The sequence below is a fragment of the Ovis aries genome, chromosome 14 (assembly GCF_016772045.2).
Source record: "Ovis aries strain OAR_USU_Benz2616 breed Rambouillet chromosome 14, ARS-UI_Ramb_v3.0, whole genome shotgun sequence".
Lineage (NCBI taxonomy): Eukaryota > Metazoa > Chordata > Mammalia > Artiodactyla > Bovidae > Ovis > Ovis aries.
The window spans coordinates 46,207,295-46,342,335 of record NC_056067.1 but is presented as its reverse complement, the minus strand read 5'-3'; the positions used below and the strand labels follow the sequence as shown (position 1 = coordinate 46,342,335).

At 37.8% G+C, this 135,041-nt stretch overlaps 4 protein-coding genes across 35 annotated transcripts; 2 read left to right on the top strand and 2 right to left on the bottom strand.

The window, feature by feature from the left end:
* Window positions 1–17,498: 17,498 nt before the first annotated feature.
* ZNF529 (zinc finger protein 529) lies at window positions 17,499–48,870 on the bottom strand. 5 transcript variants are annotated; one of them, XM_027977423.3, is made up of 6 exons: window positions 31,452–48,870; window positions 30,210–30,263; window positions 29,133–29,370; window positions 25,602–25,695; window positions 24,523–24,649; window positions 17,499–20,694 (listed from the first exon to the last, which is right to left on the bottom strand). In XM_027977423.3, the coding sequence occupies exons 4-6, from the start codon at window positions 25,608–25,610 to the stop codon at window positions 19,286–19,288; spliced, it is 1,545 nt and encodes a 514-aa protein (XP_027833224.1). In that variant the 5' UTR covers window positions 25,611–25,695; window positions 29,133–29,370; window positions 30,210–30,263; window positions 31,452–48,870; the 3' UTR covers window positions 17,499–19,285. The 5 variants fall into 5 exon arrangements, with proteins under 5 accessions (XP_027833224.1, XP_060254542.1, XP_060254540.1 ...); XM_060398559.1 differs by having other exon boundaries at window positions 30,210–48,870; XM_060398557.1 differs by having other exon boundaries at window positions 26,708–48,870.
* Window positions 48,871–48,911: 41 nt separating this feature from the next.
* ZNF382 (zinc finger protein 382) lies at window positions 48,912–80,947 on the top strand. Of its 19 annotated transcripts, none has more exons than XM_042230881.2 (5): window positions 48,912–48,949; window positions 51,922–51,994; window positions 54,287–54,413; window positions 54,692–54,787; window positions 78,895–80,947. In XM_042230881.2, exons 2-5 carry the CDS (start codon window positions 51,986–51,988, stop codon window positions 80,232–80,234), a joined length of 1,572 nt encoding a protein of 523 aa, XP_042086815.1. In that variant the 5' UTR covers window positions 48,912–48,949; window positions 51,922–51,985; the 3' UTR covers window positions 80,235–80,947. The 19 variants fall into 19 exon arrangements, with proteins under 19 accessions (XP_042086815.1, XP_042086809.1, XP_042086816.1 ...); XM_042230875.2 differs by having other exon boundaries at window positions 54,262–54,413; XM_042230882.2 differs by having other exon boundaries at window positions 54,247–54,413.
* Window positions 80,948–86,185: 5,238 nt separating this feature from the next.
* Window positions 86,186–108,521, bottom strand: ZNF461 (zinc finger protein 461). Of its 6 annotated transcripts, none has more exons than XM_060398535.1 (6): window positions 108,263–108,521; window positions 107,522–107,619; window positions 107,269–107,362; window positions 103,644–103,770; window positions 102,762–102,857; window positions 86,186–88,200 (listed from the first exon to the last, which is right to left on the bottom strand). In XM_060398535.1, the coding sequence occupies exons 3-6, from the start codon at window positions 107,275–107,277 to the stop codon at window positions 86,501–86,503; spliced, it is 1,932 nt and encodes a 643-aa protein (XP_060254518.1). In that variant the 5' UTR covers window positions 107,278–107,362; window positions 107,522–107,619; window positions 108,263–108,521; the 3' UTR covers window positions 86,186–86,500. The 6 variants fall into 6 exon arrangements, with proteins under 6 accessions (XP_060254518.1, XP_042086794.1, XP_060254517.1 ...); XM_042230860.1 differs by lacking the exon at window positions 107,522–107,619 and adding an exon at window positions 104,400–104,493; XM_060398534.1 differs by having other exon boundaries at window positions 107,522–108,521.
* Window positions 108,522–108,637: 116 nt separating this feature from the next.
* ZNF567 (zinc finger protein 567) lies at window positions 108,638–134,323 on the top strand. Of its 5 annotated transcripts, none has more exons than XM_027977398.3 (6): window positions 108,638–108,689; window positions 109,887–109,986; window positions 112,109–112,182; window positions 128,065–128,191; window positions 128,446–128,532; window positions 131,951–134,323. In XM_027977398.3, exons 3-6 carry the CDS (start codon window positions 112,174–112,176, stop codon window positions 133,669–133,671), a joined length of 1,944 nt encoding a protein of 647 aa, XP_027833199.1. In that variant the 5' UTR covers window positions 108,638–108,689; window positions 109,887–109,986; window positions 112,109–112,173; the 3' UTR covers window positions 133,672–134,323. The 5 variants fall into 5 exon arrangements, with proteins under 5 accessions (XP_027833199.1, XP_060254516.1, XP_060254515.1 ...); XM_060398533.1 differs by having other exon boundaries at window positions 109,887–110,925; XM_060398532.1 differs by having other exon boundaries at window positions 108,638–108,884.
* The last annotated feature ends 718 nt before the right edge of the window (window positions 134,324–135,041 follow it).

Here is a 135,041-nt window from a genome sequence, read left to right as displayed (position 1 = left end):
AGGAGTGTATATTGCCCGAGACTCATGACTTAGGTAATACTCTACCTGTGCCAGCTACCTCTGGGAGAAGGCAGTGGTAATAAGCTCGGTTCAAGCTCACCCCTAGTTGGGGCTGACTCCAACTAGGAACCACGGTGCAAGCCAGCGCCAGAAAATTCCAGGCCACGATCTGAGGCTAGGGGGTGGGGAGAAGCGGTGAGGAGGGGAGTGATTGTGGGGATCTCTGGTTAGGATCCGGCCCGAGGCCATATTGTCCCTCGTGAATGCAGTGCTGAACTACCTTTCCCAGAGGTCGCCGCGTATTCAGGCCCGCGGCTCTGCGCGGAGCGGTAAGGGAGCTGGGTGTTAGTCTCTGAGCTGTTCCTGACGACTGACGCCTTGCAAGGGAGATTGGAGGTGAAACATCGAGAGGTCTGGGCGGGGATGAAGACTGAGTATTGTCTGTTCAGGCTGAACGGGCGAGGTTGGAGAGGAAAGTGTCGGTTATTATGTATGACAGTATGTCCTTGTGATGGGTGTGTTCTTATGACTGTGGTACCGTGTGTGTAGCTTTATGCGGGTGAGTCTGCGAGGTATGATTGTTAATGTGCGATCTTGTGTAATACTGTGTGCTAGTGTGGGTTGTCCTGTGACTCTGTGCCCCTGTGGTGGGTGTGTGGATTGTTTCTGTGTGACTGTATATATTCCTGTTTGTGTGCATGCATAGGGAGCTTTGTTATTGTGCTTCTGTGACTGCGCCCTGGTGAGGATTGTGGCTGTGCAGCACTGTGTGCGGAAGGGAGGGGGAGTCTGTGACTGAGACTGTTACACCTTTGTGTCTTCTAATTGGTGAATCTGGAGAGACTCTGTCGGTGTGTCACATATAGTCATATATGAGACACAGGATAGTTCTGCCCTTTGCTAGTTAAGACCCTGACTCTTCTGTGTGTATGGCATTGTAGTTGAGATGGAAGCCTGGGATCTCCTCTGAGAAGCCCTGATCAGGGAGGGGCAAGTGAGCTAGATATCCTTGTCATCTGGACCTCAGGAAAGGTTTGTTATCTCCTTGGCTCATCTTCTATGTCTGTTAACCAGGCTTAATGAGCCTGTCCCTTGTGGTTCATAGCTAGTGAACACACCAAGTACTTAAAAAAATAATAATTTTATTTATTGGCTGTGCTGCATCTTCCATGTTGCTTGAGCTTTTCTCTAGTTGCAGGGAGCGGGGTTACTATCTAGTTGCAGAGCAGTTTTCTCACTGCGGTGGCTTCTTTTATTGCAGAGCACCGGGCTCTAGGGCCCGCTGACTTCAGCAGCTACGATCGGAATGCTCAGTGGTTAGTGCCAGGGCTCTAGGGCACAGGCTCGGTAGTTGTTGGGCACAGGCTTAGTTACTTGGAGATATGTGAGAATCTTCCCAGATCAGGGAGTGAACCCCTGTCTCCTGCATTGGCAGGCGGATTCTTTTACCATTGAGCCACCAGGGAAGTCCCACATAAAGTACTTTTGATTAAAGCAGAAGCATTTATTAGTTGTGACAGTAAGAAGACAGGGAGCCAGCCCTCAAAGCACTGTCTGTGCAAAGCTGGATGGGGAAGTTTTAAACCTGGAGCATATGCATAGTACTAAAAGGGTAGGCATGGTAAAAAGACAAAAGCTGCTCTAGGTTGCAAAAAACTGCAAGCAAAGTGTTTTGGTTGTTTGTGTGCACTGTAACCTTTTTGAAACATCTAGTGTTTGGAACTTTCTGTAATTTAACAATTTCTGCAAAACAATCATACTTTGGTTTAACCCCATCCTTTCCCTACTGCTGCCTAGCTAATATATCCTTCAACAAGAGAGATCTCCAAGGAGGAGAAAATAATGGTTATGATATCCATAAGTTATATATAAGATGGCATGGTATTTTCCTTTTATTTCTAAAATGCTTTATTTTTTCTGGAGTTGTTTTTTTTTTTCCTTTCTTGGCAGACTTCTAACAGAGACCCATGAAGTAAACTAAAGCCTAGTATTTTTCTTTGCACTTCCTAATTTTTAAAATGAATATGTATGTTGAGTATTTTGGTTTTACATATGTATACATATACAATCATGTAGATGCATATACACGTATATATACATGCATTGTAAATATTTTCATTTAAGTGATGTAACTTTCCACATAATTGAAAGTTATTTGAGAATATTTTTAATATTGCACAGTGTTCTTTTGTCATATGTGATTAATGCAATAGTCATTGTCTCCTTTATTGCTATAAAAATTCTGATTTTTTTTGAGGGGGCACTGTGCCAAACAACAAATAGAAAAAAAAACACACCACTTTACATGTTTCAGATGTAAACAAAAGCTGTTAGATTGAATTTCTTATACAGTTCATTAAAGGGGGGAATGTGGGGAAGGCTCAGGGGACATATATTCTTTTACCCTTCTTCCTTTTCTCCTTCCTGCCTGGAAAGTGGATATAGTGCTGTACATAGAGCAGCCATCATATAACCATGCATCCACTAGGAAAGGAAGGGTAAGAGATTTAAAGTATTATACCAAATAAATGGTGGCTCAGAGGTTAAAGTGTCTGCCTGCAATGCGGGAGACCTGGGTTCGATCCCTGGGTCGGGAAGATCCCCTGGAGAAGGAAATGGCAACCCACTCCAGTATTCTTGCCTGGAGAATCCCATGGACGGAGGATCCTGGTGGGCTACAGTCCAGGGGGTCGCAAAGAGTCGGACATGACTGAGTGACTTCACTATACCAAATAAAAGTAGAGGATTTTAAATAGTGTATATTGTATGAAAGTTATTTGGTAAACAAAACAGAGTTTACCTCTAGGTGCATGAAATAAATAGTAGTATTTCAATTCTCTTCATGGTAATGTTGACTGAAAAACGCACAATGTGATAGCCATAAGTTTCAGTTTTATTTGAGTACTTACTGAGCACTATAGCCGGGAGACAGCCTCTCAGATAGCTCTGAGAAATTACTCTGAAGGTGTACATGGGATTAAAGATACTTCTTGGTAGACGGTTATTGCCAGTCATGAAGAATAGATATCTTGGTTAATGACTTTAGTACTTTCCTAAGTATGGGAAGATGCAAAAATCCAAGTTCATTAAAAAATTCTCCTGAAATAGTTCTAAATAAAGGCTCATTTTCACAGAGCACAGAATGACTGATCCTGAATTTCTGTTTAGTTCAGTTCAGTCGCTCAGTTGTGTCTGACTCTTGGCAACGCCATGGACCACAGCACACCAGGCCTCCTGGTCCATCACCAACTCCTGGAGTTTACCCAAACACATGTCCATCGAGTCAGTGATGCCATCCAATCATCTCATCCTCTGTTGTCCTCTTCTCCTCCTGCCTTCAATCTTTCCCAGCATCAGAGTCTTTTCCAACAAGTCAGCTCTTTGCATCAGGTGGCCAAAGTACTGGGGTTTCAGCTTCAACATCAGCCCTTCCAATGAACACTCAGGACTGATCTCCTTTAGAATGGACTAGTTGGCTCTCCTTGCAGTCCAAGAGACTCTCAAGAGTCTTCTCCAACACCACAGTTCAAAAGCATCAATTCTTCTGTGCACAGCTTTCTTTATAGTCCAACTCTCACATCCATACATGACTACTGGAAAAACCATAGCCTTGACTAGATGGACCTTCATTGGCAATGTAATGTTTCTGCTTTTTAATATGCTGTCTAGGTTGGTGATAACTTTCCTTCCAAGGAGTAAGCGTATTTTAATTTCATGGCTGCAGTCACCATCTGCAGTGATTTTGGAGCCCCAAAAAATAAAGTCTGCCACTGTTTCCACTATTTCCCCATCTATTTCCCATGAAGTGATGGGACCAGATGCCACGATCTCAGTTTTCTGAATGTTCAGCTTTAAGCCAACTTTTTCACTCTCCTCTTTCACTTTCATCAAGAGGCTCTGTAGTTCTTCACTTTCTGCCATAAGGGTGGTGTCATCTGCATATCTGAGGTTATTGATATTTCTCTCAGCGTTTCTCATGATGTACTCTGCATATGAGATAAATAAGCAGGGTGACAATATACAGCCTTGACATACTCCTTTTCCTATTTGGAACCAGTCTGTTGTTCCATGTCCAGTTCTAACTGTTGCTTCCTGATCTGCATACAGATTTCTCAAGAGGCAAGTCAGGTGGTCTGGTATTCCCATCTCTTTCAGAATTTTCCACACTTTATTGTGATCCACACAGTCAAAGGCTTTGGCATAGTCAATAAAGCAGAAATAGATGTTTTTCTGGAACTCTCTTGCTTTTTTGATGATCCAGCAGATACTGGCAATTTGATCTCTGGTTCCCCTGCCTTTTCTAAAACCAGCTTGAACATCTGGAAGTTCTCAGTTCACGTATTGCAGAAGCCTGGCTTGGAGAATTTTCAGCATTACTTTGCTAGTGTGTGAGATGAGTACAATTGTGCGGTAGTTTGAGCATTCTTTGGCATTGCCTTTCTTTGGGATTGGAATGAAAACTGACCTTTTCCAGTCCTGTGGCCACTGCTGAGTTTTCCAAATTTGCTGGCATATTGAGTGCAGCACTTTCCCGGCATCATCTTTCAGGATTTGAAATAGCTCTGCTGGAATTCCATCACCTCTACTAGCTTTGTTCCTAGTGATGCTTCCTAAGGCCCACTTGACTTCATATTCCAAGATGTCTGACTCTAGGTGAGTAATTACACCACTGTGATTATCTGGGTCATGAAGATCTTTTTTGTACAGTTTTTCTGTGTATTCTTGCCACCTCTTCTTAATATCTTCTGCTTCTGTTAGGTCTGTACCATTTCTGTCCTTTATCGAACCCATCTTTGCATGAAATGTTCCCTTGGTATCTAATTTTATTGAAGAGATCCCTAGTCTTTCCCAATCTGTTGTTTTCCTCTATTTCTTTGCACTGATCACTGAGGAAGATTTTCTTCTCTCTCCTTGCTATTCTTTGGAACTCTGCATTCAAATTGGTGTATCTTTCCTTTTCTCCTTTGCTTTTCAGTTCTCTTCTTTTCACAGCTATTTGTAAGGGCTCCTCAGACAGCCGTTTTGCTTTTTTGCATTTCTTTTTCTTGGGGATGGTCTTGATCCCTGAATCCTGTACAGTGTCACAACCCTCTGTCCATAGTTCATCAGGCACCCTGTCTATCAGATCTAGTCCCCTAAATCTATTTCTCACTTCCGCCGTATAATCGTAAGGGATTTGACTTAGGTCATACCTGAATGGTCTAGTGGTTTTCCCTACTTTCTTCAATTTAATTCTGAATTTGGCAATAAGGACTTTATGATTAGGATGTTTTATTGTAGTCAACAACAACTAAAGAGGCTAATGACTTGATTCTTGTAGAACTGGATGGTGATTTGCAATTCTCCCTTTTTGGTAATAAATTCAACCAATGTTTGGGAGACGTTTGTGACCAATTTGTCCCACAATGCTAGGAAGACTCATTCCTAGATCAGGTCGTTGTTCAGTTCAGTCGCTTAGTCGTGTCTGACATTTGAGACCCCATGGACTGCAGCACACCAGGCTTCCCTGTCCATCACCAACTCCTGGAGCTTACTCAAACTCATGTCCATAGAGTCAGTGATGCCATCCAACTATCTCAACCTCTGTCATCCCCTTTTCCTCCCGCCTTCAATCTTTCCCCAAGATGGAATTACTGGACTAGGCAATGTTAATGATAATCATAAAACTATTGTACCCTCATCTGTTGTACTAGTCAGTTATCATCTAGGAATTGATTCCCTCTTGCTGCTTCTTTCCATATCTAGAGTTATACTACTACAATCATTTTGATCATATATATATATATATATATATATATATATATATATATATATATATAAAACCTATCAGGCTCCTCCATCCATGGGATTCTCCAGGCAAAAATAATGGAGTGGGTTGCCATTTCCTTCTCCAATATATAAAACTATATTTGGTTAATTGTTCAAGTTGCATAGTCATCATCTTTATTGGAGGCTCAGTCAGACATTTGGTAATGCAAAAAACGATAATTTTGTAAAATAGGCAGAGTATAAGTAGAACAACCAGTAGCATAAAGTCATAACTAAGAATTTAAATCAAGAACTTCCATTCAGCATGGCCCAGTATATTCTTAGTCATCTGACCCAGTCTATTCCTTACCAGTTGCTGTCTTTAAAGGTAATGATATATAAGCATTGTTCATAAGGCACTCAGCCTAATTTCCTAGTGTTATTAAGCTGATTATCTTTAGTATGATTTAATTGTTCCCAACAAACATATTGATCTGTTAAACTTAAATGACCATAGCCTGTTAGCTATATAAAGCCATCCTGTAACAGGAGGGTCCCTCCTAATAATTGGGAATTTATATTCTTTCACTGAAATTTAGCTCGTGGCTCTGAGCTTGAGTAACTTTGAAAGAAAATTCATATTTATGGCTAGGGTCAGAGCAAGTATGATTGACTGGCCAACTGAGGGGGTCCCATCTAGTAATGTCAGTAGTGGCCCAAACAGAACTATAACTTCTTTCTTCTACAATAAATGTCCTGAGGGCTATCAACTCATTGCCTTGGAGAGGAGAAATCCACTAAGGTAACTCAGAAGTTCTGGACATAGGTAATTGACTATAAGCCCAACAGTTGGATTAATTTTTAAATTCTGCATAGGATTTTGCCTGTGATAGAAAACATTTGATTCATATGCAAAAGTCCAGTATGTCAAGAGAACACTATAAATAATCATATAGGTTAGGTTCTGAATCTTGGGATAGCCTTTTATTTCTGATGTCTTCTTGTCCTGGTGTGAGTGTCATTTCCTCTCTGAGCACTGTTTCAAAGTGAGTTTGAGTTCAATAGTCTGCTATATAGATCAGTATAGTGCAGGGGCCCATTTTAAGTGGGAAATATTCCAAGAGTCAGTTCCTTCATTTTTGCTGCACATCAAGTAGTTTGAGTTCTTTTTCTTTTTAAATTATATATTTTAAAATTTTATTTTTGACTGCACTGGGTCTTACCTGCTTCACATGGGCTTTCTCTAGCTGTGGCAAGTGGGGGGCTACTCTCTAGTTACGGTGCATGAGCTTCTCATTGCAATGCATGTGGCTTCTCTTGTTGCAGAGTGCAGGCTTCATTTAGTAGTTAGGGCTCATGGGCTCTAGAGTCCTAGATATCATTTTGAGATAGTGATTTTGTTTCCTTCAAGCATTACCCAGAAATGAAATTACTCAATTCTCTGATAATTGTATTTTTAAACTTTTGAGAAACTTCTGTTTTCCTTAGTGGCTGTGCCAATTCACATCCTTACCAACAGTGCACAAGGGTTCCCTTTTCTCCACCTCTTCACCAACACTTGTTATTTCTTGTCGTTTTCATAATAGCTATTTTCACAGATGTAAGATAGTATCTCATTCTGGTTTTGAGTTGTATTTCCCTGATGATTAGTGAGGTTGAACATCTTTTCATGTACTTGTGGGTCATTTGTTAGAATTCTTTGGAAAATGTCCATTAAGATCATCTATACATTTTTTATTTGGACTATTGTTTTGCTATTGAGTTGTATGAACTTTATATATTTTCCATTTAACCCCCATATGATAGGTAATCTGCAAATATGTTCTTCTATTCCATAGGTTGCCTTTTCATTTTGTTGTTTCCATTGCTGTACAGAAACTTTTTAGTTTGAGGTAGTCCCACTTGTTTATTGCCGGGGGCCAGTGTGAGGAATTCCGCCCATGGCAAAGGTCATGAGGAAGGAGGCCTGGCATATGCAAAGGCGTGATCAAGCCTCAGGAAACCCCCTGTTCCCGAGCATCTAACCCCAAAGCCAGAGTCTGTTTTATGCTCTCACCTACACCTCTGACTTTACGGGGGCTCTCCCCCATAACCGTTTCTCTCGGAGAAGGAGTAAACGTGCAGCTCCAAGGCAATAAAAATTCTTGGGCGTGACAAGAGTGTTTCAGCTTATGGACTCCTCTGAAGGTTATCTAGCCCACCTGTATAGGTTTGTCCGGCCACATGTGATTGTTTATAGCCTCCCAACCTGAGAGGCATGAGATGTTTTAGACTTACTAAAGGCAAATTATTTTGGGGAGTTAGAAATTATTAGTATAGTTGGTTAGGAATTATATTGGTGAAGGGTTTTTTCATTTGTTGTGTCAATAATTGTTGCTAATTCCCTGCTCTGGGTGGGACAAGGATGTCTCAGGCCAAACCTCTCTGCTGACAGACTAGCTTGTGTGACAGGATTATCTATACTGCTGCCGCTAGGCACATGATTGTTTACTACCTCTCAACTGTAAACAGCGCAGAGAGTTTTGGAGTATTTTGAGAGTCTTAATTAGCATAGGACTTTTTCTTCTTGTTGAGTCAATGATTGCCGCCAGGCCTCCATATCCTTAGGCACCTGGGAATATATTAATCAATGTATTTGGAATATAGCAAAGGAAATATAGTAGTTTTTGATGTTAGCAATACTAGACTTTTTGAGTTAATGGATTTTCTCTTTTGTAATAGATCACTGTACTTTGTTATAAATCACTGTGTCCTTGCTGTGTAAGAATGTAACTTTATCATATCTTAAGACTAAATAGATCTTAAGGGGAGCATTGGTGAAAGGATTTTCATTTATTGGGCTGATGTTTGCTGCTAAATCTCCATGTTCCCTACCCTTATAATGCATATAACTAACATATAGGAGAAATAAGTATTAACCTTTAAGCATATAGGAGAAATAAGTATTAACCTTTAAGATTAATCATGTTAACCTTGGGTTAAATAAATTCCTTTCTTGATTGTAACTCACTACACCCTCACCCTATAGGAGTGTAACTTTATTTGGAGGGTGGTGCCTGGTTTAAGAAAAAACACCCTTGGAAAAAATAAGTTTTTTGGTTATCAGAAAGAAAGGATCATAAAATGTCAGCAGGTCTCACTCATGGCCAGAAGATGATGTAATATCCCTAAGACCTTTTTTATACATTTATGTGAAGCACCTGATTTTGATAAAGGTCAGGACTGCTGACCCCCACGTGACTCTGTATTCATCCCTATGTGTAACAAAAGGTATATAAGCAAACCCAAAAATAAAGACATCGGATCAGTTTCCGGAAAGACTGATTCCCCCATGTCGCTTCTTTCTTGCTCCCGTTTTTCTGGCTGAATTCCCATCTGGAGCATGGATGCTATTCCATGTAATCCAAATTATTCAGCCTCCTTTTCTCCACTAATCTTCCTACTACACTATCCATTTCTAATCTCACTATATCTGTGATTAAATAAGTATTTTTCCAAAGACGCCGACTCCGTCCCCCCACCTTCGAATCACCCTGGATCCACCGGGGCTGGACCCCAGCAGTTTATTTTTGCTTTTGTTGTCAAATCCAAAAAATCATTGCTAAGACTGAAGTTTGAAAGCTTACGCCCTTTTCATTAAGGAATTTTGTGATTTCAGGTCTTATGTTCAATTCCTTGATCCATTTGAGTTGATTTTGTGTACAATGTAAGACAGTGGCTCAGTTTCATTCATTTACATGTGGTGTCCAATTTTCTGAGCACCATTTATGGAAGAGAATATCCTTGTGTCCAGTTTTCCCAGCACCACTTAGGGAAGAGCATATCCTTTTCCCCTTGTATATTCCTGTTTTCGTTCTCATTAATTATAACAATGTGTGGGTTTGTTTCTGGGCTCTCTAGTCTGTTCCATGGATTTACATGTCAGTTTTTATGCCAACACCATACTGTTTTGATTCCTAAGGTTTTGTAATACCGTTTAAAATCAGGATTATTTTATATTTCTGTGAAAAATTACATTGAAATTTTATATAATTGTGTTGAATCTGAAAAACCTTTGGGGATAATATGGATATTGAAAACTATTAATTCTTACAACCCATAAGCACAGAATATTTTTCCATTTATTTATGTCTCCTTCAGTTTGTCAAAGTCATAGTTTTCAGTGTACAGGTCTTTAACCTCCTTGGTGAAATTTATTCCTAGGTATTTCATTTTTAAAAAATACTGTTTTGCCAGTGACATCCCAACACTGGAGGGAAGCTTTCTGATAGAAAAATTAGTGAAGTGTGTCATTTTGTTTGTGTGTTTTTTTTAAAGATAGCACTTGAATAGAAGGGAAACTGCATGGCAGGTATGTGACTGCCGTAATATGCATTGAAGACAAGCTTCTTATTATAAAGACGTTATGGGTATGCAGCAGGAGTCTCAATAATCAAGCCAATGGCTTTTGTTAGGAAGGGAAGGGACTCATCACAGCAATGGATTGATCCAGATGGCTCCAGTAGATGAATGTGGGTGGGTGGCTTCTGTCAGTGTGAGTTCTTACAGAATATCCTTTCCTTAAATGAAAGGTAACTTTTATCATTAGAGTGCATAGGGCATGATATGGATTTATTAGTCTGGTAGATAAAATGAAAAACTACTCAGGTAAGAACACTCACTCATGGCAGATTTTTCCAGTATGAAAATTGTTTTCTGAAAGTATCATCACTTTTCTCTTTATAGAAGGCTGCTTATTGGATTTTGGTAGTCCTTACCTCAAGAGAACTTGAATTATTTGGGGGAAAGTGGGTTCAAAGAGAATATATCATTCACATTCAGAACCTAGCAACCTGGAGTCCAATTTTCAGTATTTTAACTACCTCAATAATACTATGAATGTAAGATATTGGGATAAAGATCCCAACTTGAAACAACAACTGGTGCCTATGGTAATTTAAATGTCTTGTCAAATGCTTTTACTGATTGGTTTAAATGTCATTCTTGTTATAGAAGAATATGCCTTTTTAAAAAGCCTGTAACACTTTCCCAGTTTATATTTTAAAAAACTAAAGAACACTGGACTAATTTGGGGGGGGGGCAGAGAGTAAAATAAATAATTGGTTACTATTGCTGCATACCCAGGGTAGGGTGGGATGGGGTGGTTGGAGAAACCAGTACTATTTTTAAAACATTAGGTTTCAGTATAAATACAGCTCACAACTGCTAGCTTTGGGGGGCTGTGGGTGGGGGGAGTTGTGTGGGTTTTGTTTTGTTTAATTTATTGATTAGTCTTTAAAGCAGGTTTTTTTGGTTTTTGAGATTACCGGACCACCATTAAATGTGTACTGTGAAGAAATTAATGATATGTATAAAGGGCTTTACCAAAGTCCACTAAACACTACTCAAATATAGACTGCAAACCAAAATGTATCTGTTATGATATTAATTGCAAATAGCAAGTATGGTGCTAAAGTCCACACCAATGGAATTAGATGAGTGCTATGCACTTAATTTTAAAATAAAACTAGTTTTCGTTAAAAAAAAAAAAAATACTGTTTTATTGATCTATAGTGTTCTTGCCTGGAGAATCCCAGGGATGGAGGAGCCTGGTGGGCTGTTGTCTCTGGGACTGCACAGAGTCAGATACGACTGAAGCGACTTAGCAGCAGCAGCAGCAGCAGTGATTTACAATATTGTATTAGTTATAGGTATATTGTATAGAGATTCAACATTTTTAAAAATTATATTCCATTTAAAGTTACTATAAAATATTGGTTATATTCCCTGTGCTGCACAATATATCCTTCAGTCAGTTCAGTTCAGTCGCTCAGTCGTGTCCGACTCTTTGCAACCCCATGAATCGCAGCACACCAGGCCTCCCTGTCCATCACCAACTCCCGAGTTCACTCAGACTCACGTCCACTGAGCCAGTGATGCCATCCAGCCATCTCATCCTCGGTCGTCCCCTTTTCCTCCTGCCCCCAATCCCTCCCAGCATCAGAGTCTTTTCCAATGAGTCAGCTCTTCGCATGAAGTGGCCAAAGTACTGGAGTTTCAGCTTTAGCATCATTCCTTCCAAAGAAATCCCAGGGCTGATCTCCTTCAGAATGGACTGGTTGGATCTCCTTGCAGTCCAAGGGACTCTCCAGAGTCTTCTCCAACACCACAGTTCAAAAGCATCAATTCTTCGGCGCTCAGCCTCCTCCACAGTCCAACTCTCACATCCATACATGACCACAGGAAAAACCATAGCCTTGACTAGACGGACCTTAGTCAGCAAAGTAATGTCTTTGCTTTTGAATATACTATCTAGGTTGGTCATAACTTTTCATCCAAGGAGTAAGCGTCTTTTAATTTCATGGCTGCAGTCACCATCTGCAGTGATTTTGGAGCCCCAAAAAATAAAGTCTGACTCTGTTTCCACTGTTTCCCCATCTATTTCCCATGAAGTGATGGGACTGGATGCCATGATCTTCATTTTCTGAATGTTGAGCTTTAGGCCAACTTTTTCACTCTCCTCTTTCACTTTCATCGAGAGGCTTTTAGCTCCTCTTCACTTTCTGCCATAAGGATTGTGTCATCTGCATATCTGAGGTTATTGATATTTCTCCTGGCAATCTTGATTCCAGCTTGTGTTTCTTCCAGTCCAGCGTTTCTCATGATGTACTCTGCATAGAAGTTAAATAAGCAGGGTGATAATATACAGCCTTGACGTACTCCTTTCCTATTTGGAACCAGTCTGTTGTTCCATGTCCAGTTCTAACTGCTGCTTCCTGACCTGCATACAGATTTCTCAAGAGGCAGGTCAGGTGGTCTGTATTCCCATCTCTTTCAGAATTGTCCACAGTTTATTGTGATCCACACAGTCAAAGGCTTTGGTATAGTCAATAAAACAGAAATGGATGTTTTTCTGGAACTCTCTTGCTTTTTCCATGATCCAGCGGATATTGGCAATTTGATCTCTGGTTCCTCTGCCTTTTCTAAAACCAGCTTGAACATCAGGGAGTTCACGGTTCACGTATTGCTGAAGCCTGGCTTGGAGAATTTTGAGGATTACTTTACTAGCATGTGAGATGAGTACAATTGTGTGGTAGTTTGAGCATTCTTTGGCATTGCCTTTCTTTGGAATTGGAATGAAAACTGACCTTTTCCAGTCCTGTGGCCACTGCTGAGTTTTCCAAGTTTGCTGGCATACTGAGTGCAGTACTTTCACAGCATCATCTTTCAGGATTTGAAACAGCTCAACTGGAATTCCATCACCTCCACTAGCTTTGTTCGTAGTGATGCTTTCCAAGGCCCACTTGACTTCACATTCCAGGATGTCTGGCTCTAGATGAGTGATCACACCATCATGATTATCTGGGTCATGAAGATCTTTTTTGTACAGTTCTTCTGTGTATTCTTGCTAGCTCTTCTTAGTATCTTCTGCTTCTGTTAGGTCCAGACCATTTCTGTCCTCTATCGAGCCCATCTTTGCATGAAATGTTCCCTTGGTAGCTCTAATTTTCTTGAAGAGGTCTCTAGTCTTTCCCATTCTATTGTTTTCCTCTATTTCTTTGCATTGATCGCTGAGGAAGGCTTTCTTATCTCTTCTTGCTATTCTCTGGAACTCTGCATTCAGATGCTTATGTCTTTCCTTTTCTCCTTTGCTTTTTGCCTCTCTTTTCACAGCTATTTGTAAGGCCTCCCCAGACAGCCATTTTGCTTTTTTGCATTTCTTTTCCATGGGGATGGTCTTGATCCCTGTCTCCTGCACAGTGTCACAAACCTCATTCCAGAGTTCATCAGGCACTCTATCAGATCTAGGCCCTTAAATCTATTTCTCACTTCCACTGTATAATCATAAGGAATTTGATTTCGGTCATACCTGAATGGTCTAGCGGTTTTCCCTACTTTCTTCAGTTTGAGTCTGAATTTGGTAATAACGAGTTCATGATCTGAGCCACAGTCAGCTCCTGGTCTTGTTTTTGTTGACTGTATAGAGCTTCTCCATCTTTGGCTGCAAAGAATATAATCAATCTGATTTCATAATTTATTTTATACTTAGTAATTTGTATCTTTATCCCCTACCTTTGCCTTTCTCCTCCCCCTTCCCTCTTCTCATTGGTAACCACTACTCCTCTGTATCTGTTTGTTATATTTATTCATCTGTTTTATTTAATAAGTGGTATCCTACAGTACTTATCTTTCTCTGTCTGACTTATTTCACTAAGTGTAATCCCCTCTAGGTCCATCCATATTGGTCCAAATGGCAAAATTTCATTCTTTTCTATGGCTGAGTAGTGTTCCATTGTGTATATGTATGTGTGTGTCTTATTGATTTATAGTTGATTTACAATATTATATATGTGTGTGTGTGTGTCTGTATACCCCACATCTCCTTTATCCATTCTTTATCCATTCATCTGGACACTTACTTAGGTTGCTTCTGTATCTTAGTTGTTATAAATACTGTAGTGCTGCTATGAACATTGGGGGCATGTTACTGCTGCATTTGGAGTGGTAGTTTATATATTGCGTCTGTAAATGCCTACCAGATAATAAGGGGGGGAATACCACCTAATAAGTGCTGTGTCACAAGTCAATGCCCTAGTCATACTTACACCCTCTCAGTGGACCTGCCAGCCAGGAAATGAGGTGTGCTTCACGATCCATGGGCTAGGATGGCAGTCAGTGTTCCACTCACATATACAGTCTTTATAGATGCCCATTATTAATGGGCAGGGATGGCTGTCGGGTCTCTGTTCACACACATAGAATCTGCATGTGCCTCTGCGGATACTTACTGGCAAAAAGGGAGGATGGTGCTGCTAGGTGTCATGCATAATAGTGTGAAAGATTGGCATTTTTTAAGTGTTTAGCCAGTGTAGAGTTGGCATTGTCAATAGGGTTTTGTTCTGCAGGTCAGGAACCTTCTCAGCCCTTTGGATAGAAAAAGCAAGTATACTTTGGACGTTTTATTTTTTTGTTATTGTTTAGGGTTTTGGTAGTTATTTGCACTTGGTGGTATTTCTAATTTCAAGCTTCTCAGGTGCTCAGGTTGGAATATATGGGAAGACAAAACAACAAAACATCCAATTCTCCCCCAGGGAACTCCCCACTGGGCTGGGTTTTTCCTCAAATCCCAAGGTCAATCCAGTTGACCTTCATTTTTCCAACTTGCAGTTTCTTTCTTATCTTTGCTCTTTGCACATACGAGATTTTTTTTCCCTGCTTCTAAGATTCTCTCTTTATCATGGATTTTAATCAATGTAGTTATGAGTCCTTGGGAATAGTTGTGCCCCCGACCCCATCCCCATCCCCCTCTGCCTTGTTTCTTGTGCTTGGAATGGGTTGAACTTAGATCTGTGGGTTTACAGTTTTCATCACATTTGGAAAGTTTTCAGCAATTATTTCTCCAATTATTTTTTTTGTCCCCTGCCCATTCTTCTTCCTGTCTTTCGGGATCTCTACTATACATAATTAGGCAAGATGAAGTTGTCCCACAGCTCTCTTCTCATTCTGTTTTTGTTTCAATTATACAGTTTTTATTGCTGTGTCTTCAAGTTTGCTAATGCTTGCTTTAGGAGTGTTTAATCGATTAATCCTATTAAATGTATTCTCAGACACTATTGTTTTTAACGTCTAGATTTGAGTCTTAAATATTTTCCACATCAGTACTTACCAAGATCAATCTCTCTTGTTCCTTTTTGGACATGCAGGATATAGTTTTGTACTGCTAGTATCTATTAACAAATACAAAATCTTGTAAATCAAATACAAAATCTATGTTTGTCACTTCTGGATGTGTTTCTATTGATTTTTCTACTTAGTCATGTGTGTCTGCTTATAAAACTGATTTATTACCAGGGAGTATGAAAGTTACCCTCAATATCCTTGGTATTTTTACATTTCTATAAATATACCCAAGTTTTGTTCTGGAATATACTTATGATACTTGAGAACAGTTCGTTCAAGATTTGCTTTAAGCTCTGCTGGGTGGGACCAGGAAAGCCTTAGTCTAGTGCTAACTTGACTCTCTGAGGCAATAGCTTTTTGACAAATCTAACCAGTGCCCTGTGAATTATGAAGTTTACCATTCTTGCTCATGGGGACACAAACAATTCCTGACCCTGTGTGAGCTCCAAGGATTGCCTTTACTCTTAAGCATTTCTTTTGCTGGTCATAGGTGGTCTCCTTGATCCCCTGCAGTGATTAGAACTTGACTAAAAACTCTGCCCTGCAAACTTTAGCCATCACTGCCTCACTGGACTCTCAGGTCCATGTTTTCTACTTAAGGGGGTTACAAAGTTTGTTTATATTACCCCTCCCAGTGCTGAGATGTGGAAATGCTCTCTAAGCAGTACACTGGGTCAAATGTATGGACCACATTTGTTTGTTTATACTTTGTTAGGCATGACCATTATGTTGTCTGGTGTCCAATGTCTGAATCATGTATATCTCATATTTTATCTGGTGTTTTGTTATTTTAGGCCAGAAGGTAAATCCAGCCTGTATTATTCCCATTTTTGGCTGCAAACAATGTTAAAAAAAATTCTGTGCTTAAAAATTGCAAGAAAGCAGAGCTTCCATATACCATTGTCCCAATTTGCCTAATACTAACATTTTACATTACCATAGTATAATGATGGAAACCAGGATATTAACATTGGGCACAATACTATCAAACAAATGACAGGCCTTGACTGGCTTCCATCAAGTGTTCTCCACTAATGTTCCAAAAATTGAATTCACAATCTTATGTTGTATTTTGTTCCCTTGCCTTTTATAACCTGGAAAAGTTATGAACTTTGGAGAACTGGGCAAATTATTTTACAAAAGGTTCTGCATTTTGGATCTGGCTGCAGTTCTCTCATTATTAGGACATAGTTATACATGTTTTGGTCTTCCCAGATGGCACTAGTGGTAAAGAACCTGCCTGCCAATGCAGGAAACGTACGAGACACAGTTCAATCCCTGGGTTGGGAAGATCCCTTGGAGGAGGGCATGGCAACCCACTCCAGTATTCTTGCTTGGAGAATCCCATGAACAAAGGAGCCTGGGTGGCTATGGTCCACTGGGTCACAAAGAGTCGGACATGACTGAAGCAACTTAGCGCACAGCACATGCATGTTTTGCTGAGAATACTACCCAAGCATTTGCCTTTCTTAGTGAATCACCTTGATGTCAGTGTCACTATTGGTGATTATTTGGGTAAAGGGGCTGTATGCAATGTTTTGTCTTTGTAATTAAATACTTGAGAGAGATATTATGAGATAAAATTCTAATATCCCATTTTCCCCTTATACTTTCACCTTCATATTTACCATCCATCAGTGGATTTTTTTATATAATTATAAAATTATGGTGATTTTCTATTTTCCTCATTCCCTTTATAAAGTAGAATTCTTCATCATTAAACTGAACCAGAATTCCTTCTTTGGGGTAGTGAATTTCATGGTTCATGGCAGCAATAAACAGGATAGGTCAGGAACATCTCTTTGTATTTGAAGGGAAAAAAAACAAAGCTTCCAAGTAGTGTAGGGAACATGTGGAAAGGATAAAGGAGGGAATGAAAAAAAAAAAGAAAATGGAAACAAGTAAAGTTTTGTCAATTTGAGCACCATGAACAAGAATCAAAAACAACAGTTTACAACAATAATTATATTCTGGTTTATCAGATTAGCAGACTGTGAAGTGACAGAGCTCATAACCAAAGTTCAAAGAAAAATATTAATGATATATGACCAAAATGTAGCTATAATTACAAATAAGGGAGACAATAAGAATGTTGTATTTTAATTTATTCATTAGCATTTCAAAAAATAAGTATCAAGACACATGTTTATTTTACTTGTCATTAATTTTAAGTCTGTATATAAGGTTTAGATAGCTCACTGTTTTAATTTGTTCAAGCAAGCAAAAAATATTAAACCACATGAAGAATTGTGGGGTAAGTAGTTCTGGAGTACTACCCAAGAAGAGGGAAATTAATCAGCACTGATGGTAACTTAGAATAACCAGGTAGAGTAGGATAGAAGAGTAACTCACCAATGTGGTAACATGATAGCTCAGTAAGTAGAGTGAGGTATTAATAACAATATTAATAATTATAATACAATTGAACTATTTCAAAGATATGAAATAGCAAGTATCCTAATAAGGGTAGTAACAGAGACTCATTCTTTTATTCTGTAGGACATAAACTACCTATCAGTTATATACTTTTATTAACTGCTAGCTTAAATAAAATACTAATAAGGAATATATAAGGGAAGCATAGCTCAATAATACCCAATTGAAAACAGCTTACTTACTACATCATGCAAAACTGGGCAGGACATCAATCTCAAAAATTAGAATCTAATGAATGATAGTGATATAAATATATGTAAATATAACAGGTAAATATTCTTATAAAACATCTATTAACCAGTTTGGCTTTTGATCACTTTGATTAACAACCAGGTCCACTTTCCTAAGAAAGAGATGATGGGTGGTTAAGATTTGCAACCTTATTAGCTGTCTTATTTTCTTTTTCATCTTTTTTTTCTGAGTCAGCTGAGACTACTAAAATCAAAGGTCTACTGACAGTCCAACTGCCAACCACAGTAAGATAACACTGAGTGGGAATAACAGGGAAAATTATAATTATAAAACCCAGTAAAAGCCATGCAATAGTAGTGTTTATAAACCCTCTTTATTTAAGTTTAGTGATCAATTTATAATCCTTGCAATAGCTATAAAGTTTCCCCTCCATTTAAAGCTACTAAGAGACTGTTAAGATTGGGTTAGAATATTTTATGAAATATTTAAAATGCCATTTCATTTGGATCCTGACTGGTACTGCCTAGAGGTGAAAAGGTTCCTTAAAGGAATTGTGTTGCAGGAGGTATTTAGGGAAATCTGTTGTGTCAAAACAACATAGAAACTCAAAAAGAACTCAAACATTTGATGATAATGGAAAGTTTAAACATCTACCATTAAAACAAAATCAATAGAAAAGAAATCTACACAAACACCTTGCAGGACCACAATAGTTTAAAACCACATAGTATCTGAGAGTTCTGGCTCTTTGGAGAAGATAAGTATACCATATATAACAAGCAAAAAATTAGAATGCAAAAGATATATCTGAGCAATATTACAGAACAGTAAGCCAAAAACAATAAATAGCCAAAAAAACCAAAAACACAAGCACCAAAAGTAACTGTAAGCAAAACATCCATGGATAAACTCATATGAAAATAACTCAAATAATTGATAATTAGGAGAATACATTTCTCACACATTTAAAAAATGGATGAACAGGGACCATCCTATGTGAATGGATATTCAGAATGTTGATTGATATAAAAAGGAGAAATATTTGGCAATATTGAACAAAGCTGAAAGTATTTATCACTTATGAATGAACAATTCTGCTTCTAGAATGGCCATAAATTCTGAAAACAGTTGTAAAAGAGTGAATCTTGTCAATAAATACATAGGTTTTTTTCAGTGAAACTCAGAAACAAACAGGCTTTATACATGTCTTTCATTCAAAAGACTCCTCCCTAGTATAACTTGTTCAGTATCAAGTAAGGTGCCTGCTCATACTAAAAGCATTACCACATTCCTTACATTCATAGGGTTTCTTACCATTGTGAGTTCTCTGATGTTTTGTAAAGGATGAACTATGTCTAAAGGCCTTCCCACATGCTTTACATTCATAAGGTTTCTCTCCAGTATGAATTCTCTGATGTTCAGTAAGGGCTGAACTGTGTCTAAAAGCCTTCTCACACACCTTACATTCATATGGTTTCTCACCACTATGAATTCTTTGATGTTGAATAAGAGCTGAAGTAAGTCTAAAGAACTTTCCACACTCTTTACATTCATAAGGTTTCTGACCACTGTGAATTCTCTGATGTCGAGTAAGTTCACTGCCTACTCCAAAAGCTTTCCCACATTCCTTACATTTATATGGTTTCTCGCCAGTATGAATTCTCTGATGTCTGGTCAGGGATGAACTATTTCTAAAGACCTTTCCACATGCCTTGCATTCATAGGGTTTCTTACCAGTATGAATTCTTTGATGTCGAGCAAGTTCTCTACAGACTCCAAAAGTCTTCCCACATTGTTTACATGCATAAGGTTTGTCACCAGTATGAATTCTCTGATGTTCAATAAGCTGGGAACTAATTCTAAAGACCTTCTCACATTGAATACATTTGTATGGTTTCTCACCAGTATGAATTCTCTGATGTTCGGTTAGCTGTGAATGAAATCGAAAATCCTTGCCACATTCCATAAATTTGTAAGGTTTCTCATCAGTATGGATTTTCTGATGTCTAGTAAGTTGTGCATGCACTCTAAAAGATTTCCCACAGAAAGTGCATTCATAGGGTTTCTTACAATCCTGAATTCTTTGAAATGAAGTGATTTCTTCAATTCTTCTAAAAGTCCTTCCATTTTCCTTACATTTATAGCACTTCTGATTATCACGGTGTACACTAAGGGCTTCATAAAAACTAAATATGTTTCCACATTCCATACATTTACAAGGTTTCACACCAGTATGAATATTCAGTTGTAGGGTATGGGGTTCATCTACTCCAAAGGTTTCCCAATATTTACTACATTCAGAGGTTTTTTTACCACTGTGTATTTTCTCATATTCATCAATGCTTAATGCACAACTAAGGACTTTCCCATACTGCTTATATTTCAAGGGATTCTTGCTATCATGAAATCTCTGATGTAATGTAAGAAATTTGTGATTTCTGTAACTGGGTACCTTTTCAGAGATGATTTCTATTTGACTGAAACATCCCACTTCAGGTCTTTGTACTTCAATCTTCCTTTGGCTTTGCCAATCATTTCTAAAAATGGAGTTCTGAAGGCCAACTAATTTACTGTTTTCTATTACTTCCCACTGAGAATTATTTTTTTCAAGAATGTCCTCTACAGATAAAGTCTTTGTGTCGTACTTGGATTCCAAGTCTGAAAGAAAGGGAAAAAAAATTTCTTTTTTCATGTGTCACAAAAATAAAAGTTATAAAATGCACAGTAGAAAAACAAAATATTTCACAGCATAAATGAATGATTAAAATAGTTATAAAGTTGGAAGAAAGGTAAAGAGAGCTCAGAGAAGGATAAGAGCATAACATAAGGATGTGAAGTCTGTGATAAGAGATATGGATTGGCAGTGGGTCTGAAATTTTGGTGTTGGATTATCACCTAGTAAGCTTGTCAAACACTGATGTGCATGAACTAATCCATAATCCAGATAAACTGAATCAACATTTACAAACGTGGAATTTAGTTATCGGCTATCTTGTAGAGATACTGGGAATACAGATGAAAATTTGATAATCTATACATTCTAACAGTTTTCTGAGATTTTTCTTTTTTCTTTTATAATACCATCCCAATACTTTACCATGGATAACAAGGTTCTGCCTATAAGACAGTACTTTAATCCATTATCCCCTTTCACCTAATCTTTCTTCACCTCCTACTTCAAACCACATTTCCTATCATTTAGAGATACCCACAAGATGTTTCATTTCTCAGAAATAGACTCCTTATATACCATCTCCTTTTCATTGTCCAGGTCTAAAAGTTAGTACCCTCAGAAATGATGTACTACTAGCTGACTCTAAGCTCATATATCCATCTCTATTCCAATATCTAGTTCCTTGCCCTCATACCCATTTTTTTTTTCAATTTTGTATTCTGAAATTTTCTCTGTTGTCATACTATTTATTTCCTTATTCCTTAAACTTCAGAAAGACAAAATCATTATTTTCTGTGCCACTGAATATCAAGGCTCAAGGTCATAGTAGTTGACAGTTACAAGAAAAGTAAATCACTGGTTGAAAGGAATCTAAGAATAAAAGCAAATATTACAAATATGTCACTGGAGAATACAGCTATCAAAGTAACTATAAGAATAATGCAATAGTTACAGAATGCCTCCATGCTTTTAAAAATATCACACAACACTATAGTGATTTTATATACACAAATTTATATACATATGAAATTTCTAATAATAGTAAGATATATGTATATATATAATAGTGTTTATAAATGATTGTTTTCTAATTGTCTCTCTACTTACACATATTGTCTCCATCATTGCTATTAATTTTCTCCTATGCATACTCATGAGTTTCTTTATCCCATATATCAATAAAGATGATATTTTATTTACTTCTCTTCAGTAGTATTATCACTATTATTCATCTATCTTATTGAAATCCTAGTTTATATTTACATGTTTTCCTTCATGCTCTTTCCCAAATACTCCATTTTCTTATACTCAAAGCTAACCATTGCTATATTTCCCCCCAAATATCAGTGTTTTGTATATTATAATAGGTATATACCATATTTTAAGGCTTATGCAGTTCTGAGTAAAGCTGTGGCTGAAATGCTATGTAAAAGTGGAGGTAGGAGGTGGGAAAAAAGGGAGGTGGAGGTGGGAAATAGTGTAAGGCACTTTGTAACAAACAATCTGTTGGACCCAGCTAGAGAATGGCAATCAATGAGGGAACAACCTGAGGAAAATCCAAAGTGACTGATACACATTGTATGATAAAGAACAAAAATAATTTCCTGTGACTGAATTATGTTATGTATAATTAAGGTGAAATAATGCAAACATCTTATTTGACTGCAACAATAAAATCATAAATGAATGCCTTATCAGTAAATTAAAAGTACTTCCTTTTAGAAATGAAGAAGCTTTCTATCAAACAACTGTTCAGTTGTTGTGGAAATGTATTGAAATTTCTGAGAATAGTGGCACTGAAAATATTACATATTGAAAATCCATGAAACAACATTAGTCACAAAGAAAGGATTTAAATGTTTATATTAATAAAAATGAAAGATTGAAAATAACCAATGCATACATCCCATTCAAGAAGGTAGAGAGAACAAAGTGACCTAAAGAAAAGGTGAGGGGAGAATTGAATAAATACAGAATCAGAAAGTGATGAGTTAGAAACATGTAAAGAGTATAATTAACAAATATAAAATATAAATGACAAAGAAGGGAAAGAACCATCACAGAGGGTATTTTTTTAAATGATATAAGATTCCTCTGCTAATCAATTTGAAAATGTTGACATAAATTATTTTGTAGGTAAATAAATAGTGAAAACCCTAGATGCCATAAAAGTTGGGGGGAAAAAAAGAACAATTTGCTAGAAAGAGATAAAATTGTCAAAGACTTACCTCCCATGAAACAAAAAATCATAAGCATGCCTATTGCCTAAATTGTGGCAGTAAGCCAGGTAATGAGCCAGGGCTCCTAAAATAAAGATCTGAGCCATAACCTGAAGCAGGGAAGGTAGAAGATATGCCCTTGACTGTTGTGACAGAAGCAAGAATGTTATAATATTAATGAGTCATGACAAAAGACACAAAAATTATCTGAAGGAGACCACCATTTTGACAATATAAGAATCGAAAAAGGGGGGAAAATACTTTGTGTACTAAAATATGTTAAGTAAACAACTACATAAAATTTATAGCTAGTATTTTTAAAGAAGAAGCAAAACACATAAAACATGGAAGACCAGAAGAACTCACTTTTAACCAATTGAGGTGTATGGTTTAGGATAGGGAAGATATAGAGTGAGCCTAGGAAAACTTCAGAAAGCAATAATATATTCAAGAAATAAAGAATCAAGTCAATGGTACACAAAAATCCATGAGGAATTCCTCACTATTTATATAGCTAGGTATCAACAATCAAAGGCTGTGATGGGCTAAAGTATACTAAACTAATAAAAATCAACAAATCCATAATGACGCATAAAGAAGAGGTCAGTCAAATGGAGTTTCCCCAAAACATTACAGGGGCTTGCCTCCTCTTGGACAGGCTAGGCTTTTTATTCTGGCGATGACTTTCCTTGTTTCATCAAGTCTTTACTTTCCTGGCCCATTTTACATGTCACATCCCACACAACCCTCCAGAGCAACTTTCTTTCCATCAATAAGGTAGTTACAACTGGCTTAGAAATGGAACACCCTGCTTACAAGACAGAAATGCAACATAATAAAACCTGCTTCTGACACTAATTAGCCATGTAACCTTGGAGAGGTAGCCTAAATATTCGTTTTAGCAATCTCTTCAAAGAAAAATAATGCAAAGTAGTATTTATGTCATAGGGTTGCAGAATTAGGTAACTCAGTATATTAAAAGGGCTTAAAACAGGGCCTGGTACAAGGCAAGAACTACATGAGCTGAGAGGAAAACAAGTAGCTTTCTAAAACATTAAGAGGTCCTTGCTAGAATTCTGACTTAATGTTAAATGCAAAGTTCTTTAACCTCATAGAAGGTGTAAGACGATACTTGTATCAGGCAATGAATATGAATTCTGTTTGCCAGTCTAACAACATAAATTACACATATTCTTTTGATAATCATATCAAATCAAGACAGTATGTTAGCTGTTCTCCCAGAGGTGGGTAAGGAAATAATATAAAGAATTTAAAGCAATTCTGGGCTCAAACAAAATACAATAGATACCTTAAAGGATATACTCTATGTATCCTGTAATCAGATCTAGCTCTCTGGGTATCAAGGAAGGCAGAAATTATATGAAGAAACTAAAAAGGGAATTCATACAAATTATATGAAGAATGATGAAGGTTCTAAAAGGAGGTGTCATCTCCAAAACCATGCTCAATCCATACATTTGGAAACTTGGAGAAGAAATGCATCTAGTGTCTTAAAAAACAGCATTGAGTTAACTGAATGTCAACTAATAGTCTATAGAACATATTCTAAATTATGTGAACAGCCAAATTTACCCAGTGAGACCAAGTTACTGTAATTTTCCATCATCACATCCCAGTACAAGTCCCTCTGAACAGAATCCAGATATTCCCACTCCTCCTGAGAGAAGCTGATGACCACATCCCTGAATGTCACCAATTCCTAAAATAAGAAACCACATGTTACACATAAAATTGAAGGAAACATTTTTGACTAAAAGATAAAAAAGAATTAACCTATTATAATATAGAATGGATAAACAACAAGGGCCTACTGTATAGCACAGGGAACTATTAATATCCTGTAATAAACCATAATGAAAATATGAAAAAGAATATATATTTGTATAACTGAATCACGTTGCTGTATAGCAGAAATTAACACAACATTGTAAAGGAACATTGTATGTCACATGCCTGTGGCATGAATTATCAATGATAATGAATTTTCTACATCCTTGTTCCTCAGTACAGGAAAAATATATAGCTTAGAAAATAGGGTATGAACAATATTTTAAAATTTCTTACAACCCCAAGTTCATCACTGTTAATCACCATTTCACATTATATAAGAATTATAACTTCTAATGAAAAATTATTTATTAAGTGCTTTTTAGTGGCTGCAGAGTAGTATGCTTCGTGAAAATATATCTGCTTTAATTATATTTAGATTTAGACATAGGTTGGATAAGCTCTTTTCCAATTCTGAAATCAATAATATCTACTGTTTATGTCTGAGACTAGTTAACATCAAATCCAATCTACCTGGAAAATCAGGTCTGTTCAGAAGTGGAGTTTGCTCATATGTTAGTTATTAAATGGATCCATTTGCTTTTTTTCTCAAGAGTACGTAAAAGGATGGTAAATGCCTCCCTCTGGGGATTCCATTTCTACCCCATAACTGCTCTCAACAAAAAATCTACACATAGGAATACTGAACATTATTTGGAAAAGAGATAGGCACATAGAAGGTACAGTGTGCTGTTTGACTCCAACTTTCACTAGAAAGTGAAAATGGGGATTTTCATGAGGATGTGGGGGTAGGCTCTTAAAGCTGTTTTCTTGGAAGATTCAGATAAATGAAATGTTCACAAAGGAGAGAAAGAGCAACTTACATGGTCCATGCTTAGAACTGTAAAGAATTGATCGAGGAATTCCACTTCTGGTATGACAGCATGAGGAGTTCTATGGAGATTGTCCCCATTAAAACTGGTGAAAATTATATATAAAAACAAAGCAAATGAAGAAACATTTGTTCAAGAAAATCTAGTAAAACTTACTAAGAACTGTAAAAGTCTGAAGTATCTGAACCTAATCTGTACCCTTCCTTATCCCTCCATCCTAGTGAGAAAAAGATTCTGTTCCAAACTAGTACAACTAAGGACACAAACTTCCTCACTCCTCCTCAATCCCTTCTCCCAGTCAGATAACTCTCTTCCTGGGAGGAGTAGAACATCGGCATTTCTCATTTGCCCCCAGCTACCTTTGCTCAGGCAAATGCAACTAAGCAATGCAACTGCCTAGCAGCCAGATAAGAACTGTAGGCTGTACCCTGGGTGTGGCACTGCTGAGAATACTGGGGTTCCAATCATCTTTGCCTTGGCTCATCGGGTAGGAATTCCATGCCAAGAGAGGGAAGCTGAGACCTAAGACTACTGAGCAAACCCCTCCATATCCCTCTCCATTTGCAATGGAGTGTGGAGAAGTTCAAGGGTAAGGACATTCTCAAAAACAGTGGAAATTTTAGTAAAAAGCTATTGGGGTTAGTGAAAGGCTATAAAGATTGAAAAATTCATTGGAAAAAAATTCATTGGACATAAATGCTAAACTGTAAGCAGGCTAGTTTGTCAGAAGGGATCAGAGAAAGATATTTAGGGAGCCCTTCTTATTGTCAGAACAAATCTCAAATACTGACTTGATTTCCTTAGTCTGTGAAGCAGTATATCTCCAGGGCATTACTGAAAATAATAGTGCCATCAGTCACAATTAGGGAATCCTAACAGCTTGGTGTGGTCAGGTAAAGAGACATTCAAAGAGCCTTGTCAAAACCACTGTCATCCAAGGGTGCCTGTGTAATAATCAAGTCTATACCCCAAGGAGCAATATTAGAGATTTACACTATAGGGGAGATAGATTTCACTTAATTAGTTTCAGTTCAGTTCAGTCACTCAGTCACGTCCGACTCTTTGCGACCCCATGAATCGCAGCACGCCGGGCCTACCTGTCCATCACCAACTCCCGGAGTTCACTCAGACTCATGTCCATTGAGTCAGCGATGCCATCCAACCATCTCATCCTCTGTCATCCCCTTCTCCTTCTGCCCCCAATCCCTTCCAGCATCAGAGTCTTTTCCAATGAGTCAACTCTTTGCATGAGGTGGCCAAAGTACTGGAGTTTCAGCTTTAGCATCATTCCTTCCAAAGAAATCCCAGGGCTGATCTTCAGAATGGACTGGTTGGATCTCCTTGCAGTCCAAGGGACTCTCCAGAGTCTTCTCCAACACCACAGTTCAAAAGCATCAATTCCTCAGCGCTCAGCTTTCTGCGCAGTCGAACTCACATCTATACATGACCACTGGACAAACCATAGCCTTGACTAGATGGACCTTTGTCGGCAAAGTAATGTCTCTGCTTTTGAATATGCTATCTAGGTTGGTCATAACTTTCCTTCCAAGGAGTAAGCGTCTTTTAATTTCATGGCTGCAGTCACCATCTGCAGTGATTTTGGAGCCCAGAAAAATAAAGTCTGACATTGTTTCCATTGTTTCCCCATCTATAAAAAAGCTATTTCTACATAAAAGATTTAACAGAGTTGGAGATAAGCTTTCCTTTTGTTTAGGAACATAATGAGCACAAAAGATCTTCAAAATGGGTGGGAACATGAAAGAAATTTGTGACTGAAATAAATTACTTCTACAAACTTGTGAACATCCTTTTATCACACCAATGCAATAGGATACATTGACTATACACATACTTGAATTAACAAAATTAAAGATGGTAGTAGCGTTTTCAGACTAAATAAGAAAATGTATGTAAAAGAGGCAGAAATGTATTTGGTACAGCATATGTGCTTATTGTGCTGTGTGCTCAGCGTGTCTGACTCTGTGACCCCAAGGACTGTAGCCTGCTAGGGTTCTCTGTCCATGGAATTCTCCAGGCAAGAATACTGGCATGGGTTGCCATTCCCTTCTGCAGGGATATATTTATTATATATGGCTTAATTTTTTAACTTTATTATTAAAAAACTAATATCATTTTAGCTATTTAAGATTGATTATAAATGCAATCTTAGTAAAACAGATTCATATACAGTATTAACAATTAGGAGTGTTCTTTTTCCTATGTAAAAAGTTTGTCTTGTCTGCATGGTATTATATCTCATTTATGTAATGTGATTAACTTAGTTTTTAAGATTATATACGGTTATATAAAATCCATGAAGTTACAGATATTCTGCAAACAAAACCAAACATACAAAAAAAAAGTTAGGAATTATATAGAATAATTTTGAACATAATTTCAACAGATTTGTGGTCCTTTATGAATACCTCAGCTTTCTTCACAGTCCAACTCTCACATCCATACATGACCACTGGAAAAACCACTGGAGAAAATGGAATTAAATTGTCTTAAGAATTTCTATTATGGATATTTGTACAAATCTGGCTATTAAAAATTCCTTCTAAGTCCTCTTAAAATTAACTTTATATTTTCATCACTCTTTAGTTAAGAAATTTATGAGGAATATTTAGAATCTCCGCATAAGAGCAACTTTTTTTTCTTGAGAATTTAATTAAGTACAAGGTATTTAGTAAGTGCTCTAGAGCTATGCCCAGATTAATGTATTCAATCTTCATAAAATCCATAAGGCACTGATGTGATTATTATGAACATTTTATAACAAGAAATTACAAAATAGAGAGCCTAATAACAATTTCCTTGGAAAGAAAGTTATGACCAACCTAGACAGCATATTAAAAAGCAGAGACATTACTTTGTCAACAAAGGTCCATCTAGTCAAGGCTATGGTTTTTCCAGTGGTCATGTATGGATGTGAGAGTTGAACTGTGAAGAAAGCTGAGGGCTGAAGAATTGATGGTTTTGAACTGTGGTGTTTGAGAAGATTCTTGAGAGTCCCTTCGACTGCAAGGAAGTCCAACCAGTCCATCCTAAAGGAGATCAGTCCCGGGTGTTCATTGGAAGGACTGATGTTGAAGCTGAAACTCCAATACTTTGGCCACCTCATGCGAAGAGCTGACATTGGAAAAGACCCTGATGCTGGGAAAGATTGAGGGCAAGAGGAGAAGGGGACGACAGAGGATGAGATGGTTGGATGGCATCACCAACTCAATGGACGTAGGTTTGGGTAGACTCCAGGAATTGGTGATGGACAGGGAGGCCTGGTGAGCTGCGGTTCATGGGGTCGCAAAGAGTCGACACAACTGAGAGACTGAACTGAACTGAATAACTATTGACCTCCTTGAAATATGGTGAATTTGAACAAGCAACAGAATTTTAAATTTAGTTTTAATTAAAATAGAAAAGCAATATAAAATGTTTTTCAGTTAAACACAATTTTATTGTTTTGATGTGAGTATATTTCACCTTGAGCTTCCCAGGTGGCATTTCTGGTGAAGAACTCACCTGCCAGTACAGGAGACCTAGGAGACGTGGGCTTGATCCCTGGGTTGGGAAAATCCTCTGGAGGAAGGCATGGCAACCCACTCCAGTATTCTTGCCTGGAGAATCCCATGGACAGAGGAGCCTGGCGGGCTATGGTCCATATGGTCCCAAAGAGTCAGACACGACTGAAGCAACTTAACATGCATGCACGCATACTTCACCTTAACCACTGAAAATTTAGTATCCAAATTGAGACGTGCTGTAACAATAAAATATGCGCCAGATTTTGAAAACTTAGTAGGAAGCTATGAATGTAAAAAACTTCAATTTATTTATGTCATTTTATGTTGAAATAATATTTTAGATATATTGGTTCAAATGAGATGCATTATCAAAATTAATTTCAACTGTTTCCTCCTACTTTTTAAAATGTGTTCAATAGAAATTATACAATTACATAAGCGGCTTTTGTTATATTTCCACTAGTGTTGCTTTAGACTCAAATACCACTATACCACACTGCCTATCACAATCTACACCGAGAGATGGTCTGAAACTAAGTCTACTGCCAAATCTCAAACAAGACTTGGTTATCACCACTCAACACTCCCCATGGATTTTCTGGAAAAACTCCCTGCCCTTGTACACACATACTTCTCTTCACAAAACTCCAATCATATACCCACTTCTAAATGTCAAAGTCAACTTTTTCACTTACTGATTGAAGTCAACCACGTCCTACTTGCTGTATTTGGAAATCAAAGGTATCTGCTATGTTATTATACCTAGCCACAGATCTCTTCTAAAATAAGCCCTTCATTTATCCTCCATGAGTTCTATTTTTGTGCCTTCCTTTCCAAAGAACAGCACACGGGATTACTGAATGATTTACCCAATGGATATGGGAATATTAACTGGAAAGGTAAAGGGTGCTTGGAAAAAGATAAGGCATCCATCTCTCTGGCCCTGTTACTAATTGGGAAGGGGAGGCCTAGAACCAGGAAAGTGGATAAGTCACAATTAGGGAAACTTAGGAGAAGGAAAGCAATACTCTGTAAAACAAAAGTGTATGATAACAGAAAGCAAACACAAACTGACCTTGTATGGGCTATTAAATAAGTAGCAACACTCTCCACCTCAGAAAATGCAGAACTACAAGATCAAGAAAAAGGTCTTGTGAAACTCTAGACGGGCTAAAAGTTGTGATGAACACATAGTCCACCAACAGACATGACCCATTACCCACCACAAGTACAACCAGATGGAAATGGGAAATTAGAATACTGCTGACTTTTGTCAGTATCAGAGAAAAAGGTAAGCGCCACCTATGCCCAAAGCTGGAATCTAAGTTCACAGCAGTTTCTGGAGGGCACAGGACAGGGAATGTTGTGGTTCTGAAATGTGCAAATGGCATAATACATCCAAGAGAGTTTAACCCAGGAAGGGATGATACACCTGTGTCCCTCTCCCCCTTCAAGTCTTCTCCGAAACCTGTGTTGAAAACAGATACGAGCCTAAATTCTAATCCCATGATTTCAGACATAATTTTCTATTGGGAACTTTCATTATAAGAATAAAATTCATGACTTTCACTCTAGTGAGCTTTTCTTCACAAGGGCTTCCCTGGTGGTGCAGAGGTTAAAGCATCTGCATGCAATGTGGGAGACCTGGCTTGACTCCTGGTTCGGGAAGATCCCCTGGAGAAGGAAATGGCAACCCACTCCAGTATTCTTGACTGGAGAATCCCATGGATTTTCTATTGGGAACTTTCATTATAAGAATGAAATTCATGACTTTCACTCTAGTGAGCTTTTCTTTACAGCTAGATCCAATTAGCTATATGGTGTGCGGACAGAAGAGAATCCAGGGAAACAGTCCAAGAAATCATGGAACCTACAATTATACCCTGGGTGGGCAACATTCACTTCACCGATGTCCTCTCTGTGTTAAGCATTAGTCTGGGTACTCGGACGTGCTGATACAGCTTACACACACACACAGGTGTTAAAAAAAAATTCACACATTCCTAGTGCACTGGAAAAAACCCTCAAAATTTCAACAAGCTAATGGAAAAAACAAACTCCGTTTTCTTGACAGTCACAACAGAGATGGTATCGGACCACGTGGTCACAATGTCTGTCACACACCCTCGTTGCCTTGGTGATGTGAACCACGGTCACACAGTAGGCTCTGCCCCCCACGGACAGTGCCACGAACCGAATCAGATACCAGTCATGCCACCCCAGGACCCCAACAAACACTCTAGCTCTCATTGGCTCGCTGGCTCTCACACACGCACAAGCGAGAACACCACAAAGACGCAGTCACGAGCAATATCACCCGCAAGCATGGTCGTCCTCCGCTCACGCAGACACAGGCTCCTGGCTCCACAGGCCCCATCCGTCCTCCTCGAGCTTGACCCCAGCCTCCCTGATCACCGCCAGCCTCTCCTGCAGCCTGACCAGGTTCACCTGAACTCACCAGGCATAACCCAATAACCATCACGACACAAGAAGGGGAGCCAAAGGTCGAAGTTCATTCGAGGCTCTGGGACCTGTGGGAAACGTAGTCCAACACAGAAAACGCCCAGACCTCCGAGCAGAGCGTGAAGCCCACGAGCAGCTGAGACCCCTCCGAGCCTCACGACTCCAGGGAATTCCAGGATGTGCTGATCGCTCGCCGATGGCCAGGAGTTGCAGCTGGCGGTCCTTTCAGACGCCAAAGAGCCAGGTGATGATGCTCTTCTGTTAGCTAGGCGAGGTCGTAGAAGGAAGGAAAGCCCAAGCCGAGGAAATAATTGCAAACCTGGGCCGGGGAGAACAGTAAAGGGAACCGGAAACTCGGGGCTGGCAGAGGAAGCAAACGAAAAAAGCCTGGCTCTGGTAGGGCCCGGTAAGAATCAGAAGCCCCGGGCACAGGGACTCAGGATCCCGGCTGAAAAGGGCCGGGGAGGGAATCGTGAATCCATGCCAGGGAGGCCAGGCTAAGAAGGGCTGAAGCCGTGCGGAGGGAGTTCGGGCAGGAGAGGGCACGGGCGAGAACTTCACTTAGACCGGCGTGACCCCAGGTCGTGAACCAGAGGACCAAGGATTTTGTTGTTTTTGTCAGGTTTGCCCCTTGAGAACGCCTCAACACCCAGATCAGCACTTAGCAAACACTCAGTGTACTGAGTGTACGCCCGCCCTCGTGAGTGTTTTATATCATCACTGCTTCAACTTCCATTCCCTGGTGTCCTTTTCCAGTCAGTCTCACAGGGAGACAGCCATGGTTCTGATATGTGTCGTCTTAATTTAGTTCTGTCAGTTCTCCAATTCTAATTGTCTCCTTTAGCTCATCCTTGTTCTTTAAGATTTATGAATGTTGTGTTCATCTTTTTTTTTTTCCTTCTGGACAGCATTCCAATGCGCACATGTGGCACAATTTCATTTTCTCTTTATGAGCGGTAGGTGTATTTCCAGGGTTTATATATTATGATAACAATGGCATGTTTCCATTTCTCCTTGGGAAATACCTAGAGGGAAAAAGTGCTGATAAGAGATTAAGTTTATATTTAACTTTCTAACAAGCTGACAGACCTTGTAGGATGATTAAGATTTGTATGGGGAACTATGTGACTATGTAGTAAGTGGTTTCTTAGTTTGATTTGGAATTCTGTGGAATTATGCGAAGGGCTCAGTGGAGTTAGGAATATCAGGTAGGATCCATGTTGTGGTTTTGTGCAGTGGGTGAGATCATAGGAAACAATGTGCTGTACCAACTCATACTTATCATGATTTTTATGTGTTCATTATATGTTAACAGTGAAACTGGATCATAAGTGATATTAATGAATGAGAGACTCTGTGTGTCTAGTTAGGTACGTGTCATTTTGATTCTGCTTGCAGAATTATGACTGTTACTGATCAAGTAAAATAGCAGTATAAGATATATCCAAAGGAAATGAAAACAGGATATTAAAGAGATACCTGACTTCTTTCTTCACCACAGCAGTATTCACAATAGCCAAGATATGGAAACAACCTAAGTTCCTCTCACTTTCTGCCATTAGAGTAGTATCCTCCGCATATCTGAGGTTGTTGATATTTCTCCCAGCAAGCTTGATTCCAGCTTGTGATTCATCCAGCCTGGCATTTGGCATGATGTACTCCACATATAAGTTAAATAAGCAGAGTGACAGTATACAGCCTTGTGGTACTCCTTTCCCAATTTCGAACCAGTCTGTTGTTCCCTGTCAGTTTTAATTGTTGCTTCTTGACCTGCATACAGTTTCCCAGGAGAAAGGTATTCCCATGTCTTTTAAGAATTTTCCACAATTTGTTGTGATGCATACAGTCAAAGGCTTTAGAGTAGTCAATGGAGCAGAAGTAGATGTTTTTCTAGAATTACGTTGCTTTCTCCACGATCCAGTGAATATTAGCCATTTGATCTCTGGTTCCTCTACCTTTTTAAAATCCAGCTTATACGTCTGGAAGTTCTTGGTTCACGTATCGCTGAAGTCTAGCTTGAAGGATTTTGAGTATAACCTTGCTAGCATGTGAAATGAGCTCAGTTGTATGGCAGTTTGAACATTCTTTTCATTGCTATTCTTTGGGATTGAAATGAAAACTGACCTTTTCCAGTCCTGTGACCACTGCTGAGTTTTCCAAATTTTCTGACATATCGATTGCAGTACTTTCACAGCATCATCTTTTAGGATTTTAAATAGCTCAGCTGGAATTCCATCACCTCCACTAGCTTTGTTCATAGTAATGCTTCCTAAGGCCCATGTTGTCTGGCTTTAGGTGAGTGACCACACCATCATGGTTATCCGGGTCATTAAGACCCCTTTTGTATAGTTCTTCTGTGTATTCTTGCCACCTCTTCTTAATCTCTTCTGATTGTTAGGTCCTTACCATTTCTGTCCATTGTCGTGCCCATGCTTGCATGAAATGTTCCCTTGATATCTCCAGTTTTCTTGAAGAGATCTCTAGTCTTTCCCATTCTACTGTTTTCCTCTGTTTCTTTACTGTTCATTTAAGAAGGCCTTCTGATTTCTCCTTGCTATTCTCTAGAACTCTGCATACAGTTGGGTATATCCTTCCCTTTTGCTTCTTTTCTTTCCTCAGCTATTTGTAAGGTCTCCTCAGACAACCACTTTGTTTTCTTCTTGGTTTTAATTAATTAATTAATTTGGTGTGGCAGGTTTTAGTGGCAGCACACAGGATCTTTCAGTTGTGGAATATGGGATCTAAATTCCCTGACCAGGGATCAAACCTGGGCCCCCAACACTGGAAGCATGAAGTCTTAGCCACTGGATTACCGGGAAAGTCCCCCATTTTACCTTCTTCCATTTCTTTTTCTTTGGCATGGTTTTGATCACTGCCTCCTGTACAGTGTTATGAACAATGAGTGGATTTATCGATTCATCCTTTGTTAATCTTTGGTTTGTATTAATAGATCCTGAAGCTGTGATTAGGTACAAATTAATGACTACTGTATCTTCTTTTTAGGTTTAAACTTTTATCATTATAAAACATCCCCCCATATAAAATATCCCCCTTTATATCATTTATAAAACACTATAAAACAGTTATTTCTCGTAAGATTTTTTTTTTTTTGGTGTGATCTTAATATAGAGACACCAACTTTCCACAAGTTAGTCTTTACATTATACCTCTTTCATATTTCAAGTTTTCTGTATCATTATACTTAATATATGTAAGCTGCTATAAGCAGACAGTTGATTTTGTACTTTTCATCCAGGCTGATAACAATTTTCTTTTTATTGGAATGTTTAATCCACTTCCATTACATTTAATTACTAATAATGTTGGGTATACTAACATGTGCTTTTATGTGTCCCCTCTTTGTTGAGGTACATGGGATCTACAGCTGCAGCATGTGAACTCTTAGTTGTGGGATGTTCCCTGACCACAGTACGAATCTGGGACCCCTGCTCTGGAAGCATGGAGTCTTAGCCACTAGACCAGCAGAGAAGCACCCCCTTTAAAAAAAAAATTTATTTTGGGTGTTAGTGGCAGCAACAATAGTTGTGGCACTCTGGCTTAGTTCCCTGCAGCATGTGGGATCTTAGTTCCCCGACCAGGGATCAAACCCACGTCCCCCACATTTTGAGGTGGATGCTTAACCACTGGACCACCAGGGAAGTCCCTATTTCTTTATACTTTTATTCTACCATTCTTACCTCCTGTTGTATTACTCAAATAGTTTCTCCATTAGTTTATACTGTTATACATTATTCTCTTAGTGGTTGTCATAAAGATTACAATATTATGCTTAACTTATTACAGTTGGAACTCTCATGCAGTGGGTATGAGAGCATAACACACTAGAAATACGTTCATCAGTGTCTATAAAACTAAACATAGATTTATTACATAACCCAGCAATCCTTTCCCAGGACATTTTCCCACAGCAAAAAAGAAAGCTTATGTTGACAAAACATAAGCATACAATACAGTAATGTTCATAGCAGTAACATCTCTTAAAGAAAAATTTGAAACAACTCAGATTTCCAACATCAGGAGAGAAAAGTAATCTGTGCAACATCCTATGGAATATAAAGCAAAAAAAAGGTGCCTGCTACATGCATAACATGGGTGAACCCCAAAAAGATGTCAGAAAAAAAGATTTAAATTAAAATCGAGTAGATTTTGAATAGGGAGGTACATAGATATTTTTATTCAGTGGCACCCAGATAATAATGTGAACTATCCAGTTCCTACATTATTCCCCTGAATATTAATAAATACATCTGAGCAGATGCATTTCCACCCAGCAGAAGCCATTGCCACATTCCTGAACGTGTCTGCATGTGAAATGACACGGACACATGTTCCCAGAAGGTCCTGGAGGGGAGGAAAATTTGGGCAAGACATGCGAGCCGCTTAGCAAGTGGAAGGAATTAGCCAGGTAAGATTCAGCTTTAACAACAACTGATTGGTTTAAAATATAGACTATCCTTTCATGACTACTAGTCATTAAATGCAAGGTTATAAAAAAATTTTTACTTAAAATTATGTTCAATTATACCTCAAAACTTAAAAAAAGTATGAAAACATTCAAAACACTTAAGTTTTTAAAAAGTGAATGCATAAATATAATGTGATTACAAGACCAAGATTTTAATCTAGATACTCTAGATTAAGGAAGGAAGGAAGAAGTCAAGTCACTGAGTCATGTTCGGCTCTTTGCGACCCCACGGACTATACAGTCCTTGGAATTCTCCAGGCCAGAATACTGGAGTGGGTAGCCTTTCCCTTCTCCAGGGGGTTTTCCCAACCCAGGGGTCAAGCCCAGTTCTCCTGCACTGTGGCCCAATTCTTTACCAGCTGAGCCACCAGGGAAGCTCAAGAATACTGGAGTGGGTATTTTAGGGGAAGCACACTGATTGAAACCACCCACCCTGGCCAGGCATCATAGTAACCATTTGCATGAGTTTTACCACAGGAGGTCCTGGTAAGGAACACAGAATAAGCCACCACCAACCAGAAGAGTTCAGAAAAGGTCAACAGGAGGCACCACATGTCCAGCCACCTCCCAGAATCCTTCTCTCTGGCGTCCATCTTGGCTGAACAAGGTGTATACCACCAGGAAGGACTGTGAGTCAGAATGATTGGCTAAAGACAACCCAGAAACTAATCCCATCACCATAAAACTGCAAGCCACCTGGCAGAGCTGTTTTCCTGGGTTCCCTTACCTTACCCTCCTGCTCTCTGCCTGGGTGCCCTTTCCCAATAAACTCTCTTGCTTTGTCAGCACATGTGTCTCCTCGGACAATTCATTTCTGAGTGTTAGACAAGAGCCCGGTTTCGGGCCCTGGAAGGGGTCCTCCTTCCTGCAACAAATGGCAACTCTGGTGGGACTCTTCTTCCCTGTGACTGACATCCTGACCACTCGGGGTACTCAGGGGCCAGTTTGCCTGCCAATGGACCAGACCCAGCAGCCACAGCTGGGACTGGTTTTGTCCCTAGTCTCCTGATGCAGACAACTGGCCAGAGTGCCCCAACTGGTAAGGAACAAGAGACTTTATTGACCTCTCTCCCCTTTGCTCTCTCTTTCGTCTCCTTAACTCTTCCTGTCCTTCCCCTTTTTTCTAATCCCCCGGTCCTGGATGCAGAAATCTGGTTGAAGGGCCTCAGCCTAAGCTGAGGATTGGCAACTGATCACCACCTCTTGGCAGAGAAGTCGAATTCTGGTTCTGTTCTGATTTGGTTTCTGGTAGGGCCGAGTTCTAGTCCTGCCTTCTCGGGAGGTCCAGGGTAAAGTCCCATAACACCTGGGTATCTGCAGGTGGCAGGAGATGTCTCTAAGACCACCCATTTCGCTTCCCTCTCTCGCCTCCTCCCCCTTCTTCATTCAACCTGGCTTACTTTCCTCCCTTTGAAATGTTTGAAGACCTGAGATATTTTCATTTACTCTGTTAGTACTTGGATCTGAAGTTTTATGTATCTATAGGACGCTTTCTGAAAGACTGTATCCTTGTATTTAAGGGAACGTCTGATGAAGACTGCTAGGTCTATATGTGTGTTTTAACTCTGTGTTCTGTGTTATGATTTTTGATGGCCATTTTGCTTTGTCTGTCTACCATTAGGTTTAGACCTGCCGCCATTTCATTAGAACTTGATTTTCTTTCCCTGGGCCTTGAGACCAGGGCTCTCAGGAACATTTATCTAGACCATCTCGAACTCCTGACACTGAGGAAAAATGGGGAAAAAAACTTTAAAAATTTTATTTGCTCCAACTGTTTTTCATAAACTAGTAAATTTTATATTATAATATCTAATTCATGACTAAGCTTAAAAAATGAAGCTAGATCTTGCGTTGTATCTGTCTAAATACGTATCGGTATGTCTTTGTCTCTAGATAATATTTTGAGATTAACTTATAAATAAGCTGTATTTAATTGTCTTTAAAAAAGGTAAGTGCATTACAGAAATGCAAATCAAGACCACAATGAGGTACCACTTCACACCAGTCAGAATGGCTGCGATCCAAAAATCTGCAAGCAATAAATGCTGGAGAGGGTGTGGAGGAAAGGGAACCCTCTTACACTGTTGGTGGGAATGCAAACTAGTACAGCCACTATGGAGAACAGTGTGGAGATTCCTTAAAAAATTGCAAATAGAACTACCTTATGACCCAGCAATCCCACTGCTGGGCAGACACACTGAGGAAACCAGAATTGAAAGAGACACTTGTACTCCAATGTTCATCGCAGCACTGTTTATAATAGCCAGGACATGGAAACAACCTAGATGTCTATCAGCAGATGAATGGATAAGAAAGCTGTGGTACATATACACAATGGAGTATTACTCAGCCGTTAAAAAGAATTCATTTGAATCAGTTCTGATGAGATGGATGAAACTGGAGCCGATTATACAGAGTGAAGTAAGCCAGAAAGAAAAACACCAATACAGTATACTAACACATATATATGGAATTTAGAAAGATAGCAATGACGACCCTGTATGCAAGACAGGAAAAAAGACACAGATGTGTATAACGGACTTTTGGACTCAGAGGGAGAGGGAGAGGGTGGGATGATTTGGGAGAATGGCATTCTAACATGTATACTATCATGTAAGAATTGAATCGCCAGTCTATGTCTGACACAGGATACAGCATGCTTGGGGCTGGTACATGGGGATGACCCAGAGAGATGTTATGGGGAGGGAGGTGGGAGGGGGGTTCATGTTTGGGAATGCATTTAAGAATTAAAGAGTTTAAAATTAAAAAAAATAAAAAACTAATAACATGTAAAAAAAAATTTTTTTAATTGTACATTTATATTTCCAGTTAAAAAAAATAATAAAAAATAAATTTTAAAAAAAGACATTATAAAAAAGGTAAGTGCTTACAAATCAAATAATTATAAATTAAACAATAAATTCCAGGTTCATGTGAACTGGTAAATATTAAGTACTAAATACCTGATATTAATGTTTGTTAACCTCTCTAATATAGACATGTCTTAATGAACATTAAGTAAAATATTTCATTGTACCTAGGTTTAATATAAATTAAATATTATCATATCAGTTACAAGTTTGTCAACAAGAAAATTACCTCAAGTAAAAAAACTTCTAAAAAATGTAAATGAGATATGAGCTTTTAGATAAGCTCTATTAAGAATAGCTATGCTTTAGAAATAATCTGTCTAAAATAGTCTCTCCAGATTGGGGTGATTTGAATTTCTAAGGGTTGTGCTAAACTAAGTGTTGGAAGTTTGTTAAATAGGTCATTTCCAAATAAAATAAGATTTTGAAACATTTACTACTAAACACTGATTTCCTTTTACAGAAAAACTAAAGAGATTTGAGATTATAAATAAATAATGTTTGGTGCCATCCTAAAATGTTTTAAGAAAGCAAAGGTTTTAGAAATTATCACTGGTATTTATGCTCACCAATCTATAAAATGCTAATATAAAAGTTCTTGGTTGCTAAAAAAAGAGTGTTTTCAGTAAATAAAAAAAGATATGAAAAAATACTAAAAAGAGTTATACATGATCAGGATTTTCTAAAACTGGATTACAATTAGTTAGATAAATGGACTTTGTTAGGAATGACACAGCCATAGGAAAACTGGTTAGAGCCAAATAGGTCCAATATGGTGGAGTCAACTTTCATTAGACTTTGAGCCTCGGTATATATGCCCATTGTGACATATCAACAAGCTAAATGATACACCCATCGACATTGACTAAATCTGACCAAATGTTCTAAACCCTTTTAATTGAGTTTTTTGACAACACTTCCTAAATCAAATTATTTTAAAGTTCCTTTGACCTCTAGCTAACTTTGGGGTGTTTCAGAGGGCCCCTGAAACATCCCAAAGAGAGATATTAAACTAACTGTGTTTATTTGATTGGTTAAATTACATGAAAAAGATTATATCAAATGAGTAATAATCTGCTCATTATAATATATGGTAAAATTACTAATACAGCTATCCTAAAAATTATATGAAGTTCTTAACATTCTGATATGTCCTGGTATTCTAATGGAAAACCTGATGACTTCACAAAAGTTAACAAAAGACTGTATGAACCAGCAAAAATGCTTATGACTTTTATGGTTTCTATCTGTAAAATTATGGGTTTAAATCTTATGTTTTCTGGGAGTAGAGAAAACCTTACTTTCAAACTAATTATGACAATACTTTAGTAAAATTATATGTTACAGACAAAACAATTATATTTTCTCTCTATCTGACTCCTCCAGAAATTGGAAACTCTTAGGTTTCCAGTAAGTTTATCAAATGAGTTAAAAAGGTTATCTCACTAACAGATACAAAAATCTCAAGGAATTTTTGAGACCTTCAGTTCAGTTCAGTCTCTCAGTCGTGTCCAACTCTTTGCTACCCCATGAGTCGCAGCACACCAGGCCTCCCTATTCATCACCATCTCCCGGAGTTCACTCAGACTCACGTCCATCAAGTCCGTGATGCCATCCAGCCATCTCATCCTCTGTCATCCCCTTCTCCTCCTGCCCCCAATCCCTCCCAGCATCAGAGTTTTTTCCAATGAGTCAACTCTTTGCATGAGGTGGCCAAAGTACTGGAGTTTCAGCTTTAGCATCATTCCTTCCAAAGAAATCCCAGGGCTGATCTCCTTCAGAATGGACTGGTTGGATCTCCTTGCAGTCCAAGGGACTCTCAAGAGTCTTCTCCAACACCACAGTTCAAAAGCATCAATTCTTCGGCGCTCAGCCTTCTTCACAGTCCAACCCTCACATCCATACATGACCACAGGAAAAACCATAGCCTTGACTAGACGGGCCTTAGTCAGCAAAGTAATGTCTCTGCTTTTGAATATGCTATCTAGGTTGGTCATAACTTTTCTTCCAAGGAGTAAGCGTCTTTTAATTTCATGGCTGCAGTCACCATCTGCAGTGATTCTGGAGCCCCCCCCCAAAAAAGTCTGACATTGTTTCCACTGTTTCCCCATCTATTTCCCATGAAGTGACGGGACCAGATGCCATGATCTTCGTTTTCTGAATGTTGAGCTTTAGGCCAACTTTTTCACTCTCCTCTTTCAGTTTCTTCAAGAGGCTTTTTAGCTCCTCTTCACTTTCTGCCATAAGCGTGGTGTCATCTGCATATCTGAGGTTATTGATATTTCTTCCGGCAATCTTGATTCCAGCTTGTGTTTCATCCAGTCCAGCGTTTCTCATGATGTGCTCTGCATATAAGTTAAATAAGCAGGGTGACAATATACAGCCTTGACGTACTCCTTTTCCTATTTGGAGACCTTAAAAAGGGAAAAATTCACCTAGATTTGTTAGGCAAAATCTCTGATAAGCCTTTGGTGTGAGTTTCCCAGCCCTGTTTTAAAAGTTCAGTCTGAGACTCTATAAATGTTTCAGCAAAATAAAAAGTCTATGATCAATTATGGTTATATTAATCATCAGACCAAACTTAGTGGGAACAGACCTATTTTACAAACAAACTAGCCTTAATTTGGTTATATTTGATAAAAATGAGGGTAATTTTAGGAAAAAAGAAAGATGATTCTATAAGTGTTAAATTCCAGTTTGTTAATAGAGGTCCGCATCTAGTAAGACTAATTTTTAGATAGTTATTTGCTGTTATGTGATATTACTGTAAAATTTCATTAAATTATTGAAGAACACCCTAAGTTTGTTCCTAAAGCTTATCTCAGTAATCTATCTTTGGATGGAGATCAGATGCCTCATGACTTGTAACCAGGACTGGGAAAAGACATAATTTAAGGGATTGTCTTCAATCTGGATGGAAGGACTTTTTTTTATCAGGTACTCTTAACTAGCTCATGCACAATGAAATTGAAGGGAAATTAACTCTTAGATTAATTCCCACTTCCAAAGGCCTCTACACTGGATTGGTCTATAGAGAAGACAGCTGACTTGATTTCACCTTAAAATGATGCTCAAACAGAGGGAAAACTACACTACACCAAGATGAGAAAATGTCTACATCAGAGGTAGACAGCTTGCCCAAGATGCTGGACCTGATTCATATGATCATTTATAATGTTTTCTTGACTACTTAGACCTTTACATATAAATCAAATGCTTTTCTATTATAGGCCTGATCCTATACTAGTTTTAGAAATCAATCCAGTTGTTGGGTTTGTGGCCAATTACCTGTGTCTAGTTCTTGGTGAATTTCTCTACTACAAGAGTCTAACTGGTTGGCCCTGAAAAAATTTACTTAAAAAAAAAAATTATAGTCTTATTCAAGTCATGATATTACTAAATGGAATCTCCTCACCAGGCACATTAATAATGCCTGCTCTGACTCTGGCCATAAATTTGAGCTTTCTTCTATTACTTAAACTCAATCAGAGCAACAAACAATGTTTCAACAAAGGAGGGAAAACTCTCCCACAATTATGAGATGGATTTATATAGATAACACCAGGCTATGGTGATTTACATCTCAAGTCTCCTTCTAAGGCCCACTTGACTTCACATTCCGGGATGTCTGGCTCTAGATGAGGGATCACACCATCGTCATTATCTGGGTAGTGAAGATTTTTTTGTACAGTTCTTCTGTGTATTCTCGCCACCTCTTCTTAATATCTTCTGCTTCTGTTAGGTCCACACCATTTCTGTCCTTTATCGAGCCCATCTTTGCATGAAATGTTCCCTTGGTATCTCTAATTTTCTTGAAAAGATCTCTAGTCTTTCTCATTCTGTTGTTTTCCTCTATTTCTTTGCATTGATCACTGAGGAAGTCTTTCTTATCTCTCCTTGCTATTCTTTGGAGCTCTGCATTCAGATGCTTATATCTTTCCTTTTCTCCTTTGCCTTTTGCTTCTCTTCTTTTCATAGCTAATTGTAAGGCCTCCTCAGACAGCCATTTTGCTTTTTGCATTTCTCTCCAAGGGGATTGTCTTGATCCCTGTCCCCTGTACAATGTCAGGAACCTCTGTCTGTAGTTCATTAGGCACTCTATCAGATCTAGGCCCTTAAATCTATTTCTCACTTCCACTGTATAATCGTAAGGGATTTGATTTAGGTCATATCTGAATGATCTAGTGGTTTTCCCTACTTTCTTGAATTTAAGTCTGAATTTGGCAATAAGGAGTTCAGGATCTGAGCCACAGCCAGCTCCCGGTCTTGTTTTTGCTGACTGTATAGAGCTTCTCCATCTTTGGCTGCAAAGAATATAATCAATCTGATTTCAGTGTTGACCATCTGGTGATGTCCATGTGTAGAGTCTCTCTTGTGTTGTTGGAAGAGGGTGTTTGCTATGACCAGTGTGTTCTCTTGGCAAAACTCTATTAGCCTTTGCCCTGCTTCATTCCATATTCCAAGGCCAAATTATGGGTATACTTTCAGATTAGACCTTGTATTGCTAAACACTTGAGGTTTCTGAGTCATGTCAGGCTTGGATGCCACTATTCTCAAAACAATGTCTTCTAGAAACTAGTAACTGCAACCTTACTTTTTATAAAACTAGACAACTGGCTACCTGGCTACAAGTCTCCCCAAAATGCCAGGTCTAGACTGGGTTTCAGGCCTATTCTTCTAAAAAGAAATGAGATTTATTTTCATTATTAAAATTGTAGTTATCACTCCTCCAAGCACTTCTAATTGGGTCTGCTACACCAAAATGGCAGACCAAGAAATTGAGATTGAATCATACAAGATCTAGAACTTGGAACTCAGAAATACTTCCAATTCAGTGTCTATTCTCCAAGCTGAGACTGTCCTATGCCCCATTTTGAAAGGAAGTTATCACAGTCATAGTTGCCTAGTTCTCTAAATTAAAACTGAGCAAAACTCTGTGATGCTCCGCAGTACAAATCTGTTCTGTGTTCTCCATTTCTTATCTGTAAGATATAGGCTTCATTCAGCCTCCTTGACCTTCCCTGAGTTCCAAAGGGTAGATTCAAACAATTGCTAATAAGGGAAGGGAGGGGAAACAGAGGAGAAACAATCAAAGGGTGGTACAGCCTCCAGACAGAGTCCTGGTTCCTACTCAAAGACATAGGCATAACAATGTCTTTGAGTTCTATGAAACTGGAGCCCCCACCAAGGTGGAGGATGATAACTTCATTCTAAACACAAGATTCTTGAAACAGCTCTTTTGCCTCACCAGCAACCAATCCAAAAAAAAAAAAAAAAAAAAGTCACAAACCCTGCAGCGCTCACCCAAAATGTTGCCTGCTGTTTCTGGGCATGAGTGATGACCATCCTGTTAGGTCTCCTTTTTGGCCCCTGTCTATTTCGTCTCTGAGACGACCCAAAAGTTTCAAACTAAGTTGCTGTTATTACAAGGATGAATGCTGGTTTCAGACAAAAAATACGTTGACTTAGATCTGGTAGAGAGAGACTTTTGCTCTGCTAGGCAGCCCTACACCCATGCACAACAGAAAGAAGTTACAAAAGAAAGAGACCTCTGCCCCAATTCCCAAAAAGTATCTTGAGTATGAAGTTTCTCGGGGGAGTTGTTAGGGGAAGCACACTGAAACCACCCACCCTGGCCAGGCATCATAGTAACCATTTGCATGAGTTGTTTTACAACAGGAGGTCCTGGTAAGGAACACGGAACTAATAAGCCACCAGCAACCGGAAGAGTTCAGGAAAGGTCAACAGGAGACACCACATGTCCAACCACCTCCCAGAATCCTTCTCTCTGGCGTCCATCTTGGCTGAACAAGGCGTACACTACCAGGAAGGACTCTGAGTCAGAATGATTGGCTAAAGACAACCCAGAAACTAATCCCATCACCATAAAATCGGAGACTGCAGCCACCTGGCAGAGCTGTTCTCCTGGGTTCCTTTAGCATCCTGCTCTCCACCTGGGTGCGCTTTCCCAGTAAAATCTCTTGCTTTGTCAGCCCATGTATCTCCTCGGACAATTCATTTCCGAGTGTTAGACAAGAGCCCAGTTCCGGGCCCTGGAAGGCTACCCCTTCTCTAGCAGATCTTCCTGATCCAGGAATCGAACTGGGGTCTCCTGCATTGCAGGCAAATTCTTTACCAGCTGAGCTACCAGGCAAGCCCTAAATGACCAGAAAGATTCTGAGGACACAAGGCATACATGATGTGCCACATGTGCCTGCTAACTCGCTCAGTTGTGTCCTGACTTTGCAGCCCCATACACTGTATCCCGCCAGGCTGCTCTATCAGATTCTCCAGGTATGAATACTGGAGTGGGTTGCCATGCCCTCGTCCAAGGGATTTTCCCGAACCCAGGGATCAGACCCACACTTCTTACGTCTCCTGCATTGGCAGGCAGGTTCCTTACCACTAGCACCATATGGACTCCACAATTAAAGGTTAGTAAATTTTTCTGTAAAGAACTGAAAAGTTGTTGCTGGACCACGAAAAGACACTGGGATTCTTGGCCTGCAGGAAAAGAAACTCGCTCAGTCGTGTCTGACCCTTTGCAACCCCATGGACTGTAGCCTACCAGGCTTCTCCATCCATGGGACTTTCCAGGCAAGAACACTGGAGTGGGTTACCATTTTTGGCCTGCAGAGAAGAATTCAATCCAAGGCCAGAGATGAGGCTTGATCGCTCAGAGCTCTTGTGTAATAAAGCTTTATTAAAGTGTAAAGGAGACAGAAAGCTTCTGACATAGGCTTCAGAAGGGGGCAGAAAGAATACCCACCTGCTTGTCTTTAGCTGGATGTTATATAGTTACTAGTGGTCTCTTAATGAAAGAAAGGAATGTCTTAAAACTCAGAGACTGGCCATAAAATGATTGACTTGAATCTTGTGGAAAGGCAGATTACCATACAAATAGTTTCGTTTACATAGATTAGGGGAACATTGTCTAAGTATAACGTACGGTTTTGTCTAGTCAGTTCTGAGCCATTAGGCGGAAGTGACTTGAAGACAGAGTCTGGGATAAATGCATAGTATAAGTATATTAACATAGCTTAAGACAAACATTTCCATAAGAAAAGTGCATTGGTTAACTCAAGATTTCAGAAAAGTTCACTTCAGGTGGAACCAGGTGTCATTATGGCAACCTCGTATTTTAAGAGAAACCTCTTTTTAAATTTGTATAGAGAAGGGAAAAAAAAATATATCACTAGTTTGTTTCCTCCTGCCACTTAAGAGAGGGATAAAAAATGTCTGACACTTGCAGCCTATTTTCTCCATTTGGAGACCCCTGCCCTTCCTGCCTGTTACCCTTTCAGAACCAGATAGTAAATATGTTAGATTTTGTGAGCCAAAAGACAAAATCAAGGATATTATGTAGATGCTAATATAAAAAGAGAGATAACAAATTTCCCCAGAATGTTTTCACAGAATTCTAAACTTTATTTATGAACATTGAAATCTGAATTTTATGTAATTTTCATGTCATGAAATACTGTCCTCCTTTTGATATGCTTTCAGTGACAGAAAAATGTTAAAACCAGTCTTAGGTCACAGGCCATACAAAAAATAGGCTACAAGCTGGATTTGGCTTACAGGGTCATGGTTTGCTGACCTCTGTTCAAGACTCAGACCATTATATAGTACTGACTCTCAGTTTACACAATTATGTGACTCACAAAAAAATGATGGCAAATCTTATACAAGAACTTGTTGGTACCACATAAATCTCCTAAACCTTTGGTAAAGGTCTGCCCTTCAAAGAGATGTCTCTGTACATATCCCCAATAGTATTCTTGGTGGTGGTTTAGTCACTAAGTGGGGTCCAACTGTTTGTAGCCTGCCAGGCTCCTCTGTCCATGGGATTCTCCAGGCAAGAACACTGGAGTGGGTTGCCATTTCCTTCTCCAGGGGATGATAATATTCTTAAAGGCCTTCAAAACAGAAGACTGTTTTTACTGAAGACTGTTACTGAAACCAAACCTTCCTTGCCATTTCCCCATTTGAATAAAATCTAAAGTATCTAATGTGTAATTCTGCCTAAGCATTGGTCTCTTCCTTAACAAATCACCATGTAATGGAGGACTTTCTGTGTCATAAATCTACTCAGGCAAAAAGAGCACATTGGCAAGGTGCTGGTGAGTAGTTATACAAAAATTAACTGTAGGAAGGGCATTTGATGAGGAACTGGGAAAGAAGGGGATCCATCTTCATGCTACTAATAACTATCATTAAGAAGAGAAGGCCCGGAGACCAGGTAAATGGATTGGTCACTATTTGGCAGGGCATTTAATTCATTCCATGAAACAAAAAGCTCAAAAAATGGCCTCTAGCTTGGATTTGAGATGTGTGACTGCAACACTTTTTTTCCTTTCATGGCTCTTCTTTTATAATACAGCAAAACTTGGAGGAGAAAGGGAATCATGGCATACCAGGCCTTTCATACCAAGACGGGTTAAATAAGAACACAATCTTCATTGCTAGCAAGCCTTCATCATCAGTGTTCAATATACCCAATGGAAGGATGAGAAAGACTGGAATACTGCTGACCCTTCCCTGTATCATAAAGAAAAATCAGTTGACTGTAGCCTAGGACCAGAATCTGTTTCTACGTTCACCAAAGTTTCCTGTTGACAAGGCTATGAAAATACTGTATGTCTGCAGTATGCAGCTTGCCACCACAGAGCTTCCAAGAGGAATCTTTGGAAGCAGAAATCTTACTCTTGATGCCTTAATATCATGATTTCCCAGAACCCTGCTTTAGGGGTAATTCCAGCTCTAAAATCATCCTAACAAACACAGAAATGTGTTTTTTGTTTTTTTTTTAGTTTCAACCTTCATTCTACCTTTCAATATACTGAAGACCCAGAATGCTATTTTCTGTACAGCTAGCATTCCGGTGTAATGTGGCTCTAAAAAATGAAAACACAGAGACAAATGAAAGAAAACCCAGAATTCCAACAAATTCCAAGAAAACCATGGAATTGACAATTAGTGCCAAAACAGGCTACACTTAATGTGCCGAATGCCTGTGTATCAAGCTCTTAAGCTAGACAACAGAGTCAGGGTACATTGATGAAGGCAACAAGGGCCATGCTTTAAAACTGAGGGTCTCTGTGGTTAACAAGGGCCTCAGAGTCTTAACAGGAACAGTCACACAGGGATCTTGTCTACGGATTCCTCAACGCTAGAACTACAAAGATGAAGCTCTACCCTACTAAAACTGAAAAAGCCACATTAGGCTAGTTTTTGTTTTTTAAATAAAGGTCATGGTAGCTTGATGTTTGTTTATGTGGCTGCGCAGGTTCTTATTTGTAGCATGTGGGAACTACTTTTCTGACCGGGGATCAAGCCCCGCCCCCTGCATTGGGAGCCTGAAAATCTTAGCAACTGGGCCACCTGGGAAGTCCTTAGGCCGGGAGAGATCAGACTCTAGCCTGTTACAATAGTGCTGTTAAATGGTTACTTAGTCACAGTATATAACACCTCACAGTCGCCACCGACCAAGGTCATTAATAAGGCCCCTCCCACATTCTTAGGCGCTTAACCTGGACCAGTCAGAGGCTTCGCACCCTCACACGCTCGCTCTTGCTCTTTCTCTTAGCACTTATAACCGCATCTTACGCTGACGCAGTCACACCCACAACCACCTTCCTCAGCGGGTGACTTGCAAAGCCTAAGACTCCCGCCTCTACCTGCCGCATCCGTGCCTGGGAAACTTCAGGACTCCAGCAGTGAGGTCTTCCTGCATCCAGACCCAAGTCACCGCCACTCATCACTAGGCAAACTATGACTACAAGGCTAGGGGAAAATGAACCAGAGGACGAAGTGCATTCGTGCCCTCAGGCCCTGAGAGAAACGTAGTCCAACCCGGAAAAGCGGACCCTGGCAGAAACAGATCAAGCGCCGGCCGCCCAGACCTCGCCACTGCTAACCCGCCGCCGCGTGGATTCCTGGGAGCGCCAGCCAGTTCAGGAGTGCGCAGGCGCAGACGACTGAGCCTTGGCTGGGGTGAGGTTGGTAGGTCCTAGGGGCCCAGAGGAGGGGGCGCGAATTGGGAGTTCCGGCCCGGGAGAGCGACTAGAGAAGCGGTACCTGATGGGGAGCCTAGGGGGGAAGCCGGGAGTCCACACCGGGCCTGTAATTATGAGGACGGAGCCGGAACCGGGCCCTTGGTAAACCAGACACTCAAACCTGTGAGAGCGCGGCCTCGGGCGTGGCTTGTGGGCGTGACCCTGAAGGTGACAATCTTGTGTGACCTGGAGCGAGTTTTGCGAAGGGAGATTTTTGTCTGTTTTGACCCCGAGGGAGTTCCGTCGCGAGGAGCAGGGCCTCACACAGCGGGCGTGTGTGTAGCAAATGGAGGCGACCGCCTGTACCCAACCTGCAGCGTTTTGGATGCGTGCTGCTGCTCTGTGCAGTGTTGCGGCTGACTGTGTGTAAAACTGAATGAGTCTCGTTGCTGCGTGTGGATTCCTCTGCATGTGCCTCTCTTCCGATTAGGTGTGAGTCGTGTTTGAGACCGCAGGTGACTATGGAGACGCGAAATGATTTGCGATGTGATTTTGTGACTTTGCCTGTAATTATTATGTACTGTCAGAAATTGTGAATGATTCGCGGGTGCCTGTACTATGTGCTTTTCTGAAGTGATAGAATTTAACTCTGCGTGTGTTTGTAACCTACTGTTACTGTTTGGTGATAGTTTTTTTGATTGAGAAACTCTGACCACTAGTTAGATAGGTAAAGATTTGATTATCTGAATAGAGATCATTAAGCTTGCCTCCAAAATTGTAACTCAGTAGCAACTGAGCAAATAAAATAGAAGTATAAGTACTGGGAAGGGAGAAGTAAGCTTTCATAATTCCCAGAGTAAAGGAAGGTTCAACAGGGAAGCATTCATTATTCGTTCAGTCGTGTCCAACTCTTTGTGACTTCGTGGAGTGTAGCCGGTCAGGCTTCTCTGTCCATGGGATTCTCCAGGCAAGAATACTGGAGTGGGTAGCCATTCCTGTCGCTAGGGGATCTTCCCGACGGAGGGATCGAACCCAGGCCTCTTGCATTGCAGGCGGATTCTTTCCCGTCTGAGCCACAGGGAAACCCATAAGGAGCTTCCCGGGTGGCACACTGGTAAAGAATCTGTCTGCCAAATGCAGGAGACCCAGGAGATGGGGATTCCATTCCTGCGTTGGGAAGATCCTCTGGAGAAGGAAATGGCAACCCACTCCAGTATTCTTGCCAGGAAAATTCCATGGACGGAGGAACCTGGCGGGCTACAGTCCACAAAGTCACAGTTGCACACTACTGAGCACACACTAGCAGCACCTTCAACAGTGATATATGAATAAGGTTTCCTGCTTCTGGATGAAATCTATGGCAAGGTCAATAGCTTCTTCAGGCATTCCATGATATAAAAGTATTAGGTATACTTTTAATCGTAAGGCCAATCTCATTTTAGTAATTAAAATATTATTTTGCTAATTAAAACATTCACTGTAACAATCAATGCATCAGACTTCATTTAGCAAAATATTCTCCTCTCTGCCTGGAAACCTACAAAGTGGAAAGATCAATTTCTATAGCTATACCTGTATTACAAAAAAGTACTGTTCAGTAGTTAATACTGAAACTACTATTAATAAGTTACTGATAAATAATGGTTAATTTTCAATAATTAATTATGCTAATTAACTAGAATGTACAAGTGAATCAATAAAGAGATGGAGTAGAGAAATTAAATAGAAAATCAAATATTCTCAAGTATGAGAAATTAAATAGAAAATCCAATTATTCTCAAGTATGTAGGGATATGTAATAATGATAGAGATGGCATTTCACATCAGCTGAGAAAATATGGATTGTTTAGTACATAGTATTGCTAAAGAATACATATAGGGAAGAAATCTTCACAAGGCAGAAACATTTTAATAGTAACATGAGCAGCTAGAAATTATTTTCAACTTAAAATAGGTAAAAGGTTAATTTATTAAATTGAAAAAGGAGATAATGTCAACCAACTAGAAAATAAACACCACCATGAGAAAAACAAATATACTATAAGATGTCTTCACAGAAAAGAAATAAAAGGAGCTTATTCTCATATAAGAAATATGTAAATTAGACATATATATCCTGGAAAAGGAAATGGCAACCCACTCCAGTAGTCTTGTCTGGAAAATTCCATGGACTGAGTATCCTGGTAGGCTATAGTCCATGGCGTTGCTCGGACACGACTGAGCGACTTCACTTTCACTTTCATACATATATATATCTGATAGGCAGAGATTAAAATCATTTCAGCTGCATTCATTAGGGTTTGGGGAGGTGTTCTCATGCACTGCTGATGACAATGTAAACTGGTAGGAAGTCCATGAAGACGATTTGGAAATATGTGATAAATTTGTCTTTCATGGGAGACATTAGGTGGAGCTGCAGAGGGAAAAACACAATATTCCTTCTCTCCAAGCTACAACAGATTCCCCAGAATCTCTTCTCCTTCACCAGGAGATTAGGTTTCTGGGATTGATAAGGGAACAGTTCAGTTCAGTTCAGTCGCTCAGTTGTGTCCAACTCTTTGCGACCCCATGAATCGCAGCATGCCACGCTTCCCTGTCCATTACCAACTCCCGGAGTTCACTCAGACTCATGTCCATCGAGTCATTGATGCCATCCAGCCATCTCATCCTCTGTTGTCCCCTTCTCCTCCTGCCCCCAATCCCTCCCAGCATCAGAGTCTTTTCCAATGAGTCAACTCTTCACATGAGGTGGCCAAAGTACTGGAGTTTCAGCTTCAGCATCATTCCCTCCATAAGGGAACAGGGTTGGTCTATTTCCCTACTAATCTCTGTCCTGGATTTGTGTGGGGTACACAGTGAGCAAGTGCCAAAATTGAAAATAGATGCTGATTTAACTGAGTTATTCTGAGAGATCTAAGTCAAATCTGGTTTCACATGGCTCCTTGTATCTTCCCATCTCTGCCTTCTCAGGACTCTTCCCTTTTCCAAAGAAGAGCACAAAAGAGAAGGCTCATCTCCTGCAAACATCAAAGCCATGCTTCAGGTGAGATGATGTTTCCTCTCTTTCTGAAATAACTTGTTTTTAGGTTATATGAACATTTGCTTCCCTATTCTTAAATTTTCTGGATATTGGGATTTACTTCCATCAAACGGGTTTCTAGTAGGGCAAGCAAGTGGCCTACATACAAAATTTAAGAGGGACTCTCAGGGCTGTCCAGCCCTAAATTTTGTGCCCATGTGTCTCACCTGCTTCACCCTAGTTACAGCCCTATTCCCAGTTTCTCTCATTTCAACAGGATCGACTTCAGCCTTCCCCAAATGCACTTTCTAGTTGTAGCCCATGTTCACATACTGATTGGATGTATCATTCATTATCTCCTTTCATAGTCTTCTCATGAAAGTACTGCTGGAACAGAAATGTATTATCTTGATTTAAATGGGAATATATTACTTTAATGAATCTATCTTGTGTAGACACTGATTGGAGATCCTAGATTTATGAGAAGTCAAAGAGCAGACATGCAAAATCTTGATAATTTCCACTGACCTAGGTTTTACAATGGTATGGTGGGAGGTAAAATTAATAGGTTACATTATTATTTTGTGATTAGATTTCCTGTTTTGTGAGGTTTTTAAGATAGAGATTTGCTTGCAAGCTTATAGAGAAAACTGAAATTTCACATACCTCTCTGATCTTTCTGTTTTATCCATGTTTGTCAGCAATTCCTACAAACTGTGCCCCACCAGTGAAAAACCTTTCTGTACTTCAGTGCTCTTATAGATGTATTCTTATCTTATTACTTTCTTCTGATTTTTATATGTGGATGCAGGAGAAGAAGATGCATGTGTTCATTCACTCTTGAGATAATAGTCTACTCTTGAATCAAAGGTGGTACTTTCTCCTCTTCCCATATTTTTCTTTCAAAAAATTCCTCTTTATCTACCAATCTTTAAAATGCCATTCTGGGTTTTCCCCAGATGCCAACTGGTTCTGTTCTCCCTCTGTGTCTCTTTTTGTGTATGTACAATCACATTCACTCCAAAGGTTATACTGATGTGATTCTAGTGACCCTCAGATACTGCTTTCCATCCTAGACCTTTATCCAGAGTATCAGAACCATATATCCAGCCTCCAACAGCTATCACTGCCTGTATGTTCCATAGACATTTCGAGGACACAACCTGGGTTTACCTCATTACCACCTCTGGTCCAGCTTATTCTTTCTCCTGCTTCCCATTTCCTTTTTCTAGTCTCAGCACCTATCCACTTGCTATGCAGATGACCTAAGAGCTATACCTCTCTTTTTTTCTACTCTACAAGTAATTGATGACCAATTCTGTTGAAACTTACAATGGAACAAACAATTGTCTCCTGTCTAGACTATTAACCACTTTAATCTCAGACCTCCAACAGTGGGTACTTGTCTTTCCCACCTAACACACTTCAAGCCTACTCTAGTGTTCAAGAATATTGCCTCTAAAGTACAAGTTTTTTCACATATGTGCTGACTTAACATTTCTTTGTTTTTAATTCTCCATAAAGCAGTAGATCCAAAGTAGGGCATGTGTTACAAAGGACATGTGTACAAAATGTACAAGACAGTATACTGAAAAGGAGGAAGATACTAGTAGTTTACATTCAAGAACACTTATTGTTAACAGTGTGGATTGCTATTAATGCCAACGAATGATTTATATGTTGGGAGTGTACCTAGAGCATTTTAAAGACTACTACTCTGTAGGGAAAAAATTCCAGTATTATTACATAAATATGCCCACTACTTTGCTCCATAAACTTTTTTCTTCTTAAGCCCAAAGATTCTTTCCTAACATACTGTTGCTATTTCCTGAATTTACTAACTGGTTTAACTCTCCCAGTGAATTTTAAAAGCCCATTGACATGTAGTGCTACAAAATTAATTCATTGTGAGTACAAAATTTTTATGTCTTCAGTAAAATCTTAGAATCCAGAATCTCTATACTATACTCTATAGTATTTTCCCTTATACATATTTCTGTCATCACATCTATAATGTCTATTGAGTATAAATATTTATGCATATGCCTCTCTTTTAGCCTGTAACTTCTTATGAGCAAAGTCAAGGTTTTATTTGTTTCACTGCATCAAGCAACCAATCACATTCAAGGCAAAGAGCATGATCTCATATATTTTTAGCATGAGATAATAGGTAAATACAATTGAATGTATTTCCAGAGAGAATTTTCTACAGTACAAAACACAAGAAAACCAGGTCTGACCACTGAACATGGTCTCCATTGTCTGGTTCTCACTAGTTCCAATTACCTTAGGATGAACTGGAGTATGCCCTTACAGGGATCAGTTTCATTCAAGGATGTGACTGTGGACTTCACCCGGGAGGAGTGGCAGCAACTGGACCCTGCTCAGAAGGCCCTCTACAGAGATGTCATGTTGGAAAACTATTGTCACCTCATCTCTGTGGGTAAGGAAAATTCCTTACATGTTTCAGTGTCATGCATCTCCTTTCAAGAATTTCTGAAACATGTGGAACTTTGAATTTCAAAGATCAGAGGTGATGAATAATCTCTTTTTGTTAATAGAAAGCATGATTATGTCCTCACTTGCCTAGTGCAAGGTATTAACTTTGTGAGGACATTAATAGCCTTGTCTAATAGCCACCTTGAAGCTGTATCTTTCTCTTCCTTCAATAGTTTTAAAGCCCAACAGCTTCTTAGACCAAGTCTTATTTTTTATTATCAGGATTTCACATGACTAAGCCTGATATGATCTGCAAATTGGAACAAGGGAAAGAACTATGGACAACAGAGAAAATTTTTCAAAGTCAGAGTTACCTAGGTGAGTCTGTATAATGTCCAGTGGACTCAGGTAGTTGATATCTTTGACTATTTTTGGAGATCTATATTTTTTAATTGTGGTAAAATATACATAAAATTTACCATCTTAACCATTTTTAAGCATATAGTTCCATGGTATTAAGTACTTTTACATAGTTATGCAACTATCACCATTATCCATCTCCAGAACTCTTCATTTGTCAGAAGTAAAACTGTACCCATTAAACAATAACTCCCTATTACCCCACCACCACTAGCCTCCGACAATCAATATTTTACTTTCTGTCTCTATGAATTTGACTGTGGTAGATACCTCATATAAGTGAAATTATATGGTATTTGTCCTTTTTGTGACTAGTTTATTTCACTTAACATAATGTCCCCAAGTTTCATCCATGGTATAGTATGTATCAGGCTTTTCTTCCTTTTGAAGGCTAAGTAATATTAAATTATAGATACATGTGACATTTTCCTTATCCATTCATCTCTCAGTGAACACCTGGGTTGCTTCCATGTTTTGGCTACTGTGATTAATGCTACTATGAATATGAGTGTACAAATATCTGTTTGAGTCATTGCTTTCAGTTCTTTTGGGTATATACCCAAAAGTAGAATTGCTGAATCATTTGGTAATTTATGTCTGATGTTTGGAGGAACTGCCATACTGTTTTCCACAGTGACTACACCATTTTACATTCTCATCAACAAGTCACAAGGGTTCCAGTTTCTCTGCATCTTTATCAACAATTATTATTTTCTTTTTTTCCTGATAGTAGCCATCTTATTTAGGAATGTATTTTTAAAGGCGTAAGATCTCTGAAGTACCTACCTATATATGGCTGACTTCTATGCCTCTAAAATCTAAATTTCTTTTAATATTAATCTCTACATAAATCCTTTCCTTGTGTGGCTTATGAGCTGTTGGCTGCTATTATTTTACTGAGAATCCACTCCATGCTTTGTAGATATAATGTCCATAGAGACCTTAAGTGTAAAGTTCTTTGTATTCTGACAGAAGTGGAAACCCATGTGTCACACTGTAATCAAGATAAAGGGCACTCCTACTAGCCTGTTAAGTTCCATCAGGCCTCTTCCATGGCAATCCCTCCCCAGGACAATCACTACTAGGATTTCTACAAGTCTATTCTGGACTTTTTTCATGTATACTTTTTATTTTTATTTTATTTTTTTGACTTTTAATCATGTATACTTTTTATTTTTATTTTATTTTTTTGACTTTTAATCATGTATACTTTTTAAAAAGTATATTTACTTTATTGAAATGTAGTTGACTTGCAATGTTTCTTCCCTGGGTTGGGAAGATCCCTACGGCTACCCACTCCAGTATTCTGGCCTAAGAGAATTCCATGGACTGTGGGTCACAAAGAGTGGGACATGATTGAGAGACTTTCACATTCACTTTTACAATGTTTCAAGTGCACAGCAAGGTGATTTCAGTTATACAAATACACATATATTATTTTTGAAGTTATTTTCCATCATAGATTATTACAAGATATTGACTACAGTTCACTATGCTATACAGAGACCTTTGTTGCTTGTTGCATACCTATTTTTTAATTAGAAACCTAGATTCTATTCATACTAAGTCAAACAAGTGGAATCAAAATGTCAATAATTTTTTTAGTTAGGCAAAAATTCATAAATTTTCTAAAATATATATTTTATACATATATGTATACAAAAGTTTTTCTACTACACTTGATAAAGGTTTGAGAAAAACATCAACAAAATGAAGAGATGGAGAAATTGGAGAACATAAATGAAAAGGAATCACTGAATATGAAATAGAAAAACTAGATAAAAGTAAAAGATCATCATATAGTCCAGTTGTTTTTAAATATGACTGCTCATTAGAAACATATCTGGAGCTCTGGACAAAAAAAGCAATACCTGAACATTTGTATTTTTCAAAAAATTTCAAGATAATTCCAATACGCATCTGGATTTTAAAAAGTGAGTACAGGTTTTTCTATTTTATCCTAGTTTCAGGGATACAGGGTTCTATTATTTTTGACTAGTTGTTGACTAATCATGATACAGTGGTATTAAGTGAGTAACAGTACATAATCACAAAGTAAAAGATGTTTATCAGTTTCACAGTCAATAGCCAGACAAAAAATAAAAGCTAATTACAATTGCAAACCATAATGGGAACATGATTAACTTAACAATCTAAAATAACTACATACAATTTTGGGGGGGTCAATCAAAGTGATGTGGTAAGTAGAAGTGCATACGTGCACATGTTACATGCACATGTTTTCATCCACGCAGTCAGTATGTCTCTTGGTTGGTGCATTTAATACATTTACATTTAAGGTAATTATCAATATGTATGATCCTATTACCGTTTTCTCAATTGTTTCAGGTTTTTCTGTAGGTCTTTTCCTTCTCTTAGGTTTCCTGCCTAAAGAAGTTCCTTTTGCCTTAGTTGTAAAGCTGGTTTGGTGGTGCTGAATTCTCTTAACTTTTGCTTGTCTGGAAAACTTTTGATTTCTCCGTCAAATATGAAGGAGAGTCTTGCTGTGTAGAGTATTCTTGGTTGTAGGTTTTTACCTTTCATCACTTTAAATATATCATGCCATTCCCTTCTGGGATGTAGAGTTTCTGTTGAGAAATCAGCTGATAGCCTGATGGGAGTTCCCTTGTATATTATTTGTCGTTTTTCCCTTGTTTCTTGTAATATTTTATCTCTGTCTTTAATTGTTTTCAGTTTGATTACTGTATGTCTTGGTGTATTCCTCCTTGGGTTTATCCTTCCTGGGACTCTGTGCTTCCTGGATTTGGTTGACTATTTCCTTTCCCGTGTTTGGGAAGTTTTCAGCTATTACCTCTTCAAATATTTTCTCAGGTTCTTTCTTTCTCTCTTCTCCTTCTGGGACCCCTATAATGTGAATGTTGGTGCATTTAATGTTGTTCCAGAGGTTTCTTAGGCTGTCTTCATTTCTTTTCATTCTTTTTTTCTGTATTCTGCTCTCTGGCAGTGATTTCCACCATTCTGTCCTCCAGGTCATTTATCTGTTCTTCTGCGTCAGTTATTTTGCTATTGATTCTTTCTAGTGTATTATTCATCTCTGTTTGTCTGTTCTTTAGTTCTTCTAGGTCTTTGTTATACATTTCTTGTATCTTCTCAATCTTTGCCTCCATTCTTTTCCCAAGATCCTGGATCATCATATAATTAATCTGAATTCTTTTTCTGGAAAGTTGCCCATCTCCATTTCATTTAGTTGTATTTCTGGGAATTTATCTTGTCGCTTCATCTGGGACAAAACTTTCTGCTTTTTCATCATGGTTAACTTTCTGTAATTTGGTTTCTGTTTTAGCCACTGTGAGACTGTGCTTCTTGCTTCTTTGTCTGCTCCCTGATGGATGAGGCTAAGAGGCTTGTGTATGCTTCTTGATGGGAGGGACTTGGATGGAAAAAATTGGTTCTTGCTCTGATGGGCAGAGCCTTGCTCAATAAAGCTTTAATCCAATTATTTGCTGATGAGTAGGGTTGCGTCCCTCCCTGGTAGTTGTTTGGCCTGAGGCAATCCAGCCCTAGGATCTACTGGCTCTATGATAGGCTTAATGGCAAACTCCAAGAGGGTTTATGCCAAGGAAGACCTTCCAGTGCCCCCCTCCCTGTGATGAGCCCCTGCTGACCCAGACCTCCACAGGCGGCCCTCCAACACTAGCAGGTAGTTTTGGTTCAGTCTCCTGTGTGATCACTGCTCCTCTCCTCTGGATCTTGGTGCACGTGAAATTTTGTTTGTGCCCTCTAAGACAAGTTTCTGTTTCTCTTAGTCCTCTGGAAAGCCTATAATCAAATCCCTCTGGCCCTCAAGGCCAGATTCCCTGGGGATTCTCAGTCCCTCTGTTGGATCCCCAGGCTAGGAAGCCTGAGGTGGGGTTTAGAACCTTCACAATAATGTGAGAACTTCTTTGGTATTATTGTTCTCCAGTCTGTGGGTCACTCAACCAGCAGGTATGGGATTTGATTTTATCATGATCGCGCACCCCCTAATGTCTTGCTGAGGCTTCTTTGTCTTTGGACATGGTGTATATTTTTTTAGTGGGTTCCACTGTCCTCCTGTCAATGGTAGTCAACAGCTAGTTGCAATTTTGGTGCTCTCGCTGGAGGAAATGAGCGCACATCCTTCTACTTCACCATCTTGAACCAGACCCATGTCTACTTTCTTTCACTCAGCTTAATGTCTGAGGTATTAATACATGTTTCAGTATTTATATTAAAATAGCTTATTTAAGTTGCAGAACAGTATTCAGTTGTATGGAGATATTAGTTTGTTTACACATCTATTGATAGACATTTGAAATGTTCCCGTTTGGGCTTATTATGTTTTTGTTTGTGTTTGGCCATGCTGTGTGGCATATGGATATTAATTCCCTGACCAGGGATCAGACCCACTCCCCCTGTAGTGGAAGTGTGGAGTCTTAACTACTGGACCACCAAGGTCCCTGGGTCTATTATTAATAAAGCTACTGTGAACATTCTTTTTGTGTGTGTGTGAACATTCTTATAAAAATATTTTTGTGAACATATGTTTTTATTTCTGCTTAGTAAACACCTATTAGATGGGATTGCTCATTCATAAGGCAGGTTTATATATCACATTGTAGAAACTGCCAGTTTTTGAAAGTTATCATACCATTTTAAACTTTTACCAGCAATCTATGAGAATTTTGATTGCTCCCACATTCTCCTCTACATTTTGATGTTATCAATATTTTCATTTTGGTCATTCTGAAACATCATTCTGTTAAGAATAGTAGTATATGTTAGCAGTTTCAGTTTAGGTTTTTTTTATGACTAATGATGTTAAGAACTTTTCCAAGTGCTTTTTATATCTTCAGACATATCTGTTCAGATGTTTTACTCATCTTTTATTGGGTTATGTATTTTTCCTTGAGTAGTAGGAATTCTTTACATATTCTGAATATAAGTCTTTTATTTGATACAGGTATTGTAAATATTTCCTCTAGAATGTGACTTGCCTACTCATTTTAATAGTCTTTCAATAGGAGCAAATTTTTAATTGTAATGAAGTCCAGTTTATAGTTTTTTTCTTTTATCATTATTTCTTTGATCTCTCAAATATTTGCTTCCCCCTAGATTATGAAGATAATTTCCTGTATTTTCTTCTAAAATTGTTATGTATATTTTGCTTTTTTAAAATCAGTTCTGTGACCCATCTCATGTTAAGTTTTATTTATGGTATGAGGTAAGGGTTAAGAGTCTGTTTTCTTCCATTTGTTGCATCACTTGTAGAATTAAATTAAATTGCTCTGATGATCTTATCAGAAATTGATTGTATTTGTGTCAGTCGATTTCTAGAGTATTCTTTCCTTTGTTAAAATTTAAGTCCTGTTATTAATAGGACTTAATGATTAATTTGGTTATTATAGTTTTTTGGGTTTTTTTCCCCATGATCTTAGTTTTTTATTTTTTATTTTTTTTGCAGCATTAGTTTTTTTTATTTTTTAAATTTTAAAATCTTTAATTCTTACATGCGTTCCCAAACATGATCCCCTCCTCCCACCTCCCTCCCCACAACATCTCTCTGGGTCATCCCCATGCACCAGCCCCAAGCATGCTGCATCCTGCGTCAGACATAGACTGGCAATTCAATTCTTACATGATAGTATACATGTTAGAATTCCCATTCTCCTAAATCATCCCACCCTCTCCCTCTCCCTCTGAGTCCAAAAAGTCCGTTATACACATCTGTGTCTTTTTTCCTGTCTTGCATACAGGGTCGTCATTACCATCTTCCTAAATTCCATATATATGTGTTAGTATACTGTATTGGTGTTTTTCTTTCTGGCTTACTTCACTCTGTATAATTGGCTCCAGTTTCATCCATCTCATCAGAACTGATTCAAATGAATTCTTTTTAACGGTTATTATAGTTTTATAATAAGTCTTGATGTCAGAATTAGTCCTCTTAACTTCCTTCTTTTTAAAAATTGTTTTGGCTATTTGAAGTCATTTTCATTTTTTTTTCAATTACCTTTTAGAATCAACTTCTTGATTTTTTAAAATAAATATGCTGGGATTTTTATTGGTGAGAACAAACATCTTAGCGATATTGAGTCTCACAGTCTCTCATAATACTATATCTTAATCTTTTAGTTAGCTTCCCTAATCCTTTAAGTAGTATTTTATTATTTTTACTATCAAGCTCTTACACATATTTTATTAAGTTTACCTCTAAAATTTTTATATTTTTATTGTAAATAGTGAGCTTTTAAAAATTTCTTTATCCAGGCTTTTGTTAATATGAATAGCCAGAGCTGACTTTTAGATATTGACTTTGTATACTTGTATTGATGGCATTAAATTTTATTGTTGTTACTGTTATCCATTGTTTGTTTTGGTATTTTTTTACATTTTCTACATATAAAGTAGGCCTTCTGGAAATATATTTCACTTCTACATTTGCATACTTTTTTGTTTTCATTTCTTTTTCTTACCCTGATGTACTGACTATGACCTATAGTACAATGTTGAATAGAGGTAGTGAGAGTAAGCATTCTTCACTAAATTTAGAAGGGAGACATTTAATATTTCATTCTTAAGATTAATATTAACTTTATATTTTTCATAAGTGCTCTTTTTTAGATTCTTGGAGTTCTTTTCCTAGTTTTTGGAAAATTTTAATTATGAATGGATGTTGATCTTAATAAATGCTTTTTCAGCTTCTGTTGATTTATTTCTTTTTTAATCTGTTACTGTATACAATTATATTGATTAATTTGGATTTTAAACCTACCTTAGGCTCCTGGGATGAACCCCAGTTGGACAAGATGCACTGTTCATCTTATAGATTGCTGAAATTGGTTTGCTAATATTTTAGAAAGCTTTAGTGCAGGATTTTACAAAGGACAGTGGTTTATAGTTTTATTATAATGTCATCGAAAAGATGTATCCAGAAATGTGTCAGCCATATCAAACGGGGAGTGTTTCATCTTCATCTATTTTCTTATGGAACTTTTGTAAGCTTGGCATTGTTGCTTCCTTAATGTCTGAAGAACCATTTGGGCCTGCATTTTTATAATTTAAGACTTCTGCTTTTAGTCCTGAGGAAGTAACAATCTAGAATTATACTCCTACAGGAAAAAACTAGAAAACTGAACAAAACTACTAAACAACAGGTACCACAGGCCTAGATTTCTGAGGGAAGGGAAATAAATGAGATGCACCCTACCTCATTCCAGGCTTTGACATGGTGGTAACATCCAGACTGTGGTGCAGAGAGAGGAATCCAAAAAGAACCTGGCAACTGACTTAAGGGACCAACATTGGCATTCAAGGAAATTGAGGTGGCTAAAATTTGCAGGACACACTTCCCAAAAAGAGAGAGCTATGCAGAGAAAGTTTCCCAAATGTGGAGAAGGTTCCTCTTGAGTCTTTGGCTAAAGATAAGTCTGCATGTATGTAGGTGAAACCCCATGAAAGCAGGCAAAGACATGTTCTAAGGAAAATACAGTTACCACAGTGTTGTGAGACAAACAATTCTCATAGCCTCTCGCACCAGAAATCATTTTATTTCCCTTCAGCCAGAGGGGAGAGAACATGTTAATATATAGGACATTAGGTAGACCCTAGAAAAGTCAGACCTAACAAATGTGGCCTGATTAGTCATAGATTAGAGACTGCAAGATTTGTCATAAAAGAGCGTAAATAAAAGCATCAAAAGGATTAGGACTTCCCTGGTGGCTCAGTGGTAAAGAGTCCACCTGCCAATGCAGGAGACATAGGTTGGATTCCTGATCCAGGAAGATCCCACATGCCACAGAGCAACTAGCCGGAGGACAACAACTATTGAGCCTGCGCTCTAGAGCCGGGAGCTGCAACTGCCGTAGCTCTCACGCCCTAGAGCCTATGTTCTGCAGCAACAGAAGCCACCACAATGAGAAGCCCACATACCTCAACTAGAGAATAACCTCTGCTTACTGCAACTAGAGAAGAGTCCATGTAGCAACGAAGACCTAGCACAGCCAAAAATAAATAACTGAAAGTATATATATTTTTAAAAAGCATCAAAAGGATTAAACTAATCCAAAAATAACTTGTTTGTCTGTTGGTTCCTCCAAGGAGATGCTCAGATGGAGTTGGGAGTGGAATGGATTTCTTAGAGGTGACATCCATGAAAGATAAAAGGGAGAAGTAAGAAACAGAAAGCCATCAGACCATGGTATAGACATGTCGAAAGAAAGGGGACTGAGCAGTGAGAGCCTCAGACCATTATGCAGATCTGACAAAGGCTCAATTAATCTAAGTCCTCTGAAGCAAAGATTGTTCATCAGAGGGATCCTCATGGACAGAAATGGACACTCTCTAGTACCTGCTCAGTATTCATCATTGGGTACAGATTCTCTGGGGACACCCTGACTTGGTTCAAAACCTAAAGAGCATCCTGAAAGTGCTAACAGTTCTTGCACATGAATGGTAAGTTCTTTTTGAAGGGATGGCCTAGTGGTGTAACTCTATGGATGCCACAGAATGCCCAAAAAAAACCACGTAAAATTAAAAACCCAGCATTCTTTATAAAAGTACAACCATATCTTAAACTCAACAAGATTAAATTGATAATGTCTATTGACCAATCAAAAATTATTAAACATATGAAGAAGCAGGAAAATATGACCCATAAACAAGAAAAAAATCATTCAATAGGGAAAAGGTCAATTAATAAAAACAGACCTAAAAATGGTAGAAGTAATAGAATTTGTAGACAAAGATATTAAAACACCATTATAAATGATTTCAGTATTATCAAGAATGTAAAGCAAGAATGAATATAAGGAGGCAAAATAGCAAACACTGAAATAAAACCAAATGAAACTTCTAAAGATGACTATTTTGTATCTGAAGTGAATAAGAAGACCCAACTATGTCCTATATATTAAAATGTAAAGACGCAGGTAGGGGAAACAAAAAAAGATGAAAAAATATAAACTTTACAGTTTTGTGATTGCCCTGTGTGGGGATGATTATTCTCAAGAAAAAGAAATGAAAAAGGCAAAATGCTTGTCTGAGGAGACCTTACAAATAGCTTAGAAAAGAAGAGAAGCTAAAAGGAAAGATATAACCATCTTGATGCAGAGCTCCAAAGAATACCAAGGAGAGATAAGAAAGCCCTCCTCAGTGATAAATGCAAAGATATAGAGGAAAACAGTACAATGGGAAAGACTAGAGATCTCTTCAAGAAAATCAGATATACCAAGGGAATATTTCATGCAACGATGGACACAATAAAGGAAAGAAATGGTATGGACTTAACAGAAGCAGAAGATATTAAGAAGAGGTGACAAGAATACGCAGAAGAACTATACAAAAAAGGTCTCACCTAGAGCCAGACATCCTGGAATGAGAAGTCAAGTGGGCCTTAGGAAGCATCACTATGAACAAAGCTAGTAGAGGTGATGGAATTCCAGTTGAGCTATTTCAAATTCTGAAAGTGCTGCACTCAAAATGCCAGGAAATATGGAAATCTCAGCAGTGGCCACAGGACTGGAAAAGGTCAGTTTTCATTCCAATCCCAAAGAAAGGCAATGCCAAAGAATGTTCAAGCTACCACACAATTGTACTCATCTCACATGCTAGCAAAATAATCCTCAAAATTCTCCATGCTAGGTTTCAACAGCAGGTGAACCAAGAACTTCCAGATGTTCAAGCTGGATTTAAAAAAGGCAGTGGAACCAGAGATCAAATTGTCAACATCCACTGGATCATAGAAAAAGCAAGAGAATTCCAGAAATACATCTACTTCTGCTTTATTGACTACGCTAAAGCCTTTGACTGTGTGGATCACAACAGACTGTGGAAAATTCTTCAAGAGATGGGAATACCAGACCACCTTACCTGCCTCCTGAGAAATCTGTATGCTGATCAAGAAGCAAGAGTTAGAACCAGACATGGAAAAACAGACAGGTTCCAGTATTGGAAAGGAGTACATCAAGGCTGTATATTGTTATCTTGTGTATTTAACTTACATGCAGAGTACATCATGTGAGGGCTTCTCTTGTGGTTCAGCTGGTAAGAATCCACCTGCAATGCAGGAGACCTGGGTTTGATCCCTGGGTTGTGAAGATCCCCTGGAGAAGGGAAATACTACCCACTCCAGTATTCTGGCCTGGAGAATTCCATGGACTGTATATGTATAGTCCCTTGGGTCACAAAGAGTTGGACATGACTGAGTGACTTTCACATCATGGGAAATCCTGGGCTGGATGAAGCACAAGCTGGAATCAAGATTTCTGGGAGAAATATCAATGACCTCAGATATGCAGATGACACCACCCTTATGGCAGAAAGCAAAGAAGAACTAAAGAACCTCTTGATGAAAGTGAAAAAGGAGAGTGAAAAAACTGGCTTAAAACTCAACATTCGAAAAACCAAGATCATGGTATCCAGTCCTATCACTTCATGACAAATAGGGAAACAATGGAAACAGGGACAGACTTTATTTTCTTGGATTTCAAAATCACTACAGATGGTGACTGCATCCATGAAATTAAAAGACACTTGCTCCTTGGAAGAAAAGCTATGACCAATTTAGACAGCATATTAAAAAGCAGAGACATTACTTTGCTGATAAATGTCCATCTAGTCAAAGCTATGGTTTTTCCAGTAGTCATGTATAGATGTGAGATTTGGACCATAAAGAAAGCTGAGCTCCAAAGAATTGATGCTTTTGAACTGTGGTGTTGGAGAATACTCTTGAGAGTCCCTTGGACACAAAGGAGATTAAACCAGTCAATCATAAAGGAAATCAGTCCTGAATATTCATTGGAAGGACTGATGCTGAAGCTGAAGCTCTAATACTTTAGTCACCTGATGTGAAGAACTCACTCCTTAGAAAAGACCCTGATGCTGGGAAAGATTGAAGGCAGGAGGAGAAGGGGATGACAGAGGATGAGATGGTTGGATGGCATCACTGACTTGATGGACATAAGTTTGAGCAAGCTCCGGGAGTTGTTGATGGACAGGGAAGACTGGCATGCTACAGTCCATGGGATCACAAAGAGTTGGACACTACTGAGCACTGACTGTTTGGGGATGAAATCACCACCACCACCACCCCCCAGCCCACTCAAAATATGTGACAGATGTCAGGACTGAAATCTCACATAATGAGGCTTTCTAGGGAGAGCAGGGCGGAGAAGGCAATGGCAACCCACTCCAGTACTCTTGCCTGGAAAATCCTATGGATGGAGGAGCCTGGAAGGCTGCAGTCCATGGGGTCACTGAGGGTCGGACACGACTGAGTGACTTCACTTTCACTTTTCACTTTCATGCATTGGAGAATGAAATGGCAACCCACTCCAGTGTTCTTGCCTGGAGAATCCCAGGGACGTGGCAGCCTGGTGGGCTGCCGTCTGTGGGGTTGCACAGAGTTGGACACAACTGAAGTGACTTAGCAGCAGCAGCAGGGAGAGCAGGGAGGACTCCCAAGCTGGTCCTAAAATGGCTTGAGAGAGCAAGGAAGGGTGGTGTCTGTCTTTGGTGTTTATTGTGATTATGGAGGTGGTCAGGTCAGGCTTCTACACATGGTTTAGAGCTTACATGGTTTAAACTTCTTGCCAACACCAATAGAAAGCATGCAAGCTCCCTTATTGGCTTGCCCAGGTGTGGGGCAAGAGGTGACAAAAAGGGAGTGGGTCTAGGAATTTGTCAGTCATAAGATGTCAAAAATAGAATGACTCTGTTACACATGCAAACACTAAGAAGAAAATGGGAGTGCCTGTAGATCAAAGTAGATTTCAGAACATGGACTATTACAGTGATAAAGCAGAACACTTCATCAGAAATCATAACAATTCTAACAGCTTCAAAATCTTTCAGTTTTTCTCAGCTTTTTATCATTTTCACTACCTAAAGAGTCTTTTTAGAGATTTTCTTTCTAATTATCCCCTCTATGAAATTTTAATAGTCTGTGTTCTGATCACAGTAGAATTTATCTAGAAATCAAAAGCATTTCTCTAAATTTCCCAAATATTTGGAAATTAATCACATTTCCAAATAACCCATGAATCAAGGAGGAAATCCTAAGGTAAATTAGAAGTTATTCTAAACTGAATGATAATTAAAACAGCATGTTAAAATCTGAGATGCAATTATAGCAGCATTAAAAATTTTTTATCACTTTAAATCAGAGCCTCCTGAAACAGGGTTAAATTGTCACCTGAAGTAACTAGAAAAAGAAAAGTAATTTAAACTCAAAAGTTAGTAAGAGGAAAAAACTGACTAAAGCAAAAATCAATGAGATACATAACAGAAGAAGAATAGAGGAAATGAGTGAAGCCAAATGCTGATGCATTAAATTAATAAAATTAAACCATACATTTTATTGTCTTGGGCTCCAAAATCAGTGCAGATGGTGACTGCAGCCATGAAAATAAAAGATACTCACTCCATGAAAGAAAATCTATGATAAAAGCTAGACAGAATATTAAAAAGCAGAGATATCACTTTGCCGACAGAGGTCCAAATGGTCATAGCTATGGCTTTTACAGTAGTCACCTATGGATGTGAGAGTTTGACTATAAAGAAGGCTGAGCACCAAAGAATTCATGCTTCTGAACTGTGGTGCTTCAGAAGACTCTTGCGAGTACCTTGGACAGCAAGGAGATCAAACCAGTCAATCCTCAAGGAAATCAACCCTGAATGTTCACTGGAAGGACTGATGCTAAAACTGAAGCTCCAATTCTTTGGCCACCTGAGGCAAAGAGCTAACTCATTGGAAAAGATGCTGGGAAAGATTGAGGGCATGAGAAGAAGGTGGTGACAGAGGATGAGATGGTTGGATTGCATCACTAACTCAATGGACATGAGTTTGAGCAAAGTCAGGAGACACTGATGGACAGGGAATCCTGGCATGCTGCAGTCCATGGGGTTGCAAAGAGTTGGACACAACTTAGCACCTGAACAACAACAACAACAATAACAACAGTATAAAAATTAGAAGACATATTACCAATATCAAAAATTAAAGGAGCTACAACACTACAGTTCCTACAGACATTAAAAGAAGTTAGGGTATTCCCTAATAATTTTATACCAACCAATGGAGTAGGGGAGAACACTTCCCAACTTACTTTATAAGACCAGCATTATTTATAATCAAAGGTACTCTAAGTATAGAAAACTACACACCAACATCCTTTGTGAAGTGAGATATAAAAATCCTTAATAAAGGGATTTTTATAATATAATTTATATAATGTTAATATTATAAAGTTTAATATATTACTGTAAAGCTGAATCTAGCAATATTTTAAAAGGATGATATCTCATGACCAAAAGGAGTTTGTCCAAGGAAAGTAAAGTTAATTTGGTATTCAAAAATCAAGCTATATAATTCACCATGTAAAGGTTAAAAGGTTAAAAAGAAAACCACATAATTATCTCATTAAATGCAGAAAAATAATAAAATTCAATTTCTGTTTATTACAAATCTTTTTTTAGCAATCTATGGGAATTTGCTCAACTTCATAAAGAATATCTTTGAAAAACTTAATAGCTGCCATCACATTCAATAGTGAAAGATTGAATGCTTGTCCTCTAATAAGAGCAAAATCAAAGAAAGGATGTCCATTATCACAAATTCTGTTAGACATTATGTGGGACACAAGTCAGTACAATAAGACAAGAAAAAGAAGTTAAAGGCTACAGATTAGAAAGGGAACTGTCTTCATTTGTAAGTGACATGTTTGTGTACATAGTAAATCCTAAGGAATCTAAAAGAAAAGAACTGTTAGAACTAGTAGTGAATTTAGCAAGTTGGTCATATTTTAGACCAAATTTTGGAAAATTTTCGTCTGAACTTCTACAGTTTTTTTCCTGCTGTATTCTCAATTATATTTTAAATAATTTCATCCTACCCTCTAATTCACTAAAGATTTTAAAAATTCTTTCAGTTTGAGTAATTTCTGTTAGTCTGACTTCCAGTTTACTGATTCTTTGTTCCCTTATATTTGTTATTAAACCCATCCAGTGAATCTTACATTTCAGATTTTTTTTCAGTTTGCATTTCCGTATTTCTCCTGAATATTTCATCTCTTCACCCATATTTTCATCTTTTCTTATAGACTTGTAAACATATTTATCTATTTAGCTATTTTAAGTATCTAAATTATTTTAAATTTAGCTATTTTAAATTTCTAATTTCAACATAGGGTCTGACTGGCTTTTATTCTCCATTTACCTGTTTCTTCTCAGGAAAACTTTAGGTAACATGTTGTGAAGATGTTAGATCATTTTTCTTCTTCTGAGGATTGATGACTTTTAATCTTATCAGTTCAGTTCAATTGCTCAGTTATGTCCAACTCTTTGCAAACCTATGGACCATAGCACGCCAGGCTTCCCTGTCCATCACCAACTGCCAGAGCTTGCTCAAACTCATGTCCATTGAGTTGGTGATGCCATCCAAACATCTCATCCTCTTTCATCCCCTTCTCCTGCTGCCTTGAATCTTTCCCAGCATCAGGGTCTTTTCTAAGGAGTCAGTTCTTCACACAGGTGGCCAAAGTATTGGAGCTTCAGCATCAGTCCTTCCAATGAATATTCAGGACTGACTTCCTTTAAGATTGACTGGTTTGATCTCCTTGGTGTCCAAGGGACTCTCAAGAGTCTTCTCCAACACCACAGTTCAAAAGCATCAGTTCTTTGGCACTCTGCTTTCTTTATGGTCCAACTCTCTGCTTTCTTTATGGTCCAACTCTCACATCTATACATGACTACTGGGAAACCATAGCTTTGATTAGATGGACATTTATCAGCAAAGTAATGTCTGCTTTTTAATATGCTATCTAAGTTGGTCATAGCTTTTCTTCTAAGGAGAAAGCATATTTTAATTTCATGGTTGCAGTCAACATATGCAGTGATTTTGGAGACCAAGAAAATAAAGTCTGTCCCTGTTTCCATTGTTTCCCTGTCTATTTGCCATGAAGAGGTGGTACCAGATGCCATGATCATAGTTTTCTGAATATTGAGTTTTAAGCCAAGTTTTTCACTGTCCTCTTTCACTTTCATTAAGAGGATCTTTAGTTCTTCTTCGCTTTCTGCCATAAAGGTGGTGTCATCTGCATATCTGAGGTTATTGATATATCACCCGGCAATCTTGATTCCAGCTTGTGCTTCATCCAATCCTACATTCACATAATGTATTCTGCACGTAAGTTAAATAAGCAAGGTAACAATATACAGTCTTGAAGTACACCTTTCCCAATTTGGAAGCAATCCATCGTTCCATGTCTGTTTCTAACTGTTGCTTCGTGACCTGCACGCAGCGCATGTGTGCTGATTGACACTATTGATTTCTCGATAGTCAGGTTAGTGGTCTGGTGTTACCATCTCTTTAAGAATTTTCCCATCCACACAGTCTAAGGCTTTAGCACAGTCAAGGAAGCAGATGTTTTTCTGGAATTCGCTTGCTTTTTCTATGAACCAACTTCTGTTGACAATTTGATCTCTGGTTCTTCTGCCTTTTCTAAATGCAGGTTGAAGTTGAACATCTGGAGGCTCTTGGTTCATATACTTTTGAAGCTTCACTTGGAGAATTTTGAGCATTACTTTGCTAGTGTGTGAGATAAGTGCAGTTGTGTAGTAGTTTGAAGATTCTTTGGCATTGCCTTTCTTTGGGATTGGAATGAAAACTGATCTTTTCCAGTCCTGTGGCCACTGCTGAGATTTCCATATTTCCTGGCATTTTGAGTGCAGCACTTTCACAGCATCATCTTTTAGGATTTGAAATAGCTTAGCTGGAATTCCATCACCTCCACTAACTTTGTTCATAGTGATGCTTCTTAAGACCAACTTGATATTGCATTCCAGGTAGTCTGGCTCTAGGTGAGTGATCACACCATTGTGGTTATCTGAGTCATTAAGATCTTTTTTGTATAGTTCTTCTGTGTATTCTTGCCACCTCTTCTTAATATCCTCTGCTTTATTGGGTCCATACCATTTCTGTCCTTTATTGTGCCCATCTTTGCATGAAATGTTCCTTTGGTATCTCTAGTTACGTTACTGGAGGCTCACATGAATTATTTTGTCAGGTTGCTTTAAAGTTGTTTGAAAAGTGAAAGTCACTCAGTCATGTTGAACTCTTTGTGCCCCCATGTACTATACAGTCCATGGAATTCTCCAGGCCAGAATACTGGAATGGGTAGCCATTCCCTTCTCCAGGGGATCTTCCCAGCCCAGGGATCGAACCCAGGTCTTCCCCATTATAAAGTGAAAGTGAAGTCGCTCAGTCGTGTCCTACTCTGCGACCCCATGAACTGTAGCCCACCAGGCTCCTCCATCCATGGAATTTTCTAGGCAAGAGTACTGGAGTGGGTTGCCATTTCTTTCCCCATTATAGGCTGGTTCTTTTATCAGCTGAGCCACCAGGGAAGCTCTTTAAGTGTTTAGGTTATGTTTATTTCCATTTCAGTTTTGCCTTTAGTTTTATGTTACTGCTCTAAGTCCTCGGATACAGCCTTTACTCCTAATACATGGGCATTATGGGATTTCAATAGAAAGACTGAAGTTTTAATCAGATTCTTCTAACTTGGCACAGGACTGGAATTATTAATAAAAACTATTTTTATAGGGTTGAGTTAACTGCAGATATCTTTGCTTGATTCTTACAGTGTTCCAGCTTTCTTTTCCCTTTATGCTCCTTGTAGTCTTGCCCTGTGGAAATGAAGTTAACCAACGTTTTGTGGAGGGGTTTATGCTAATGTTGCGGCTTTCCTTCTATATTTTTTTCTTTCTTGGATTCTGTCCTCAGTTTACAGCCACTCTGCTACTCCTGAACTCTGATGTCTGATTTTTCAGTACATGATGACTCCTACTTTCTATTTCTATTTCTACTTGAGATCTGTCCCCTGTGTGCTGCATGAACTGCCAGAATACACAGTGGAAGACCTGGATAAATGTAGATCTTATTGCAGTAGGGTTTCTTTCTTTCAAAGTTTGCATCCACTCCAGTTTCTGCCTGCTTTTGATCATTCTTTAGTGCCTTCAAGGAAGTTAGTCATCAGTTGGAAGGTTCTTTTGATACAGACTTCTTTGCTGTTACCAGAATCTGAATGTCTGAATCAGCAGTTCTCAAACTTTTTAGTCTTAGGACTTATTTATACTCTTAAGAATTAAAAGAACTTTGTGCATGTTTGTATACCCTATTCGAAATTACAACAAAATTTAAAATATTCATTTATTTCATTTAAAAAGAACAATATAAAAATAACAAACTAATATTGACATAAAAATCATATTTTTACCAAAAAAAAAAAAAAACCTTTTCCAAAAGAAAAAAATGAGCAAAGGGACATTGTTAGATGATTGAAGTTTATTTACTATCCTACTGAACAGAAGATAGCTGATTTTCACATCTGATTCTACTTTTAGTCTGTTGCAATATGTTATTTTAATTGAAATATGTGGAGAAAATCTTCCTTCATGCATTTATGTAGTTTGACAGAGAAATTTTTAAAAGCCTTTTTAGATTGTCATGGGTATTCTAAATTAATACAACACCCAAGCTTACTTGGTAGTTCCTAAACAGTACCATTTAACAACTGGTTATTTCTAAACAGTTAGTTGTAATATAAAATCTGAAATTATAACAGTGAACTTTGGTGTGGACTATTACATAAAATCCAGTGGTCTATTTAAATATTTTCCCCATGCATTGTTTTGTAACACTATATATTGGTCATTTGGAAAGTAACAGTTCACTGGTATATACAGGTCTGCCAAATTTTTACATGTTTCCATATACCGTATTTTTTAAAAACCCCAAACCCGCATGTGTTAGTATTATCAGGAATTTCATTATAAAAGTCTTTTAAGTATTGGTAAATTGACAAGCAAACCATAGCAAATATAAGCTTTCTTACATAATGATTTATACTTAAAAGCTTGAACTTTATCATAGGTAACAAGTATTGGGAGATGTTTTCTTTGAATAGACAGGTTCGCATTGTTCAAGAAAATGTCTACCAGATACCCACAACTGAATAATAGTCAGTGTTTTTTCAAGTAAAACTGCTGTTCCACAAATTGTAGATATTCAGCTCTCAACTCAAATAATTATACCAGCACTTTTCCTCACGAAATATGATTGGCCCTTGAACAATACACATTTGAACTGTGCAGATCCACTTATATGCAACTTTTCTCAACAGCAAATTCTATATGACTGCAGGGTCCACAGTTGGCTGAATCTACAGGTGTGGAACTGTGGCTTTGGAGGAACTGAGGACCAACTATAAGTTATAGGCAGATTTTTGACCAGGCAGAGGGTTGGTACCCTTAACTCACATAGAACATTATAAATATATGTTCTCAACGGTGGAGATCTAATAAATTAATAAAATTAGTGAAGCTTTTTTTTCCCTTGTGTGTGGTAGTTAGAAATGCAGTGTTTCCTATTGTAGATTGGTGCCAGTGCTTTGATACAATGCTTTTGAACTGTGGTGTTGGAGAAGACTCTTGAGAGTCCCTTGGACTGCAGGGAGATCCAACCAGTCCATTCTGAAGGAGATCAGCCCTGGGATTTCTTTTGGAAGGAATGATGCTAAAGCTGAAACTCTAGTACTTTGGCCACCTCATGCAAAGAACTGACTCATTGGAAAAGACTCTGATGCTGGGAGTGATTGGGGTCAGGAGGTGAAGGGGACGACCGAGGATGAGATGGCTGGATGGCATCACTGACTCGATGGACGTGAGTCTGAGTGAACTCCAGGAGTTGGTGATGAACAGGGAGGCCTGGCATGCTGCGATTCATGGGGTCGCAAAGAGTTGGACACGACTGAGCAACTGAACTGAACTGACTGAATGTGCCAGCATTTTACCCACTGTATCAATCATTTTTAAAAAATTTGCATTTTATGATGTTTTGACATCTTTAGGGAGCCTACTAGCTAATGAGAGATTGCCCTTCCCAGAGCTAGCCAATTCCTAGAGATAGTAAACAAACAACTTGTTGGTGAACCAACTTTTCATATACAGATGAGCCAGTGGCAGTTCCGTATCCTTAACCACCTCCTTTATCTAACTCACAGACACCAAAGCAATATTTTCTCTGCCCTGAGTCACCAGGACCAGGTATCAGACAACTGGAGATCACCCCTATATCCCATGACATGCCAACACTGTTCAAACTAACTGACCCTAAGCTGTTTGCCCTGCCTTGCCTTTCCATGGATGTAAGCCCAGTAAAAGCTCTGGTGTAGGCTTTCCCCTTGCTTCTTTCTGCTTCCTGACCAAACCTGGTGCTTCCCCATGTGGTTCTGCATGGCATGGCATAGGTCCTCCTCTCAGGAATGGTAATAGGAAATTTTCTTTTAACAACATGAGCATCTCTGTGTCATCATTCCATCACCTCTATAAATTAAAATTCCATGAGACACCCACTATTGCTCTTGTCATTAGTGTAAATAAGAACATAATTTAAAATACTATTATTTTTGTTAATCATGAAGTGTTATTATATTATTACTTTTTTGCCACACTATGCAGCATGCTGGATCTTAATTCCCCAACCAGGGAAATTGCACTCATTTCCCCTGCATTAGGAGTACGGAGTCTTAACCACTGGACTACCAAGGAAGTCCCAGTGAAATGTTATTACTAACAAAAATAGTTTTGACTTTGTAGACCTCCCATAAGAATCTCTTGGAAACTGTTGGTTTAGGCCTTTCTTGTTTTTCGTCTCTTTCTTTAACATTTCAGCTCTTTATCTTTCTTCTTTTATTATAGTCTTCTATTTATAGGCATTCATAAATCTAAAATATAAAATTTTAAAGGGTAATCATTGCTAATATTTATCTTCCTCTTAATCTTCATTTTCTTTTCTTCCTTTCCCCTTCTAGTTGTTTCCTGCACTTAGTCTCATGTCCCATTCTTACTGTGAGACCTACTATCAAATTTCAAAATCCATATGCCTCACACTAAAGTGATAATTTCAGTATCACTTCATTTGAATACATTTCTTCCCAATAAATCTCCATGTTTCATAACATAGTGCTCAGATGCCTGATATGTACCCACTTTGATTGGGGTGAAAAATATATCCTGTGTCCCTGAGTGTCTTTTTCATCTTGCTCACTTTTCTTCCCTCTGAAAAAATAAATATTTGTTGAATAAATGGATTTTATTTCAGTAGGCTCTCATCAGTATCCTTAAAGGATCTTTCTTCATCCTCAGTTCTTATCTTTATAACAGCCACATAAGCTTTAATAATCTGATCCATTCTCAAGTTGTGATATCTTTGTTTTATGTGAATGGCTTTCAAATAGCCATTTTCAGCGCATTTCTCCCACTTGGACTGTACTGGTATATTTTAATCTGCTTACAGCAATATAGTGATCACATGTCTCATCCTTTCAGTTATTGATATTTTAGAAATAATAGATAGCCATTAACAGGAAGGAGATCCAACCAGTCCATTCTGAAGGAGATCAGCCCTGGGATTTCTTTGGAAGGAACGATGCTAAAGCTGAAACTCCAGTACTTTGGCCACCTCATGCAAAGAGTTGACTCATTGGGAAAGACTCTGATGCTGGGAGGGATTGGGGGCAGGAGGAGAAGGGGACGACAGAGGATGAGATGGCTGGATGGCATCACTGACTCAATGGACGTGAGTCTGAGTGAACTCCAGGAGTTGGTGATGGACAGGGAGACCTGATGTGCTGCGATTCATGGGGTCGCAAAGAGTCGGACACGACTGAGCGACCGAACTGAACTTTATTTTATCTTTGTTTCTATATCTTTTCTTACTGTAGTTAGCTTCTTAAATATCAGGTTGATTTCATCATCTCTGCTATATTTCAAAAATTAGCTTTCAACAATTTGTGTTTATTTCACTCCATGAAATAGCTTTACATCCTATCATATTCTTATTTGCCACTGACATCTTCCAAAGTAAGAACCATGTCATTTCAGGTGTGGACTGCTGTAATTACTGTTTGGATTTGCTATGATTTTTTTTCTAGTTCTTTCAGTTTTCTTTCAGTCAATATGCAAAAAAAAAAGATATCCCCTTATTATATGAAATTTAAATCCTTTATTTTTCAAGGGCTGACAATAATATCCCATCTGTTCATTCCACGTGTATTTCCTTTTTTGACTGAGAACTCCTGCTCATCTCTGTTCTAGTCTCCCAAATGTACAGCTGGACCTTTCATTATGTGACAGCTGCTGTATACTTATAGCAATACTTGGAAAGTCAACCAACTACAAAATAAGAGAGTAAAACAGTACACACAAAGGCATCCTTATTTCTGATACCAAATGTAAATTCAGGAATCCCAAGATTTGTGTCAATAGTTTGCTATAAGAACTTAACAAAACTTACTGAAAGCTGTAATACTCACAGTTATGGTTTGTAAGAGAAAAATACAAATTAAAATTAGCCAAGGGGAGAATTGCATAGAGCAGAGTCCAGGAAAGTACCAAACACAGAGCTTCTAGTTGTCTGCTCTCTGTGGAATCAGGGACAGCATTATTTCCCTGTGACAGTTCTTACAGAATATTGCCAGCCAGGGAAGGTTCACGCAAGCCTAGAGTCCAGAGTTGGTTACAGTAGGGCTCTGTCACATAGGATGCCTAAGAGACTGAACTAATATTCTGGGACCCAAACCCCCACTTAAGTCACATTGTTGGTGTGACTCAAAGAACCCCCCCAGCCTAAATCACATTTTTACTTTCTAGCTGGCCAAAGGTTCCCAGGCAAATAAATACTCCTCTAAGACATGACATTCCAAGGATTTAGAGATTACCTCCCAGAAGACGAAGGCAAATGTCAAGACTTCTCTTTGAGTAAGAATTATATTCTTTCCAACACAATACTACATATCCTTGAGTTAAAAGATAAAATTTTACTTCCACATGAAATATTCCTTGCTGACTCCAGAGCATGTCAGCTCCTGTTTTTCTGCATTCACATTATACTTAGTGTCTGTAACACACAAACAGAACCATCCTCTGATATGATCTAGTAATTTGCTACCTTATTCAACATGGTTTTATCTGAGGCCTCTTTTCCTATCTGATTAACAATCCCCTCAAAATAAGGTCCACTCTTTTACTTTTCCTTACTGTAGCTTGTAAGAGAGGCTAGACATTCAATAGTTACCTGATTGATGGCCTATGATAGTATGCAAGGAAATTATCTTTTTCATCCATTCAGAAATCATTTAAACGGTAAGTTCTTTTTATATATACATGCCAAGATGATCATATCCCTTTACCACTCTTAAATGTGTTAATGTAAACTCAGAAGATTTCAAAGAAGATAGTTAATTAAATATTGACTTCAAAGTTTTAGTTGGGAAGGCATTCTTATCAAATCGAGCACTTTACATATAATATATTAAAATAGCAACAAATCTTGTTGAAAGATTATTTGAAATGGATGGTTCAGACTATAAAATTATATACTAATTTCAGACATTGAAGAGTAGAGAGAATATATGAAGGCTTTTGGATAAATTGGATAGTAGAATGTCCCTGGAGGAGGTTCAAGTTGTCAGGAAGGCAGTATAATTCCCATTACTGATACAGATTAGTTTTGTGTGTCCTAGAACTACACATAAATGAAATATGTACTCTTTTGCATGAAGTTTTATATCTAAAAATGTTTGGTATTCATCTCTTTTGTCATTATGTTTCAGTTGGTTTTTTCCTTTTTATTGCTGAATAGTATTCCATTATATACATTTCGTGGTAGTATTCTATTTTATAAATACATGATCCTACCATGCATATCTGGTGGAACAATTTTAAAGATAGATACGGTATCAGTTGTTTACACTTTCATGACTTGTTTGATGTGATAAAAAGGCTATTGTAAATAAGATGCAAATAAGATTCATCATAAGTAAGATGAGTCCATATTTAAAATTGCCCCATCAGATATGGGTGGTAGTAAGGTAAAATAGTAAGATATAGCGAAGAAGTTTTAAGAAAATAATAGATCAACCAGTGCCATACACATATATTAAAGCATTCAGTCTTTCATAGCTCCAGTAGGGAATAGCAGAGTCCCAGAGGGTGCTAGTGGTAAAGAACCTGCCTGCCAGTGCAGAAGACATAAGAGATGTGGGTTCAATCTCTGGGTCAGGAAGATCCCCAGAAGAAGGGCACAGCAACCCATTCCAGTATTCTTGCCTGGAGAATTCCATGGACAGAGAAGCCTGGCAGGCTATGCTCCATAGGGTCACAAAGAGCTGAACACAACTGAAGCAACTTAGCACATATGCACTGCATTGGGAGGAAAACTTGAAGTCATCCTTCCCTAAAACTGAAAAAGTAATTTAGCAAATTGAAGAGAGGAAGAGTTATAATTGATGGTCAAGAGAATTTAGTTATTGATCATCTCTAGAAGAATAAATTGATGGTAGCAGCAATCAGAATACAACAGTGATTATATTCATGTTGCAAATATCCTTTTCCTGTGGTTTATTTTATAATTCCTAAGGGAATTATGTTTCCCCAATACCCCTTTCAATGAAAAAAATTAGTTATGTGGAGAGTTAGGGTCAAGACTATAGACTAGTGTGTCTGTTAGCACTAGGAAATGAGTGACTGAAAAAGTTCATTTGCCATGGATGGGCTCAATACAAGTGAGGAAGAAACAAATGGAAGTATTTTATAACACTTATTTAGTCATTAGGGAATAAATATATAGTTTTTCATCATCACCTGAACATTTTCAATACTTACTGTTAGTACCCTTGATAGGCTCACTCCATTATCTCTGAATCTGCCTGTTCCAAGAACAGTCCTGCTTTCACTATCCTTTGTCTTCTGCTTACTTGGCCTTTTATTATACCTGCTCAGTGTAGCTTATATTTACAACATCCCAAAGATATGTGTTGTTTGCTTACGGTAGTTTTTCCTCATTTTAACAGTGTAGCAGGGTTTGTGTTTGTTACATACATTTGCCCTCCCAGAGGTAATTTATTTTAGGCTTTCTGTAGACTAAAATAGTGTGATAGACAGGCCCACCATGGATTGTTTGTATTATTTATCTTATCCATAATGTTTACATGGAGGCTTACTATTGTTAATTGTATTTTTTCTAGAAGAAGATTGGAAAGCTGAAGATGTTTTAGTGAAATTCAAAGAATACCAAGACAGGCATTCTAGGTCAGTTATATCCATCAACCACAAAAGACTAATAAAAGAGAGAAGTAACATTTGGGGGAAAACATTTTCTATCGACAAGAACCGTATTATTTCAAAAACAACACTACATGAATATAAACCTGATGGAAAAGTTTTAAAAGATATTTCAGAATTAGTCATTAGAAATATAAGTCCTGTAAGAGAGAAGTTTAGTGAGAGTAATGGATGGGAGAAATCACTCCTTTACACTAAACATGAGAAAATTCATGCAGCAGTGAATCTCTGTAAACAAACAGAAAGGAGTCTCAGTGGTAAACAAGAGCTTATTCAACATCGGAAGGTTCAAACTCCAGAGCAACCATTTGAACATAATGAATGTGAAAAACCCTTCCTTATGAAAGGAATGTTACTTACGCATACCAGAGCTCACGGAGGAGAAAAATCCTGTGAATACAATAAAGATGGCACAGCCTTCATTGAAAAGTCAACTCTCAATGTCCACCAACAAAATATTATGGAGAAGAAGCCCCACTCATACAGCAAATATGGGAAATTCCTCTGTAGGAAGTCCATTTTTATCATGCATCAGAGATCTCAAACAGAAGAGAAACCCTTTCATTGTCCTTACTGTGGGAATAACTTTAGAAGGAAGTCGTACCTCATTGAACATCAACGAATTCACACAGGTGAGAAACCTTATGTTTGCAGTCAATGTGGAAAAGCCTTTCGTCAAAAGACAGCCCTCACTCTTCATGAGAAAACACACTTAGAGGGGAAACCCTACATTTGTATGGATTGTGGGAAGTCCTTCCGCCAAAAGGCAACCCTTACTAGACATCACAAAACACATACAGGAGAGAAGGCCTATGAATGTACTCAATGTGGAAGTGCTTTTAGAAAGAAGTCTTACCTTGTTGATCATCAGAGAACACACACAGGGGAGAAACCATATCAATGTAATGAATGTGGGAAGGCATTTATCCAGAAGACAACCCTCACTGTACATCAGAGGACTCACACAGGAGAGAAACCCTATATTTGCAATGAATGTGGGAAGTCCTTCCGCCAGAAGGCAATCCTCACTGTTCATCAGAGAATACATACAGGAGAGAAATCCAATGGATGTCCTCAGTGTGGGAAAGCCTTTAGTAGGAAATCTAACCTCATTCGCCATCAGAAAACTCACACTGGAGAGAAACCATATGAATGTAAAGAATGTGGGAAGTTCTTCAGTTGTAAGTCAAACCTCATTGTCCATCAAAAAACTCACAAGATAGAAACTGTGAGAATTCACTAAAACATGTGACTTTTCTGGTGAAAATTTTTAAAGTCATAGTAAATCCTGTACATGAGGTTGCTTGCAAGTGTATTAATATTAAACAGTTTAAAGTACTGTAGCATATTTATCTACTATTTGCTAGCCCACAAAACACATAAAAAGAATTATGAGATAAATGATAAAAGTCACTGAAAATACAAGCTTAAAATTTTATTAACTTCACCATACATAAATTCTAAAGTCAAGTTGCTAAAAACATTTAAAATTGCTTATTTAAAATTTTAACATATAACTTTTTGTGACCCAGTATTAAGCACTAGGCTACCTGACCGTGGTCCCTGGACCACACTGTGAACAGAACTGCTTTAAAAGAAAGGAGGTGTGACTGTATTTCTTACTGCAAATACGGAATAAAAGTTATCTCCTCAGTTAACCACAGTTCTAACTCCTAACATTATTAATTAGTTTTTGCATATTATAAATCTTTATATAAAGTAGATTATACATCATGTATTCTTTCATATATGACTTGTTTCATCCATCACTATGTCTTTAAAACTCATCATTAGTGCATGTTGGAGAAATTTATTTATTTTCATTCTGTATAAAATTTCACTATATAATACATTTCAGTTTATCCAATGGACAACTTCAGTTTATCCAACTATTAATGGACTTTTTTTTATTGTTTACAGCTTAGGGTCATAATAAATAATGCTTCTTCAAACATATTTATATTTAGGTGTACATATATTCATTTCTCTTATGTATATACTTTACACATATATACTTAGGAATGAAATTTCCGGGCCCTGGGATATGTGTATACTGGTACTACCAAACAATGCGTAACTTTGATGTTAGGAGATAATTCACTCTGAAGGAAGACAGCTGTATATATTATCAACATGGTGATGGTTCAAATGTGAGAATGCATACTAGAGGGAAACTATGAATGTTGTGAAACCTGGGAATTCAAATAGAATGGATATTCAAAGATTTTTAGTGACAACTCAAATCCTAAATACTAGATACAGGTTATAAATGTGAAACTGCCTTCAGCCATAAGATTGTCCATTTGAAATCAAAGTCATGCTGTAGGAAGAGAGGGACCTAGTGTCTTCCTTGCTCAACATGAGAGAATTCTAACTGGATGGAACAGTATCTTACTGGTCATATGAAAATGATGAATATGGAAAAAGCTTAGAACCACAGCTCAGATCTTTACATCACTAGGGAATTCACAATGGACGTGAATACTTGAAATGATTGTAAGAGTGATTAGTCATAACTCACGTCTATACGGTAGCAAAGAATTCATACTAAAGAAAGAAAGATTGACAAGGCAACAGATGAGGCTTTCAACTCTTAACTCTGGGGAAAGCTGTTTCTATGAAAGAAGTCCAACCATACCAAGATCATGATGCTAGAGAGTCAGTTGTCCATAGCCCCAGCTAAGCACCAAGTCATTATCCATTATCTGCCAAATATCAATGACCAATCTGGGGCAAGTCAAGTCTTTGGATGACTAGGCACTGCTGGCATCCAACTGGAACCACATAAGAGACCCTCTGCCCTCAAGCAGTAACTGCTCAGCTGAGGCCTTCTCAAATTTCTGACCCTCAAGAATAAATGGTTACATTTTAAAATTTGATGGATTAAAGTAAGAGGAAAATAATCTCTTAGTATCTGTATTGTAAAAATAAAGGTATGAATATTTGGATTCCAGAGTCAAAGAGCAAAAGTGTGGTGACTACTAGGTGATCTTGATGTGAGCAAAAACTGGCCCTGAAATACAGCTGAAGTTTGGGCTGTATATTTTGTTTACAACCACATACCTAAATACCAACTCAGTGAGGAGTTCATATACCTATTTTTTATTTTTCTCCTTCTGTGGTAGTAAGTTATAGTTATCAACTTGATTACTTATTCAAATGTATACTTCCCAATTTTGAAAAAAAAAAATTAGCCCCAAAATACCAACTGTGGACAATGCAGAAGGAAGTTAAGTCTGTCTTTGAAAGGTCTTCTGCAGAGTCATTTCATGAACTAAGGTGCAGACAAATCAAGATATAGAATCCAATGTACATTAAGTACAGCCATGCCCTTGTAGGTGGTAACCTGGAATGCCTTGAAGAGAGTCTAAAGTTTTGCTTTTGAACAATTATTTACATATAAGCTACTTCTCAGGAAAATTAAGCCCAATGGTTTTTATTTTGGTGTGAACCAGAATTGGGCTATCTTTCAGTCTCCTGTGTGAAGATTTCTTGAAGAAGTTGGAAGTGTTCTTTTTCATTGATTTTTATGGGTCCTTATTTTATGAATTGATTAATATATGAAATGAGGACTTTTCATCTAACTTTGGTCAGTGATGTTTGTGTAGCTCTGAGGAGTGGACATGGTTCTGGCATTCTAATCCACTTATCCCTAAATATATATGACAGGATAGGAATTAATTTGCAAATTCATTCTTTGTAGACCTAACTGCAAGGTCTAGGACACAAGAGAATTAATATGTACAAAGATTTCATCAGTTCAAAAGGACTAACAAAACTCCACAGAGTATATACATTTAATGTTGTTGAGTCACTAAATTGTGTCCAACTCTTGTGACTCAATGGACTGTAGCCCTCCAGGATCGTCTGTCCATGGATTTCCCAGGCAAGAATACTGGAGTGGGTTGCCATTTCCTTTTCCAGGGGATCTTCTGACCCAGGAATCTAACCCACATCTCTTGCCATGGCAGGCAAATTCTTTACCAGTGAGCCACCAGGGAAGCTCATATACTATTTAATGCTTTCATTTAAAAGCAAAAGATGTAGCTTACCAAGAGAAATGGTAGGTAAGCATTTGGTTGGGGGTGTCTGAGAATCATTCAGGTGCAAGTTCCACAGTGTCCTTATTCACATAGAGACTGCACTCTACCTCCAGATAGAACCAGTAAGATTTATGTGAATCTTGGGAGAGCTCAAGGCATAAGTTCCCCAAAAGGACTTTTATGCCCCTTTGTTCACTGGTCACATAGTCAAAGTGGGCTCTAATCATTTATATGAGTAAAATAATTGACTCCGGGGGTCTTCAGGGAAAATTTCAACTTCAAACAGCATCTTATGTATCCCTCTGCCTTATGTCAATCAAACTCAATGCCAGACATTCAGTTATCATGGAGATAATGTTAGAACTTTTCCAGTCTGATTCAGTTCAGTTCAATCATTCAGTCGTGTCTGACTGCGAACCCATGGCCTGCAGCAAGCCAGGCGTCCCTGTCCATCACCAACTCCTGGAGCTTACTCAAATTCATGGCAGTTATAAATCAAATTTCCAGTCCAACTATAAATCTAATCCATCCTACAAACATGGTTCCTACATCTCCTATGTATTTTCTGATAATCTGTGTATGTGAACAAGCATGTTGCCTCACTTCTCATGTCCCCAGCATCTGCATAGTGCATCTCAAACCTGAAACATTCTTGCCAGGTAATGCTTGAATATTGTGGTCTAGCAATAGAGTCAGACTTATCATGCCCTGCCTTATAAGTAATATGCAACAGTTAAAGTACAGATATCAATACTGGTCTCTAATATTCATCTGGGATATTGTACCATTTGAGATATTCATCAGTTTATAATCTGGGACTTTTCAAAATCATAGATGTGTGACAATATCAAGTACCGATGAGGGTGTGGAACAACTAGAACTTTGATACAATGCTAATGGGAATGCAAAGTTGTAAAACACTGGAAAACAATTTGGCAGTTTCATAAAAAGTTAAACATATTTCTCATGTGACTCAGCAATCCCACTTACATTTAGTGTAGAGAAATAAAAACACATGTTCCCACAAAAGCCTATTCATGCGTGTCTATAGTAGTAGTATTTATAATCACTAAAAACTGGAACAACCCAAATGTTCTTCAGTGGATAAATGGACACACCATGGTATATTCACTCAATAAAATTACTCAACAACAAAAATGGACTACTGACACGTGCAACATTATGGATGAAACCAGCCTCAAAAAGTTACATACTTTATGGTTTCATTTATACATTATGGAAAATGTAAAAATATAAATATCCAAAATATATCAGTGGTTGCCAGGGATTAGGGGTGTCTGAATAGAAAGGGGATGCATGAGGGAATTCCTTGAGGTGTTGTAATTGTTTTGAATACTGTTTGTGGTCATAAATATAAAAATACATATGTGAAAAATCATAGACGTGTACATATCAAAAATAGTGAATTGTAGTAGTAACATCTCTAAGATTGTGGAATTGAACATGTCTCATGGAAATTTGAACAATTTGAACAACCATCCCCATGAAATTACAACACGGGTGGATCACAGAAATGAAAGATAGACTGAAGAGGATAATAAGGACAATTTCACACTACCTGTGTTACTTGTTCCTCAAGCCTGTGCAGTGAAGCATGAAGCGATGCACCCTCTGCATGGAGGGAAGGAAAGTGAAGTGAGAACCCATCCTTGTCACAGACCCAAGCACCAGCCTCCCCAGTGAACCCTCAGGTAAACCAATATGATTCAGAATCAGGCCTGCTCCTGTGAACCCAAACACCAAGCTCCAGGCTGCCCAACCCAGCATCATACTGGCCCTATAGACCCAGGTGCCAGTCTGGCACCCATGGACCTAGGCTCCAGGCCTGCCCCAATAAATAGATCCTTCTATGCTTATAAACCTCTCTAATGTATTAAAATGAAAAAGTAGGCTAAATGTGGACTGATGAGAATATCATGAATCATGGATTATGATTAATCCAGTTTTGTCCAAAGAATTTTTAAAATTTAATTCCTGGAAGAATAGAAGTGACAGCTATAGTTACAAAAGCAGATGACTATAAGACTCATTAGGAGAGATTTTAGTTTTCAATTATTTTGGGTAATTAAAAAATAATTTATTTTTGTCTATACTTGGTCTTTGTTTCTGTGTGGGCTTTTCCCTAGTTACAGAGAGCAGGGGCTACCCTCTAGGTTCGATGTGTGGGCTTCACATTGTGGTGGCCTCTCGTTGCAGAGCATGGGTTCTAGGGAAAGTGGACTTCAGTAGTTATGCCTCCCGGGCTCTAGGGCACCGACTCAATAATTGTTATGGCATATGGGCTTAGTTGCTGCATGGCATGTGGGATCTTCCCAGATCAGAGATCGAATCTGTGTCTCCTACATTGGCAGGCAGATTCCTAACCATGAGCCACCAGGGATGCCCTGAATATTTTTAAAAATTTATTTGTTATTGGTTGCCCTGGGTTTTCATTGTTGCAAGTGGGCTTTACTAGCTGAAGTGAGTAGTGGCTTCTTTTGTTGCAGCAGGCTCTAGGCTTACAGGCTTCAGTAGTTGCAGAATATGGGCTTCAGTAGTTTCAGCACATGGACTCAATAGTTGCAGAGCACAGGCTCTAGAGCACAGGCTCAGTAATTGTGGTGGAAGGGCTTTGTTGCTCTGCAGCATGTGGGATCTTCCCAGATTAGGAATCAAACCCATGTGTCTGCATTGGCAGGCAGATTCTTTACCACTGAGCCACAAGGGAAGCCCTATTTTGGGTAATTTTTGAATTTTATAGTATTGCTTTCATTTCCTAATATTTTCAACTACAAAATTAATGTATCAAAATACACATATACTCTCATGATTGGGAATTTACCAATAGAAATATGACAATGTAAGAATGTTTATTACACCATCATTTCTGGTGAAAAAGTAGAAACAAATGTCTACAGTAGAAGATGGTTCAAAATACTGGCCTACATCCCATACTAGAAATATTCTGAAACTTTAAAAAGAATGAGTCAGATCTATATGTATTGACCTGGGAAAATGTCCATGATTATTTAAATGAAAAAGGCAAATGTTATGAAATATGTAACAATAGAGGGTAAAAACTTCCACATACATGCAAAACATACATGCAATGTGCAGATATGTTTGATCATGAAGAAGCAACACACACATATAGGTTTTCTCAGGGATTTGTAGGAGAGGAAGAAATTGTTTTCATTTTATTTCTTTCCCACTTCACTGTTTTCAGAGAAAACACAGTTTTATAAAATTTACTTCCAATACTGATAATTACAAGAACTCAAAAACAGCATTGAAATCAGAGCATTTTTTCCCTTTTAATAACTTCTTCATTTTCCCACTTAAAAAAAAAAAGAGTTCAAAGATTACTAAAAAAAATCAATACTAATGAAACCCAGTATTTTACCAACATTTTCCTTGAAGAAAAAAAGGAAATGTATATCTTCTAAAAGAATTTTCTGATGCTACACTAAGATGTGGGGAGAAGAAATCGTACTGGTGTTTCAACAGTATGAAGTGTCTGATGTAGGTTAAATTGTAAGCCATGATTAATGGCCTTCTCATATTCATATGGTTTCTTCCCAGAATGAATTCTTTGATGGTGTGAGAAGCTTGAATGATAGCTAAAGGCCTTTCCACATTCCTTACATTCAAAGGGCTTCTCACCAGTATGAATTCTCTGATGTTGAATAAGGTGTGAATGAAGTCTAAAAGCTTTACCACATATCACACATTCATGAGGTTTTTCACCAGTGTGAATTCTCTGATGTCTTCTGAGGTGTGAGCACTGTCTAAAAGTCTTTCCACATTCTTTACATTCATAGGGTTTCTCACCAGTATGAATCCTCTGATGTAGAGTAAGTTGTAAGCCGTCACAAAAGGCCTTCCCACATTCACTACATTCATAAGGTTTTTTGCCAGAATGAATTTTCTGATGGTGAGAGAAGCTTGAATGATAGCTAAAGGCCTTTCCACATTCTTTACATTCATAGGGTTTCTCACCAGTATGAATTCTCTGATGTATTGTAAGGTGTGATCGATGCCTGAAAGTCTTCCCACATTCTTTACACTCATAGGGTTTTTCACCAGTATGGAGTCTCAAATGTTCAGTAAGTTGAAAGCCTCGAATAAAAGCCTTCCCACATTGCTTACATTCATAGGGTTTTTCACCAGTGTGAAGTCTTTGATGTTGAGTAAGCTGTGATCGTTGCCTAAATGCCTTCCCACATTCCTTACATTCATAGGGTTTCTCACCAGTGTGAATTCTCTGATGTAGAATAAGTTCTGAACCATAATTAAAGGCCTTCCCACATTCTTTACACTCATAAGGTTTCTTGTGAGTATGAAGTCTCTGATGTATGGTAATGGGTGATCGATGCCTGAAAGTCTTTTCACATTCTTTACATTCAAAGAGTTTCTTACCAGTACAGAGTGGCAGATGTTCAGTAAGTTGAAAGCCACAAATAAAAGCCTTCCCATGTTGTTTACATTCGTAGGGTTTTTCACCAGTGTGAAGTCTCTGATGTTGAATAAGTTGTGACAGCTGCATAAAGGACTTTCCACATTCCTTACATCCATCGGGTTTCTCACAATTGTGAATTCTCTGATGTAGAAAAAGTTCTGAGCCATAATTAAAGACCTTGCCACATTCTTTACATTTTTCACCATTATGAATTCTCAAATGTTGTTTAAGTTGTGAATAATGAATAAGGGCCTTCCAACATTCCTTACATTCATTGTACTTGTTACTATTTTGAATTTTCTGTTTAGTAAGGTATGATGTATCATCAGTTTCTGCACATTCCTTACAGTCAGAAAGTTTTCCTTTAGAATGAGCTTTGTGATGACTAAAGAATAAATGGTAACTGAAGTTTTTCCTGCATTCTTTACATTCAAAGATTTTCTGTCTATTATAAAGTTCCTGAGTGAACAAAATATGTTGGCTAAAAATGGGCATGTGTTCATGGTTGATAACAAATTGCCTGAAATAGCCCTCCTGTTTTCCCTGTTGTCTCTCAAACTGATTTTTGCATGCCTGAATGTCTCTGAAAATGGATTTCTCAGGACTATCATTTTTAAATGGGTCCATGATAGCCCACTGGGATGATTCTGTCTCATAAATGTTTCTTTTTGGAGATAACTTCTTGGGCTCACACTTGGACACCAAATCTGAAACATAAAGAAGCACATTTTGATTTCTGTTTTGTATTAAAAGAGAAATGAAATATCTCTGATAGAAAAGAGTGAAAGTTGCTCAGTCATGTCCAACTCTTTGCAACCCCATGGACTATACAGTCCATGGAATTCTCCAGGCCAAAATACTAGAGTGGGTAGCCTTTCCCTTCTCCAGAGGATCTTCCCAACCCAGGGATCAAACCCAGGTCTCCCGCATTGCAGGTGGATTCTTTACCAGCTGAGCCACCAGGGAAGCCCAAGAATACTGGAGTGGGTAGCCTATCCCTTCTCCAGGGGATCATCCTGACCCAGGAATTGAACCAGGGTCTCCTGCATTGCAGGCAGATTCTTTACCAACTGAGCTATCAGGGAAGGCAAAAAAGAGAGATAATTGGAAATAATTCACATAAGAAATGAAAGGCTTAAGGGGCTCTTAAATGCCATGATGTAACAATGAAAAAGGGTAAGGTGAACAGAAAGAAATGAAAGCTCATGAGAGAAACGTGAGAAAGTTCATTAACAGGTCAGTTCACTTCAGTTCAGTCGCTCAGTCATGTCTGACTCTGCGACCCCATGAACCGCAGCACACCAGGCCTCCCTGTCCATCACCAACTCCTGGAGTTCACTCAGACTCACGTCCATCGAATCAGTGATGCCATCCAGCCATCTCATCCTCTGTTGTCCCCTTCTCCTCCTGCCCCCAATCCCTCCCAGCATCAGTCTTTTCCAATGAGTCAACTCTTCGCATGAGGTGGCCAAAGTACTGGAGTTTCAGCTTTAGCATCATCCAGCAGGTCAGTGGTTCTCATATGTTGATCCACTTGAGAATCACCATGGGATTTTGTTGCAATTATGGATGTTTACAAAACATTCTAGATCACCTGAATTAGAATCTCTAAGAGTCTGTATGTTTTAACACTCTCCATCAGGCCAAAGGATTATGTGGTATCTGCTAGTTATTCTCAAATATCTATTCTTTCCCTTTTATACACTGATTGAACCCATGGGTTTTAGTTGAGAACAGGCTGCCCAATATAAACATTGCCTGTCCCAGCACTCTGCAGCAGAATATGCCATGCAACTGGATTCTGCCTAAAGAAATGCAGTATTATACAGTGCCTTCTGAGAACTTTCGTAAGAGTTGGCTGGCCCACCCCTTATATCTGTTACTTTCCTGCTTCCTCAGCAAAGCCAGCTGCAATGTGCATTTGATGTCATGTCTGTCACATGATGGTTCTGCAGAGCAGAGTCGGCACTCTACCCTAGGCTTTAATCCAAGAGAAAACTAGTCTGCTATACAGTTTAAGCTACAATTATTTTGGGGTCTCTGTCACATACAGCCAAACCTATATCTAAACTAATAGAGCCTCTCATTAAACCGAAATGTTAAAACTCCACATCTTTATCATGAGTCTTACATAAGGCCTCTGATTAGCATTAAAATCACATTTTGAGTCTAATTCTGTTTTATTCATTGTGTCATAACACCATGAGTCTCTTGTAACAACTAGGATATTACAAATTCTTTCTTATCTTAGAGCTTTTCAGAGGTTGTTTCAGAAAAGAAAGTTTGAGGCCAACAGATACATAAAGCATTCAATTCTAACAATTTATATTTCCATTTTCCTAATGATGATCATTTGCATTGTTTCCAGTTTCTAGCTATTATGATTAGTGCTAATATGAACATTCATGCACATTTCTTTTGGTGGAAACAGGAGTCCTTTCTGTTAGGTGTGAAATTATCAAATCAGAGGATATACATTTGTTCAGCTTCATTTGACATTATGCAACAGTTTTCTAATTTACAATTCCATCAAACTCTGAAAGAGTTCCTGTTCTTCATATCCTCACCAACACTTGTTATTGCCAATATTCGTATATCTAGGCATCCTGGCAGATGTGTTGTGATACTGTACTGTGGTGTAACTTTTAATTTCCCTGATGACAAACAAGATTGAACACTTTGCCACATATTTATTGGACAATTGGATATCTTCTTTAATAAATTGCCTATCAAAGTATTTCATTCATTTTTATTAATTTAGGAGTGATAAAGTACATATAAAATCCATCATTTTAACCACTTTGAAGTGTACAACTCAGTAACTTGTAGTACATTCCCAATGTTCTGCAACCATCAGATCTCTAATTCCAGATTATTTTCATCACGTCAAAAAGAAACCTCACATCCACAGTCATGTTCTGTTCTCCTCTTCACCCCCATGCCCTGGAAACCACCAATCTGCTTTATGTCTCTATGAATTTGTTAAGAAATTTCATAAACATGTAACTATATAATATGTGACCTTTTGTGTCTGTTCTCACTATGTTCTCGGGGTTCAATGATGTTGTAGCATGTATTAGTACTTCATTTATTTTTATGACTGAGTTATATTTCACTGTACAGATAAATCATATTTTGTTTATCCATTCTTCAGTCGAGGGACATTTGGGTAGTTCTAGGATTTAGCTGTCTTTTTGAATTGTAGGGAATCATTAATGTATTCTGGATATATATATCCAACTACATAATGCAACTATATATATAACCAACTACATAATGCAAGTATCTTGTCCCATTCTGACGCTGGCCCCTTTGCTCTCTTAATACAATGTTTTGATAAACAGAAATAGTTAATTCTAAAACAGTCTGATTCCAAGGTCATAAAATATATTCATATCATCTAGAAGTTTTTTTGTATTTAGACCTATAATCCACCTAGTGTGTGGCAGAAATCAAGATTCCTATTTTTCAATAGATATCAGCCCCCTTCATTGAAAAGACCATCCTTTCCCTGATTCTGTCTTAGATCAAGTGACTTTGTATGTTAGTCATTTTCTCTGTAATCCACTCCAACAAATATTTCAACTCCCATAACTCTGTTGAAATATTCCTAGCTAAAGTCACTAACAAAATTGCCAAAATCAGTGCTCAAATGCCAGTCATCACTCTGTTTGACTCATTACTAGCATTTGACACAACTGATCAATCCAGTTGCTTGCTTTATACCATATTTTCCTGGTTATCCTCCTACATCTCTACTTATATTCAGTTCACCTTAATGCATTCTTTTCCACTTTCTGACCTCTAAATGTTGGAATGTCCCAGAAATCAGGCTCTGGTCAGCCTTCAATCTACCCTTTCCTTTAATAACAGTCTGGCTTAAATACCAATCATATACTGCTAAGTCTTAAATTTTACCTATACCTCTAAAAATATTTTTTAAATTGTGATAAAATACACACTACATAAAATTTACCCTCTTACTACTTTTAAGTGTATAGTGTAGTAGTGTTAAGTATGTGCACACTGTTATACAACCAATCCCCAGAACTTTTTCACCCTGCAGAACTGAAACTCTATACCCATTAATAACTCTTCATTCTTCCCTATTCCAGTTTCTGGCAAGCACCAGTCTACACTCTGTTTCTATGGATTTGACTAGGTACCTTACATCACTAGAGTCCTACAGTGTTTGCTGTTTTTTTCCTATATGTGACTGGCTTATTTAACTTAGCATAATATCCTCAAAGTTCGTTCGTGTTGATCCACAGATCCACACAGGAAGCATTGCAGATCAGTGAGAAAAGAATTTTGAATCATATTAGAAAAAATAGCTATAGCTAGAAAAAAAAATTAACTTGGATCCCTACCATGCACTATAAATACATAAACACTAAATGGAAAAACTGTAAGGCTTGTGATGAAAAACAGTATATATGTATACATAAAGAGGGCTTCCCCGGTGGCTCAGTGATAAGCAATCTGCTTGCAATGTAGGAGACGCAGGTTCAATCCCTGAATTGAGAAGATGCTCTAGAAAAGGAAATGGCAACCCACTCCAGTATTGTTGCCTGGGACATACCATGGACAGAGGAGCCATGGGGTCACAAAAGAGATGGACACGATTTAATGACTAAACAACAACAAACAACAACATAAATTTCTTAAACAAGACACAAAAGATACAAGTCTAACTAGAAAAAAGATAACCTACAAGAAAAATGGGCAAAAAATCTGAATAGGCACTTCATAGAAGAAACACCAGTGTTAAGTAGTCATATGCAAGAATCCTCAAACTAATCAGGAATCAAGGAAACTCAAATTAAGATATGAGATAACATTTTATACTCATCAGACTAAAATTTTTAATGTCTAAGAATTTGAACTGTTGTTAAGATGTTGAAGACCCAGAATTATTACACACTGCCAGTGGTAATGTAAATTAGTACCAACATGTAGGAAAACAATTTGTTATAGTACAAAGTTGAGGATGTATGTGTTTTATGACCTGGCAATTTCAGTTCTAGTAAATAACATACTATGTGCTTCAGGAGATGAGTAAGAATATTAATAGTACCACTGTTTATACTAGCAAAAAATTATGAACATTCTAGTTAACAAGGCAAGTCCACGTTCAAGGTCAGGAGGGGCAGCTGGGAGGAGATACCCCTAGTCCAAGGTAAGAAGCAGCGGCTGTGCTTTGCTGGACCAGCTGTGAAGAGATAGCCCACGTCCAAGGTAAGAGAAACCCAAGTAAAATGGTAGGTGTTGTGACAGGGCATCAGAGGGCAGACACACTGAAACCATCATCACAGTAAACTAGCCAATCTGATCACATGGACCACAGCCTTGTCTAACTCAATGAAACTAAGCCATGCCGTGTGGGGCTACCCAGGACAGGCAGGTCATGGTGGAGAGGTCTGACAGAATGTGGTCCACTGGAGAAGGGAATGGCAAACCACTTCAGTATTCTTGCCTTGAGAACCCCATGAACAGCATGAAAAGGCAAAATGATAGGATACTGAAAGAAGAACTCCCTGGGTCGGTAGGTGCCCAATATGCTACTGGAGATCAGTGAAGAAATAACTCCAGAAAGAATGAAAGGATGAAGCCAAAGCAAAAACAATACCCAGTTGTGGATGTGACTGCTGATAGAAGCAAGGTCCAATGCTGTAAAGAGCAATATTGCATAGGAACCTGGAATGTGAGGTCCATGAATCAAGGTAAATTGGAGTGGTCAAACAGGAGATGGCAAGAGTGAACATCGACATTCTAGGAATCAGTGAACTAAAATGGACTGGAATGGGTGAATTTAACTTAGATGACCATTATGTCTACTACTGTGGCAGCAATCCCTTAGAAGAAATGGAGTAGCCATCATGGTCAACAAAAGAGTCCGAAATGCAATACTTGGATGCAATCTCAAAAATGACAGAATGATCTCTGTTAGTTTCCAAGGCAAACCATTCAATATCACAGTAATCGAAGTCTATGCCCCAACCAGTAACGCTGAAGAAGCTGAAGTTGAACGGTTCTATGAAGACCTACAACATCTTTTAGAACTAACACCCAAAAAGATATCCTTTTCATTATAGGGGACTGGAATGCAAAAGAAGGAAGTCAAGAAAAACTTGGAGTAACAGGCAAATTTGGCCTTGGAGTACGGAATGAAGCAGGGCAAAGGCTAGTAGAGTTTTGCCAAGAGAATGCACTGGTCATAGCAAACACCCTCTTCCAACAACACAAGAAAAGACTCTACACATGGACATCACCAGATGGTCAACACCAAAATCAGACTGATTATATTCTTTGCAGCCAAAGATGGAGAAGCTCTATACAGTCAGCAAAAACAAGACCGGGAGCTGACTGTGGCTCAGATCATGAACTCCTTATTGCCAAATTGAGACTTAAATTGAAGAAAGTAGGGAACACTGCTAGAACATTCAGGTATGACCTAAATCAAATCCCTTATGATTATACAGTGGAAGTGAGAAATCGATTTAAGGGCCTAGATCTGATAGATAGAGTGCCTGATGAACTATGGACAGAGGTTCATGACATTGTCCAGGAGACAGGGATCAAGACTATCCCCATGGAAAAGAAATGCAAAAAAGCAAAATGGCTGTCTGAGGAGGCCTTACAAATAGCTGTGAAAAGAATAGAAGCGAAAAGCAAAGGAGAAAAAGGAAAGATATAAGCGTCTGAATGCAGAGTTCCAAAAGAATAGCAAGGAGAGATAAGAAAGCCTTCCTCAGCAATCAATGCAAAGAAATAGAGGAAAACAATAGAATGGGAAAGACTAGAGACCTCTTCAAGAAAATTAGAGCTACCAAGGGAACATTTCATGTAAAGATGGGCTCGATAAAGGACAGGAATGGTATGGACCTAACAGAAGCAGAAGATATTAAGAAGAAGTGGCAACAATACACAGAAGAACTGTACAAAAAAGAGCTTCATGACCCAGATAATCATGATGGTGTGATCACTCACCTAGAGCCAAAATCCCAGAATGTGAAGTCAAGTGGGCCTTAGAAAGCATCACTACGAACAAAGCTAGTGGAGGTGATGGAATTCCCATTGAGCTATTTCAAATCCTGAAAGAAGATGCTGTGAAAGTGCTGCACTCAATATGCCAAAAAATTTGGAAAACTCAGAAGTGGCCACGGGACTGGAAAAGGTCAGTTTTCATTCCAATCCCAAAAGAAGACAATGCCAAAGAATGCTCAAACTGCCACACAAATGCACTCATCTCACACACTAGTACAGTAATCCTCAGAATTCTCCAAGCCAGGCTTCAGCAATACATGAACTGAGAACTTTCAGATGTTCAAGCTGGTTTCAGAAAAGGCAGAGGAACCAGAGACCAAATTGCCAACATCTGCTGGATCATCAAAAAAGCAAGAGAGTTCCAGAAAAACATCTATTTCTGCTTTACTGACTATGCCAAAACCTTTGACTGTGTGGATCACAATAAACTGTGGACAATTCTGAAAGAGATGGGAATACCAGACCACCTGACCTGCCTCTTGAGACAACTATATGCAGGTCAGGAAGCAACAGTTATAACTAGACATGGAACAACAGACTGGTTGCAAATAGGAAAAGGACTGCGTCAAGGCTGTATATTGTCACCCTTCTTATTTAACTTATATGCAGAGTACATCATGAGAAATGCTGAGCTGGAAGAAGCACAAGCTGGAATCAAGATTGCTGGGAGAAATATCAATAACCTCAGATATGCAGATGACACCACCCTTATGGCAAAGTGAAGAGGAAGTAAAAAGCCTCTTGAAGAAAGTGAAAGTTGGCTTAAAGCTCAACGTTCAGAAAACGAAGATCATGGCATCTGGTCCCATCACTTCATGGGAAATAGATGGGGAAACAGTGGCAGACTTTATTTTTGGGGGGCTCCAACATCACTGCAGATGGTGACAGCAGCCATGAAATTAAAAGACGCTTACCCCTTGGAAGGAAAGTTATGACCAACCTAGATAGCATATTCAAAAGCAGAGACATTACTTTGCCAACAAAGGTCCGTCTAGTCAAGGCTATGGTTTTTCCTGTCATCATGTATGGATGTGAGAGTTGGACTGTGAAGAAAGCTGAGCGCCAAAGAATTGATGCTTTGTTTTTTTTGTTTTTGTTTTTGTTTTTAAGAATTGATGCTTTTGAACTGTGGTGTTGGCGAAGACTCTTGAGAGTCCCTTGGACTGCAAGGAGATCCAACCAATCCATCCTAAAGGAGATCAGTCCTGGGTGTTCATTGTAAGGACTGATGCTAAAGCTGAAACTCTAATACTTTGCCCACCTCATGCGAAGAGTTGACTCATTGGAAAAGACTCTGATGCTGGGAGGGATTAGGGGCAGGAGGAGAAGGGGATAACAGAGGATGAGATGGCTGGATGGCATCACTGACTCAATGGACATGAGTTTGAGTGAACTCCAGGAGTTGGTGATGGACAGGGAGACCTGGTGTGCTGTGATTCATGGGGTTGCAAAGAATCGGACACGACAGAGCAACTGAACTGAACTGAATTAACAACCAGAAAAATATGGAATGGAATATTATATAGCTGTGAAAATGAAATCAGGTATAAAGCAATTTGGGAAAATTTGTAAAACCATGTGGTACAAAATAACTAAATCACAGAAGATACATACTCATTATCATTTTCATAAAAGAAATAAGCAAAACACAATATTGTGTGTAAGGGCATACACCAATGTGGTAAACTAGTTTTTAAATAGAAGAACCATAACAATATAAAATAATGATTACCTCTGGGGATGTAGCAAGGGATAGAAATCAGGGAGAAACACACAGAATTGATGGTTCTACAGCGTTGGTTCTTAACTAATTCAGACAGACAAGACCCTCAGATTAAACAGAATATTCCATTCTCTCTAGAAAACATTATGACAGGACCCAGAAAACTCAACGGTACTAGCTGCTGGAGTATATACATTCCCCACTAATCTCGACAGCCAAGTTAGATGCTACCAGAAATCAACTGTATTTGTTCCCCTCCTCATTTATACCAGTAGATGAAATGAGTGTGAAATAGGTGGAAAGATCAGGTAATGGCAATTACTTAAAAAACATAAATGAAAACTGCAACAAGAAAAAGTCTAGTGGTAGGGGGAACATGAAAACGAAGTACTCTGCCCTCACACTGTCTTTATGATCTTCCTCTTCTTTAGAGAAATCAAGGCAAATATCCCAAAAATGGGAATTCTAAGGTTCATTTTAAAAAGATAATTTAAAATCTCAATCACATACACTCCTATCATCAATTAATCTATGACAAAGGAGGGAAGGATATACAATGGAGAAAAGACCATATCTTCAATAAGTGGTACTCAGAAAACTGGACAGCAATACATGAAACAATGGAGTTAGAATATTTCATCATACCAGGTACAAAAATAAACTCAAAATGGATTAAAGACCTAAATATAAGACCTGAATCCATAAAACTAGAAGAAAACAGACAGAACACTCTTTGACATAAATCGAAGCAATACATTTTTGATCTGACTCTAAAGGCAAAAGAAATAAAGGCAAAAATAAGCATATGGGACATAATTAAACTTAGCTTTTGCACGGCAAACGAAACCATCAACAAAATGAAGTTAACCCATTGAATGGGAGAAAATATTTGCAAGTGATATGACCAATAGGGTAATATCTAAGATATATATCCAAAACATGCAGCTCATATAACTCAATACCAAAAAAAAAACTTGATTAAAAATGTGCAAAAGACATGAAAAAAATTTTTTCCAGAGAAGCAATACAGATGGTCAACAGGCACAAGAAAAATGCTCAACATCTATAATTATCAGAGAAATGAAAATAAAAACCATAATGAGGTATCACCTTACACTTGTCAGAATTGCTGTCATCAAAAAGTCTACAAGAAACAAGTGTTGGGGGGATGTGGAAAAAAGGGAACCCTTGTACACTGTTGGTGAGAATGTAAATTAATGCAGCCACTAGAGGAAACAGTGTGGAGGTTCCTTAGAAAACTAAACACAGAACTACCATATGACCCAGCAATTCCACTGCTGGGCATGTATCTAAAAATAAACAAACACACATATGCACACAAACTAATTCCAAAAGCTACATGCACCCCAGTGTTCATAGCAGAGTTGTTCACAACAGCCAAGATATGGAAGCAACCCAAGTGTCCATCAACAGATGAATGGGTAAAGAAGATGTAATAAGCAATGAAATATTCCTTAGCCATAAAGAAGAATTTACTGTTTTAAGTCAACTATTCCTCAATACAAGATAATAAAATAAAATATTTTAAAAATACTAATTATACAAAGTAAATGGAATGAAAAATATAATAACCGTTATAAGAGACACCCTGAATGGTCTCAAGAGTAGAGTGGAGATGACAGAGACACTAGATTAAGTGAAATTAAAAACTGTATTAACCTGAACAACAAAGATAAAAAGACTTTTAAAAAGAGCCTCAGTTCCTGTGGGACAATAGCAAAAGATCCAACATTCATATCATCCAAATCCCAGAAGGACTGAAAGACTATGGGACTGAAAAAGTATTCAAAGAAATAATGGTTGAAAACTTCCCAAATTTCATACAAAACACAAATCTATAGATTCAAGAAACAGAAAATTCCTAAATAGATAAATAGAAATCAAACCAAAACACATATTTCTGAAAACTAAGCAAAGAAAAAAATGTTTTAAAATAGTGAGGAACACCAACTCAAAAGACTGGATTTGTCATCTGAAACCATGTTGAGCAACAGGAAATGGCACAATACTTTTTAAGTGCTGAAAGAAAAGAACTGTCAACCTCAAATTCTACATACAGTGAAACTATCTTTGAGGAATGAAGTAGAAATAAAGACATTCTCAGACAAAGGAAAACTAAGAGAGTGTGTTATTGCAAGTACCCCTTACAGAATAGCTGAATATAGCTCTCCAAATACAAAGAAAATAATAATAGAAGGCAAGACCTTCAGGAAAGGAAGACAAGAATGGAAAAAAATAAAAGTAAACATAATAGACTATCCCACTCCACAAGTTTCTTTATGTTATTTTATGGTTGAAACAAAAATTCTAACAGTATCTTACATAGTGACCAATCTATGTAGAAGACATACTTTAAACAATCAAGAAAAAAAAAAATCAAAAGAGTAGAGGACCTAAATGGATGTAATCTTTCTACACTCAGTTGAAATGGTTAAATATCAATGCCAGCAAGCTAAATAAATAAACGTGTGTGTGTGTGTGTGTGCGTGTATGAACAAACACTGAAATTTTTAAAAAAAGTATATTTTAAAAAAACACTATAAATCAAAATAGAACTCTAAAAATGTTTGAGTAACTCGTAGATTGTTGTTGTTTAGTCTCTAAGTTGTGTCCAGGTCTTTTGCGACCCCATGGACTGTAGGCCACCAGTCTCCTCTGTCCATGGGATTTCCCAGGCAAGAATATTGAAGTGGTTGTCATTTCGTTCTCCAGGGATCTTCCTGACCCAGGGGTCTAACCAGCATCTCATGTGTCTCTTGCATTGGCAGGCGGATTCTTTACCACTGAGCCACCAGGGAAGCCCAGCTCACAGGTAAGCAAGATAAAAAAAACAGAAGAACAAGAAACAGGGGGAACCAGCAGAAGATAACAAAATGGCAGACTTAAGCCTAATACATCAATAGTTATTTTAAGTGTACATGCTCTACATTACCAATTAAAAGACAGAGGTTGACACAATGGATAAATAACATGACCCAGTTACATGGTGTCTACAAGAAACTCATTTCAAAAATATGTATCATGTAAATAATCAAAAGAAAATAGAAATGCTACATTAGTATCAGATAAAGTAGATTTCAGAGTAAAGAAATTAATAAGCATTACTAACAGAGCTTCAAAACACATGAAGGAAAAACTGACAAAGCTGAAAGATATACACTAATCACAATTATAGGTGGGGATTCAAATACCCTAATCTCAGCAACTGATAGAACTACTGGACAGAGAATCAGCAAGAATATGGAAGAAACAAACAAGACCATTAACAAATATGATGTAATCATCATTCATGGCACATGTTACCCAACAACAGAATACACAGTGTTTTCAAACATACATTGACCATTCCCCAGGACAGACCATATTCTGGGTCACGAAGCAAATCTTGAATCTTAAAAGAATCACAATCATATAGAATATGTTCTACGATATATAATAAAGAATTTAACCTTACCTGAAGAAAGGTTTTTTTGTCTGCATCTCCAGGGAGGTGACCTCTACAAAAAGTGTCTTTTGCTTACCTAAGGGCCAAAGCCACCAGACAAATCTAATGATAAAATTTATGATGGAAGGTTTCAGCCATGAGGTATCAACTTTCCTTCAGAAAGACTGGAGACTGAAGGTATCAGCTTTACCTCTTAAGAGGCAAGAAACTAAAGGTCAGCCACATGGGTAGCCAACAAGGAACCCTGGTAAAAATTCTGGACACTAAGGCTCAGGTGAGTTTCTGTATTTGGTAATATGCCAAAATGCATATTGTTACACATAGCTGATGGGAAAAGTTAGCACTGTCCATGACTCCACTGGGAGAGGACAATGGGAAGTTCCACACTAGGAACTCTGGCTCTAGGCTCTGCCCTGTGTACTTCTTCCTTTGGCTAATTTTAATCTGTCTCCTGCTATGACAAACTAACTGTGAGGATGATAGCTTTCAGTGAGTTCTACGAATCCTTTCAGTGACTTATCAAATGTTACAGTGGTCTTGGGAACCCTTGAAAGTGCCACTTAAAAAAAAAAAGTCTTTTCGCTGCACCACATGGCATGTGGGATCCTAGTTCCCCAACCAGGGATTGAACTCACCCCCTCTGCATTGTAAGGCAGATTCTTAATCACTGGACCACCAGGGAGTCCCTTGAAAGTGGAATTGATGTCAGAAGTGAGGGAAGACTATTATAGATAGCCTCCTCTAACTTTCACATGAGACCAGAATAAAATCAAACCATAAAAGAAAGACGAGAAAATCTCCAAACACCTCCAAGTAACGTTTCTAAATAATCCAAGAGTGAAATTAAAAATCTCAAAGAAAAATTTTTTTGAAGGATTATAAGGACGTATATGTCCTTTATATACATGGATATATTATATATATATACATACATTTATATACATGTATATAAAAGCCATCATAAGGATAATAAGAATACCACATGTAACTTACACTCACGACTTTGACAACTTAGAAGAAATGAAGCAATTCTTTGAAAATCACAAACTACCAAAACTACCAAAGATGAAACAGGAAATCTGAACAGTCCTATTAAAGTGAAAGAAAGAAAGAAAGTGAAAGTCACTCAACTGGGTCTGACTCTTTGCGATCCATGGACTAGTCCATGGAATTCTCCAGGCCAGAATACTGGAGTAGGTAAGCCATTCCCTTCTCCAGGGGATCTTCCCAACCCAGGGATTGAACCCAGGTCTCCCACATTGCAGGTGGATTCTTTACCAGCTGAGCCACCAGGAAAGTCCTATAACTATTATATTAATACAAATTGAATTTATAATTTAAAAGAGGCTTAAAAAAATATCCAGATCCAAATGGCTTCACTGGAGAATTTTACCAAACCTTTACAGAATGTTTTACACAATTTCTTCCAGAAATAGATGAAAGGAGAATACTTGTCAACTTACTTTATGAAGCCACTATTATTCTTACACCAACAAAAAAACTACAGGCCAATATCTCCCATCAACTTAGATGAAAAAATCTTCAATTAAATTTTACCAATCAAAACCAAAAGTGAATAAAAAAATAATATGTAGCATGATCAAGTAGAATATTCAAGGTAAGGCTGATTCAATATTTCAAGATAAAATTTTTTTAAAAGAAATCACCACACCTATGCAAAAGGAAAGGCCTCATGAGGTATAAAAAAATAATAAAAATAACATCTTAAATGAAAGCAAAACACTTGGGAGAGTATGTATTACTTTTCCATGCTCCCCCTCTGTATTAATTTCTTAGAGCTGATCTCACAAAGTACCACAAACTAGGTGGCTTCAAATAACAGAAAGAACTCTTCTTATAGCTTTGGAGTACTGTGAGTTATAGACATCATCAAAGACCTCTGACCTGTGGAATGAACCTGGTCTTGTGGAATGAACCTCATGACCTCATGAATGACCTTATACTTTCCTAAGGTCTTACTTAGGACCAATCATTCCTTTCCAATCATTCCTCTACCATCTCTGTCTCCTCAATGTAGTCATTTTCTTTAATTTTCACAATTTCTTATTAATTTAATTTTTCCTAAATATTCTATTAGAATATATATTCATATGTTCTTGATCCACTACTAGATTGAAAATATCTTTATAACATTTATTTTTATTTATTTTTTAAAGCTAAATGATTTTTTTAAATATTTCTTTATCTATTTATTTATTTGGCTGTGCCAGGTCTTAGTTGCAGCAGGTGAGACCTTTTAGTTGCAGCATGGGGGATCTAGTCCCCCCACACCCTTCTGACCAGGGATTGAAGCTTGTCCACCTGCACTGGGAATGTGGAGTCCTAGTCACTGAACTACCAGGGAAGACCCATCCTTATAACGTTTAAAAATTGTATTCTCATCTCCTACTAAAAAAAACTTGCATGAATTTTTAAAAAACAATTAATAAGCTATTGATTACATCTTTTTATGGAGAGAAGTTTTGTAACTTTGACATTTGTCTCTTTTGACTACCTGTCCTTTGGTGTCATATCCTAGAAATTACTGCCAAATCCAAAGTTAATGAAATTTTCCCCCTATATTTTCTTCTAGGTGGTTTATAGTTTTGGGTCTTAGATTTACTTGTTTGACCCATTTGAGTTAATTTTTGTATATAGTGTAAGGTAGGGATACAATTTTATTCCTTTGCATGTAGGGTATCCAGTTTCCCCAAAACCAAGAGTACAGTCTTTTCCCTCATAGAATGGTCTTGGCACTTTTACCTAAAATCATCTTGTCATATATCTGAGGGTTTACTTCTAGACTCTCTTCTACTCCATTCATCTATATATCTGTCTTTATGCCAGTACAACACTGTTTGATTACTATAACATTGTAATAAGTTTTTAAACCAGATCTTCCCTAATTAGTCTGTCTAAAATAACTTTACCAAAAAAAAATAAAATAAAAATAAAATAAAATAAAATAACTTTACCAGCCCAACAGTCTGACCAGTTGGCCTACTCCTTGCAACAACTTCCTGCTCACTCACCTGGGCACCGTTCTCTTGTCACCTCCCTCATAACCATCCAGGGCTCTTTCCCTTGCTCCAGTGAAGTGATCACAGCTGGCTTAGAAATAGAAAGTCCTGGTTATAAAAAAAGAAATGGAGATGAGGTCGAAATTAAAGTATTCAAATGTTGTGTTTCAGAATTTATTTTTAAAAAGCCTGTAGGACAAGAAGATACTTAATAAGGTCTAGAGAAGAAAGAAGAGTCCAATTCTCATATACAGATAAACTCACGATCATAAGGAACAAATAATGTTTAAAGTAAAATGTTATTTAAATTATATAAGCTTTCTCTTCTTATTTTCCTTTGAGAAAAAAAGGAGTTTCTGAAATACTTATTCTCAGATATTTTTCCATGGTAAATGTAAAGTTCTTAGAATGTAATTTCCAAATACAAATTGTTTAAAAGAGAGTACAAACTTTACAGTAAATGGAATAATGTTCCTTTGAACTGTAAATGTAAGTGATATATTTTGATTCAGTCCATTACACTAACTGAGAAGGTTAATGAGCTTTGCACCCAGGACCCATGTGTTTAGCTTTATCTGTGCTAGAACATTTGCACGTTTGGTACACTGCAAGTGAAACAAACGACAAAGCCTGGTTTCTTTGACCATGTTATACTATAATGGTATAGAATTTTAATTCTGCTCCTTAATTTTTAAGGAAGAAAGTCAATTATAAGAAATGCCAGAGAAAAGTCTGAGGATAGAGAAAATGAAGGTGTAACTCCATGTAACTGTGCTCATTTCTACACAAGTGAAAATTCATTTTGTTATTTGAAAGGCAGCCCTAAAATTCATAGCACAGAAAGCAGAAACTCCAAGAAACAGATGCTGAATTATTAGAGAGAGATAACTTTACCCAGTGAAACGAGGTTGCTATAGTTCTCCAACATCACATCTTTGTACAAATTCCTCTGCGCAGGGTTCAGGCATTCCCATTCCTCCTGAGAGACATCTATAGCCACATCTTTGAACATCACCAACCCCTAAAATGGCAAATCACAGTACTATTTTTGAAATTATAAGAAACATTTTTCAAAAGGAAAAAGCAGTGCTAAAGAAGTCAATGCAGGAAAGGGATGATACAGTGAGTATATAGGCTGGAAGTTTGTGTGGGTCGAAAATGAATTTAGTGAGACTGAAGAAGAGTGCCCATATACTCTTAAACAATTCAGTTTCTGCACACACATCCTCTTGCATAGGGTGGAAAACTGTTAGTCACTCATCTAGAAATTAAGAAAATAAAGAGAGGTTTCCAACTAAGTTAAATAGGTGAAAGTTTTTAAATTTTTCCAGACTATCTTATGACAATCTCCATCTTCAGAAAAGGGACCTGAAGACTTTTCTTCCCCATTATGACTAAGCATTTTTTTAATGCAAATTTTTTAGTAAACATCCAGTACAGAGTATATTTTCCAAAGATGGACAGAGTATCTCTCCCATCTCATTTGGTCTTTTTCAACATGATCTTGATACAACAGCCCACTCACCAGCAGGCCAATAGCAGCTTTCAGGACCATGTCAGGAACTGCTCCCATCCACCAGCATGCCAACACCAGATCTGGGACCCTAGCCTCACAACCACCCACTATAGAATCTAGCTCTGCCCCCTTACCGTGCCAGTGGGCCAACATTAGTTCTGAGATCCTCTGAGGCCCCATTGCCAGCAGTCTCATAATCCAGCTCTGCCAACCAGTGCCCATCAGCTTCTGCATAAGACAGGGCCATGAATTTCCCTGATAGTCCAGTCTAGTGGCTAAGAGTCCACGCTATCAGTTCAGGGGTCCTGCATTCAACCCCTGGTCAGGGAACTGGATCTCATGTGCCAAAACTAAGACCCAGCACATCCAAATAAATAAATATATGTTGATATAGACATTTTAAAGGGCTTGTTAGACAACCAGACCAGAAGGCAGCCACACCTACCAGACTGCTCACAGTAGTCAGCTTCCCACAACAGAAGTACCCACACAGTCCAAATACAGGGCACACCTAGAGCATATAGCTCTAGTGACCAGAGTGGGGAACACTGCTGAAACACAGAAGACACCTCCTACAAGACCACTTCTCCAGGGTTGGAAAAGGTAACTAACCTATCAGAAAAAAGAAATTAAAAACAGTAAACTGAGGAAAATGAGGTGACAGAGAAATATCCTCCAAGTGAAGGAACAAGATAAGACCCCAGAAGAAGAACTAAGTGAAGCAGAGATAAGCAATCTACCCTATACAGAGTTCAAGGTCTGTGTGTCACATACAGACCCCATGACATTCTTTTTTCTTAACTTACTTATAACCCTTCTGAAATGCAAAACCATTCTCAGGTTGAAGGCCATACAAAAAAAGGCTGTGAGCTGCATTTGACCAGTATGCCAGTTTGCTAACCCTTGTCTAGAAACTTGAAGGCAGTAAGTGTCAGACTGGGTAAAAGTAGAATCAAACTCTGTGCTGTTATATGAGATATACATAAAATAGGCTAAAATAAAAGGATGGCAGGACTTCCCTGGTAGCCCAGTGGTAAAAAATCTGCCTTGAAGTTCAGGGGACGTGGGTTTGATCCCTGGCTGGGGAACTAAGATTGAGCATGCCACTGAGCAACTAAGCCCCCTTTGTGGCAAACACTGAGCCCTTGTACCACAACTAGTGAGTCGATGCGCCACATTGAAAGATCCTACAAGATGCAACAAAGATTCTGTGTGCTGAAACTAAGGTCCAACGCAGCTGGGATGCGTTTTTAATAGGAATGAAAAAAAATAGATGCTATGAAAAAAATGATAAAAAAAAAAAGCTAAAGTATTTCTGTTAAAGAGAACAGAATTCAAGATAAGAATACTGTATTATCAATAGGAACATTTCATGATCAAGGAATCAATGTGTCAAGAAGATATAACATGCACCTAATAACACAGCTTCAAATTATTATAAAGCAAAAATTAACAGAACTGTAACAGATGGATCCACAATTATATCTAGAAGTTTCAATAGTCTTCTCTCAGTAATTGACAGACCAAGTAACAACAACAACAACAAAATCAGTAAAGATATAGAAGAGTTGATCACCACTACAGACAAAACTGATAAACACTCTACCAAAAGACAGTATAATACCCCTTTTTTTAAACTGCACATGGAACCTTCACCAAATTGTCCACAATTCAGGCCATAAGACAAATCTCAATAAACTTAAAAGGACAGAAACGACAGAGTACATCTCTTGACCACCACAGAATTAAAAATGAACTATCAGAAAGATCTGAAAAAGTCCCCCAATATTTGGAAGTTAAAGAGCACTCTTCTAAACAACTCATGGATGGAAGAAGAGAATTTTAAGCTAGAAAAATAAGATAAAATTAAAGATAGGCAAACAAGATAAAAATGAGCTAGAAAAATAAGAAAATTAAATCTAGAATATAGAGTAAAGGAAAGAATAAGTAAGATCAATAATCAGTGAAACAGCAAGGGCAAACTAGGGAGGGAGAAACTAAAACTAAAAGCTAGTTCTTTGGAAAGAACAATAAAATTGATATACTGATCAAGAAAAGAAGGCATAAATTATTAATATCGGGAATTTAAAAGGGTGTATTACTATAGATCTGAGAGGCATTAAAACGATAATAAGGGAATATTATGAACAACTTTATGCCCAAAAATTTGACATCTAAGTTGAAATAAGTTAATTCCCTGAAAGGCACAAATTACTAAATTAATTCAAGAAAAAGTAAAATACCAAACCCATTTATCTATTAAAGAAATTAAAATCTCCCCATGAAGAAAACTGTAAACTCAGATGGTATATTAGTTTTCCACTGCTACTGCACATCACCACAAATGCAGTAGCTTCAAAGAACACATTTACTATCTGTTGGTCAGAAGTCCAACAAGGGTTTTACTAGACTAAATCAAGGTTTTGGCAGGACAATGCATCTTTCTGGCAGCTCTCTCCAGTTCAATTTCCTTGCCTTTTCTAGCTTCTAGGGGTTACTTACATTCCTTGGCTTATGGCCCCCTTCCTCCATCTTCAAAGTTCAGTAATGTATTTTTTTTAAAACAGAAGCATACATATTCCATACTTACATCCTCTTTTAACCCTGACTCTTCAGATAACCCAAGAGAATCTTCCCATCTTAAAAGCATTAATTCAATCATTTCTACAAAGTCTCTTTTGCTGTATAAGGTAACGTTCACAGGTTCTAGGATTAGCATGTAGACAGTTTTTTTGGAGGGGAGTCATTATTCTGCCTACCACAGATGCTTTTTGCTGGTAAAAACTATCCAACAATTAAGAAAGAAATAATAACCAATTCTATTAAAAAGAAAAACTTTCAGAAAATATGGAGGAGGATGCATAGCAGTAACTTACCCACTCACTGGCAAGTTATATGATTTTCAGTTAGCTAACAATATCAAGATAAAGAATGCAAATATGCATATGGCCTATAAAGGAAAAAAAAAGGACTACTTCAATGAGGAACAAAACACCAACTTACATGGGCCATGGCTTTTTTTTTAGAATTCAGAGTATTTATTAGTCCTCTTCTTGTTTCCACTTTAGAAGAAATTCACAGTCCAAAGAAAGTGTTGCTGAATAAGAGGGTTCAAAAAAAAAAAAAAAAAGAGATGATCTTGTCTGTGAGCTCCCAATGTGCTAATTTAGAACATTTCTCTCATTTTATGTCTCCTACTCCCAGATCCCAAACACACATACATAAAAGATCACAGAGAAGCTGGACAAATTCCAACCTTACTGAAAGCAAGGCAGGGAATCCAGCTATCGATTCAAGAAGGACTGTGCCCAGGCCCTGAGCAGGAGGACCATTTCTCTGCAGCTGGGGTCCTGGCTATAAAGTAAGAGGAAAGAGAAAGCAGTGATACAAGGATACTGATCCTAGGAAAGGATAGAAACTAAAACTGGCCCCTTGGCGGGCAACACTCACTCCACTGCTAGCTCACTTTCGTGTTAAGCACTGGAGTCTGGACACTGGAGGTGGGGGTGCCCTGACAAAGGCAGAGTAGAATATGCTTCAGTGAGACTCCAGTTAATACAGGCATCGTAAAGGCCTGTCTTTACAGGAGCAGATATTCTCTCAGGAAGATCTTCAACAGACCCCCTCCGTCCCGATGTTAAACCTAGAACTGCAGAAATGAAGCTCTGTCCCAGACACAACCAAACTCCCACTCGGTCACAGAATTAAAAGCCCCATTGGGCTTCCCTGGTGGCTCAGTTGGTCAAGAATCTGCCTGCAATGCGGGAGACCTCGGTTGGATCCCTGGGTCAGGAAGATCCCCTGGAGAAGGGCATGGCCACCCAGTTCAGTATTCTTGCGTGGAGAACTCCGTGGGCAGAGAAGACTGGTAAGCAAGTCCATACATAGGGTTGCAAAGTCAGACACTACTGAGCGACTAACACTGGGTTCCATCTCACTTAGGTAACAACAGCATCATCTTCTGAAGGGAGATCTCACGCCCCACAGTGTCACCTACCTCACATCAGAGCCAATGGGTCCCACATTTTGCACCTGTCACGGCCTCACCACCGCACACACACCCGCCTCGTTATGGCCACAAACGCTCACACACACTTTTTACACGCAGGCTCCACACGCCCAGTGTGAGCCAGAGGGTGGGGGCTTCCTCACTGCGAGGGCCCGCCGTGCCCAGACTCTGGTTACCACTAGGAGGGCGACGACTGCGAGGACTTCGGAGGGGAACCAGAGATGAACCAAAGATCAAAGTTCTTTTCAAAAGCCACCCAGGGACTGTGGGAAATGTAGTTCAAGGCCACAAAAGCCCGGATGTCGAGAAGGCGCGCGCCGAGGCCACGGCGGTGAAGACAGGCCGCTGAGACCCTTGGGAGGCAGAGCTCGCGCGGGAGTGCGCAGGCGCAGACGGCTGTCTCCCCCTTTCGAAGGTGAGGCTAGTAGGTCCAGTGGGTGCTGGGCGGGTGTGTGTGATGTTGGGACGCGGTGGGCATTGCCTAGGAGGGAGGTGGGAACCTGGGCTGGGAACCCCAAGGAAAGAAGAGGGAACCTGGACTGAGAGAAGGCCGGGAAGGAAAGCGAGAATCCGGGCCCTAGATAAAACGAGGAGGGAAGCGAGAACCTAGGCAGGGGAAGAAACTGGGAGCAAGTGCTGGGAACGCCGAGGTAGAACAGGGAGCCCGAGGCGGCTGAGAGCTCGGCCTGGTACATACAGGCGTTCTCATTGTGTAGCTTTTTGTGCCTCTTCTTGTGTGTGTGTGTGGACATGTGTTACTCTGTGCCGTGTTATGGAACCTATTGTTTATGAAAGTCAGAGGGTCTCTGTGTGGTCTAATTTTTAAATTAGGTGCGAGTCTGTGTTTGAGGCTGTGCAACTTTGAAGTGGCAACAGTAAGGGGTTTGTGAGTAAAATTTTGCTACTTTGCATAGAAGTATGTAATGGGCTCTATGAGTTTATGCATGATGTGTGGCTATGGGATTGGGATTGTGTAGTGGGTGATACAACAGTGAATATGTCACATTTTAAAGTATTTGTGCACACAAGTAAGTACACAATTCACTGTGACTGTGAATGTGGCTGGTTCATTGTATGACTGAGATGAAACACTTGAGAAAGTAGATTCAAGACTAGTAAGTACTATGTATTATTTAGATTGTCAGAATATCGGCCATTTTATATGCCTGTAAAATTTGCTTCTGGCAAATAGACAAGTGAAAAAATACATAGTTTTTCATTGGAGAGGAGGAGGTAAAATAATTTTCAGGTGGTACGATCTTGTATTGGGAAACCCCATATTGACTAATGACCAGTATGTTGACATAAGTAGAACACTGTTGGGAGCACAGAAAAAACTTTCTCCCATAACTGCTGCTCTCAAAGTTTGTATTTGGGTGCATTTCTGGACAATAAAGGTTCAATAATTTCTTCAGTCGTTACAAAGATGCTGAACATTCAAACACGAGATCAGCCTCATTTAGCTGAATAGGATGTTCACTGTAGAAATCAGTACTTCAAACTTGTTTTAAAAGCAAAAACGCTCCCTCCTGCTGGAAGTCTGCTGTGTGGAAGAAAATGTGATCGGTTTCTTCTCTAATCCCTCTATTTGTCCCCTCTTTATTCCTTCTAGGTTGATAGTCTTCAGCTGGAATGGATTGGGAGCTGAAAAAGAGAAATCATAAGTCAAGGACAAAAACAGGCTAACATGACTGGTACCATTATAATATAGTGTAAGTCATATCTTACTTTGGCATGGCCAACTCAATGAACATGAGTTTGAGTGAACTCCAGGAAATAGTGAAGGACAGGGAAGCCTGGTATGCTGCAGTTCCTGGGGTTACAAAGAGTCGGACACAACTCAGTGGTTGAACAACAACAAATACCTTACCTTCTGAGAGACCCCACTGTTGGGAACTTCCAGATACAGTTTCCTTTTTATGGGCACAACCACTTCTCCAGATACCTCTCTTGGCATGCAGTGACCCACCTACTTGTAGGTCTTGTTCTCTCCTGTCAGTCCTCTTGGACAGTATCTAAGCCAACCTAGGCATGCTCCATCATCCATGGATTCCCCATCTGGAGCTCAGATGAGAATTAGCCCCTTAGTCACCACCACTCCACTGCCCCATATTGTGGAAGCATGTACATTTCTGCCCCAAATTCTTTCACTACTTTGATTTATAGTAGAAGTAGAATTAGGGTCTAAGGGGGCTTCCCTGGTGGCTCAGAGGTTAAAGCGTCTGCCTCCAATGCCGGAGACCCAGGTTCGATCCCTGGGTCGGGAAGATCCCCTGGAGAAGGAAATGGCAATCCACTCCAGTATTCTTGCCTGGAGAATCCCATGGATGGAGAGGCCTAGTTGGTTACAGTCCATGGGGTCGCAAAGAGTCGGACATGACTGAGTGACTTCACCTCACCTAGGGTCTAAGGAGCTCCTTGTTTGTTATAAGGGAGGAAGAAGCATCTAATTGTCTTCTCCCTAGAAAACTGTTTTACAAATAATTTGCTCTCTTAAAGAGACATTCCCTTTTCTTAGCCTCTTCCTCCTTGGAGTTAAATTAATGGTAGCAAAACTTTACAGTCAGCTGCTTTTTAAGACTTTATTTTAGCATGAGGGACAATTAAAAGCTTGTTTGCTCACCATCTTTGGGACATCTGCTGAGACTGAGGTAGGAAAACTTCTTATTTACCATCCTGTTAAAAATAATGACAACAGAAAACTCAGAGGCTTGCTGGAAAAGACATTAACAAGTCGATAGACTGTGTCTGTGTATCAGAAAACTATGGGAAGTGGCTGTCAAAATACAAGATACAAAGGTGGTATGGTTTGTAAAAAAAAAATTTGATGTTCCTGACAGACTCAAAAATTAAAGATTTAAGAACCAGAAGACACATGGTAAGTGTCAAAACTGACATTTCATGAAGTTTCTGTAAAATTTCAGTAAAATTTTTAAACTTTCCAAAGTTGTTAGGAGATAATGAACAAGACAGAAGCGGTTAAAGAAAAATAATGGAGGTGGGGAGTAGGCCTACCTGATACTAAAATATGTTTTAAAACTGTAATAACTGCAGAGTAGTCCTGGCAGTTAAATGAAAAGATCAGTGGAACTAAATATGAAGTCCAGATATACTCAAATATGTAAAGGAAATAAAGTATATGATTAAAAAAGCTATAAAATTATTTTAGATATTTACAGGATTAATTTCCTTCCTTTAAAAAATATCTAGTATCCATCCAGAAAATAGTTATTAGAAAAGTGAAAAAATTTTGAGACCTGTCACAGACAGGAAACTGAAGATGGACTGCGGTAATGTCTGCAGGGCCTGGTGGTGGCTGTAGACTGGGGAGTTGGTGGTCTGACTCAGTCTGACTTGTCTTGTATTTTTTTTTTAAAGTTTTTTTTTTTTAAACTTCAGAAGCTTATCCTCTCTCATAATGAGAAAAATAAGAGCTAGAATCACAGTGTATACTTTAGCAAGCATCGAGAACTTTGTATCAGTGGTACTCAGGGTATGGGGTGACAGGTATTTTCATGAATTGTTGGTCATGATGTAGGTTGAGCCTTAATGGAGAAGAGCTTGGAAGTAGTAGGCAGCTTCGGAGAGAAAAGTGGTACTAGAGAGGAGAGTGGCTTGCCCAGAATCTAACTTTTTGCTCCAATATCCTGTATCTCTAGCTTTGGGGATGAAATAATATTTGTTTAGCTCATTATCCCCCTGTATTTGTGTGGACAGAGTGGACAAGCACCAAAGCAAAGGAAATAGAGTCGATTTTAATTGAGTCGTAAGTCATGAGAGCTGAAAGACGTATGTGGTGTCATGTGGCTTCTTTTCATGTTGGTTTTGCCTTAGGAGCCACCCCTTTTCTAAAGAAGAGCCCAAAGGAAGACTGGTCATCTCCTGTAAATCTCAAAACCATGGCTCAGGTGAGATGATGGCTCTTCTCCCTTTTCTGAAATAGTTTTGTTTGTTTAAAGACTGTTTGAGCACTTGCTTTTCTTGCACTAAAATCCTCCTGTTTGCCTTCCCCTTCAGGAAGGCAGTACCCACTTGTTCTGTTGGTCAGATAAGCTTTTACCTTCCACGAGTACTCCTTCTAATTTTAACCAGTGTTCATGTATTAAGTGGGTGTAATCATTCAACATCTTTTCTCAGTCTTCTCCCAGAAACAGTGCTAGAACAAAAATGCATTTCCTCAAATTAAATGAGACTGTAGTACTGCATGGAAGAGGGCATGGCAACCCACTCCAGTATTCTTGCCTGGAGGATCCCCATGGACAGAGGAGCCTGGCATTCTACAGTCCATAGGGTCTCAAAGAGTAGGACGTGACTGAGCAGCGAAGCACAGCACAGCACATAATACAGCATGCACCTTCTTGCAAAGAAAAGAACAGTCAGGATGAAGATAGAATTGACAGATTGCTGTTAGTTAAGTGTCAAGAAGTCCTGTCTTGAGGTGTTGAGATGAGAGCTATGCTTGGCAGATTGTACAAAAACCCAGAATCCTCTATTTCTCCCCTCTGATCCTTCAAGAGATCCCTGAATTTAAACTGTTAATGTGTATTTTAATATCTTCTTCTCCCATAATGGTTTGTCTTAAACATTCTTCTAATGTGCTTTGGGTTTAATACTAGGCAAAATGTAAGATAAGAGTTAACTGTTCAGTGTTATTGGCAGAGTTTCTGTTTGGGCTTCCCTGGTGGCTCAGCTGGTAAAGAATCTACCTGCAATGTGGGAGACCTGGGTTCAATCCTTGGATTGGAAAGATCCCCTGGAGAAGGGAATGGCTACCCACTCCAGTAGATACTGGTGGTGGTTACATAACATTGTGAACGTACTTAATGGCAATTAATTATATACTGAAAACTGGTTAAAATGATAAATTTTTATGTCACATATGTTTCACCACACATAGACACACACACACACAGTTAAACAGTAAAGTATAAGAAACACAAACATCCATAAGTGAGCATTGGGGTGAACAGTTGGAGGATTGAAAAAAAGAGCAAAGGTATTATACCATCAGCAGTATCTATTTCCAGAGCTTTTTCACATTCCAAAGAGAAAGAAAGGGAAAGTCGCTCAGTCGTGTCTGACTCTTTGTGACCCCATGGACTGTAATCTGTGGAATTCTCCAGACTAGAATACTGGAGTGGGTAACCATAATGTTTTGTTGTTTTCAGTGTACCAGTCTTGCAAATGTTTGTTGTATTAACACTGAGGTGTTTTTTATGTTGTTGTAAATACTGTTCATTTTTATTTCAAATTCCCATTGTTTCTTGCTAAAATGCAGTTGATTGGTATATGAAAATGCAATTTGATTATTAACCTACCTTCTCTCTAAACTTATTCTAGTAATTTTTTGGTAGATTCTTTAGGATTTTCTTTACACATAATCATGTCAGATGTGTAATATTACTGTTGTCCATCTTTGCTTTCCAATCTATATTCCTTTTATTTCTGTCTGGCTTTACTACATTGTCTAGAACTTTCAGTGCAGTGTTGATATAAGTAATGAAAACAGATATCTTTGCCTTATTCCTGACTAAGGGGAAAGGCATATAGTTTTTGACTAAGTGTAACATTGGTTTTACATAAATGCTCTTTATCAGATCTATCAGGTTGAAGAAATTCTTGATTAGTGATCATTTTTATCACAAATGAATGTTGAATTTTGTTAAAAGTTTTTATGCTTCTGTTGTTTTTTATGTATTATATGGTTTTCCCCCTTTTAAAATTAACATGATGAGTTATATTGACTGATTTTTGAAGTGCTAAACCAGCTTATCCCTAGGATAAATCCCACTTGGTCATGATAGATTCATATATTCATTTTTCACATATTGCTAGGTGAATTTACTAACACACTGTTAAGGATTGTTTTGTCTGTGGTTCATAAATAATTTGGTCTGTAGTTTTTCTTGTAATGTTGTTGTCTAGTTTTGCTATGAAGGTAATGTTAACTTATAGAATGAGTTGAGAACTGTTCTCTCCTTTTATTTTCTGCAAGAATTTGTGTAGAATTGTTATTATTTCTTCCTTAACTGTTTGTTAGAATTCACCAGTGAAGCCATCTGAGCCTCAGGGTTTGTTTGTGGGAAGATTTTTTACTATCAGTTCAATTTCCTTGATAGAATTGTGGCTATTAATGCTATTCAGGCTACCCGTGTGGCTCAGACAGTAAAGAAGCTGCCAGCAATGCAGGAGACCTGAGTTCAGTCACTGAGTTGGGAAGATCCACTGGAGAAGGGAATGGCAACTCTCTTCAATATTCTTGGCTGGAGAATTCCATGGACAGAGGAGCCTGACATACTATAGTCCATGGTGTTACAAAGAGTTGGACACGACTGAATGACTTAACACTTTCACTTTCATGCTATCAATTTTTTTCTCTTCAGTGAGCTTTTATAATTTATGTCTTTTAAGCAATTTGTCCATTTCATCCAAGTAATAAAATTTATCGGCACAAAGTTGTTCAAAAATCTACTTTTTATCCTTTTGATGTTTATGTAATCTGTAATGGTGCCCCTCTTTCATTCTGTTGTTGATTATTTGTGACTTTTAGTTCTTTCCTTGATCAGTTGACTAGAGATTTATCAATTTCGCTGATTTTTTTCAAAGCAGCAACCTTTGGTTTCATTGATTTCCTGTTTTTCTGTTTCCTGTTACTTCATTTCTGCTCTTACACTTTGTGTTTCCTTTCCTTTTCATTACTTTGGATTTAATTACCTCTTATTTTGTACATGGAAGATTATATCATTGATATTGGACTTTTTTTCCCCTGTAGGACATTTAACGCTATAAATTTCCCTCTAACTAATTTAGACATGTTGTATTTTCATTTTTATTCATTTGAAAATATTTTCTAATTTATCTCATGCTTTCCTTTTTGACTCATTTGTTTAGAGGAAGTCTGTTTAATTTTCAAATATTTGGGGATTTTCCAAATAGCTTTCTCCTATTGATTTCCAGTTTAAATTGGTTACAATCAGGAACCATGCTGTATATGATTTCATTCTTAAATTTATAGACTTCTTTTGTACCACAGATTATAGTACCATCTGATGAATGTTCTATATGTACTTGTAGAGGGTGTATATTCTAGTGTTGTTGGATGGTGTATTCTGTAAATAATCAAGTCAAATTGCTTGATTATGATGGTAAAGTTTTCTATAGCCTTATTGATTTTCAGTCTGTTATACCAGTGACATAAAAGGAAGTCAGAATCTTAAGTTACAAGTGTGGCTGTGAAAGTGAGTCACTCAGTTGTGTCCAACTCTTTGTGATCCCATGGACTGTAGCCCTTCAGCCTCCTCTGTCCATGGAATTCTCCAGGCCAGAATACTGGAGTGGTTAGCCATTCCCTTCTCCAGGGGATATTCCCAACCCAGAGATCGAACCTGGGTCTCCCACATTGCAGGTAGATTCTTTACCATCTGAACCTCCAGGGAAGCCCAAAACTATTAATGGAAAGTCTGACTGAGCTTTTTTAAATGAATGGAATAGGATGACACTGCTGATCACTCTTGGCATCACTGAAGCAGGACAGCCAGACATCACATGCTCCTGACAGGACAGTGATGGTGGTTTAGTCGCTAAGTCATGTCCAACTCTTGCGACCCTGTGGATTGTAGCCTGCCAGGCCCCTCTGCCCATGGCATTCTCCAGGGAAGAATACTGCAGTGGGTTGTCATTTCTTTCTTCAGGGGATCTTCCTGATGCAGGAATTGAACTCAGGTCTCCTGCATTACAGGGAGATTCTTTACTGACTGAGCTACATGTAGGATTCATGTGGCTGTAATTGTGTCTATTTTAACTTTCGGTTCTATAAGTTTTTACTTAATATATTTTGAAGTTCTGTTTTTAGATGGATTTATATTTAGGATTGTTCTTTTTATGAATTGATCTCCTCTGTCATTATAAAATGCCTTACTTGGGACTTCCCTGGTGGCCTTGTGGCTAAGACTCCATGCTTCCTTTGTAGGGGGCGTGGGCTCAGTCCCTGGTTGGGGAACTAAGATCTCACATGCCACACAGTGCAGCCAGAAAATAAATAAATAAGTTAAAATAAAGTACCTTTCTTAATCCCTGACAATATTCTTTTTTCTAAAATCTATTCTGTTTGATACTATTATAGCCATTCTGGCATTCTTATGATTAGTATTTATTATTAATTTTAATTTTTTGGGAATATCCTAAATGCTTTTTAACCTGGAGCATCTCCCACCTTTCTTTATTTTTTTCAGCTGATTTACAATATTACATACATTTCAGGTGTACAACATAGTGATTCACAGTTTTTAAAGGTTAAGCTCCATTTATAGTTATTACACTTATTGGCTGTATTCCATGTGCTGTGCAGTATATTCTGGTAGCTTATTTATTTTATGCCTAGTAGTTTATGCCTCTTAATCTCCTACACCTATCTTACTCCTCCCTCCTTCCCTTTCCCCACTGGTATCCACTAGTTATCTCTGTCTGTAAGTCTTGTTTCTGTTTTGTTATATACATTTGTTTTATTTTTTAGATTCCACACATTCATGATGACATATAGTATTTGGGTATTTCTCTGACTTGCTTCACTAAATATAATACTTTCCAAATCTATCCAGGTTGTTGCAGATGGCAAAATTTCATTCTTTTTTTTATGGCTGAGTAATATTCCTGTGTATGTATGTGTGTGGCTATTCACTATGTCTTCTTTATCCATTCATCTGTTGATGGGCACCTAGGTGGCTTTCACATCTTGGCCAATATAAATAATGCTCTGAACGTTGGGGTGGTGCATGTGTCTTTCTGAATTAGTGTTTTTACATTTTACCCAGGAGTGAAATTGCTAGGCCATGTGACAGTTCTAGTTTTAGTGTTCTGAGAGCTTCCAACTGTTTTTCACAGTGGCTGCACCAGTTTACATTCCCACAAGCAGACTATAAGGGTTCCTTTTTCTCCACATCCTTGTCAGTGTTTGTTAGTCTGTGGTCTTTCTGATGATAGCCATTCTGACAGGTGTGAGATGGTATCTCATTATGGTTTTGATTTGCATTTCTCCGATGTTAGTGATCTTCATATGCCTGTTGGCCATCTCTGTGTTTTCTTTGGAAAAATGTCTGTTCAGTCTTCTGCCCATTATTTACTTGGGTTATTTGGGGTTTTGTTTTAATATTGAATTTGTATGCTGCTTATATATTAATAGTTTGGATGTATATGTGTTCAGTCATGTTTGACTCTTTGTGACCTCATAGACTATATAGCCCACCAGGCTCCTCTGTCCTTGGAATTTTCTAGGCAAGAATATTAGAGCAGGTTGCCACTTCTTTAGGGGATCTTCCTGACCCAGGGATTGAAGCTGCATCTCCTGTGTCTCCTGCATTGGCAGGTGGATTCTTTACCACTGTGCCACCTGGGAAGCCTGTAATTTGGACCCTTTATTGGTCATTTGCAGAAACTTTCCCATTCTGTAAGTTGCCCTTTCATTGTGTTGATGGTGAGCCCATGTATTTTGAGATTGATATTCAGCTGTAGATTCAAGGGTATCACTCTACATATGTCTGGAGAGGCCTCTGTCTCTGTCTCTCTCTCTCTGCTGCTCCTTCCTCTTCAGTATTTTGCTTAGCAGTTCTAGCCATCTTGGACTCTTCAAACTCCCATCTCTGTTTCTTCCACTCAGAAAGACTGCTGGGCTCTGTGTTTTCCCTCCCTGTGCTGTGACCTGTAAATTGCCTATAAGCTGTAAGCTGGGCAGTCAAAGCTTACTTTGTTCCCTTTCAGAGCTCACCGTGCTCTGTTTTTAAGCACTGTCAGCCAATGCTTAAAAACATATGTTTAATCTATTTTTTTTACAATTTTTTAATTGTTTACAGCAGAAGAGAATTTCCTCTATCAGTTAATTTCCATAGAAGTTGATTTGTTTTGTTGGACAGTTAAGTAGGCTGAAAACAAACTTTAAACTTCAGACTCTCTGATTAGTGGCAGCTCGAATCTCTGCTTGATTTCTTTTATATTTAACCAGAGGTCTCAAATTCTGACCCATGAATGCCTTACTGGGGTATCAGCTAAAGGTGTGGATAAAGTTTGTTCAGTGTTTTGGGGCTCCCCCCCACTCCTGCCTCTGGCTTTCATTTCTTCAGGATTTCCCTACTTCTTTTCCAATTACTGTTGTTGTCCTAAATTCTATCTTTTGTTTCTTCAAGCCAGTAGGACCATGGATTTACACCTGAATTTTATTTGCCATACCTGATGTCTACTTGGGACCTGTGTTTAGGCTGAAAGTAGTGTGAATTGGCAGTTCTCCTGTCGTTCTTCTCCTAAGTATAAAACCTTCCCTCCAGTTTCTGTTTGTTTGGGTCACTTTTAAGTGCCTTCAGATAGTTGTTTTTTATAGTCAGCACTCCATATTCATGGGGCTTCCCTTCCACATCCACAAATTCAACCAACCACAGATTGAAAATGTTAAAAAAAAAAATCCCAGAATGTTCCAAAATACAAAATTTGAAATTGCTGGACAGTGGCAACTATTTACATAGCATTTACATTGTATTACATATGGTAAGTCAAGATGATTTAAAGTATATGGAACAATATAAAATAGATTATATATAAATACTACACAGTTTATGTAAGGGACTTGAGTAACTTGAGATTTTGGTATCTACAGGTGGTCCTGAAATCCATCTCCCATGGAAACTGAGGCGTTGATTATATTTTTCTGGAGTTTAGAGCTGTTATCTACAGTAAATGTGAAATAAGAGCTACTCTTCCATTTTTGAAGAAGCCCAAACATACCTTTTTTTTAAATCAAAATTTTTTAAGGTATAATCTACATAGAATAAAAAGCAACTCATTTTAAGTGTTGAATAAGTTTAGGAACTTTGAGAAAGGTATAAAGATTTATTCAGTTACCACAACAATCAAGATTACAAAATTTCCATTACTTCAAAAAGTTCCTTCATGCCCCCCTACAACCAGTTGCTCTACTGCCACCATTGGCCTTTATTAAGGTATTATTAATCATATCTGCTTCTGTCACTGTAAATTAGTTTTGCCTCCTCTAGACTTTCATATAAATGGAATAGAATATTTGCTTTTTAGGGGATTAGCCTATTTAACTCAATGTAATTTTCTTTTGAAATTCATGTTGTGTGTATCAGAATATTCCTTATATTGCTGACTACTGTTATTCCATTATATGAATATACCACAATTTTTTAGTTATACCCTTACTTTTTGATAGACTTTTTTTTTCACTTTTTGACTGTTACAGTGATATGCTCATATGTGGATTATGTGTGAAAAATATATGTTTAACTTTATAAAAAAAAACTTGCCAAACTGTTAAGCAAAGTGGTTGTACCATTTTACTTTCCCACTAGCAGTGTATGATAGTTATTATATTATAGCTGCATGTCTTCACCAACACTTGGTATGGTCACTCTTTAATTTTAGTTAATTCTGCTGCTACTGCTAAATCACTTCAGTTATGTCCGACTCTGTGCGACCCCATAGACGGCAGCCCACCAGGCTCCCTCGTCCCTGGGATTCTCCAGGCAAGAACACTGGAGTGGGTTGCCATTCCTTCTCCAATGCATGAAAGTGAAAAGTGAAAGTGAAGTTGCTCAGTCGTGTCCGACACTTCGCAACCCCATGGACTTCCTCTGCCCATGGGATTTTCCAGGCAAGAGTACTGGAGTAGGGTGCCATTGCCTTCTCCATTAGTTAATTCTAGCAGGTGTGTATTGGCATTTCATTCTTTTGAAATTTTTTGTTTCCCTAACAATTAAAATTGGTGGATATTTTTTATTTCGCATATTTGTCATTGATATATAGCTACTGGATTTGTTTAGATCTTTTGCCAGTTGATTTGGTTGTCTTCTTATTCCTGTATTATGAGAGTTCTTTATATATTCTCAATACAAGTCTTTTGTATGATAGAAATACTGGGAATATCTTTCTCAGTCTATGACTTGATTTTTAATTTTCTTAGTGGTGTCTTTCAGAGCTGAAGTTTTTAATTTTGATAAAATCCAGTTTACCAGGTTTTACATTTTTATGATGGTGCTTTTTGTGCACTACCTCAGAAGTCTTTGCATACTCCAGCATTATGCATATTTTATTCTTTAATATGTAAGTATTATGGTTTTCGATTTTCATTTTAAAGGAGTGATCCATGTCAGTTTCATTCTGTAAGGTAAGAGTTTAAGTTCCCTTTTTCTATTTTCAATGGATACCCAGTTTTTCCAGAGTCTTTTGTGAAAAGAGATCCTTTTTCTACTGAATTATATTGGAGCCTTTGTTGACAATCAGTTGATCATGTGTGTAGGCGTTTTTTATAGTCTGCTTAATTGATTTGTGTATTTATACTTTCACCAAGATAACAGTTTTAGTTAGGGTATTAAGTCCTGGTATCAGGTAATGTGAACCTACCAAATTGTTTTAGGTATAATAGGTATTTTACATTTTCCTATAAATTTTCAAATCAACTCATCAGTCTCTATAAAACAACCTAATGGATTGTGATTAAGTTTTCAAAGATTTATAAGTTGGTTGGAGATAATTGTTAGGTTAACAGTAGTAAGTCTTCTGAACCATGGACCTAGTATATTTCCATGTTTGCTTAGGTCTTCTAAAATTTCTCTCAGCAGTGTTTTGTAGTTTCCAGTGCACAGGTCTTGCAAATATTTTATTAATTTTATTTTTTAACTTCATTCTCAATTGTTTGTTGTTAGTATAAAATAGAATTGAATTTTTTTTTACTATTTTGAGATAAATATGCTGTGACCGTGATAAATTCACTTATTATTTCCTGTACTTTCTACATATCTGGTTATGTCTGTGAATGCAGTTTGCCTTCGCCCTTTCCAGTGTGTTTGCCTTGTATTTTTCGTTCTTTATGCATTGTCTGCAGTGTTCAATAGAACTGGTGGGAGCAGCTCTCCTTGTCTTGCTCCTGATCTTAGGGGAAAAACAACCTTTAACTAATAAGTATGATATTATGTATAAATCTTTTGTAGTTGCATTTCATTAAGTTGAGGAGTTCTATTTCTAATGTTGAGGGTTTTTAATACAAGTATAACAGATGTTAAATTTTGCCTAATGCTTTTTTTTTTTTCATTTGAAATGACCATACGCTTTTCCTACTATATTCTGATATAATGAGGATTATATTATTGATTGTCAGGTATTATACCAATCTTGCATTCCAGTGATAAGCACCACTTGTACATGTGTTATGCTTTTTATATTATCCCTTTATACAATTCACTCTTATTTTTTGGTTTTTAATTGGTATTCATCAAGGCTATTGGTCTGTTCTGGTTTTGGTAACTGTATAAGATTCACCTCATAAAAGGAATAGGAAAATATTCCTCAGTCCTTTATTTTTAAGAAAAAGTTAGTGTAGTATTATCATTGACTCTTAAATGTTTCACAGGACTTACCTTGAAGTCTTCTGGACCTGGAAAAATCTTTGTGGGAATTTCTTGAATTGCAAACTCAGTATCTTTAATAGTTGAGGGTTTTCAGATCTTTTTTTTCTTTGGTATCATGTTTTTAAGTGAAAATATTTGTCCATTTCATCTACACTGTCTACTTTATTGCCTTTAATTTGTTTATGCTGTAGTCTCTTTATTTAATATCTGCAGGATCTGATAGTGGCCATATGTGGCGTCCCTCTTTACTTCTTAAATGTCTGACTAGTGTTCTACCTTTTTTTGTGAGGGGCGGGGGGCTGTTGCAGGTCTTTATTGCTGCATGGGCTTCTCTATTAATAGTGTGACACACCAACTTAGTTGCCCCATGGCATGTAGGATCTTAGTTCCCTGACCAGGGATTGAACCCACATTCCCTGGATTGGAAGGCAGATTCTTAACCACTGGACCACCAGGGAAGTCCCTAGAGGTTTTACATTTTAATGATACTTTAAAGTATCTGGCTTTCAGTTTCATTGATTTTTTTCCCCCTGTTGCTTATTTATTTCCTATTTTACTGATTTTTCCTTTTTTCCAAACTATTTCCTTTACTTGCTTTGAGTTTAGCATACTCTTTTATAAAGCTACTTAAGATAAAAGTTTAAATTATTGATATTAAATCTTTCTTGTTTCCTGATATAAGCAAGCGTTTAAACTTATGTTTTTCTCTTATCCTATTCTTCAAAATTGTATTTAGCCTAATATATTTTATGAAAGTTTTCTTTTTTATTTTTCTTTGACCCTAAATTGATTACTTGGAAGTATATCGTTTAATTTCCCAACATTTGGGGCTTGTCTAGATATGTTATCTTTATTGATATCTAATTTAGTTCATGTGTGGTCAGAAAACATACTTGATGTGATTTTTCTTTAATCTGTTGAGATTTACTTATGATCTATCTTGGTGCATAGTCCATTTACTCTTGAAAAAAGTGTGTTGTGCAAAATATTGAAAGTGGTGGTTTATAAATATCAAATTATTGTTGTTAAGTCGCTAAGTCTGTCTGACTCTTTATGACCGCATGAACTGCAGCACCCCAGGCTTCCCGGTCCTTCACTGTCTCGGCAAGTTTGCTCAAACTCATGTCCATCGAGTCAGTGATGCCATCCAACCTGCTCATCCTCTGTCACCCCCTTCTCCGCTTGCCCTCAGTCTTTACCAGCATCAGGTGTCAGTATTCTTAGAGATGCTGAATGGCTACAGATTTTCCCCCCGTTGGTCTAGTTCTCTCAGTTAGTGATCAACATTAACATCAATTTTGGACTTTTCTGAAATCTCACTTTTCTTTCATCAATTTTTGCCTCATGTGTTTTGAAATTGTTATTTAAGTACATATACAGTTGTAATTGTTACATCTTCCTGATGTATTTACTGTTTTATCCTCAGGAAATGTTCTTCTTTATGTTGTGGTAATACTCCTCACCTCAGCTTGAAATCCGTTCTGTCTGCTTTTACTATAGCCACATCAGCTTTCCCATGTTTAATGTTTTTATGTCCTTCTCCATCCTTTTATTTGAAACATATTTGTGTCTGTGGTATTTAAAATATGTCTCTTGATGACAGAATATATTTTGAAAGTGAAGTGAAAGTGAAAACGCTCAGTCATGTCTGACTCTTTGCGACCCTATGGACTGTAGCCTACCAGGACTCTCCACCCATAGGATGGATTTTCCAGGCAAGATTACTGGAGTGGGCTGCCATTTCCTTTTCCAGGGGATCCTCCCAACTCAGAGATCAAAGCCAGGTCTCCCGCATTGTAGGCAGATGCTTTACCGACTGAGCCACCAGGGAATATATTTTGAGTCCTGCTTTTTTATACATGTTTTATAATCTCAGTCTTGGGACTTCCGTGGCAGTCCAGTGGTTAAGATTCCATGTTTCCAATGCAGGGGACAGGCATTCAATCCCTGGTTAGGGAACTAAGATCCCACAAGCCACATGGGAGTGTTTAGTTCTAAAGTTGGAGTCAGGCCTGCTATTTTGCTCTTTGTTTTCTGATTACCTGACCTGTTTTATTTGAAATCTTTTAAATATACTTTAAATTTTACATTCAGAGAAAAATTAAGTAGAAAGTACAGTGAGTTTCCATTTATTCCCTACCCTGACAAATGCAAAGGCTTCCCTAATATTAGTATCTTGTACCAGAGTGGTATGTTGTTAAAATCAGCGAGCCTACACTGATACATCATTGTCATCCAAAGTTCATAGTTTATATTAAGGTTCATTTTTGGTGCTGTTTATTCTATAGATTTTGACAAATATATAGTGTTACGTATCTGCCATTATAATATACAGACTAATTTCACTGCTCTAAAAATCCTCTGTCCTCTGCCTACTCATCCCTCCCTCTCCTCTATAATCTGTAATAGTGGCAACCACTGATCTTTTTATCTTTTCTGTAGTTTTGACTTTTCCAGAATGTCACATAGTCAAAATCTTACATTCTGTAGCCTTTTCAGATTGGGCTTCTTAACACATTTAAGATTCCTCCTAACCTGTTTTTATGCATCTGTTCCTACATTCTGTTTTACTTTGTGTCAGTCAATAGTGACACAATAATGAATTTTTATTATTCATTTTCATTTCTCTGTTGTATCTATAGTTATATCATCTTGCATTATTTTTTGTGGTTTCTTTAGGGATTATAGTATGCAGCTTCTATAGTATAGTATCTTTAACTTACCATGATTTATTAGAGATAATGCTGAATTACTTAAGGTAAAATATATCAGCTTGCAACATTGTATTTTCATTTACTGACTTCCATGGTTTGCTTTTTGGTTCTCCATGTATGTGATATTTCTGTTTGTAATTAATGGTGTTAAAATGCTTGCTTTAAACCAAGGATCTACAGCCATTAGGTTAAATCCAGTCTGCTACCTATTTTTGTACAGATTGTGAGTTAAGAATAGTTCTTCTAGTTTAAATGTTGGAAAAAATACAAAATCAAAATATTTCTGACCTATTTAAGTTTTTAAAATTTAAATCTCAGTGTCCAAACATGAAGTTTTATTCAAACACAATATTGCTCATTTATTTCATAAATTCTCCATGGTTGTTTTCATGCTAAAACAGCAGAAAAATGTTCACCAATTGCTGCTAAAAATTGAAAAAAAAAAAAAGGAAATGAATATTTATGGTCTTTTATATAAAACTTTTCTCTAACTCTTCATTCTTTCCTAAAGACCTTGGTTATCATCTGGTGTCATTTTTACCTTCAGCCTGAAGACCTTTTTAACCATTTTTGGTTGTACAGTTTTGCTAGTGATGAATTCTTTCAAACTTTATCTGCTCATATAGCTTTATGTAGCCTTTGTTTTTAATAGGTAATGTTGCTGAGCTGAACTGAATGTTGCTGAGTACAGAATTCTTGGTTGATGTTCTCTTAGGCTTTTAGCAGTTTGATTAGGATTTTCTGACTGTAGTTTTCTTTTGTTTTTATTCTTTCGGGGTTCATTAAGCTTTTTTAATGTGTAAGTCAAGTTTTTGCTTATTTTGAATATGTTATGCCATTATTTCCTTAAAATTTTTTCAGACCTTTTTTTTTTCTCTTTCTCTGGGACTCCAATTATATCTGTCTCGCATGACTTTGAAATTGACCCAAAAATCTGTGAATCTGTTATTCATTTTTTTCTTTTTCATTTCCTTTCTATTCAGATGGCTTAATTTCTGTTGATCAATGTAGTCATACTTTATTATGCTTTTTTAAATTTCACTTTGCAGATATTTCATTTTTACAGATTGAAGGTTTTTAGCAATCCTGAGTTGAGCAAGTTTGTAGGTGCCATTTTTCCAACAGTATTTAGTATTTGCTCATGTCGCTGTCAAGATGGCTATTCCTGAAATATTTCACTTTATCATTATTGTATTTGTTATCATCTGTAGTCAGTGATCTTTGGTGTTACTATTACGAAAAGATTACTACTCACAGAAAGCTCTAGTGATGATCAACACATTTTATCTTAAGTATCTTTTAATTCAGACAGGCATATACATTGTTTTTTAGACATAATGCCATTGCACACTTAATAGACTACAATATAATGTACATGTAACTTTTATATGCAGTGCATAATCAAAGAATTTTTGTGACTGGCTTTATTGCAATAATTATTGCAGTGGGCTAGAACTGAAACTGTGATGTCTCCAAGGTATGTCTGCGTTTACAAGGTTAATGTTTGTTCCTTTTCCTATGCTATTGAGCCTATATGGTGAAATTTTCATTTCATTTATTATACTTGGTAGGTATAGAATTTTCAGCTCATGTTTTTTTATCAGTTTATGTTTCGAGATTTTTCATTACTTCTTTGGACGCCTTTAGAACAGCTACTTTGAAGCCTTTTTTTTTTTTTTTTTTGCAAAATCCAACATCTAGGCTCACTAGGAATTAGTTTCCATGAACTATCTTTTTCTGAATATGGGTTATATTCCCCCTCTTATTTTTCTGTTTACATATCTGGTAATTTTTGCTAGAAACCAGGATCTCTTGAATAATGTGTTATAGTAATCTAAATTCTATGTGTCTTGTTTTTTGAGGATTTTTGTTTGTTTTTCTTCTAGTAGATAATTAACTTGCTTGGAATCAAGTTTCAAACCCTGCCCTCCCTGTCCTCTTACTTCCACCCCAAGTGTGAAGCAGCTGATAGTTAGATCTCTTCAGCTTCCTCCTGCTGCTTTTTTCACTCTGGTCCCGTGATGGGTGATGTTCATGTACTTTTAGCTCTCAAAGAATTGGTATATATTAAGGTTTAGATTTGAGGGCTTACTTTCTGCGGTACTCTTTCTTCTAGTGTTTCACCATTTTATGCTTCCTGCTGCTTTGTTAGCCCCAGCTTTCTGACACCTCAGTCCAATAAGGCTCTAGGTTCTGCTTAACTTATAAGCAGGTTGTGTAATGCTGTTAATCAAAAATGCAGAAATCTCGGAATCTCACTTGGTACACTTCTCGTTTTCAAAACTCTTTTCTCGTGTCTTGTTTGCTTTTTCCTAAGTCTCCTTTGATCTCTCTTAACAGTTGCTTAGTTTAACTATCAAACTAGAGTTCTGGCAAAGTTTATACTCAGATTTGGAGTCTCATTCTTCCAATAGTTTTCTCACTTCTAGATAAATGTCACTAAATCTTCAGCTCATCTACCAGTCCTCAATTCTGTCCTTTGTCACCTTTGAGGAAGTAAACTGGTTTTCTGCCTGCAGAGCTGTGGACTTTGGGGTGGGTACCTTCATGCAAAATAGCCACAAACTTAAGAATTCTTACTCAATGTTATCATTTAAGAATAAACTCTCCTCCAATTTTTGCCTACTTTGGTGTCCTTCCAGTGCCTTCTATTACTTTTATTATGTATTGTGTACACATTTTAAAATTATCATCTGAGGCATTGTTTTCTTGACCAGTTCACTCTATTATTGCTAGATATGTCACATTCATGCATTTTTTAGAATTTATTTTTAATAGAAGGAAAATTGCTTTACAATAATGTGTTGGTTTATACTATACATCAACATTAATCAGCCATAGGTATACATATGTCCTCTACCTCTTGAACCTCCCTCCCACCTCTTACCCATTCCACCCCTCTAGGTTGTCACAGAGCCCCAGTTGGAGTTCCCTGAGTCATACAACAAATTCTCATTGGCTATGTATTTTACATATGGTAGTATATGTGTTATCATGCTACTCTCTCCATTCACACCAATGCATTTTAAAACCATATTCTTCCTGCATAACACATTAATCTTAAAGGAGAAAAAAAAATTACCTCATTGGTGAAGCCTGAAAAATTGTTCTGCCCTTGTAATTCACTGTAACATACTTCTGTTGTAGTACCCTTACCACCAGTCTTGTAGATTTGGGTTGACACATACTTTCTTAAAAGTATGTGTTGCATGCTTTGCAGCTGTAACTTCTTGTGAGCAGAGACTATGTATTGTATATCTTGGCACCCAAGTAAACTAATGCAATTTGGGATTGCAAAGTGACTTCACAATACATTTTTAGAATGAGTTATTAAGTAAATATGGTGGCAAGTACTTATACTTTGATTTTTTGTTGTTGTTGCTTCCCTTACAATCTAAATCACAAAACAAGAAAAATGGTAGGCTTTATTTACAAGTTTCATATGAATGCCAGAAAGGAGCAGGATCAAAACTAGTCCCCAAGGATTTACCTGGCAGTCCAGTGGTTAAGACTGTGCTTCCACTGCAAGGAGCACCTGTTCAATCCCTGGGTGGGGAGCTGAGATCCCACATGCTGTATAGGACAGCCAAAAGATTAAGTTATAAAATAAAAAAACTAGTCCCCAATTTCTGGTCAATTTTCTGATCACAGTTCCAAACCATTACAGGGATCAGTGTCATTCAAAGATGTGACTGTGGACTTCAGTCAGGAGGAGTGGCAGCACCTGGATCCTGCTCAGAAGACACTCTACATGGATGTAATGTTGGAAAACTATTGCCATCTCATTTCTATAGGTAAGAAAAATTCTTTGAAACTTTCAGTAGCATGCATTTCCTTTCAGAGTGCCTAAAATACATGTGATCTTGGTCTTCAGGGATGAATTGTTTTGGTTGACAAAAAGGATAATTGTGTCTTCACTTGCCTAGTACAAGGTGTTGTTTACTCTTACACAAAGGAGTATCTTACTTTGCAGAATGGAAATTCAGCTTACTGACTTTTCAAATGTATTAACATCTAAGCAACTTAATCCAAATCTTCCCTTAATCAGGGTGTCACATGACCAAGCCTGATGTGATCCTCAAATTGGAACGAGGAGAAGAACCGTGGACATCATTTAAAGGTCATACCTGCTTAGGTGAGTTTCTGACTCTCAGGCAGATGAAATCTAGTGAAAAATAAATTTAAAGTGATTGGGTGGTGATGACACCTTTGAAATGTTTTGGTAGTATACTTTTAAAGGATCCTAACCTTTGAAATGACCACTGTGCCTGCAAAAATCTTAAATCACACTTTCAAATATCACTCACCCTATAAAATAGACTTTCCTAATTTGCTTGCCACTCTTAATTGCCTAATTAATTGCCTAATTGCCACTGTTAATCAGAATGTACTGTAAGCCTTCCTTCTTTTAGATCTTTTCATCCATTTCTGTCCTTTTTTAGCTTTCTCAGTCCCTTATTGTCTAGCCATTGTATAGGTTTCTTTTAGGCATTCTTATCTATCTTTAAGAAAGAAAACATTCTTGGTTAATATTTCTCAGGTGCTTTCTATTTTATCTCCATATCTTTAGTATCATTCCATATTTGTTTGCTGTGCTAACTCTGAGTTCCCATTCTCACCACAAGTCTAGCTATTAATTCCCTTGCCTTGGCCAAGACAGATAATTCCATAGTTACTGTTTTCTTCCAGTAAGCTTTCATGGTTCATTGTATATGGATGATCATCTTACCTGAAACCGTCCCTTGCTTTGGGTAAAACATTGACTTGTTCTTACCCTGATTCTCTAAGTGATTATTTCCAGCTTAGTCTGTTCTGTTTATACTCTGGCCAGATTGCCTGGAACAGTGCCTTATACATAATAGTCACATAAATCTTTTTTTTTTAATGTATATTATTTCTCTATACTCTCAAGTCCTTTTTCTCTAATTTGTCATCAAGAGATCTACCTTTTAATTATAGTAGTATCATCCATTCTGAGAATTTAAACTCTTTGTTTTATATAAATACCTCTAGCACTGACATACTTGGCACATTTCTCCCACCTTCACTCTAGTGCTTCATAAGTTCTGCACTCTAATGTCTTACCTATTCCAACTTTCCTAGCTCTTAAATTCTTTCCCACTAACTATTTCCAGATTATTTTGTTCCTGCTGTGATACCAGCTTGATTGTCTCTCATAATCTTTGGGGAACCTCTTCACAGTTTGTGTTTATAAGCCTGTGAAATATATTTACATCCTCCTATATTTTCATTTTTCACTGTGGTTTTCTCACTTCTACATAAATATACAGATTGACAGCTACTATATTTCATGTCTTAAAACTGTAATTACAATTTGGCTTTGCTATAATTTTTGTGCTAATTTTTTCAACTTATATTGTTACTTTCCTGACAAGATACTTATTCCCTACTTCTTTTTGTTAATTATATGACATTGAAAGTCTCCTTTATACAAGGATTACCATAGTAAGCCATCATGTGGTCTTTTCAAGTTTTTCTCTTTTGTGGAAACTTGCTAATTTCTACTTGATCTAGTCTCCTAAATGTCCTCTATACATGTAAGGTTTATCATGTCTGTACTTTTCACTGTGTTCACCCTTCTATATAATGTGTATCTTTGAAGTCATGATTTCTTATCCTTGCTCTTCCTTGACTACTCCCCAGCATATCCACCTTTCCTTTTTCTTCATTCCCATGTTGCTTATAACTGTAACACATACAACTCTTAAAGATTATATAATTTGATACTTGACTGTACGTGGTTTAAGGATTCATTCTTTCAAAGATAATATCCTTTGTACTTTCTTTGCTGTAGTATACATGTTAAGTAGTCAGTTGCCCTTTTTCTGTTTATGGAACTGTATGGGGGAGATCTCTCTGTCCTCCATTCACAAAGCATGTACTGATAAGTCCTTTCAGAAGTATTTGCTGAGGTCATGGCTCTGTACATCTGATTGAAGTGGTGGATTCTAACAGACACTACCTATCTATGATCTGCAGTATTAATGTAAACTCAGAAGAATACAAAGAACATAACCAATAAAGAATTATGAGAAAGGATTATTGTCAAAGTTTGCATTTTTAATGAAATATTTATGATACAGTGTAAGCTTATAAAAAGATTTGTTAGAATTTTTTTTATAAACTATAATTGTTTTCAAGTTATAAAGAAACAAATCTTAAATTGATGGTGGGGCATATGTGAAGGGTTTTGATATCATGGAGTGGTAGCATTTTCTTGAAGATTCTCTAAATATGATTAGAAATAACACTAGGAAAAAAGTCAGCTGATTAAAAGAATGTAAGTAAAGCATGTGATTAGGAATAAGTGAGGTATATATACAGCAATAAATATGAGGCTTTACTTATTATGGGTGAGATTTTTCAGATATGTGGACAACGCTGAAAACTTGTTCGAATATAAAAAGTGAGTTTAGGTGCTGTAAAGTTTTATTTACAGGAGAAATTCCTTGTATGTTAGTACTGGAGGCAGTGGACTCAGGAAGAAACAGACTTTTGAGCCTAGATTTAACATTGTTTCACTAGATATGGATGATCTCAAATATAATTATAAATTTATAAGAGAAATAAAGGCTAAGGTTAATGCGTGATCTAGAACCACAGGGAGCAATCTTTCTGGTCCACATATGGAAAACTGGAGTTAAGAATGTTACTGTATCGGAGAAAGACTTGATTCTTTCTTTAAACCTCAAAAATTAAGTTAGCAGTTGAAAAGAATAATTATAATTAATTGTCATGAAAGTTCCTGTTGGGGGACTTCCCTGGTGATTCAGTGGTTAAGAGTCTGGGCTTCCACTGTAGAGGGTATGAGTTCAGTCTCTGGTCAGGGAACTAAGATCCTGCATGCTGCACAATTTGGTGGAAAAAAAGCCATTTGTTTTTAATAAAAATAAAGTTCCTGTTGGGAGTGTTTTCTTTGTACTTCCCTCACAAGAAAAAATGATTCCCAGTTATATGGAGGATTAGAGTGTAGACTATAGGATTTTTTTCCCTAAATGCTAGGAAAATAATTAATGCTTGGAAAGATTTATTGATGGCTGTGTGGAAGGGGGTTGGTGGAACAACTGAAAGTATTTTACCTCACAATCTAGGGATGAACATGTAAAAGCTCTAATCTGTGTCCTCCAAACACTTACCTCTAAAATTTTCCCTGAACTAGCTTTTCTACTAATTTGTCTTGTTCATCCTACTTAAATCTTAATGCCATAGGTTCAGTTGATTGCCTCTAAATCCACCTATCCAAGCATGAATTCCTCTTCTACTATTCTTGTGTCTCTTTCCTTTACTGTTTCTTGTCTTTGTTTCACTTTCTGTATGAAGTTCTGGTACATAGTGCAAATGTTACTAGCATTCATTACTTATTTTTCACCTTTTTCCACACTGAGGCAGAGTGTTTAATTTAGGTTCCATGTCTTTTCCCAGGCAAGGAATAGTTTGTCCTTGATCTTTTTTGGCCTCATACACATATACAATTCCTTTTCATAGAAAATATGTAAGATTCACAAGTTGTTATTAATTATATTCTTTTCTAGAAGAAAACTGGAAAGCCGAAGACTTTTTATTGAAATTCAAGGAACAGCAAGATAAGTATTCTAGATCAGTTATATTAATCAACCACAAAAAGCTGGTTAATGAGAACGGTAGTACATGTGAAAAGACATTTACTTTAAGTAAAAACTCTATTAATTCAAAAAAGCTACCTCCTGAATATGACACTCATGAAAAGATTTTAAAAAATGTTTCAGAATTAATCATCAGTAATCTAAGTCCTACAAGAAGGAGACTTAGTGAGTGTAATGGGTATGGGAAATCACTCCTCAATACTAAACCAGAGACAGCTCACTCTGGAGTCAAATCTCATAATCAACGTGGGAGGACCATCAGTCATAATGAAACGATCACGCAATATCATAAGATGGAAACACCAGCACAGTCATTTGAATATAATGACTGTGAGAAAGCCTTTTTTAAAAGAGGAGGCCCAATTACACATAGTAGAACTTACAGAAGGGGAAACACATCTGATTATAATAAAAGAAGAAGAACAACCAATATTGAAAAAAAGCATACATGCACTGAATGTGGGAAGTCCTTTTGCAGGAAATCAGTATTGATTCTGCATCAGGGAATTCACACAGAAGAAAAACCCTATCAATGTCATCAGTGTGGAAATTCATTTAGGAGGAAATCCTATCTCATTGATCATCAGAGAACTCACACAGGAGAGAAACCCTTTGTTTGTAATGAATGTGGTAAGTCTTTCCGCCTAAAGACAGCCCTCACTGATCATCAGCGAACACATACAGGGGAGAAATCATATGAATGTCCACAATGTAGGAATGCCTTTAGATTGAAATCACACCTCATTCGTCATCAGAGAACTCACACAGGAGAGAAACCATATGAGTGTAGCGACTGTGGGAAGTCTTTCCGCCAGAAAACAACGCTCTCCCTACATCAGAGAATTCATACAGGAGAAAAACCCTATATTTGTAAAGAATGTGGAAAGTCCTTTCATCAGAAGGCAAACCTTACTGTACATCAAAGAACTCATACAGGGGAAAAACCCTATATTTGTAATGAATGTGGGAAATCCTTCTCCCAGAAAACAACCCTTGCTCTTCATGAGAAGACTCATAATGAAGAGAAACCTTATATTTGTAATGAATGTGGAAAATCCTTCCGCCAGAAGACAACCCTTGTGGCACACCAGAGAACACATACAGGGGAAAAATCCTATGAATGTCCTCACTGTGGGAAGGCTTTTAGAATGAAGTCATACCTCATTGATCATCACAGAACTCACACAGGAGAGAAACCATATGAATGTAATGAATGTGGAAAGTCCTTCAGTCAGAAGACAAATCTCAATTTACATCAGAGAATCCACACAGGAGAGAAACCTTATATTTGTAATGAATGTGGGAAGTCTTTTCGCCAGAAAGCAACCCTCACTGTACATCAGAAAATACATACAGGGCAGAAATCCTATGAATGCCCTCAGTGCGGGAAAGCCTTTAGCAGGAAATCATATCTCATTCATCATCAAAGAACTCATACAGGAGAGAAACCATACAAGTGTAGTGAATGTGGGAAGTGCTTCCGCCAGAAGACAAATCTCATTGTACATCAGAGAACTCACACAGGGGAGAAACCATATATTTGTAATGAATGTGGTAAGTCCTTCAGTTATAAGAGAAATCTTATTGTCCATCAGAGAACTCACAAGGGAGAAAACATGGAAATGCAGTAATAAATGATGTGATTTCTTTGTGAAGTCTTTCTAAGTTATTGTAAAACTTTGTTTTTTTTTAAAGCATGCTTAAACATATATATGAGGTAATTTTAATCACAAATGTAATAATAATTATTAACTTAATGTACTGTACCACATAAATATTTATCTATGTTTACTAGCATATGAAATGGGTGTGATCATTGATATTGAACTTTTTATCAGCAATGAAGCTAATTTTCTAAGTTTTTGAGTTCTCCTGACTCAGTTTATTTTTTTAAGTGCTTATATAGTACATGCAGAGGCAAGATACAAAATGCTTATAAGCATCAGCCTCCATAAGAGGAAGAAAATATGAAATAAACTTCTTGCACTCTTCAGAACAAAATGTAGTTGTTACTACCCCCAAAGTTTGACCACTTCCCGGTTTTTAACATGAAATAGTTTTCTTCTTCAAACTATATACATATTTTGTTATTCATTATAAATTCTTTTGTGTTGTTTCACTCAACATTTTAAAGATTCATACATTATTGCATGTGGCAGTAGTGTATTCATTTACATTCTGTATACTATTCCATTTTAAGAATATACTGCTATTTATCAATCCTCTTGATGGGTATTTGTATTTTTTTATAATTTTGTGTTGTAATAAAAACGTGGCTGTAAATATTCTTGTATATGTCTGTCTGTGGGGGTGTGTGTGTGTATGCTTGTATTTCTGTTGATTTTATACAAAGACTGAAATTACTCAATCCCAGGGTGTGTATAAAAGGTTTTGTTATGGTTGATACTGCCAGAGATCTCTCAAACTTTTCTCAACATGGGATGATTCACTTTGGAGAGTATTATGATATACACGGTATATGTAATTCACAGTGTACTTTGAGTTACATTTTAGTGCTGCATGTTATATTTAGAAATCTTACCACCATATATGTCTTTTTAGCCTCCCCTCTTTATATTATGAATATTACATTTATTATATCTATATACATTGCAAGCCTCATGAGACAGTGTTATACTCCTTGCTTTTTAGCACAGTAAATATTTATAAAAAGAAAAAAAATTTATTTTTTACTCAGCAATTTGCCATTGCTATAGCTCTTATTTTTGAAGTTTCAAGTTTTCCTTTGGTATCATTTTCCTTTCATCTAAAGAGTTTTGTTTAGTGCTTCTTTTAGAGCAAACCTGCTAGTAGCAAATCCTCATTGTCTTTCTTTATCTAATATCTTTTATTCTTCATTCTTGATCATTTTCACTGGATAAAGAATGGGGTTGACATTTCTTTCCTTAAAGCATTTTAAAAATGTTCAACTACCCTTGGGCCTTCGTACTTTCAGTGAGAGTTCTGTTATTCAAGGCATTGTTCTCCTATATGTAAAATG

Excerpts from the sequence above, each read along its gene's own strand:
- ZNF529 (XM_060398557.1), bottom strand. The coding sequence starts at position 26,781 with ATGAGATGGTTGGATGGCATCGCTGACTCAATGGACATGAGTCTGAGT. Across the intron at positions 25,696-26,707 it reads CGGGAGTTGGTGATGGACAG|TTTTAATGGGGACAATCTCC; the intron begins GTAGGCCCGGCG and ends AATTTTCACCAG. Across the intron at positions 24,650-25,601 it reads CAGTTCTAAGCATGGACCAT|GAATTGGTGACATTCAGGGA; the intron begins GTAAGTTGCTCT and ends TTCTTATTTTAG.
- ZNF382 (XM_060398543.1), top strand. The coding sequence starts at position 49,037 with ATGGGGAGCCTAGGGGGGAAGCCGGGAGTCCACACCGGGCCTGTAATT. Across the intron at positions 51,995-54,286 it reads ACATCAAAGCCATGCTTCAG|GGATCAGTTTCATTCAAGGA; the intron begins GTGAGATGATGT and ends ATGCCCTTACAG. Across the intron at positions 54,414-54,691 it reads TTGTCACCTCATCTCTGTGG|GATTTCACATGACTAAGCCT; the intron begins GTAAGGAAAATT and ends TTTTATTATCAG.
- ZNF461 (XM_060398534.1), bottom strand. Across the intron at positions 102,858-103,643 it reads TAGCAACCTCGTTTCACTGG|GACTTTCTATTTCTAAGCCA; the intron begins GTAAAGTTATCT and ends TTTTATAACCAG. Across the intron at positions 88,201-102,761 it reads GACAAGAGAACGGTGCCCAG|ATTTGGTGTCCAAGTGTGAG; the intron begins GTGAGTGAGCAG and ends TTTATGTTTCAG.
- ZNF567 (XM_027977398.3), top strand. Across the intron at positions 128,192-128,445 it reads TTGCCATCTCATTTCTATAG|GGTGTCACATGACCAAGCCT; the intron begins GTAAGAAAAATT and ends TCCCTTAATCAG. Across the intron at positions 128,533-131,950 it reads TAAAGGTCATACCTGCTTAG|AAGAAAACTGGAAAGCCGAA; the intron begins GTGAGTTTCTGA and ends ATTCTTTTCTAG.